General features: G+C 34.8%; 4 protein-coding genes across 4 annotated transcripts; 2 read left to right on the top strand and 2 right to left on the bottom strand.

Moving 5' to 3' along the window:
* The first annotated feature begins 1,605 nt into the window (after positions 1 to 1,605).
* LOC131841342 (protein Aster-B-like) lies at positions 1,606 to 33,010 on the top strand. Its single transcript, XM_059189665.1, has 12 exons — positions 1,606 to 1,671; positions 1,868 to 2,020; positions 10,017 to 10,121; positions 21,763 to 21,892; positions 25,937 to 26,030; positions 26,594 to 26,753; positions 27,782 to 27,889; positions 28,165 to 28,357; positions 29,526 to 29,654; positions 30,874 to 31,120; positions 31,657 to 31,786; positions 32,475 to 33,010. The coding sequence occupies exons 1-12, from the start codon at positions 1,606 to 1,608 to the stop codon at positions 32,565 to 32,567; spliced, it is 1,608 nt and encodes a 535-aa protein (XP_059045648.1). The 3' UTR covers positions 32,568 to 33,010.
* A 15,452-nt stretch (positions 33,011 to 48,462) lies between these two features.
* Positions 48,463 to 54,734, bottom strand: LOC131841326 (ubiquitin-ribosomal protein eS31 fusion protein). Its single transcript, XM_059189651.1, has 4 exons — positions 54,645 to 54,734; positions 51,176 to 51,310; positions 49,724 to 49,919; positions 48,463 to 48,685 (listed from the first exon to the last, which is right to left on the bottom strand). The coding sequence occupies exons 2-4, from the start codon at positions 51,298 to 51,300 to the stop codon at positions 48,539 to 48,541; spliced, it is 468 nt and encodes a 155-aa protein (XP_059045634.1). The 5' UTR covers positions 51,301 to 51,310; positions 54,645 to 54,734; the 3' UTR covers positions 48,463 to 48,538.
* On the bottom strand, positions 53,472 to 54,709 carry LOC131841323 (ribosome biogenesis protein NSA2 homolog). Its single transcript, XM_059189646.1, has 2 exons — positions 54,645 to 54,709; positions 53,472 to 54,301 (listed from the first exon to the last, which is right to left on the bottom strand). Exon 2 carries the CDS (start codon positions 54,279 to 54,281, stop codon positions 53,502 to 53,504), a length of 780 nt encoding a protein of 259 aa, XP_059045629.1. The 5' UTR covers positions 54,282 to 54,301; positions 54,645 to 54,709; the 3' UTR covers positions 53,472 to 53,501.
* Positions 54,735 to 60,928: 6,194 nt separating the features above from the next.
* LOC131841330 (E3 ubiquitin-protein ligase Mdm2-like) lies at positions 60,929 to 112,487 on the top strand. The gene is made up of 5 exons (XM_059189655.1): positions 60,929 to 61,135; positions 72,925 to 72,987; positions 91,291 to 91,409; positions 95,850 to 96,041; positions 111,004 to 112,487. The coding sequence occupies exons 1-5, from the start codon at positions 61,114 to 61,116 to the stop codon at positions 111,667 to 111,669; spliced, it is 1,062 nt and encodes a 353-aa protein (XP_059045638.1). The 5' UTR covers positions 60,929 to 61,113; the 3' UTR covers positions 111,670 to 112,487.
* Positions 112,488 to 118,682: the final 6,195 nt, after the last annotated feature.

Here is a 118,682-nt window from a genome sequence, read left to right as displayed (position 1 = left end):
ACAAGTTTCGTCTTCTTGCTTGTACGTAGTTATTGGGCGCTTTTATGGACACTGATGTTAATACTGCTTGGTTACATTTTTTTCACCTCTCATGACTTTGACTACATATTCCATTAATGCAATCTTCCGTCTTACCTCGAGTGTGTCATATCCCACCATCCCCAACAAAAATATAGTAGGATATATATTATTATTGTTACTAGCTCTGAGATAGTGATCTTGGCCAAAAATATTTCATAATCTAACCCAAAAAGAGCTAAAGAAAAACGTTTCATAGTTCTAGCTACAAAAATGACGCATTTCATACAAATCTTCATCCCCTATTTTATTTGAGGATAATTTTACAAACTTTGTATGTCATATTACTTATTTAATCAACAGATTAAAAAAAATTTCAAGCTTCTGAAAATGACGATACTTCCATACAATCTTTCAACCCCTTACAACCCTTTTTCGCTTCAAGAAGTAGCCTATGTCCTTCCTCAAGATCTAGACTATCTGTGTACCAAATTTAATTTATATCGGTTCAGTAGTGTTGGCGTCGAAGCGAGATAGACAGATATATGTACCAAATTTAATTTATATCAGTTCAGTAGTCTTGGCGTCGAAGCGAGACAGACAGACAGAGTTACTTTCGCATTTATAATGTTAGGGGCTGTTCAAGTATTACGTAAGCAGATTTATCACAATTATTTACCCCCCATCCCCCGTTGTCAGCAAAAGTAAGCAAAGCTCTTACCCCCTCCACCCATGCTTACGTAAACATCTCTCAATTAAAGTATTGTTTTTTTAACAAAGACAATGTGAGGGTTGCCATTCGTGTAAAAAAGTAAATTACGACCGATGACGTAATCATCATACAGACTCCCCCACCCCCATGTCATCCAAAATAAGCAAAGAAAAGACCCCCCGCCCCCCTATAGTGCTTACGTAATACTTGAACGGCCCCTTAGTAAGGAATAAGGATATTAGTAAGGATTCTATAAACGGACCAGGAGTACCCTGACATTGAGAAACAAAGCAAAGATCCCACCCCCCATAGTGCTTACGTAATACTGGAACGGCCCCTAGGTTGATTGGAGGGTTGTCCCCTATACTGTACAAAAAATCTGTTACAAGTAACATTTTCATCAAATAGTATCAGTTCTGCGTGCTATGCACTTAGAAGTCTCAGAGATGACCTTACTGTTGATCAGTTGGAGACTGTTTATTATGCTCTAGTGAAATCAAAACTTAGATATAGTATAAAGTTCTGGGGCAATAGTTATAAATACATTATAAATAAGGCGTTTATATTACAAAAAAGAGCTATTAGGACTATTGTCCGTATACCACAAGTGCAATCCTGTAAGCAATATTAAGAATACAGAATTTTGACTGTACCATGCTTATACTATGCTTATTATATATTTCTTCTTTTCTTTCTTTCTTTCTTTCTTTCTTTCTTTCTTTCTTTCTTTCTTTCTTTCTTTCTTTCTTTCTTTCTTTCTTTCTTTCTTTCTTTCTTTCTTTCTATACATATTGGTGCTATTAACAGATTTTGTAAAAATTATTGTTGGTAGTGACACCAGGGAGAATCGAGACATAAGGGAAAGTACTCGCAGAATGGATTACCCTAACATTATAAAACCTACCCTTAATATTGTGAAGCATGGTGAGGGTTTCCAAGCAGTAAGGCTTTACAACTCTTTGCCCAATAGTTTAAAGAAAATACATAATTGGAAGCTTTTTAGGAGGAGGTTGCGTTGTTTTCTGTTGGAGCAATCATTTTACAGTGTTGATGAATTTCTTAGCAGCAAAAATTGTATAATTTCAAACAAAATATAAATTGTTACTGAATAAATAAATATCAAATATCATCCACCAGGTGATCCCGAATGCAATTCTGGTGTGCACTGAAAGCGAGAAGAACTTCCTCACATCGTTCTCTGGTCGCGACAAGGCTTACCTGATGCTGTTCAGGGTGTGGCAGAACGCGCTGATGGATCAGCCGATGAGCAGCCAGGAGATTTGGCAATGGGTGAGTTAATCTATTCAGTAGTAAGTAGTAACTGTAGCAGCACACTTTCTACACGTGCCCACCGTCCACGTCCTTGCAACTTTCTAGATAACGATTCTAGACAGTCCTACGGCACGTGTAACATTAGAAACGCTGCGCGACCTTCAAGCCATCGTTACCTGCAGTTGCGCTTAAAGGCGACACGTGTAAAAGGCCGGAATAATTTAATAATAAATACGCCCTTCCGATCGATCCCCCGTCCAATTCAAACGGGGATCGATATTACGACAGCCTGAGCCCAGGTTCGAACCCCCTAGTGGTGCCCTCAGACTAAAGTCGTATCCGTCAGGCGGTAGTGTCCTTCAGCCGCTCCATAAGTCCTTCCACAGTTTGGAGTGCCATCTGCACTCGCCCCCTAACATCCGGTGAAGCTGTAAAGGCCAGCTGCGGCCAACAGCATTAGAGTAGTCCGAAAAACAGATAAAATACCCGTGCGGGCCCAACTAGTGTTTTATATTTTTTAAACCCAACTGAATACCCACAAACAGACACTATAATTAAAATATATATAATAAATAACTAATAATATTTTTTTTATATAATAAAAAATACAATGGAACACATGTACATGATAATTTAAAAACAAAAAAAAATAAATATACATAATAATAATAGCAAAAACAAAATCGTCACAAAGGAAGGCCGGGTCGATGTGCTCCCTCAAGTATGGTTGAGTGCAATGATGGCTGGCTCATCCGTCATACTCGTGAACGGCTGCTTGTGCGGACTGGTCTGTTCAGGTTGCGAACACAAATTAAATTTTTTGATTTTTGCAATAGCATATGCTGGTGGTCACTCTATTCTCCCGAATTTGAATTTTAATGACTGTGTATTATTGTAAACATGTACAACATTTATTTGAAAGGTATACGAGCTGAGTTTCCTGTCAGTTCTTCTCATCTCGAAATCATTCCTCATTCATCATCTTATTTCATGTTGTATGTGAACAGTAATAGAATGTAAAAATCAACTGTAAGTGAATACAATAGAGCCTATATTTAAATGTATCATTAGTATGAACCGAGCTTGACTCATTACCTTGCCGTAACACAGTTTTTAATAAAAACTATCACGGGGGGTAGTTTTCTTTCTTTGGTACTGGTACTGCTGTATGCTTAGTTTATTATGTACCCACTATAATTCTGCAAAATAAGGATTGTGTCCAATTTAACATACAAATTATTATCTAACTACTTAGAATTGATAATTGTTTCATCAGCATGCATTTAATAAGGACTTAAATTTATTTTGTTACCGCACTATGTCGTTTTTATTTGTTTGTTGTTTAATATTATTTGAATTGTTTAACTATAAAGTAAACGTGTACAAAACGCTGCTGTATTTACTAAGCAATTTTATTTTTGCAAGAATATTGTCAAGGCTGTACTAAATATTAGTTCAATAAACATTATTATTATTATTATTATTCCGAACTGACGGTAGATTTGACATATCATAAGAGTCTGTAATAGACCTACATGAATAAAGATATTTTGAATTTGAAGGGGCAGATATTACTGTAAAATAAAGAAAAACAGACCCTATAGTGGTGTAATGAGTATGCGCATACTTTTAATATGCAACTAGTTTTTTTCCAAAGCGAGGTATGGCAAGCCGGCACGTGTTGTTTGCGAGCCGAAGAGATATTATAAATTTAAAACTATTCAAATAGCAATACACGAGCTACGTTTGATGTGGAGAGGATAAAATAATATTCTTTTTAATTTATTTCCTACTAGCTGTGCTGTGCCCGCGGTTTCACCCACTTGTACTTTATAGCCTAAATTTTATTTTAATGTATAAGATATTCTTGGAAATAAGACCAGAAGTGATTTTTTTAAAAAGAAATAATTACAGCTACCTAAGGAAATTAAACTCAAAAATAAATTTATAACAAAACAATTTTATTGTAACCGTTTAACGATACATCTAAATTTAACTAATACGAATCAAAATTATAATATCTCATCATCATCATCATCATCGCAGCCCGGAAGACGTCCACTGCTGGACATAGGCCTCCCCCAAAGATCTCCACGACGATCGGTCCTGCGCTGCTCGCAACCAATGCCTTCCAGCGATCTTGACCAGATCGTCGGTCCACCTTCCCACGCTGCGTCTTCCGGTCCGTGGTCGCCACTCGAGAACTTTACTGCCCCAACGGCCATCTGTCCTACGAGCTATGTGCCCTGCCCATTGCCACTTCAAAGTCGCAATTCTTCGGGCTATGTCGGTCACTCTGGTTCTTCTGCGTATAATATCTCACATCGCTTATTTTTTTTAAAGTCACTAGTATCCTGACGACTTAGGCGTAATGCCGGTTGGTCAGGGAGAGAAACACCTCAATGCCTACAATATTCACAATTACCTATCTCTTATTTGTTTTTATAATAATATAAACACTTTCGCTCCAAAACTCCCGCTGCCTCCGTTCAATTATCCGTCATCCACTTGTCAATGTCACATAGATTACTTTGGCTCTGGCCTCTGACGTTCCGTTTCAGGTTACATGATTATTGACTTTACCATTTTTAATTAATGGTGCGTCACACGATAGTTAACATTTTATACTGCAAAAATAATTAACCACGAAAAGTAATTACAAACAGAAATAATTAACCTCCAATTCAAATGAAACAAAACAACACTATGAACTAAGAAATATTATAACCAATAGCTAAACTAGCAGAGTAACGACCTAACAGTCTAAATCACAAAGCGAGAGTGTGTCGGTTCCTTTTTTTGTTTTTCGGACTACTCTAATGCTGTTGGCCGCAGCTGGCCTTTACAGCTTCACCGGACGATAGGGGGCGAGTGCAGATGGCACTCCAAACCAACTGAGGGCACCACTAGGGGTTCGAACCTCGGCTCAGACCGTCGTAATTTCGATCCCCGTTTGAATTGCACGGGGGATCGATCGGGGCGCCGGTGTGGAGCGCCCGGGTGCGCGCAGGCGCCCGATTGAATGCGCGATATTGTGTGTTTGAGGTCGTCGTCTTCGCCGGCGAGGACAGTGTCGTGTGTGTGTGTAAAAGTGTGGTCGGGGTGGTTTTTCTTTTTAATAGAAAGTGTCCTATGTTAATTCTTATACCTCCAAAAACATGTGTGCAAAATTTCATATTGATCGTTTCAGTAGTTTTTGCGTGAAAGAATAACAAACATCCCTACTTTTACATTTTTAATATTAGTATGGATATATTATTGTTATTAGACGGCCTCGATGGTCTAGTGGTTTAATACACTGCCTTACTTCCGATGGTCGCGGGTTCGATTCCTCGCACAGCACAAACATTTGTATTCATAAATATGATTGTTTGTGTCAGTCTGGGTGTTTTCTATGTATACTATGTATGTATTTAGAAAAAAAATCTATGTATTTGTATCAGTTAGTTTAGTACTCATAACACAAGCTTTAGCTAGCTTAACTTATGTCTAGATGGCGCTGTGTGAATTGTACTGAGATTATTATTATTATTAGCGACAGGTTTGCTTGCAACGACCATGAAACCGTATGCCGAATCTATACTAATATGATAAAGCTGAAGAATTAGTTTGTTTGTTTGTGTGTGTTTGTTTGTTTGTTTGTTTGTTTGTTTGTTTGAACGCGCTAATCTCAGGAACTACTGATTCGAATTGAAAAATTACCTTTGTGTTGGGTAGTCTATTTGTCGAGGAAGGCTTAATCTATATTACATTACGCTACGACCAATAGGACCGAAGCATGAGTGGAAAATGTTACAAAAACAGGGAAAATTATACATATTTGGCTCAAGTTACCCAAAAATATGAAGTGTTTGTGATAACCACCCGAACGAAGTCGAGGGCATAGCTAGTTTTAAAAATAAAAGTGCATCGTGGTAAAATCACCAGTAATTAACCACAATGGTTTCCAGGGGGACCGCGTGGAGGTCCACATAACATGTTACAGGGTATGGTGGCCCCTATTATTGTAATAAAAAAATCCCCTTCCTACGCGATTTGTAATTTTATATAAATAAAAGATAATAAAACGGAGTTTCGTAGCTCCGAGATAATATAGCGGGAAAGGACCACGTACCAAGGTCAGATTTAATCTAGTTAGTGAGTACCACTGTGGAAGGTGACCGTCCCCACACAAACACTAGAGGGCTCTGTAAGTGTATTTTTGTTGTATAAATATGTAATAAAACTATTTATGACTGAAAAATTTATTTTAATGTTATGGTAGATAGAGAAGGTGACACAATATAATTGTTGTTTTTATATTTTTGATTATAGAATAGAAAAACCTTTAAATATATTAATATCAAAAGAGTTTTCTCAACAATTTTTTTATGTATGATTATAATAATAATAATAATGTTGAATAGTCCGCAAATTTTTGTCTTCCACTTAAAAATTATCCATCCTCATCATTCATAATTTATACTATCATTGTTTGGTGATTTTTACCCGCAATGATCAGTCTATTACCCCATCAATGGGAGATATATAATATATATATATATATAAAAAAAATATATAATAATCTCAGTACAATTCACACAGCGCCATCTAGACATAAGTTAAGCTAACTAAAGCTAAGTGTATTTTTTTATGTATGATAATAATAATAATAATAATAATGTAGAATAGTCCGCAAATTTTTGTCTTCCACTTAAAAATTATCCATCCTCATCATTCATAATTTATACTATCATTGTTTGGTGATTTTTACCCGCAATGATCAGTCTATTACCCCATCAAAGGGAGATATATAATATATATAAAAAAAGTAATAGTCTCAGGACAATTCACAGAGCTCCATCTAGACCCAAGTTAAGCTAGCTAAAGCTTGTGTTATGGGTACTAGACAACTGATACAAATACATAGATATTTTTTTGTAAATACATACATATTATACATAGCAACACCCAGACCGATACAAACAATCATACTCATGAATACAAATGTTTGTGCCGTGCGAGGAATCGAACCCGCGATCATCGGACGTAAAGCGGTCTGCTAGACCCCTAGACCACCGAGGCCCGAGGCCGTCATATGGAATGGTGCACCCGCCTGCACTAACGGTTTACGCTGGCGGGGCACCAGTGGAGGATGATACGATGAATATTGTTCTAATAATCCTTACTTCCTTACGAATATTATAAATGCGACAGCAACTCTGTCTGTCTGTCTGTCTCGCTTTCACGCCAAAACTACTGAACCGATTTCAATGAAATTTGGTACACAGATAGTCTATACACTGAGAAGGGACATAAGCTACTTTTTAATGCAAATAAAGGTTTGAAAGGGGAGATGAAGGTTTCTGTGGATGTATCGTCATTTTTAAAACGAGAATCTTGAAACCTATTTTTTAGGCTGTTCATTAAATATAAATAAATATGACATTCAAAGTTTGTAAAAATTTTACCCTTAAATAAAATATGGGATGAAAGTTTCTATAGAAAATCTTAATTTTTGAAGCTATAGAAATTTTTTTTCTTTCCCATTTTGGGTTAGTTTATTAAATATTTTTCCTATATTTGGTCAAGGTCACTATTCCATGCGGACGAAGTGGCGGCCACAGCTCGTATTAACTATAAGAATTAATAGACATACATAAATATATAAGTATGTAGACATATATAAATTATGATTAACCAATAAAGTCTTATTATTATTAACTAATTATTGAAAATTCAGTTGAGTGTCTCGCCGGATCTTCTCAATTGAACCTGTAAACTGAACTGGACGGTAGGGGAAAAATATTAATACAAAAACTTGACGTTCATAAGCGGCTAAAATGTCACAATTGATTATTAAAACCTAACTTTAATTAAATTAAACAGAAATTATCACAAGTAATTTGACGATAAAATTTTGTATTATGCCAACAGTTAAAATACAAATACTAAAACCTAACTTTAATTAAAATTTAAATTAATTTTTAAAAAATTAATTTAAAAAATTAAAACAAAAACAAAGCTATATAACCAATGCGTTCTCCCAGTGATAACATACGCTTGCGAAACGTGGACTCTAACCGCCGAAAGGGTCAACAAGCTACAAGTCACCCAAAGAGCAATGGAGCGATCTATGCTCGGTATCTCCCTACGAGACAGACTGCGGAATACTGAGATCAGAAGGCGCACTGGAGTTACCGACATCATCCAAAGAATCGCGCAGCTAAAGTGGCGTTGGGCTGGTCATGTATGCCGAAGCAAGACAACAGATGGACATACAAATCCTTAATGTGGCGACCTAGGATGGGAAGCAGAAGCGTAGGCAGACCAACTGCCAGATGGTCCGATGATATCAGGAAGACGGCAGGACCGACCTGGACAAGACACGCCACAGACAGACTGAAGTGGAAAATTATGCAAGAGGCATACGTCCAGCAGTGGACAAATATATGCTGAAAGAAGAAAAAGAAGAAAAAAAAACTTTAATTAAATTAATCAGAAATTAATTATAATTATCACAAGTAATTTTGTTATTAATTTTTGTATTATGCCAACAGTTAAAATACAAATACGAAAACCTAACTTTAATTAAATTAATCAGAAATTATCACAAGTAATTTGGTTATTAAATTTTGTATTATGCCAACAGTTAAAATACAAATACGAAAATCTAACTTAAATTAATCAGAAATTAATTATAATTATCACAAGTAATTTTGTGATTAAATTTCGTGTTATGCCACCAGTTAAAATACAAATACGAAAATCTAACTTAAATTAATCAGAAATGAAATATCACAAGTAATTTTGTTATTAAATTTTGTATTATGCCAACAGTTAAAATACAAATACGAAAATCTAACTTAAATTAATCAGAAATGAAATATCACAAGTAATTTTGTGATTAAATTTTGTGTTATGGCAACAGATCGTTTTAAATTAATGATAACTAACAATTAATGTATACACGTCTGCTAACTACCATTAACGTGATCAAGGTTGTTTTGTACATGAAAATGTAATGGTTATTGCATTAGTGAAGTGTTAGTTTGATCGAAAGCAACAGTTTGTGGTTCTTTGTTGTTTTACTTTTGTGTTTCATTTCTTTTTATATTATTGTATATATAAGTCTTATTTTTTTAATATTACAATTGTAAAAGATAACGTTTAATATATATCATCATCATTGCCTTCCCTTTATCCCATTATTTGAGGTCGGTTATATATATATAATATATAAGAAAAGTCCGATATATTTAGAATCACCTGTTTATAATATGGAGAACATTCTAAATTGTTTTGGTGGTGAGTTTTGTAGGAATTTATTTGATTGATTGATTTAATTTTTTTATTATATTTGATAGACTCAGTGGAATAGCGGTTTAGCACACAATTGATTATGATGGTGGCGGATTCGATTCCTATCACACTTGTATTTATGAGTATGATTGGTCTCTGTGTTTTTCATGTATATACAAAATTAATACAAAAAACTTTATTTACTTCAAATTTTTTTGTCTTTTTATTTTATAGAATTTCTTTCACCATTTTATTCTCTCTCTTTCTCTTCCTCGCTATATATTCCACATGATGGTGGGCACAGCTTTCATCATTTGATTGTTTTGAAATACCTAGTGATATAATAATAATGTATCATGACAATTCACACAGCGCCATCTAGACCCAAGTTAAGCTAGCTAAAGATTGTGTTAGGGGTACTAGATAACTGATGTTTGTATCAGAACATAGGTTCTTTTTTCGTTAATACATACATACTATATATAGAAAACACCCAGACCGATACAAACAGTCTTACTCATGAGTACATATGTTTGTGCCGTGCGAGGAATCGAACCCGGGATCATCAGAAGTAAAGTGCTGAACTGCTGGACCACCAAGGCCATCAAAAATGTATTTAAGTATTTCTACAAGTTGTATAGTACGAATAACACAATTTCTTAATTCTGGTTAGATTGGAACTAGATGGCGCTGTGTGAGTTATTGTTAGTAATCTTTATGTTGTGTTGTAAAGGTACACAGCTGCTACGGCGAGGAGTTGGGATTCAATTCCGACGACGAAGGCTACGCGCGAGACTGCTCCGAGGACGCGCCGGCGTTGCCCGACGCCGTATCCGAGGTGAGTGGTTGTGTCAAAAAATGTAAAGCCAAAAAAGAGTAATAAACGAATAAACGAATTTTACAATCTAAAACAAAAGTGATATACATATATAATTATCATTACATAGTATAAAACAAAGTCGCTGTCGCTGTCTGTCCATATGTATGCTTAAAACTACGCAACGGATTTCGAAGCGGTTTTTTAAATAGATAGAGTGATTCAAGAGGAAGGTTTATATGTATAATACATGTACACCCGTGCGAAGCGCGAGCTAGTAGCTAGTACTATAATAAAATACATATACAGTTATACAAATATATCTTATATATAAAATTCTCGTGTCACAGTTTTCGTTCCCATACTCCTCCGAAACGGCTTGACCGATTCTCATGAAATTTTGTTAGCGTATTGAGTAGGTCTGAGAATCGGCTAACATCTATTTTTCATCCCCCTAAATGTTAGGGGTAGTCCACCCCTAAATTTTTTTTTTATTTTAAGGCAAAATAACGTTTGCCGGGACAGCTAGTGTGTATATATGAATATAATTATTTCTCCCGCGTACACTTAGATTGTGGAATGAACTACCTGCCGAGGTTTTCTCATGAGACTACAGCATGGGGTTTTCAAGAAGAGTATATTAAGGTTTCTTAAGGGTCGGCAATGCGCACGTGACATCCTGGTGTTTTAAGTGTCTATAGGCTACTTTTTACCGTTTACCATCAGATGGGCCATTAAAGTTTCTTAAGAATCGGCAACGAGCACGTGACACTGGGTGTTTCAGGCGTCCATAGACTACGGTAATCATTTACCATCAGATGGGCCGTCTGCTTGTTTCCCGCCATCGTATTATATAAAAAAGCATAGTGTTTTTCAAGAAGGACATATTAAGGTTTCTTAAGAATCGGCAACGAGCACATGACACCCCCGGTGCTTCAGGCGTCCATAGGCTACGGTAACCATTTACCATCAGATGGGCCGTATGCTTATTTGCCACAATGGTAGTCTATCATGTTAGTCACTAGTCACTAAAATGTCCAGACATGTGGCGGCGTGGTGGGCCGGGTCAATGGGCTCCCTAAAATATGGTCGAGCGCAGTGATGGCTGGCTCATCCGTCATACTCGTGAACGAGTGCTGCTTGTAGGGACTGGTCTGCTCTTATCACTACGACTGATTTAATCTTATTGCATGATTATATTTGACCCAAAAAATTTGTGCTTGTTGGTAGTTTGTATTCACACGTTTCGACTTGTAAATGTAAACTTACAAGGATTATTTAAAAGATCAATACATACACAAGTTTCTTGCTCGTTCTTCTTGTGATGAGACAGCTTTCCGAACGAGTGGTAGATAAAAAACAAATTGTTATGACTATTCAAAAGTGCTTAAATTAAGTTTATTTGAATAAATGATTTTCTATTCTATTCTATTCTATAAAGAAAACCATAGTGTATTCCAAGAATGGTATTTTAAGGTTTCTTAAGGGTCGGCAATGCGCACGTGACACCACTAGTGTTTCAGGATGGTGTATTCATTCCATAGGCTACTTTTACCATTTATTTTGCCGACGTCGTAGTATGAAAAAACATGACAAATAATTATGAAACTAATCATTTAATTACAAATAGGTTATATGTATTTTAACCAGAAAAAAGATTTAAATGTCAAATAAAACAGTTCCTTTGCAAAAAAGCTTACTATAAAATTGAAGAATTCGTTAACGATAATAATGTTTTTGTAGAAAAATTTTAAATACATAGCACTGACAATATTATCTGATTACACTAATAATGAGTGCGTAGCGATTTCTATGTTGATTATCGCATGCCTCTTACTTGTTACACTGTAATTATTTATATAAAAAAAACATCTATTAAAAAGAGCAACACACACAAGTTTCTTGCTCATTCTTCTTGTGATGAATCTGCATTCCGAATGAGTGGTAGAATCAAAATATGACTATTCAAAAGTGTTTGTAATGAGTTTATTTGAATAAAGATTATTTCTATTTCTATTTCTAATCTTTTCTTCAATGGTAATATTAAAATAAAACAACAAGACAAGAAAAAAAAACACTCAGGAAAAGAAAGAAAGAAAAAGATTTATCCAGTGCTTTTCGACAGTGCAACAATATAAACAATAACAAACTATCAATGCTAATGAATACAAGTGTTCACATCGTGCGAGGAATCGAACCCTCCACCAGCGGAAGTGAAGCGGTGTGCTAAACCACTACACCACCGAGGTCGTCAAATATAGTTACACAACAGCTGTGTATCTACAAATAAACCGTTATCTATGACGAACAACCACACGAGCTGCTATCAACATAGTAAACAAGGCAAAACATATGTTAAACCATAAAGTTTCAAGTGGTACACAGTAATTTTATAAATATTAAGAATATATATATATTAAATTCGTAATTAAATGCAATTAAAATATATTACACCCTGTATACGCATGGGTGAAAGTAACTTTGTGTGTATCATATATATTAACATAGTATATAGACTATATCCTTGAGGAACAGTGTTCAAACAGTGAAAGAATAGTGCTTACATAGTGTTTTTATTAATATTGAGAATATATATATCAAAATAAATTGACGCCCTCGGTGGTCTAGCGGTCTAGTACACCGCTTTACGTCCGATGGTCGCGGGTTCGATTCCTCGCACCGCACAAACATTTGTATTCATGAGTATGATTGTTTGTATCGGTCTGGGTGTTTTCTATGTATAATATGTATGTATTTACGAAAAAAAATTATCTATGTATTTGTATCAGATGTCAAGTACCCATAACACAAGCTTTAGCTAGCTTAACTTGGGTCTAGATGGCGCTGTGTGAATTGTCTTGAGATTATTATTATTATTATTAAATTCGTAATTAAAACAATTAAAATATATTACACCCTGTATAGGCCAATGAAAGTAACTTTATGATATTGTGAATAGTGTTCAAACAGTGAAAAAATAGTGTTTACATAGTGATTATATGTTATTAATATTAAAAATATTTATTAAAGTGGTATCTCCCAATTACTGGTACTCGTACCCCCAGGGGTACGTGAAGTTGCGTCCGGATATCAGTAAAACAAACATACACACACACTCACAAACTTTCACAGTTATAATATTACTGTGATTGCTACAATAAGGGGTACGCAAGGTTTGAGGTCTTTTTTGAAGTGGTACGCAGCAAAAAACTATTTAGGAACCACTGTATTAAAGTAATTAAATGCAATTAAAATATAGTACACCCTGTATACGTCCGGGTGAAAGTAGCTTTGGCGCCAGGAGGGCGTCACATAGTCGTGGTCAAGTCAAGAACTTATAATTTAATTTTGATAACAATAGATACAAGTAAAAAGTAGGTATTTTATTAATGTACGTAAGTACTGTACTTAAAATATTTATTCTTTATTGTACACTTGAAAAACTTAACACATAATAACTTGTTTATTTATCTTATTTATTTATTTATTTAAGCTTTGCATTCCATAATTTTACAGCAAATAGATAGACAGGTACATTTCAAAGTAGGTTAATTATGGACCCTGTTGGGCACAGCAAGCGGAAGAGAAGAGAGGAGGACAAGTTATTTTTTATATAATATATAATAATAATGATAAAATTAGTAATAATAATTAATAATTTGAAATTGTATATATTTAATTACTAAAATTGTATAATAACATTTTTTAATCAACAATGTCTTGAGATTTCTTATAAATATTCTATCATTTTTTATCTCTTTTAAAGAAAGTGGTAAGTGGTTATATATATTTATGGATGACACCAGAGGACCACTTGTATGTAGTGCTAACGTGGAGGATGGAAGGTGCCTGTTTCTGTGTCGTAAATTATATTTTTCACACCTTTATTCGCGTGTTTTATAGAAATTGGGGTATTTTCAGACGAATTTACTGGTTTCTAAAATATAACTTGTACATATACACGTAGATATTGCCATCTAATCTTGAAAACCAGATCCAGAGAAGCACTATTTAAATATAATTACATAATATTGAATGTATGTAGTTACATAAAATCTGTATGGTGACAAAATATATAAATAAAATAATTATGTTCAATTAGTGGTCCACCTAAATCCTAAGCTCAGGGGGGTCATGGCCCACATGACCCCTCCCCCTTGGATCTGCCATTGGTGTATCATATATAACATAGTATATAAATATATCCTTGAGGAATAGAGTTCAAATAGTGAGAGAATAAAGAAGAGATAGCATTCGTTGGTAGTGAGAATTACTAATTCCTTTATTAATTTATTTATATATATTTATACTAGCTGCCACGTACACCCCCGTCACATTTATATAACATTTATCGTTTTATTCCTTCTATATTTATATAATATCTTTTTAAATTGTAACATATGTGTTATTCTGATGTATAAGCTATATTACTGTAAAATTTCGTCAAAATCCGTTCAATAGTTTTTGCGTGAAAGAGTAAGAAACATCCATCCAATTATCTGTTTGAGGAATAGTGTTCAAACAGTAAGAGAATAGAGAAGAGATGGCGTTCGTGTCGATGGTGTATTAGTGGGGATTACTAATCCGGATAATTAATTAATTTATATTTATACTAGCTGCTCCACACACCCCTGTCACATTTATATAACACTAGCTGTCCCGGCAAACGTTGTTTTGCCTTAAAATAAAAATAAAAATTAGGGGTGGACTACCCCTAACATTTAGGGGGATGAAAAATAGATGTTGGCCGATTCTAAGACCTACTCAATACGCTCACAAAATATCATGAGAATCGCTCAAGCTGTTTCGGAGGAGTATGGGAACGAAAACTGTGACACGAGAATTTTATATATAAGATTTATCGTTATATTACTTCTAATTTATATAATATCTTTATAAATTATAGCCTATGTGTTATTCTGCTGTATAAGCTATATTACTGTAAAATTTCATCATAGTAGGCTAACTGACTTGACTTCATGCTCATTTTGATCCTCCACTGGTGCTGCCAGCGTAAACTGTTAGCGTAGGCGGGTGCACAATTTCATTATCACCCTTAAAAACATTCAGTCATGCTTCTTGAATTCAAATAGTCTTGAAATTTTTTTTTTTCGGACTACTCTAATGCTGTTGGCCGCAGCTGGCCTTTACAGCTTCACCGGACGTTAGGGGGCGAGTGCAGATGGCACTCCAAACCCGCGGAAGGACTTATGGAGCGGCTAAAGGCCAACTCCTGCTTGACGGATAGGACTTTAGTCTGAGGGCACCACTAGGGGTTCGAACCTCAGCTCAGGCCGTCGTAATTTCGATTCTCGTTTGAATTGGACGGGGGATCGATCGGAGGGGTTTTGACAGCCTCGGTGGTCTAGCTGTTTAGCACAAGGTCTTACTTCGCAATGGTCGCGGGTGCGATTCCTCGCACGGTACAAATATTTCTTATTCACGAGTATGATTGTTCGTATCGATCGGATGTTTTCGATATATTCTGGGTATTTTACAAAAAATATATATTTCATATTATTTCATATTACTTTATTCACAAATGTAACAAATCTCGTTACACAACAGCATGTCAATAGTAATTACATTTTCAAGATAATTATGTCACAATTACAATTTTAAGTATTCAAAATAATAAATTAAATAATATATAACATAGTAATAAAAGTCACTTAATGGAAAATGTCATAATTGTACATTGGAATTCAGATATTCCGTCACATTGTAAAAAGGATGTTGTTCGAAATATGATTTTATTTTGTTCTTAAATTCTGTTGATGTTAATTGCATTGTTTTATTTGATAGTTTATTATACATTTTTATTTTTAAGTAAATACCTTGTTTTATTGTTTTTGTAAGTCGTAATCTTGGTAATTCTAATTTATGTCCATTTCGTGTCATGTAATTATGGTTATCCGCCTTTTTACGCAGTGTTTTGCTCTTTTCGTGTATGTCTAACAAGGAATAGTATATGAACAATGATGTAACTGTCATTATACGCTGTTCAATGAAATACGGTCTCACAGAGGTGCGTCTATGGATTCCGCATATAATTCTGATAGCTCTTTTTTGTTGCCTCAGGACTTTTGCTATGAGACTTGCATTACCCCAGACTGTAATACCATATGACAATGAAGACTGAAAATATGCGAAGTACACAGTTTTCAGTACTTTTTTTGATAATACTTGCTTCAGTTTATTCAAAGCATAATTGGCTGATGCTAATTTATTACATAATCTTTCGATATGTGATGCATGACTTACTGTACTATCAATAGTGTATCCTAAAAATGTGGTACTTTGACTATATGTGTTGTCAGAACAGACAGAATTTTGCTTCTTACGTCTGGTGGAGTAAGACATTAAAATACTTTTAGCGGCATTTAATACAATACCATTCGATTGAAACCACTCATGCAGCGTTTCTACAGTGTTAGTCATCATTCTATCTAGTTCCGTTTTATTTGTATTTCTTATTCCTACATGCGTATCATCTGCAAATAAAGTTACAAACGCCTCTTCTGGTAAATTCGCTGGCAGGTCGTTTACATATATAAGAAAAAGAATAGGTCCAAGGATGGAACCTTGAGGAATACCAATACTAATGTTCTGCATTTCTGATACTGTATTGTCATTTAACGATACTATCTGTTTTCTGTTATTTAAATATGATTTCATTATTTTAATAGCATTATGTCTAAGTCCATAGTAATCTAATTTATCAAATAATATGTCATGTCTCAAACAGTCAAAGGCTTTAGTGAGGTCACAAAAAATGCTACCGCATTTCATAGATTTATCAAGAGATTCCAGTATAAATTCCATGGTGTTAGTAATTGCCATACCTGTCGACCTTCCTGATCTAAAACCATATTGTTTGTCAGTGAAGAGATTATTTTCCTCGAAATACTGCACCATATATTTCTTTAATATTGTTTGTATCAGTTGTCTAGTACTCATAACGCAAGCTCTGTTTAGCTTGGGACTAGATGGAGCTGTGGTGATTGTCCTGAGTTATTACCTATTTCAGTAGATAAACACAAGACAATACATACTGTATTGTCTTGTACAGTTCACATGTCCTGACTTTTTTTTATCGTAAACCGAGTAGATTATAATGATATGCGAAACGGATAGACAGTATCATTAATATGTATTGACTAGCTGTACTCACGACTTCGTCCGCGTTCAATTAATATTTTTCTAAAATAAAAGTAGCCTTAGTTACTCCTTCCATACCTTACATCAGATGCCTGCCAAAAAAAGTTCCGTCAAAATAGGTCCAGAGATTAAGGAACAAGCAGATCTGTCTGCTTGTTCTGGCAAGACAAAAATCAAGTCACAAAGTCAGACAAAAATGGTAAAAAATGTTATTTTGGTGTATGTACCGTATTTATATTCATATGCATGTAGCAAAAAACAGTTATTTCAATATTACAAATAGGCACTCCAATTTTATTTATATGTATAGAATCGCAGCCTCTTATCTTAATAACTGCAAAAATCCTGTAATACTTTAGGCCTTATAACTTATTATTTTTAAGTAACGGTATTAATATTATCTTGATATTTCTATTCAGTGTTCATTTTAAAATTAAACAAATTTCTTTTATTTATCTATTTACATCAGGTGACGGTTAGTTTCGTCCTCTGTATATTTAAAAATGTATACATAATTTAATAATATTAAATACCCAGACCGTAATCAATCGAAGACATCAATCAGACTGCAATCAAACACACCTATACAAATATTTGTATTATACAAGTGTTGAACCCGTGACTATCAGAAGTAAACCAGTGTACTAAAACGCACACCACCGACGTTAACCTGGAATACCTCAAACCAAAATATTTGTATCTGACGGAATCGAAATCATGACCATCGGAATGACTGTGATAAACCGCTACACTACGAAGGTCATTTAAAAAAAGTCGTAAATGATAACATCAAAAACAGCGATATTTATTAACCCGTCAAATGCGATTTGCGAATGAGTATCAGTATGGCAGAAGCGTATCACTGATACGGCAGATTACGGTCTGATAGAAACACCTGTATGATAATGATAAGTACTAAATACTGATCACACAGTCAGTACCGACTAACATACAAAATGGTCAAGATCCGACGAATTCAATCGAAGAAAACAGTTAGTTATTTCCAATTATTATCGTTCCAAACTTTTGTGGATATATGTATTGTGGTCCATATTTAAAAATACCGTATAACGCATAAAGAACAAATGTAGAAAATTTAACATATTCCTAAAGATTAACAAAATGGATTATCCTGATTAACTATATAATATAGTTTCACAAGTCAGCATGAAGAGTGATAATGAAATCAGCATGTCTAGTGTAACAGTAACAATTCCTTATTTATCATAAAATTATTCGTGTTAAAACTAACATAACTATTAATTTTGTGTACTAAATGCGAAGGTATAATTCATTTTGTTGAGTTTTATTGTCTCAACAAAATGAATTATCCTGAAACCTAACCTGAACTTAAATAATTTGATAAGTGATAATTGAGTCAGCATAAAAAGTGATAATGAAATCAGCATGCCTAGTGAAATATCGTAAAAATTCCCTGTTTACCATAAAATTATTCGTGTTAAAACCCAATTAACTGTAATAATAATGCATACTAAACTTATAATAAACAATACTTTTATTGTCATTATTATAATGAGTTAAATTAAATCGCCATCACCATCATCGCAGCCCGGAAGACGTCCACTGCTGGACATAGGCCTCCCCCAAAGATCTCTTAAATTAAATAATTATTAAAAAAGCGTTAATTAAGTGAACATAAATAGTGATAATTAAATCAGCATGCCAAGTGAAATACACTAAGAATTTATTAATAGTTTTATTGTCTACATTATAATGTGTTACAACAAATTAATAATTAAAATAGTGATAATTAAATAAACATAAATAATGATAAAGATAGTGATAATCAAATCAGCATGCCCAGTGAAATACACTAAGAATTTATTAATAGTTTTATTGTCTACATTATAATGTGTTACAACAAATTAATAATTAAAATAGTGATAATTAAATAAACATAAATAATGATAAAGATAGTGATAATTAAATCAGCTTGCCAAGTGAAATACACTAAGAATTTATTAATAGTTTTATTGTCAGCGTTATAATGAATTAGAACAAGTTAATAATTAAAATAGTGATAATTAAGTAAACATAAATAATGATAAAGATAGTGATAATTAAATCAGCATGCCAAGTGAAATACACTAAGAATTTATTAATAGTTTTATTGTCTACATTATAATGTGTTACAACAAATTAATAATTAAAATAGTGATAATTAAATAAACATAAATAATGATAAAGATAGTGATAATCAAATCAGCATGCCAAGTGAAATACACTAAGAATTTATTATTAGTTTTATTGTCAGCGTTATAATGAATTAGAACAAATTAATAATGAAAATAGTAGTATAATTAAGACAACATAAATAGTGATAATAATAAATAAATAAATCAGCATGCCAAGTGAAATACACTAAGAATTTATTAATAGTTTTATTGTCAGCGTTAGAATGAATTAGAACAAATTAGTAATTAAAATAGTGATAATTAAGCAAGCATAAATAATGATAAAGAGAGTGATAATTAAATCAGCATGCCTAGTGAAAGTGCCTAAGAATTTATTAATAGTTTTATTGTCTACATTATAATGTGTTACAACAAATTAATAATTATAATAGTGATAATTAAATAAACATAAATAGTGATACAGATAGTGATAATTAAATCAGCATGCCAAGTGAAATACACTAAGAATTTATTAATAGTTTTATTATCAGCGTTATAATGAATTAGAACAAATTAATAATGAAAATAGTAGTATAATTAAGTCAACATAAATAGTGATAATAATAAATAAATAAATCAGCATGCCAAGTGAAATACACTAAGAATTTATTAATAGTTTTATTATCAGCGTTATAATGAATTAGAACAAATTAGTAATGAAAATAGTAGTATAATTAAGTCAACATAAATAGTGATAATAATAAATAAATAAATCAGCATGCCAAGTGAAATATACTAATTTATATTCTTTATTCAAATAAACTTATTATAAGCACTTTTGAATAGTCACATTTTTTTATTCTATCACTCATTCGGAACGCAGACTCATCACAAGAAGAATGAACTAGAAACTTGTGTTATAGTGATATATTATAATATGTTAGAGCAAATTAATAATTAAAATAGTGTTAATTAAGTTTAATAAATCAAAATACTTCGTTAAATATACGAATAATTATTTATTATTATTTTTATTGGCATCATTATAATGTGTTAGAGCAAAATAAGTTAAAAAGTGATATTTAAGTCAGCATAAAAAGTGTAAACAAAATAGCATGTCTGGTGAAACAAATTCACCTTTTTTATGGATGATAATGGAATAGCAATGCAATTAATAATATAAAAAAAAATCCAGGGTTGCCCAAGACGAAGGCAGGCGGTACTTCGTGGTTAAAAAACTTAATACCGTGTTTTGAGTTGAGCACCAGGTCCCTTTTCAGGACCGCTGCGGACAAAGTAAAGATCTCCAACCATTGGTAGGAGATGGTATCTAAAGAAGAAGAAGAATGGCTTAAACGCCTGCGCTAACGGTTTATGCTGGTGAAGCTCCAGTGGAGGAGTACGAGATGAGAATGAACTGAGACTAGTCAGGCCATCGTGGCAAATTCACCAATAAATAACGATGCTTCCAGGGAGGACCGTGTCGATGTCTACCTAATAGGGTTCATTGGGGGGGGAAGAGAATTGTTAGTAATGTGGGCTGATGATCCCATTGCTAGCAATGTACCATGTCAGGTTACCCTCCACGTGGTTCCCTGGAAACCATCGTGATAAATTCCCGTAGAATTTATCACGATGGGCCAACTGATCTGACTTCATGTTTATCCCATCATTTTCCACTGGTGCCCCGCCAGGGTAAACCGTTAGCGCAGGCGGGAGCATCACTCCATTATCATCCAATAAACAATAAAAAATAGGGTTCATTGCTACAAAAGATGCCACTAGTTCTCCATACTAGCTATAACTGCCCCCACCTCTTTAACGTGGAGCAAATAACGAGCACTTTTATTGTTATCATTATTAAAGTTACTTTAATTTTTAGAAAAACGCAATCTCAGTATTGTTTTATTCATTGATAAAGTACTACTTGCTTTAGTACCAAGTCATCGCTTCTTCCTTATCCCATTTATTTGTGGTCGGCGTAATATGTTTTTCTCTTCCATTCATCCCTGTTCGCAGTCATCGCGTTATTTACTTCCTTTCTTACCATATCATCTTTCACACAGTCCATCCATCTCTTTTTCGGCCTTTCTCTGCCCTTATAATCATCCACATTCATATGTTAACAGCTTCCTTAAAATATTATCCTCATTCCTACGCATTACATATCCATACCACGATAGAAGATTACTCTTCAACCTCTCCGACACCGGCACCACTTTCATACTTCCTCTAATGTTTCATTCATTCTTTAGTACCAAGTACTAGTACTTTATTACTTTATCGATGAATAAATTATTTATCTATCTAATGGGTCACTACGCCCTACATCTAGTGGTTTTTTTATTAATACGTCAATATTCCAGGTAGACTTGGTGGATACATCACTGGTGATGGACACCAGCGGCGGGGGTGACGGCGGGGGCGGAGGGGGAGGCTCGGACGACCGCAGCCCCCCGCCCACGGCACACAACAGGGACTCCTCGCCACCACTAGGTAATTATTTTTTAATTTTATTGACAGGTTTGCGCTATCACTATACAGGAGCCCGCGGTAATCCGGCCCCTGTCTAATCCGGCCCCCCTCGTAATCCGACATTGTCTATTGCAAAATGATTGTCGGTCTACCGGGGGTCCACTGTATTATATACGGTTTTAAATTTTACGTATATACAAGGTTTTATATTATATGTACAATTAGAAATCATAGGATCTTAGCAAGTTTTATTTATTTTTATTAAGTTACCGCTATTTCGATAGTGTTTCAACCACCATGATCATACTAGCAAGACGTGTGAAGCAGGATGGATGGATGTTATGGATATGAAATTTCGAATACGGATAGGATAGGTTTCGGATATAGGAATGATCATTATACCGGATACGGATGCGGATATGAAATTATTTCGGATTATCCGGTAGTTTCGGATAATTTCGGTTACGGATATTATTTTTTAAGGAATTTAAAAGTAAAAGACAAATCTATATTAATAATTTCGTCAAGGGGTACGGTAGACTCGAACGAAACCTTATGTGAATAACAAAACATAAAAAAATACTAATTTCGAGTCGACAACATGTATCCGCAAAATTCTGATTATGGACTATTTCGTTAAATTCTAATGACACTGACAAACAAACCGCAGTCGCCATCTTTTCATTCCACTAGAATTTTCTTCTGTCATTGACGTTTCGCGAAAATATTGTTTTTGACACTTTTTTATGATAAATCAGTATGTGTTTTTTCTTTAAACCTGAAATTGGCCGATTACGAGACAAATTTGGCAATTTTTTTTATTAATTTGTTTTACGTCTCTGGATACAAGTTATTTTTAGCCCAACTTAAAGTTTTACAAAAAATAAAAATTATTTGCATAAAAACTTTTGCACATTTTATTTACTATATTTCTTAAACACAATGAACGAAGCTTTACAAATCTATGCCTTGCTTACTTTTAATATTCCATGAGAACCGATGACTACAGATATATCTACCCACATTTCACCCGAGCGAAGCCGGGTTTTCATCTAGTAATTAATAAAATGGTTACATAATGTGTCTCAATTAGGCTCCTCCCCAAATCCGATATTATCCGACACATTTATTTCGGATTCGGTTACGGTTACGGATATTTTTCCATATCGGATATCCGATAGTTACGGTTAAGGAGCTCCCTAACATCACTAGTGTGAAGGTGGGACCCGTTAGCGCTAACGGTAGGGCTCTAGTAGGGAGTCCTCCTCCCATGGTAAGACGATAACGGCCCTAAACGACAGGAGCGGATCGTGGATTTGTGGAGCCCTGGGCTAAATCTACTTAGTGGCTCTCTAATTATATTAATCAATTAAAAAAATACACCGACCAAAAACAAGCGACCAGAATTTCCCCGATCCATTTGATAGACGCGCACTTGCATGGGTTGATTGATCTCAGTGTTGCCAACCTTGTGATAGGTTTTTTAATATTCTAGATATTTTCTTATATTCTAAATATCGTTTCAGTGGGGACTGGAGGTCCTTTGTAATTTCGGGGCCCCGGGCTGCAGCCCAAAGAGCCCATAGGTAGATCCGCCCCTGCTAAACGGAGATAAACCGGCACAATAGTCCCTCAGTACCAGAGTGAATTGTTTATTGTACGCGCGTCCGGTACTCAGAAACAACTATATCATTATTGAAGTGCCTTTATCCCATTACTAGCTGACCCGCGTCCGACCTGACCCCATCGTTTGCTTTATTTTTCATTCAGCTCCGCTCCTATTGGTCGTAGCGTAATGTTATATAGCTCCTGAGATTCAAACAAGTGGCGCCGGTGTCAGAAAGGTTAAAGAGTAATCGTCTATCGTGGTATGGGAATGTAATGCGTAGGAATGAAGATCATATCCTAAGGATGGTGTTACATATGAATGTGGATGGTTATAAGGAAGGCCGAAAAAGGGATGGATGGACTGTGTGAAAGATGATATGGTGAGAAAGGAAGTAAATAACGCGATGACTGCGAACAGAGATGAATGGAAGAGAAAAACATATTATATTACGGCAACCACAAATAAAAGGGATAAGAAACGAATACCCATAGCCCAGGGCCCCACAAATTCACGATCCGCCCCTGTGGAAATACGAACATTATTATGAACAGTACATTCGTAGAACCGTTTTGTATACATGGTCAGAAATATATTGTGACTATAACGTATTGTGTACTGTACCATGTCAGGTTGACCTCCACGCGGTTCCCCCTACAAACCATCGTGATAAATTTTTGGTGAATTTGTCACGATGGGCTAACTGACCTGACCTCATGCCATCTTATCCTCCACTGGTGTCCCGTCAGCGTAAACCGTTAGCGCAGGCGTTCCACCATTCCATTATCATCCTTAAAAAAACGTATTGTTAGTATAGGTTATTACTTATTACTTACTAATTAATTAAATGATTGTATTTTATTTTAGAATAAACTGATAAAAATCAAACAATAAAATTAGATAGAGCATTTTATCTATTAGGCGGCCATGTTTATCGGATTAGCACACCGATTTCCTGCCAATGATCGCAGGGTCGATTCCTCGCACGGTATAAATTGTATCTTGGTGACCACCAAGTACCTATGTTTATTATATTTTAATATGAAAGCATACATATGCAAGTTTTTAACAACTTATATACCTAGTATCTAAATATATATACCTCAAAGGTGACTGACTGACGTAGAGATCTATCAACGCACAGCCCAAACCACTGGACGGATCGGGCTGAAATTTGGCATACAGGTTCATGTTTTGACGTAGTTAACCGCCAAGAAAGGGTTTAAATTAATTCTACCCCCAAGGGGATAAAATAGGGGATGAAAGTTTGTATGAAACTTTGTTAATTTTAAACCGATCGGGCTGAGACTTTGCATGCATAAATCTACTATAACTTAGGCATTCCCTAAGAAAGGATTTTGATAAATTCCACCACTAAGGGGATGAAAGTTTGTATTAAATCTTCTTAGATTTTCGACTATTTGAACTGAAATTAAAGATTGGAGCTACTATGATGAAGGCGCTCGCTTAAATAGGATTTTGATAAATTCAGCCCCTATGAGAGACGAACAAAATAATTTTTAGTTCTTTCTGCTACTTTTATTTTAGAAAAATAAAGTTAAATTCCACGCGCACAAAGTCGCCGGAACAGTAGTTTATTTATATGTATCATAGTATTAATATTGTTTACATATTTATTTATTTGTATAATGTTATCAGAGTCCTGTAGATAGTATAGAATAATCAAACGTTGTATTAAACTTCAGTTGTCTTCCAACTTGAATTGTAACCAGTAATGTTTTATATTTCCGTTAGTTATTAACAAATTAGTTTTTTAAATACCAAGTTTGTATCTCGCAACGTAACGTGATATATTCTATAAAATCATTTATTCATTTTAGCCGCTTATGAACGTAATTTTTTTGTGTTATATTTTTTTCGCTACCCTATTGTATTAACGATCATCCCTTTCCCCCTTGTCCTTCATGTGGTAACTTATGTGCATAACGGTTTCTTACTTCATGATGAGAAGTGTTAAGATCAGAGAAGAGGGGGGGTATGTTGTGGTAGACCACCACGCTCTGTGGCCAGAGGAGATCGAGGAAGGGTGCGAAATCGCTGAAGTAGCAATACCTGGTACTTATCATTGCATTCTTTATTTATTAAACGGCCTCAGTGATCTAGCGGTTTAGTAGATCGCCTTACTTCCAATTGTCGCGGGTTCGATTCCTCACATGGTACAAATATTTGTATTCATGAGTATGATCGTTTGTATCGGTCTGGGTATTTTCGTTGTATATTATGTATGTAATTACAAAGGCCGAAAAGAGATGGATGGACTGTGTGAAAGATGATATGGTAAGAAAGGGAGTAAATAACGAGATGACTGCGAACAGAGATGAATGGAAGAGAAAAACATATTACGCCGACTCCAAATAAATGGGATAAAGAAGAAGCAGATGATGATGAGAGAAACTTTTTGGATTTAGTAAAAATTTTTTTTTATTTTTTGTTTTCAGTAACGAATGGGTCTGCGCGGTACCGAGACGAGCGTCCGACGCTCCCCACCGACCTGTCGGACACCAGCGACAGCGAGCCGGACAAGCCCCACACGTATGTTTGTTTGTATTTGTTTCTAATACTTTATTGTTAGATAAGTCATACAAATATTATAAAAGTTAATGTAGGGATGCTTGTTACGCTTTCACGCAAAAACTACTGAACGGATTTTAATGAAACTTTACTATATATTTATATTGGCTATGGATTTCACGCGGATGAAACCCCGGGCACAGCTAGTGCAATTATTTATTTATTTACGTCTAAATGAGCTTTACAGTCTCCCAATATGAACACTTAGGAAGATAATATACTAATACACACAATTATAAACACTAATTACATACATATACACTAATTACACAAGAAAACAAAAGGGAACAAAATAATAATAATAATATCTAATCTTAAGTTAATATACTACCTATATAATCTACTGCCATCCTACGAAACTCCAGCAAATTACAAGTAAATATGTCCAGATCTGGAAAGCGACTAACTACAGCGTTGAGTAGACTCAATGCCAGAGAAATAGGAGCCTATTTGGCCAGCTCTGTTCTTCTCCATGGAACATCAAAAGGCCCGGGCTCATATGGTAATGTATTTCACATTTGCAGTAGTGGAGAATCGGAGAAATGTACGGAATCCCACGAGGGTAAGGTGATCATGCAGCAGGAGTTCCCCTTCAACATCGACCAGATGTTCACAATGATCTTCACCAATTCCAAGTTCACGGTGGAACTGCTCGCCGCCAGGAATACCACGGACTACGTTCAGGTGAGAATCCAATCAAAAATAACTTATTCATAGGACAGGAATTGTGAAACTGTTGACCTACATATTTCTTTTATAATAGGGGCTATTAGTACACGAGAAATATATTTATAAATATATATTTATTTAGAAAAAAAAAATTTTTTATTCGACTGGCAACACTGACGACAGTTGTCGTTTGAAGCTGGCCGTGATAATAAATAAATATTATTATTTCAATATTGTGATTAGTGATCTAATAGTGTAATGAGTGTCGATTGTTGTTTGTGTACAGTTTAGTGGTGTATTACATGCAAAAATCGACATTACAAATAGTTTACCGGCCATCTGTCAAACTGTTTGTGAACAACTAAGTTTTATTCAAAATGATTTTGCAATTGTTTGTTGGATTTATCCCAAGAAGCTCATAATCAATGCAAGTCTTAGATAAAATATACATATCAAGTTAAATTAATATTAATCACTATATTTGTAGTTAGTTTAGAAGTTCGGTTGTTAACTAATTAAATTGTAAGTCATTTTATATTTTGTATTATTATATTTAAAGGGAAAGAGCACTATTTATCTGTATTTACTTCATTATTCCTTTAAAATGTTTAGTTAAATTAACAATTTATCAAATATAACTTGTATATAATATATCATTGGTTTAGCACACTGCCTTATTCTGATGGTCGCAGGTTCGATTCCTCGCATGGCACAAACATTTGTATTCATGAGTTTGATTGTTTGTATTGGTCTGGGTGTTTTCTATGTATAATATGTATATATTTACGGAAAAAATATGTATTTGTATTTGTTATCTAGTAGGTATTATTAAAACAAGCTTTAGCTGGCTTAACTTGGGTCTAGATGGCGCTGTGTGAATTGTCCTGAGATTATAATTATAAAAATAGCTAATAGTGAGGTTATGGAATATAACTTCACTATTTGCGTTCATAACGCACGCATTTTATGAGCTTTTTATATCACCGGCGAAATTAGATACACTTTACAAGCAAGTGTTTTGAATGGATATAATGTGTGCGCAGGCGCAGTGGCAGGTGCAGGCTGGCCGCAAGTGTCGGCAGTGCAAGTACACGCTCGCACTCACCACCGGGCCCATCGGACCCAAGGAGGTGCAGGTTACAGAGACCCAGGTAACACACACACTAAAAATAAATATTTTTATAGAACTGAGCTGGCCAAGAAAGTTCCCATTTCTCTTGCTTGTAGGCATTGGGGAGTTTATTAGTTCGGAATGGGAGGATACCACGAGTAGTGAAGGTGAGTGTTAATGCATTCTAAAAGGGCTCTTTGAACCTACACCTATGTCACAAGTCACGGGCGCTACTTTGGGTTTACCTCCCTGATCCACGTAGCCGGCGTGATATCATCATAACTAGTAATTTCAATAGATGATGATGATCAACAGGTGATGAACAAGTGCTCGAAGCCGGGTGTCCTGTACTCGATCGACGCGGAGAGCGAGAATGCCGGTATCCCGTATGCAGACTATTTCACTGTGAACGTTCACTACTGCCTGCAGAGGACCGGTCGACGGTCCACCCGACTCAGTGTTTATGGGAACCTGCGCTATAAGAAGTCCATGTGGCCCATGGTCAAAGGTAACTCTCTTCAACAGGGAATTTATCCAAACACGCTGGAATCCTAAGTGGTCTCAGACTTCAGAGGTCGGAGTCTTCAGAGGAACTTCTGCGTACACGGCCGCACTGACGACTGCCGAGACGTTCCTTAAATTATATTTAAAGTAATATTTACAGTCTGATTTTTAATCCCAGAGAATTTGACAATACCTATGTTGCCAGCTTTTGCAGTTTTAAAATAAGGATGTGGGACTATCGGATATTAATAATATTTGCCCATTTTTATAGGTTATTCAGAAACAATTAGTGGGTGCTTATTTAATTCTTAATTATTATGTCTTTATCAAAATTAATAAAACATAGGTATCAATCTAGGATTGATGTATCAAAATTATTTTTTATTAATTGACATTGACAATTACTAAAACAAAGACATTGTGTAAAACAAATGACCTTCGTGTTTGTCGTATTTCATAAACAATAATAATAATCTCAAGACCATTCACACAGCGCCATCTAGACCCAAGTTAAGCTAGAAAAAGCTTGTGTTATGGGTACTAGATAACTGATACAAATACATAGATAATTTTTTTTTCGTAAATACATACATATTATACATAGAAAACACCCAGACCGATACAAACAATCATACTCATGAATACAAATGTTTGTGCCGTGCGAGGAATCGAACCCGCGACCATCGAACTTAAAGCGAAGTGATAGACCGCTGCGAAAGTAACTCTGTCTGTCTGTCTCGCTTTCACGCCAAAACTACTGAACCGATTTAAATTAAATTTGGACTACTTGAAATTCGCACAGATAGTCTAGAACCTGAGAAAGGACATAGGCTACTTTTTAATCCGAAAAAAGGGTTGTAAAGGGTTGAAAGGAGATGAAAGGTTATATGGAAGTATCGACAATTTACGCGGACGAAGTCGCGGACACCTCTAGTACTTAATATTTTAATTAGTGAATTAGTGCTAGATGGCAGTTTGTATTCACACATTTCAACTGAAATTTATAAGAGCAACAAGTTTTTTGCTCGTTCTGCGTGCGATGAAAGTGCTTTCCTAATGAACCATAGATTAAAAAATAATTATGATTATACAGAAGTGATTAAATGTAAGTTAATTTAAATAAATAGTTTTGTATTCTATTCTATTAACCCCAAGACATTATTTCATTGCAGGTTTCATAGAGAAGAATGCTATATCAGGTCTGGATGACTACTTCCGGTTGCTGGAGACGCGCCTGACGGCAGAGGCCGAGGGCGCAGCCCCACTCACACGCAAGGCGCGCCCCTCACGACGCTCGTTAAGTCAGTATCATCATTAGACTAGCTGACTTATATATCGCCCAATTTACATAATATCTATTTTTAAATTATAGCCTATATGTTATTCTGATTTATAATCTATGTTACTATAAAGTTTCATTAAAATCTGTTCAGTAGTTTTTGCGTGAAATAGTAACAAATATCTACTCCCCCCGGCATCGCACGGATGTACATGATGATGTATTATATATATAAACCTTCCTCTTGAATCACTCTATCTATTAAAAGAACCGCTCCAAAATCCGTTGCGTAGTTTTAAAGATTTAAGCATACATAGGGACGGACAGACAGCGACAGCGACTTTGTTTTATACTATGTAATGATAGTGATGTACACATTTTCCTGTTATGAAAGGTATAACACCAGCAGATTTTTTTTAATGGATGATAATGGTATGGTACACCCGCCAGCGCTAACGGATTACGCTGTCGGGGCACGAGTGGAGGGTGATAATATGAGCATGATCTCAGCTCAGTTGGCCCATCGTGATAAATTCCAAGTGAATTTATCACAATGGTTTCCAGGGGGAACCGCATGGAGGTCTATCTGATATGGTACATTACTAACAATGAGGTTATTAGTCCACATTGCTAACATTTACAATCCCATTCCCCTCCTCCAGCAGATGTTAGGGCTGTGTCCATTTTTGTTATTGTAATTTTCTCATAAACATCATATAATAATAATAATCTCAGGACAATTCACACAGCGCCATCTAGGCCAAAGTTAACCTAGCTAAAGCTGGTGTTATGGGTACTAGATAACTGATACAAATACATAGATATATATTTTTTCGTAAATATATACATATTACTCATAGAAAACACCCAGACCAGACCAGACGTCTGAGGAATCGAACCCGCGAATCGGAAGTGAGGCGGTGTGTTAAACTGCTAGACCACCGAGGCCGTCAAAATGATATGCCGCCACATGATTTCAGGGAAAGTTGTAGAACAAAAGTTGTTTGTTACCATTGGTATTTTTTTATCACTGCGACTACATATACCCTTTCCGACTTATTTATATTAATTATTAATTTATTTACTACCTATACATTACTACTGGCATAACATAACACTGCTTTTCCTAGGGGGGTAAAGATTGGGGCCTCGGGGCCCCTTTGACCCAGCAACAACCCCCGGGTTGACAGCTTTTTGGGGCGGGTTTCTTACCACTATCTCACAAACATTTTACGTTGCAGTATCTCAGGAGGGCGCTGCTGCGCCGGTGGTCGCTGTGGGGGCTCTGCCCGCTCCGGCCCTGGGGCCCGCGTTTCCCTCCCCCGCTCCCCGGGAGCGAGCCGCGGGGGGGCGGGCCGGGGGTTGGGGGGGAACAGGGGGGTGGCTGGCGGCTGCGCTCGTCGTACTGCTGGCCATCAACGCGCTGCTGTACTGGAGACTCTATTACCACTCGACACCCACGCTCGACTTCGACCTCCTGCAGGACAGGTATGACGTCTATAGCCTCGATTGTTTAGTGGATTGCCAAGGTGTTTTACTTTCGATGGTTGCGGGTTCTATTCGAGGTATCGGTGCAAATGTTTGTGCGAGTAAGATTGTTTGTTTCGACCTTTTTTTATACTGCAATGGTGGGAAACAAGCATACGGCGCATCTGATGGTAAACGTTCACCGTAGCGTAAAGACGCCTGAAACACGAAGACACGTCACGTGTAACATGCGCTTTGCCGATGTGGAGGAACTAGTCAGACCTCATCATACGTCGAGTCTGCTAACGAAGCTCAAAGACACAACGCTAAAAAAGATAATTATAATGATAAGGAATTACTATCATTATCATTCTTTTATTATAATTAACATTTTATTAAATTAAATTAATAACCGCACATTCTTTTGGTCCTTCGAGCCGGATGAACCAGCGACTTATGGATATTTTATTTCAATAAAGATTATTTCTACTTGTATGTTATACTATGGAGCAGTATTTGGTGTGATGTAATGATAGGAGATGGTGTGTGTGGTGCAGGATGAGCGTGGCGAGCGGGTCGCAGATGTCGGAGTGGTCCCGAGTGCTGCAGCAGCACACGCGGCGGCAGCGCTCGCAGCTGCTCGCCTGGAGGGACGCGCTGCATCGCACCGTCACGCATCTCGCGCAGGTCACCATCTTTCACCGTTCACCATCTCATTCTTTTCTCCGAACTTTAATACCGTCGGTCGCAGCTGGCCGCACGGTACTGGCCCGTCCACCATCTCATTTTGAACTGTCTGGGGTTATTATTATTTATCTACTAGCTGTCCCGGAAAACGTTGTTTTGCCTTAAAATAAAAAAAAAATTAGGGGTGGACTACCTCTAACATGGGGGATGAAAAATAGATGTTGGCCGATTCTCAGACCTACTCAATACGCTCACAAAATTTCATGAGAATCGGTCAACCGGAGGAGTATGGGAACGAAAACTGTGACACGAGCATTTTATATATAAGATTACTTTTTAGTATTCTCCCTTTGATGTGGTAATATTATATTTAGTGGTCGCCCAAAGATCTAAGTTTGACCGTAATGAGTTTAACATTTAGTAAGATTATAGACAAATAATATTATAAGTACACTAGATTAATCAGTTCTCAATTGGACCACAGACTAATAATAAACAAAAGAGTTTTATTTTATTTTATATATTTTTCAGCATCATTTAAAAAAAAACATTAGCAATCGGCACTCCTCCATATAAACATACTATAACTTCATACACCACTAATCACTATCTTCAAAATTTTCATAAAAATGGATTCAAAGTTTTTGCCTCACGTATTAATGTAATAATTAATATTTTGACGTTTCAGACGGAGCAAGCGCTGAAAAACTTATTGGAGACCATAAAGCCCTCGCTGGAACGTGCCCAGCGGGAGGCTGAGGAGTCCCGGGAGGATCTCTGAATATAGAGGGACCGGTTAGATTAATTAATTTCCAATTTAACACTATCACTGCTCCATGTGGCTCAAGTTAAATGTTGAGATTCGTCAGCTCCAGTCGCTTCGACTTATTTGGTACTTAATTTTATCTTTATTTATTTATTGTTATTAAAGCTAAGCTAACTTTAAAGTTTCCCAATATGTTCACTTAGAAAATTACACAAACATATGTATATATGCTAGCTGTGCCCGAGATTTAGCACGCGTGAAATTTATAGTCCATATACTATTCTGATGTATAAGCTATATTACTGTAAAGTTTCATTAAAATCCGTTGAGTAGTTTTTGCGTGAAAGAGTAACAAACATCCATCCATACTCAGAAACTTTTACGTTCATGATATTACTAGCTGTGCCTCGCAGTTCTACCCGCGTGACGTTTATATCCTATTTATTTTTGCGTTGATTTTTGTAAATGTAAATTTATTTTGGGCTCTATTCTTATTTAACCTACAGTCAATGAAGCGTTGTACGAATAGAGCAGAGACTATTAAAGTGAAGCCTCTCACGAGCGCGTTGATGACTTGTATGATGATTGCCTGGTGATGAGACTTGTATGATGATGATGTCTCGTGGAGCAGTGATGGTGACGCGTTATGAATTTAAGATGTTTATCATAAATATCTGCTAGAGGTTTTCATGTGAAAATATTTGGTACTCTCAATCAATAATGTGTGATTTTTTTTAGAATAAGTCTATATTTTGTGACCAGTGTTTTAAATTTGACGCGGTCAATATTTATACGTATATTAAGGAAAAATCACGGGATTTTAGTATATTTAATTTAATAATATTCCTTTTGTTTTAAATGGGGAATGTCCGTATTAAGTAATTTACTAGCTACTCGCCCGGCTTCGGACGGGTGTACATGTATTATATATATAAACCTTCCTCTAGAATCACTCTATTAAAAAAACACTTCAAAATCCGTTGCGTAGTTTCAAAGATTTAAGCATACATAGGGACGGACAGACAGCGACAGCGACTTTAGTTTATACTATGTACCTAATGATAAAAATTAATATTGCTTTACTATATTTAATTTAATATGATGTATTTTTTTAAATTAGAGAATGTTTATACATTTGTTCTTCATACTATGATATTATTTTTATAATTTATAAAAATATATTTTGCTCATAAAAAACGTGGTAAGGTCCCGTGATTTTTTTTAATCGTACACAGATATAGTGTCGATTTTTGTCTGGAGTTTCGGTTTCAACTGAAAATCTATCGGAAATAGAACTGAAATTAAAGTATACTAATATTGTATAGTAATTGCTTAAATGAAATGAAAATCAACACATCCATTTTAAATATTGGTGTTTTAAAGTTGAATAAATATAGTTATTGTATGTGTATGTAAGAAAAAATTGTTCCCATACAATGAAAACCTCACAGATTCTAACTGTGATAAAACTAGACACATTAATTTAATATTCCTAGAAGTGATTATTTTCTATTACGTAATTAAGTTACGCCTAGCGTTTTTTTTTTAATATTTTTGTTTAGGCCTTATATGTTACAAACAGACGGAGTGCATCCATATGTGCAATATATATTATAAAATCGAGGTTGTATGATAAATACATGTTCACTTATTAAACTGTATGTATGGATACATACAATACAAAATTGTTTTATCGGTTATTTTATATTTCATTATATATGTATAACTAAATTTTATTTGACAGCTCTACCAAAAACAACTATAATTTAAGGTATTATTATGGCTTTTGAGTTGGATATGTTTAGTAAAGATGGTCATGTACTTGTAGTCCAAGAAGATTTTGATTTAAACCATGATGTGACCAGTTTTGGCGCAATATTTAGAAATAAGTCCACAAATACAAGAATAATAACGTTAAGAAAAAATATATTAAATTAATTTATTAAAATATTTTATTAATTTAACGGGAAAGAGATGAAAATCTTAAAAAAACTGCTGAAAAACCTCTTTTTCAATATAATTGATAAGAAATATTACAAAATGTTTCAAATAAAAGTTGTAGTACGTGACTATTAATATTCGGATTTTTTTTTTATTTAATTTAACGGAAAAGGGGTGAAAAATTATTAAAAAAACGGCAGAAAAATCCCTTTTTTTTCAATATAATTGATAAGAAATATGACAAAATGTTTCTAATAAAAATTGTACGTGAATAATAATATTCAAATTTTTTTTTATTTAATTTAACGGAAAAGGGGTGAAAAATTAAAAAAACGGCAGAAAAATCCCTTTTTTTTCAATATAATTGATAAGAAATATGACAAAATGTTTCACGTTTGCACAAAACAGATCCTTTTCATTTTTTCATTATCTGCTGTTATTTATACATCATGTTTTAATTCAAAATTTATTGGACTATTGGGGTACTTTGTAATTCTTAAATAAGATATTAATATGTTAATTTCTAATACGTTTATTAATATTAATGTTTGTATTGCTGTCCGTAGGTTTTAAAATCGTGTGTAACTTTATATATTATACTACCTGTACCCGCGGCTTTGTCTGCGTGGAATTTAACGTTATTAAAATAAAAGTAGCCTAAGTTACTCCTTATTACATCAGCTACCTGCTAAAAAAAAGTCCCGTCAAATCGGTTCAGCCTTTTCAGAGATTAGCCGGAACAGACAGACAGACGGGCAAAAATTGAAAAAAGTGTTATTTTGGTGTATGTACCGTATTTATATTCATATGCATGTAGTAAAAAACGGTTATTTCAATATTACAAACAGACACTCCATTTTTATTTATATGTATAGATAAATAGAAAATATATATGTAACCAATTCTTAAAGTATGCCTATGGAGGGTAGAGGTAAGGTAAGTAGAGGCAATCTCATTACCTTTGCTATTACTTCCCTACATGTAGGGAAATAGAATTAATACAAATAACTTGACGTCCATAGGCGGCTAAAATATCAAAATTATTTCTAATGCTACGTTTACATTCAGCCGCTTCCCCTGCCACTCGCGCTGCCGGATATATTGCCGGGCGACAACTGAGCGAGAGGGCGGAATGTAAAAACACGCTGCCACTCGCGCTGCCAGTCCTTTGAGCGCCGGACAGCGCGGGCAGCGCGAGTGGCAGCGCCAATGGCATGGGAAGTGTTTCCACTCTCGCGCAGTCACTTCCGTACTCACTTCCCTGCCCACTTCGGTACTCACTTCCCTGCCCACTCGGGCTGAATGTAAATAACATGTATATAACAAGCTGACCCACGCACTTCGTTTGCATCACACTTTCTTGATATTTGTCTTTTCACCCAATAGACATAATATCTTTTTAAATTATGGCCTACGAGCTATTAGTATTCTCAGACAAATGTTCACCTTACCTCTACATTCTTTGCTTGCATTTATATAAATTAACTATGAATAATTTAATAAATTGTTGTTTATTTTATAATTTAACTTATATAAGGAGCTACAAATAGTAGAATTTATTCTATAATTAACGGAAAATAATAAAAACTGGCAAAAGTACGAAGTGCCAAGCCATTACAAAAGAAAAAAATATCATAGATGGATGAATCCATCGTTTCTCAACCATTTTAATATTTAGTATTATAACTCTACATTAAAATACGTGATATTGGTATTTCAGTTGTCTTATAGACTACGGTGAACATTTACCATCAGATCTGCCGTATGCTTTTTTGCCACCGTAGTCTAAAACCAATCATTCCATAAACGATACGTTTGTACCTATATGTACTTTGTTACCTATTTTTCAACTGACTACGGTCTCCTTCAGGAAGAAACTCGACCCCCCCAGGGGTGCGACCCCCCGCTTGAGAAACGATGGTTTACTCAAATGATTTATAATCGTCGAATGAAAGCATTTAACAAGAATATCCCATTAATATCTGAAATGCGTATCGCAAACAGATTTGTATAGATGATGAATATGATTATTTATTTATTTATTATTTATAACATCACAAATATTGTCTAGTTCACATTATACTTTTGTATTTTCATTGAAAATGCATATTTCATATCCTACGTGTATCGATAAACAGCAAATATTTAAAATAAATCTTAATCCGATGCTATATTGTAAGAATTTTACTGTTGGTTGTTGAGAAAATTTAAGTTATGATTGTACTGAATAAAAAAAAAATTAAACATTCGATTTCTCTGGAAATAATAGCTCTGTGGTAAAAATGTATGTAGAAAATACGTTCCATATGGTTTAAAAAGGTTGAATGAAAATAGTATTTATTTTTAATAATTTTCAATTGACATTAAAAATAACATCTAACGCAGTTAAAATCAGTTGGCGATTATTATGTCGAATATATATTTGAATTTGAATAACTATTAACTTATTTAACTTAACGACATATAATGAATTGAAAATTTAAGAAACTAGTTAGATTCTTTCAAAACCAAGGTATGCTTTCTTTTGGTTTTTTTTATATCAACTGACAAAATCTCTAACATTACAGCTGACTTTAACGGCAATCATACCCCATTATAGGGTGACCAGTGTCAGTAATAATATAATTAGTAGATATATAATAATTAATCATACAGATGTAAAAAATATTGAATTGTTGAAATTTAAATGTTTATAGAATAATTAGGTATAGGAATAAATATTTATGTTCAATTAAAAAAACAACGGCAGCTTAATTATGCACTGTTAGTCGTACAGGATACATCAAGTCAAAAGTTAGACATATTTAAAAATCTGAACTAGAGAGGATATTTGCAGGTAATTTTTAAAACACAGTTTTGTATAAAACACTTCTAATTGGTCAAATTAATATGAAATGTTCTAAATTTATTATCAGATTTCCACACCGTTTCTTAGTTACAGTAGTTTAGTTTCATAAGTGGCTAAATTTCAACTTTATATCTTCTTTACGACTAACATTGTTCTTACTGTTCAATACAGGGTTACAGGTGTATAGAATAGTTGCTAATAATTCTCCTTTAAAACTTTTGTGATTATATACGTTCCTTTTGACAGTTGCAATTACAAATAGAGTTGTAGGTTATATAGTAGACTAAATTTCTTGGTATGTTAATTCCCGCCCTAAGAGGCCTACAACCCAGCTACACGGGAATTGATGCCGGGGCAAAGTGTTTCGCCCCGAGACCCCAACATTCATCCCCCTAAGGGGGTGCGGATGACCAGTGTAAAGTTGCAAATCAAAGTTGTAACAAATACCAATTAAAACATGTATAGTTTTTGATAGATATTGACTCTTGATATAACAGCAATCGGTGATCTAGCGGTTTGACACACCTCTTTAGTTATTTAGTAACCATAACACAAGCTCTGCTTAGCTTGGGACTAGATGGCGCTGTGTGAGTTGTGTTGGGAAAAATATTGTTTCAGAATCACAAGCTTATTCATTGCAAAGTGTTACTAATGTGAAGTGTTAGGAACAAATTTACATAATAACGCTCGTCTTTAATAAAAATAAACTAAACTATACAATTATTATTACAAATTCACGATTGGAAATTCACTGTCAAATGAAACAGCTACAAACTGTCAATTTCAAAGTTTCGAATGGGAATTATTGCAACTGACACTGTTATATTGTTTATAAATAATTACATAATTGTTTCAAATGAGAATTATTAGCTACTGTGTTATATATATATATAACAATAATATCAAACCCATGTATTGTAACTATAACAGTTTAATTTTAACTATAACGATCTCTTTTTTAACTTTTTAGTTGCGGTGCTATATTTATTTTTGTGATTTCAACATTTATGTCAATTAGGAATGTTTGTTGCTTATAAAAAAGCATTTTTTATTATGTATTTTATCTAAATATAATGCTGTGTTTATACGGTTGCTAATGAAAACATACGAGTGTAAGTTTTATGATGCACACGAATTATATGTTATTCCCGGCCTCGGTGGTTTGGCGATTTAGCATACCGCCTTAATTCCGATGGTCGCGGGTTCGATTCCTCGCACGGTTCAAAATTTTGTATTCATGAGTATGTTTGTATTGCTCTGTGTTTTCTATGTGTAATATCTATGTATTTGTATCAGTTATCTAGTACCCATAACACAAGCTTTAGTTGGCTTAACTTGGGTCTAGATGGCGCTGTGTGATTTTTTCTGAGATTGTTATTATGTAAAAAAAAAATGGTTACAGACTCAAAAATATTTCATACACATATGTGTACCTGTGTAAACCCAGCATAAAGCTTCATTCCATATGTATAAATGATCTGATTCTTATTAATGTAAAGAAGAGGTAGAGGGTGTCATAAATTCCTATTAGTGTAGTGACGGTGCATTTGCAAGACCTTGCCAAACGTAGTTCGGCCTGAGTGCACAAATTATTCCTTAGTTGTATTTACTTTGCTAGACAAATCTATCAGCAGTATTGAATAAATATTTTAATGAGAATTGTAGTTTTATTTCCAGTAATACAACCTAATAATAATAATATTTATTTGTCTCAAACAAAAACTTATATAAGTGCTGCCCATACAATAATAAATTTAAAAGTAATGAATAATCTTATCCACGGATCCCCAAGGGTGTACTTTGATTAGGGTAGTTAAATAAATTAAACTACGGAAACCTTTCCATAGTGGTTGTTATATTATTTAATTAAAAACTGTTCCAAAAAAAATCTAAATAGCGTGATGTAGAAAAAGTATAAAACTAAACAACGCCATCTAGTGGCACACTTAGAAACTAAAACAAACGTAATCTCGTTCTATTGTGCCGTAATGAAGGAGACAAAACGGTCTATAGCTCACGAGATGGGCAGTGAGTCCACCCTCTCTGCTATTCTGTTATAGCCTTTACCAGTAAATTAATACAATAAGAGATCGATAACGATATCACGTTAAGTTCAAACTACAACTAACAAAGTAACTGATTAAACCTAAAATAGTTTAGGTAAAGTTAGTAATTTGTTTTATGGGAATTGCGTCAAGTTTTACAAACTGGAATTCGGTCTTATATGTGACATCTTTGACTGCCTCGGCGGTCTAGCGGTTTACCACATCACCTTCCTTCCGATGGTCATGGGTTCGATTCCTCATACGGCACAAACATTTGTATTCATGATTATGACTGTACTGATCTGGGTTTTGTGTAAATTAAATATATATCTTCCACAATAATCTCGTAGTAGTATTTATATTTTATTAGGGTTCTTTTTATACTACGTAGATGGAAACAAGCATACGGCCCATCTGATGGTAAACGGTTACCGTCGCCTATAGACGCCTGAAACTCCAGGAGTGCCACGTGCCCGTGCCCGACCCAAAATGTCAAAACAGAGATTATTTAGCAATAAAACAAACATATATTGAAAAGTTATATTTATTAAACAAAACTTACAGTTCTGTTGACGGATCTTCGGTCTCCAAGCTGCAATCGTATTTCTGTACCATTACCGTTTACAGTTACCACTAAAACCTTTTATTACCACCTCAGCTGAACAATAACCTCTTTTTTATAAAATGAAATCCGCTTCCGCTGTCTGTTCGTTTAGATCTTTTAAACTACGGAACCGATTTTAATGTAGTTTGTAGGTAGTGTTGTAGCTCGTATGGGATGAAGAGAAACCACTAATTTAGTAGTATCCGTGGATTGTTTTTTTTTTTTCGGACTACTCTAATGCTGTTGGCCGTAGCTGGCCTTTACAGCTTCACCGGACGTTATGGGGCGAGTGCAGATGGCACTCCAAACCCGCGGAAGGACTTATGGAGCGGCTGAAGGCCAACTCCTGCCCGACGGATACGACTTTAGTCTGAGGGCACCACTAGGGGGTTCGAACCTCGGCTCAGGCCGTCGTAATTTCGATCCCCGTTTGAATTGGACGGGGGATCGATCGGAGGGGCGCCCGGGGGCGCCGGTGTGGAGCGCCCGGGCGCGCGCAGGCGCCCGGTTGAATGCGCGATATTGTGTGTTTGAGGTCGTCGTCTTCGCCGGCGAGGACGGTGTCGTGTGTGTGTGTAAAAGTGTGGTCGGGGTGGAACGGGTGGGCCCGTGGGGAGGTTACCTGCCGTTATGGGGTCGTCGGGGTCAATGAGAACGTGCCTCGGGCGACGTTGTCGCGTATGTCGGATATTACTCCTCGGTGCGTAGTCGACCGCACTGACTATAAGCGGATTAGGGTGGGATTGGGCAGAGTCGAAGTAGCGTCGAGACGCTTCCTTCATAAACTGCTTGATGGAGGGCAGATTAAGATCGCGGTGGAGATCTACGCTGCGAACGAACCACGGCGCACCGGTGGCTCGACGCAGAAACCTATTCTGAATGACCTGTAGTCTGTTGATTAAACAGTAGGGTATGTGGGCGAATACGGGACTAGCGTAGGTCATGATGGGACGGATGCAAGCCTTGTATAATGTCAGCTTGTTGCGAAGCGACATTTTACTGTGCTTGTTAATAAAAGGATAGAGTCGCCCTAGTATAAAGGCGGCTCGGTCGCGGACACGCTTGATGTGAGGACGAAACGTTAGTTTCCTATCTAGGGTGACGCCGAGATATTTCGTTTTCGAAACCCACGGGATGTTTTGGCCGAATAGTTCGATCGGGTGATTCATAGAGTCGAATTCCCTGCTAAAGTACACTGCTGCACTTTTTTCGGGATTGACTTCTATGCGCCACCGACGGAACCATTCGCCCAGTATCGTTACGGCTTTCTGAAGCCGTCTGGCTATTGTCGCACGGGACTTGGCGGATGTAAAGAGAGCCGTGTCATCGGCAAACAGCGATATTTCGACTTTTAAGTCGGAGAATTTGGGGATGTCGTTGGTGTACAACGAGTAGAGCATCGGAGAGAGGACGGCGCCCTGAGGGACGCCGGCTCGTATGGGGTGCGGGTCGGATAACGCTCCGTTTATACGGTAGCGATAAGAGCGATTCGACAGGAAATCTCGTACAATGAGTACTAGCCTGTCGGGGACACCTAACTGATGAAGCTTGTAAATCAAGCCGTTGTGCCAGACTTTATCGAAAGCCTTAGCCACATCGAAAAATAGGACGCCTGTACCGCCTTTGGGGGACTTGGTGGCGAAGTACAGAGTGTTTTTGTGAATGTGCTCCGTGATGCGGTGCACTTGATGGACGCATGAGTGTTTGGCTCGGAAGCCAAACTGCTCATTGATGAGCAGGCCTTTGGAGTATATAAACTCCTTTAGGCGGGCGAGGAGGATTCGCTCGTACAGCTTGCCTATAGCCTTGAGGAGGCTGATAGGACGATAACTGGACGGGTCGGATTTATTTTTACCGGGCTTGGGGATGCCAATGACCACGGCTTCTTTCCAGCTGTCTGGAAATATAGCGTTGGACAGCGCCGCGTTAAAAATAGCGACGAGTAATAACAAAAGTTGGGATGGCAGACTTTTGACTAATCTATTCGATATGCCGTCTGAGCCGGGTGATTTTTTGATAGGTAGTTGTTTAACTAGCGTTTTGACCTCATCAAGCGTGACTGGTGAGAGGGATTCGGTGGGCGGGGTGGACGCGATGCGTTCGACTTCGGTGTCTATCTTCTCGAGATGACCTGCCTCGACTGGGAGCGTGCTGGGGGAGCATTGGGCTTCTAAGTTGGACGCTAGACACTCAGCCTTGTCTTCGTCGAAGAAGGCTATAGTGTTGTCGGGTCGGACTAGCGGGGGCATGTCGTTTGTCTGTTGGTCGGTTTTGAGAGATTTCGCTATGCGCCAGTACGCGGTGTGGCATGGCGTTATCTCTTCTAGGAGCTTGCCCCACCGGCCGTCCCGGATCTGCGCGATGCGCTCCTTAACGCTACGCTGTAAGGCTCGCAGGCGCACCCGGTTCGGTTCGGAGGGGTAGCGATCGTACGCTCTAGTGGCTGCGTTCTTATCGCTTATTAACCTCCTTACGTCATCGGGGAGCTGCCAGCGACGGTCGTCCGTCGCCGGTACCTCCCTGGAGCAGTCCTTGACTGCCGACTGCAGGTGGTTAGTAAGCGAGTCGATCGCAATGAGAGTGTCCTCGGTGGACTCTATGACGTCGGGAATACGGTTTAGTATCGGTGTGTCGGTCGATTCGAGAGATTTCTCGAGTCGTTGCCAGTCTGTTATTGTTTTGGTTGGTAGTGGCGTGTCGGGCGGAGGGCCCAGAAGGAGGGTTACCGGTCGATGGTCCGAGTTAAGCTCGGCATGGACTTCTGGGGAGCTCACCCGTAGGGTTACGTTCCTCAGCAGTGCCATGTCCAGTATGTCGGGTCGGTGGTTCACGTTATGGGGATAATGAGTAGGGCGGAGCGGGGCGATTATCTCGAATTCGAGCGAGTCGGCTAGTCTGTCTAGTTTGTGGCCGTTTGTCGTGGACACGTGGCAGTTCCAGCGGGTGTGTTTACAATTCAAATCGCCAGCCAGAATGGTGGCGCTGTTGATATCTAGGAGGGCGCGTAGGTCGCTTTCCAGCAGTAGTTTGCCGGGAGGCTGATATACGGATGCCACGGCGAGCGGTCGGTGGCCGGTCATGCCGAGAAGACAGACGGAGGCCTCCATATGAGTGAGAGGCGGTGTTTGTAGCGGTATACAATGTAGGGACCGTTTATAGTATATGAGCGTACCGCCGCCTCTACAGGCGGTGCGGTCGTTCCTAACTAAGTTGTAATTGGCGATTCTAGGATCGCGGACTGAACGTTTCAGTAGGGTCTCCTGCACGAGGAGAATATCGACTTGGTGGTCAGTGAGAAAGGAGGCGATTTCCTCCTTTTGTTTTTTTAATCCGAACGCGTTAAAAAACGCTATTCGAACGGACCGAGGCTTTTCTCTCTGAGCTCGAGTACCCATAATTACAGGTTAAAATTGAGGATGGCGGTAAGTACGCCGATGTGCTCGCAGACGGCTGCGAGCCTATTTTGGGGCGACTCCTTATACAGGCGGAGCTTGGAGGCCAGAAGGGCAATCTCGTTAGGGTCGATGGTGCTGGCTAAGCGAGCGACCAATGCGAAGTCCTGCGCGAGGGAGCTGCCGTTGGCCTTGGGGGCCGCGGGCAGTGTTTTGGGGACGGGTTTGTGTATGGGCATGGGCGGGGCCGATTGGGCGGGCGGTGCCGACTGGGCGGGCGGGGCTTTCTGGGCGGGCGGGTTGGGTGCTACCTTGCTTACAATTGCCGGGGGTTTAATCCAGGCATTGTTAGCAGGCAGAGGGGCGGGTACGAGTGGCTCGGGTTGTGTTTGAGCCTTGGCGGGGGCACGTGCCGGAGCACGGTTGCCCTGGGTGTGGGTGGCCTTCTTTTTGGCGGGACGTGGGGCGCGTGAACAACCGCGGTAATTCGCGGTGTGACCCTCTGTGAGGCAGAGGGTGCAACTGGGGGGCGTGGGGGTGTTGGGCCTACGGCCGCAATCTGCGGTGGCGTGATCGCCTAGGCACTTGACGCACCGTGGGCGAGCGAAACAATTACGGGCAGAGTGCCCGTAGTTCTGACAACGGTGGCATTGTCCGGGGTAGGTACGCTTGCGAGGCGCCTCTACGGAGAGTGAGGATAGTTGGCAAACGCTCTTTATATCAAAGATCGATTTGCCTTCTGGGGATAAGTCTAATACGACTAGAACAAGGTCGATAGCGGCCTTGTTGCGTGAGCGCGACTGGTACATACGATGTACCTCGTGCGCTGGGTAATTCTGGGACTGAAGGTCCTCAAGGATGGAGTCTGTTGAGAGCTCCTTGGGTAAACCGCGTATTACAACGCGGAGCTTTTTCTCTTCCTCGAGAGCATAGGTGTGATAACCTATGTTTTTCTCCCGCAGGAAGGTGGTGAGACGACGATGGTCGTCAGATGATGGGACTGATACTTTGATCCCTATTGAGGTAGCCTTAGCATGGCTGAAATTGATATGCTTGTTTTTAAGCATATTGGATACGGTGTTCCAGGCACTTTTGTCCTGGATGATGACGGGGGCGGGGCTTTGGTCTCGGGGTGCGACTTGCGTGCACTCGGACCGGGGGCGGTTTTAGCGGTGCCGTCATGGGCACGCTTTGTTTTGGCTGGCTGGGAGCCCTGGGTCTTCTTGGCACGCTTGTTGCCAACAAGAATAAAATCGTCCTCGTCTGAGGAGACCGGGGGGATGGGAGAGGGGACGTCGCCGTCGCGGATGGCGTCGAGCTCCATACTAGGAGCGTCAAGCTCCGCGACGGAGTCGTCCTGCTCCATGGCGGGCGTGGCGGGTTCGGCCTGGTCGGCTTGGGTCGGGGGAAGCGGCGGGAGCCGTTGCGAGTCGTCCTCGAATTCGTCAGTGTCAGTGTTCGGTTCGTCAGTGTGAGTCATCATTGGGGACGCGGGGGGCGAGCTGTACACTAAGTGGACGGGCTTGGCGGCTTTGAATGCTATAAAAGCATTTAAGATGCCGGGACACTTTTTTTCCAGGAACTGGAAGAACAGAGGCATATCGGCCTCTGATAAGGACATTTTTTTTTGAACAGTGGTAATGTTAATTACCACTGTTCAAAAGAATAGAATAAGAGTAGAAATAGTAATATAAAACAATACAATAACAATACAACAATACAATACAATGAAACAATAGGGTAAGTCAGTACTTAAGATAAGGACGGTCGTCGGCGGGTGCAGCCGACGGTGTCAGCGGGGGCCTCCCTGCCGGGTGAGGCAGGGGGGTGAGTGCCTATTGATATGTGACCCTAATATAAGATCACTAATCTTATTGAGTGAAAAATGTGTACCTAAGCGAACCTACTTGGTGGCGTCGGCGGCGGGCGGCAGGCAGCAGGCGTCGGCGGGTGTTGGTGGCAGCGGCGGCGGCTCGGATCGGCGCGTCGCGCAATAGGCGTGACGCACCTCCCTAACTCACGACAGTCCGTGCCACTGAACGTCCACACACAACACTTCACTTCACTTGAACGAAGAGAGTTTCTCCTTCAGTCCTCACAACACAACACTACACACGCGGAAAGTCCGGTAGCACTGTGTCGGAACGGATGCCGAGAGCGCGGTCGGCCGCGGTCGGCGCGGGACACGGAGGCCCCGGGCCACGCTAGGTGCACCGAGTGCACCTAACACGCGGCGAAGTATAAGAATAAGAACGCGCGAACGTAACTGCGCTACGTGCGCGCGCGCGGTGGTTTGCTCGAGGGAGCAGAGAACAGCGAGACGGCGGCGGGACTAGCGAGCACATACGTGCGTTCGCTAGCGCGTCGGTCAGCGGAGTCTGATTTATTTGGAATGCTTTACAACTTATGTGCGTAAAATCATGTCATTAGTATACTATACAAACAGGTGATTCCATTCATGAAGTGAGAAGGCAATGCTAGTGCGCTCCTGCTCGCACCGGATTTATAAGCAAGGCGATCGCGTTGCGCCGGCAGTTGGAGCGTAGATGTATTCCACTAATCATGTGTGCTGCTACAGTAGCAATAGATAATGATTCAAGAGGAAGGTTTATTTGTATAATACATTTACAGCCGCGCCAAGCCGGGGTGTGTAGGTAGTTGTATCTACAACTTGCTGACCGCGATTATGTCTGCTTTTTTGAGATGTGAGAGATATAAAGATTACCTGCGCCCGTTGCATTCAGCAGTTAATAAGTAACAAACAAACAGACACTTTTGTCTCGTCTATTTGTACTGTAAAGCAGCTATGTATACTATTTTTGAAGTCGGGGGGTGGGGGGTGTGGGGGTAATTTTGTTCTCCTAGGGGGGTATCTCTGTTCTCCGTCGTCAATGATTACAAACACACAATACAAATGGCCCATATGGGGGGGAAGGGTACAATCCCCGTAATGTGCACTCATAACCCCATTACTGGCAATGTACCATGTCAGGTTGACCTTCACGCGATTCCCTCTGGAAACCATCGCGATAAATTCCTGGTGAATTTATCACGATGGGCTAACTGACGTGACCTCGCTCTCATTTTATCACCGTCCACTGGTGCCCCGCCAGCGTAAACCATTAGCGCAGGTGGGTGCACCAATCCATTGTCTTCCATAATAAAAAGTGACCATGTAATTGAAAATACTGTAGCCTGTGCCTATAGACGACTAAACTGATAAAACCACTACTCGTTACCAACCCTTAAGAAATTGGGGTGCCATTCACCCCAATTTTTTTATTATTGTTAATGTAGACGAATAATGCCACTGCTCACAATATATCATGTCAGGATGACCTCCACGCGGAAACCATCATAAATCCTGGAGAATTTGCTACCATGAGCTTACTGACCAGACCTCATGCTCATCTTATCATTCTCCACTGGTGCCCCGCCAGCGTAAACCGTTTGGCGCAGGCAGGTATACCATTCCATTACCATGCCTTAAGAACCACAATATGTCATAATTTTTTCGCATCTGTAACAATGCGCATACTCATTCCGCAGCTAACTTCACAAACAAAGATCCGTGGCGAGCACTGTACGTAAGGGATTTTGAAGCGAGTTTTTTAATGATAGAGTGATTCTAGTTGAAGGTTTATATGTATATAATAGCAAATAGTGCGGTTGTAGCATATAACTTCACTATTTGCGTTTATAACGCTCGCATTTTATGACCTACTTTATATATTGAAAACCGATTGAATTATATCTAAATATATATATAACTCAAAGGTGACTGACGTAGTGATTTATCAACGCACAGCCCAAACCACTGGACGGGCTGAAATTTGGCATGCAGGTAGATGTTATGACGCTAACTAATTTTTTTTAGGATTTTGAATAATTCTACTCCAAAAGGGATAAAATACGGGATGAAAGTTTATATGAAACTTTGTCAATTTTAAACCGATCGGGTTGAGACTTTGCATGCATAAAGTTACTATAATGTAGGCATCCCCTAAAAAAGGATTTTGATAAATTCCACTCCTAAGGGGATAAATTAACGCGAGCGAAGCCGCGGGCAAAAGCTAGTCTACTATACGAACAAATGTGTTGACAACCAATCTAGATAATTATTGAAGGATGAAGTTGACTGACGCCGCGTGAAGTTCGAAATTTGATAAAAAATAAACAAGCCAATAGTGTACCATAACCGTATGGTATATAACTTCACAATTTGCACTTATAACACACGCGTGTATAAAACACGGTTTATAGAGCTGCTTTAATATCGAAAAGCGATTCAATTAGATCTGATCTGTGTTGAAAAGAAATCTAGAAAGTCATTGATGGTTGTAAGTGAAGACGACCGTATTTTTCTTATTGGGTTGTTTGGGCTATTATCAGATGCTTGGACCTTTAGCACTGCGGCCTATATAGATCTATTGCGCTCGCCCTTTTTCAGAGTTCGCTACCTAGACCTGTCAGGGACAAGAATTCAAGGATTTTATTAGGAGCGATGGTTTTTATCTCCTCAGGAAAGAGTGTAATCCAAAGGAGATATTTCGTTTATGCATGAGTGGTCTACAACCACATAGGACGTGTAATAGTTTAGACAAAATCTGCAGATTTTTGTGCACAGGCCTAGGTTTGCCATATGTTTGTCAATTAGCAGTGTCCTGTCAGGGCCCCAGTCATTAAGGGCCATTCAGGTATTACGTAAGCACTATAGTGGGGGTTGCTTTGCTTATTTTGGTGACATGGGGGGTGGGGGAGTCTAGATGATTACGTTATAGGTAGTTATTTACTTTTTTACACGAATGGCAACCCTCACATTGTCTTTGCTAAAAAAAACAATACATGAATTGAAAATGTTTACGTAAGCTTGGGGGGAGGGGGTAAGAGCTTTGCTTACTTTTGCTGACAAGGGGATGGGGGTAAATAAATGTAATAAATCTGCTTACATAATACTTGAATGACCCCTTATTGCATATGTTTTACTCAATAGCAATAGTCTATTGCAGTATTTGTTCGAGTAGCCCGATATTAGGGTTTTTGAAACCCCCGTAACTAGAGAGTTGAATAAAACGAAAAGTCCCGTGACACTGTGTCAAGATTTATTAAAATCCATCATACACAGCGGTCGCGAGCACTTAACGCTAAATGGGGAGTCATTTGTCGTCATCCTTGAAGACCATGGTGCTGTGGCACTTGCCGCAGTAGTGGCGATCTTCCATCACGGCCATGAACACGCCGGCGCCGCACTGTTCGCCGGTACACTCTCGCCGGAGACGGTGGATCTTACCGTTCTCGTCCACCTGCATCACAACAATATCAATAAGGAACCGTCCAAAAAACAGCAATATTCATAATATTAATACTAGATTTAAAGACAAACTTGCTGTCCCCAAGTATCGTTTAGAAAAAGTCAATAGGTCTTTTATAGGAATAGGTATAAAATTTTACAATAAGATACCAAAGGATATATTGGAATTACCCTTACATAAATTCAAAACATCTGTTAAATCATATTTACTGAGCAAGGCCTATTACTCACTAAACGATTACTTGAATGACGAGCGTGCATGGCAATAGTTTTCATGTTCGGGATTTTCATTTTATGTTAGACATAGACACCTATATAAATAGGTATTTATTGCATAGGTATGCATTGTAAATAAACTGGATTAAAAAAAAAAGTAATTCTTAGTTTCTTGCCAGTTCTTCTCAATTGGATCTATATACCGAACTGGACGGTAGGGAAAAAATTATAATGTAAAAACTTGACGTTCATAAGCGGCTAAAATGTCCTACATGAATCAATTATTTTAGAATTTGAAAAAAAAAACCACATGATACTCGAAAATGAGGGAGAACCCAGGGTTAGGCAAAAATCACGAAATATATCAAGGCGGAAGGGTGTAGTTAAAGATCACATGCATTTGTTTTTCGTGTACTGAGCGATTTCTAGACAAAAAAGTGTGTAGTGGTGACTTTGACTAGTGTGAATATTTCTAGATACTAAAAATACATGTGATTTTGGGGACTAGTACTTAAAATTTCTGTAAATACTTAAATTGAAATATGTCACGCAAGACTCGTCATAGGACGGTTGAGATCCCAGATTAATTATTTTTACAGGGCTTATCCAATCCTTATTGTTATAAAATAACATTATTACACAATACACGAGTATTTTAATGGAATTGACATCAACAGAATTTAAAAACAAAATAAAATAAAAAAAAAACGTGGATGAGCTTAAGACGCTGCTATAATGGATTTTTGTATAGATACATGATTGTTACCACTATAATTGTCATATATTTTCATATTTCATTTGTCCACATACAGACCTTATAAAACCTGAGCACGGCTAGTTTGACCTTCTTCTTCTTGTGCTTGATCTTCTTGGGTGTGGAGTAATTCTTCTTCTTGCGTTTCTTGGCGCCACCACGCAGGCGCAGCACGAGGTGGAGGGTGGACTCCTTCTGGATGTTGTAGTCGGATAATGTGCGGCCATCTTCCAGCTGTTTGCCCGCGAAGATCAATCTGGAGGGAAAGAGAAATGTTTGGTTAAACAGCAATAATATGTGCAAAAATAAATAATAATAGCTTTTATTGCTATCTGTGGAGGATGACCGCGATGAATTGCGGGTTCGACTCCTTGCACGGTACAAACAATTATATTTATGAGTATGATTGTTTGTACCAGTCTGGGTGTTTTCTATGTATATTATGTATATATATATTTACAAAAAAACATATATCTAAGTATTTATATCAGCTGTCTAGTACCCATAACACAAGCTCTGCTTACCGTAGGACTAGATGGCGCTGTGTTAATTGTCCAGGGTAAAAAAAATGTCTCATGCCAATTGGATTTTCCTACTACCGAGCTGTAAAGCTAGATATGGTTAGAATGTGACCAGCATCCTCTACTTTACTAGTGGATGACAATGGAATGGTACACCCGTCTGCGCTAACGGCTTATGCTGGCGGGGCACCAGTGGAGAATGATAGGATGAACATGATGTCAGGTCAGTTAGCACATCGTGACAAATTCACCAAGAATTTATCACGTTGGTTTCTAGGGGGAACAGCGAGTACCTGACATGGCACATTGCTAGCAATAACTTCATCAATCCACAGTACTAACCATCCCCTGTCCCTCCTGTAGACACCAGGAGACTTCTGCGCTTTTATGAGGACCTTGGCTGGCTACTTCAGTAGTGTGGCTCTACACGCACAACGGCCCAGATGAGACTTATTACGGAGAACGGAGTCCAACTTACATTATATTACATTACATCCCCTCAAAAGTGGCAATTCCCAGAACAAATCAACGAATGACAAAACGCCTAATAAATCTGGACAGGCATAACATAAAAACAATGATAGGGACAATGACGGGCCACTGTCCCTTAAACAGACATTTGTACACAATAGGTGCTACAGACAGTCCCCTATGCCGGGGCTGCTTTGTAGCCGAGGAAACGGCCGCTCACGTAATCCTGGAGTGCGAAGCAGTGACCACACAACGAAATCAAATCCTCGGTGAGGTCGCTCCGAGAAGCCTGCGAAGACACCAGGAGACTTCTGCGCTTCAGGGAGGAGCTTGGCTGGCTACGTTAGTAGCCTGGCTCTACACGCACAACGGCCCGAATGAGAGGCCAATTGCGGAAAATGGAGTCCAACCTACATTACATCCCCTTTCCCTCCAGCTTTACTAATTGACTGTGTGATAGTCCTGCCACAGCTAGCTAAGTCTTCATAAAAGGTCGTAAAATGCAATTGTGAATACAAACCTCTGCTGATCAGGTGGAATGCCCTCCTTATCTTGTATTTTAGCTTTCACATTTTCGATGGTATCTGACGGCTCGACCTCAAGGGTGATGGTCTTACCCGTAAGGGTTTTAACGAAAATCTGCATCTTGATTCACCTGTAACATTAAATGTGCACTTACAATGTTATATACTAACTGACCCGCGCGACTTCGTCTGCTTCACACTTATTATATATCGCCCCATTTACATATCTTTTTAAATTATAGCCAATGTGTTAATCTATATCAGATTAATTATAGCTAAATATATAAGCTATATTACTGTAATTTTCATCGAAATCCATTCAATACTTTTTGCGTGAATGAGTAACAAACATCCATTCATAAATACTCAGATTAATATAATACATACTATGTTCAAATGTCTACATTTATGCAATTTCAAATAAGGTCAATTCAAATATTTTGTGGTTGTACATACAGACTGTTTTGACATTTTATGGATTATAAGGGAATTGTGCCGGCATCCGTCTGCGCTTATGGTTTACATTGACGCGGCACCAATGATCAGATCAGATCAGATTATATTCAATTTAAAAAATCATTTATATATATATTACTAGCTGTCCCGCCAAACGTTTTGCCATATAAATTAATAACGCTATAAAATAATAGGGGTTGAAGATAGAAGGGTGAAAATTTAGGATTGTATGTATTTTGTATGTATTTTTGTATGTTGTATCATAAAAAAAAAAGAAACTAAAAATTTTGTCTAAAAAATAAAATAAAAAATAGATGTTGGCCGATTCTCAGACGTACTCAATATGCTCACAAAATTTCATGAGAATCGGTCAAGCCGTTTCGGAGGAGTATGGGAACGAAAACTATGACACGAGAATTTTATATATAAGATTTAGCCACTAATGAACGTCAAATTTTTTATATTATAATTTTTTCCCTATCGTATATATATTTATTATTATATGTATATGAAATAACTTGAAGATTTCAGCAGTAATTATCACTGATCATTTTTCTCCAATTATTTTATCTAATTAATTTTACATGTTATGAATCAGTGATGCTAGTGAGCCTGTAACCGTAACCGAAACTATCGGATATTCGATATAAAAAAATATCCGTAACCGTAACCGAATCCGAAATAAAAATATCGAATAAGTACGGAGCCTAATTGAGACAAGTTAAGTAACAGTATTATTAGCTATTTGTATTTTACTTTTGAAATTCCTTAAAAAAATTATATCCGTAACGTAAATTATCCGAAACTAACGGATAATCCGAAATAATTTCATGTATCCGTATCCGGTATTTCATATACATCCCTGTTATAAATCATATTGCATTGTCCTATGCCAATTAATAATCTGCATCAATTACGATATAAAATGTATATTGTAATGGTTTAATAATTGTCTTGCCTTAAATGGACTACAAATGTGAGCAAATAGCAATACATATTTTGTAAATAAATAAATATTTATTCATAAATATCCTTGTAGATGTAGATGTCATAATTTTTATATTTATTGCATAATGTTATTGTAAGATAGTGTAAGACTTGTTATAGTAAAATTTATTTGTTTCATATATAAAGACATAAATATGTACATCATTTAACATAAAATTACTCATATTAAGATTACTGTATTTAAACAAATTTTATAAACCTATTGTCTATATCATAAATAAATAAACATAAGTGTATATAAATTTATATTATACATAACAAGGAAATGTTTTTATTTTTATTCTTTATATGCAAAAATGCAATAATAATGCTTAAGAAGTTCTTACATTCAAGAAATATGTGTGAAACTGTGGATATTAATAATAACTATTAAATATTTAAATGTCATGTTTCTTAATGTTTTAAAGTTATTAACAAGTAGTAAAATGTATCAGTTGTTATATACCTTTGTATTAATATTATAATTTTGTTATTTATCAATCTAATATAAAAAGAGTCTTACCTAAATAATCAACAATACAATTTGAATTAATTTATAAACTAAATTAAATCAATATAATATTTTAGGACACTTGATTCGGGACAATGAATTTATGAAAGTTATTATTGAGGGAAAGAGAAGGAAATAGGGGGAAAGGAAGACCAAGACATGGCTGCATCAAGCAAATTAGTCATAATTGGAGTCATGACATATCAGGTTTAAAGGGTATGATGGAAGATTGGGGAAAGTAGTATAAGCTTCACTGGCAAGGGCTCCTAAATTACGAGTGAATGAATATTTACTTGGTAACATAAAGTTATAAAAAGAATGTTAATAAAATGCTGAAATGTTTTTATAATTTTATTCAACCAAATTATTCAAACTAACAGTACAGCATTAATGCAACCATCATTTTCCGGATTGTTCGTGACCTGTGCATACTTTCCCCACACCACTTTGCCGGCCTGTGTCACCAAACCCAACTCAGAAATGTTCACCTCAATAACGGTACCCTTTGTGATCACTCCGAGACTTGTGTACATTTGCGAGCTTGGATTTTTCTTCACACCTATTATGGGTAAGCAAAAGGTAGCTTTCAATTCCGGGTGGGTTACATGAGCCTTCTTGAAACGCAAAGCCATCGGTCGTATAAACCTCTCAAACTTCGGTGGTTTCCTAGTGAAATTTTCACCAACATATGTGACTTTGGTTACCATTCTCTTCCATGCTTTCCTCTTCGATTTCCCAGACTTTAGTACTTTAAACACTTCAGCGTCAGCCTGTGCTCTCACCTTTGGTATCGGCACGTCCCATTTTCCCGCCTTTTCTTTGCGTTTCTGTTTGATCATGTTGGAGAGTACCTTCGCTCGAGACTGTACATCTCTGTCCAGGAGGTACACCGGTAGCGCACCTTCCGACACTTTCTCAGTGTTTTGTTTGACATTTTTCTCCTCGTGCGCTTTGATTTTCTTTTTCATTTGTATCTTTTCATTGCGACGCTCCTTATTGAATATCTTCGCTTTAATGCCTCGCAGTTTGCGGGCCTTCTCTGCGCGCTTGTGGGGCTCACGTGCCTCCCGCTTTCGCTTACGCTCCTCATAGTCGAGCCGTCTGCCGTAAAGCTTTTGATGGCGTTCAATATATTCGTTTTGCGGCATTGTGGTTGCTTATTCGGCAACTACAACAAAATTATGGCGTCATCAGTTGTTTCAATGCTTCTAAATTTCTAAGTTTCACTTCGATAAACCTCTGGTACCACTGTGCTTTATTAATTTTGTTTATTTCCGTAAAATCTTGATGAGAATAAAAGATTGATTTGGAATTTACAAAAAACACGAGTTTGATGTAACCTATAAATGCGAGCCCAAGTCAATTAATCACTCCACGTGTACAATATTTTTAATAGTAGTCGATTATTTTACAAAATAAGTTTGTAAGTCTGATACGAAGATATGGAAAATAGTAATATGGTAAAAACTTACGTGATATTTCATAAAATAAAATAAAATTGATTAACTCACGTTAGTAAGACACCATGACAGAAGTGAAAAGGAACCTCTATAGGGATGTCCACTCGAGTTATTAACTGTTGTGTGACTAACGTTGAACTTGAGTTAACCGGTAAACGAATAAAATGAAAAAGCAAGAGCGCGTTTCAGTTAATTCACTTCAAAGATTAATTGAATAAACAATAATTCGTGAATACAGAAACCGTAAATACGGAATGGTAAACAATATGGGATTATAGGGTATTTATTATAGGGTAATCCTGTAATCCCCGTCCCAATCTCAGTTCCAAGGCCGCCTCTCCGATTGATCCCCCATCCAATTCAAATGGGGATCGATATTACGACGGCCTGAGCCGAGATTCGAACCCCTAGCGGTGCCCTCGAAAATCGTATCCGTCAGGCGGGAGTTGGCCTTCAGCCGCTCCATAAGTCCTTCCGCGGGTTTGGAGTGCCATCTGCACTTGCCCCCTATCGTCCGGTGAAGCTGTAAAGGCCAGCTGCGGCCAACAGCATTAGAGTAGTCTGGAAAAAAAAGTTCCTAGGTGAGAACGTAAAAAAAACAAATATATTTAAAAAAATTAATTTAATTGAAGTTTCTAAACATCGCGGTGAAGGCGGCTTATATAAAAGTCCCAGGTGATATCATATACTTAACAACATACCTTAGGCCCAGTTGTAATAAGATCTTTTTTACCATTTGACGGCATCAAAGGATATAGGGTTGGATACCTATATCCTTTGTAAATGCCGTCAAATGGTTATTAGTTTTTTTTTTATTTATTAAAACTTTAATGCGCAGATATACAAATAAAGGTGCACATGGCGCACTTAACACCTAGAGGCATTTTCTACCAGTCAACCATAGGGCAAACAGAGATCATGTGGGCGGTACATTATAATTAACATATAATATTTACATACATAACTTAATAATGTATATACATACATACCAATACATATGAAGAAGGAGAGTTAGAGGAAAATTAAATAGTATTGAAATTTGGGATAAAAAGAATTACTCTAGTTCAAGTAAAGGTGTTTACGTAATTTTGATTTAAATGAGAATTAGATATGCGAATAAATAATTTTTTGGCGCGAATATAGGAATTGGGTGTCATTTTTTTTATCCGCGAAGTGAAAACGGAAACGAAGGAAGTGCGTATAAAAAACTTTTACAGTAGTTCGAAAAATTAAAAAAATAATCGGTATTCAACTCCTGTTATCTCGTCATGTTTACGTACGATAGCACGTCTCTAAAACTGGATATTGTGGTTACCAGTGTTGCCAAGAAGTTGCTGATTATGTTTTCGAACAAAATAAATATCTTGGTCTTCATCGACAGTTATGCTAATCACAGATTGCCTACATGACAAAAGTAATCTCAATAAGAGTGCTGAAACGGGATAAAAATTATTATGACAACAGTCTGTTCCAAAAATTGAAGTAAATATACCAAAAGGCTCTGTTCCTTTCATACAAGTCGGTATGTCATCAAGTGTGATAGAGACAAACTTGTCAGTGGAATTATTTCGGATCGTTTATTTCATGCTTAAATCTTTATTATATCGTTTTGGTTATTATGTTAATCAGTAATATATAATGAAATGAAATATTTTAATTGCGTTTGGATGTAGCTGTTTTATTAATTTATATGTAATGTTGTCCAGTCCTGGTGCTGTGTTTCCTAATCTTAAGCGAAATATGAATACAGAAAAACAGTGTAAAGGGTTCATTGATTTCAGATTATCAGATCGATTCAATACAATATATCAACTAAATTTGCATCATTGCATGGTGATGAAGCTGTCAATATCTTTAAGAAACTTTGTAACCACTCATCATTGAGATATTTGTTGGTAGATGTACCTATCTTTTTAATTTTTTTAATGCTTGATCTTGATGAAAGATTTTGATAAAATCTTATCTTATGAAATGTTATCTGAAATATGAAAATCTTAATTAGGTGCTTTTCTATTAAAACAATCATGAATTTTTTTTAAATAATTGTTGCGGTAACTCTATATTATATAAGGACTTTCTTAGACTTTTGAACAGCATAAAATTAAAAAATCATTTATTCATGTAGGACATTTTAGCTGATTAGGAACATAATTTTTTTTATATCATAATCATCACATGTTTTGTTCCACCAAGGCACTGGTTTTTTTAAAGTGTAGTTTGTTTAAACTTTCATTTTGGAACTATCTTGTCTTTGATATCATATAAAATATTGTATATATTATTATATACATCCAAGGTATAAAATACAGTCTGATAAAGAGTGATCCAGTAATCCAGAGACTAGTCTGCTTTATTATATAATTTTTTTCTTCTACAGGTGGAACCTCAACACTGATGAGTTCACATTTACCTGAGTTGGATAGTGATGGATTTTCCACTGCCAGAGGAGATTTTAGGATCATTGACCCGAAACATTGATCTTTATAACCATTAATAGACTATTGAAATTGTTGTTTCAGTAAGTAAATGATTGTTTAAACATGTTGGTAATTTTAATTAAGATTTTATTTTAGTTAAATTCAAATAGGTTGTACTTTTCAGTCATGTTTCCATTTTTAGGCACAAATAGTTTATATGGTATGTTCTTGTATAGCTTCAAATTGCAAATGTTAAATGATTGTTGTTTCTTGGATAAATATAAGAGATTGTTACATTAACAAATATATGTTGTTTTATGAATCAAGTTTCTATCTATTTATTGTATAATCCTTTAGACTTATAGGAAACATATGTTTTCTCTTTCTGTAAAAATAATAAATAATATAAAGCTATTTAGGACTTAGTGATATCTCCCTAAGGTATAAGTAGATTTTTATTATTTTACTATTTAGGAAACAAATCCTGTGATTCGGACAGTATCCATATTATTCTATCATATGGGAAGTACATAAAATAGCCCTACCTAATCGGATTACTGGTAATGATATATCCGTTGCTGATGTCTGCCTATTTAGGCCCTAAGTAGTAGTTGGACTACCATCATTTAACACACATTAGTCAATTCATCCATTAGATTGTATATGTCCTATTGTTTATATGACAGCCAAACAAAATATGCATTAAAATCAACCATAATAAGATATGGCTAAGGAATATTAAGTAGCACTATTCTATGACAATACATAGATTTCGAATTGATTAATAAACAGTAGTATTTATGTTGTTATATTTTAAATTTTGTTTAATTATTATGTATGTTTTATAGGATTTTTTAATATTAAATTATAGCATGTACAGTCAGGTATTTTACTGGAATTTTTACACTGTGTCTCAAGACAGATATTAAATACTGTTTTAAGTTTGATGCAGTCATTATTTATATGTATATTAAATAAGTCATTATATATATTAAATAAGTATTCATTAAATTAAATTTGATAACAATATTTCTTTTATTGTCTTATTGGTTTTTGACATTTTCTCTTTGTTGTTACCGAGAGCCACAAGAACTACTGCATTAATTTTAGTTTCATGATTTACCATTTGACTAGTAGTGGAATATGTATCTGAATATAAGCATATTTTGGTAAAGTGGTAGCTGCAAATATAAATAAACTTAATATAAGTACTTCTGAATAGTCACTTTATTTTTTATTCTACCACTCATTCAGATTGTAGACTCATCACAAGTAGAATGAGCAAATAGCTTGTGTTACTCTTTGAATAAATAAATGTTGTTTTATGTATATTTACATTAACAAGGATTAGGCATGCGACAATCATGGAAACTGCCACGCACTTAATCTCTGTTCAATCAGGTAACATTGTCAGCACTATGAATTTTAAGTTAGATATTTTCTACAAAAACATTATCATTTATAAACTCTTCAATTTTGTAATAAGCTTTCTTACAAAGAAAACATTTTATAAGACATTTGAATATTTTTCTGGCAAATTAAGTACAGACTCTGGCAGTTGTAAAACCTTACGCAATTTCCATAAAAACGAAACAAATGAAAAATGGCTACAATGCCTAATGGAGATAGTTTTCCCTCTACTTTTCTTATAAACCATTGGATTGATATCACTATAACAATAATTGCGATACAAATCGCAATTATTATACTAAATATATTATAAATATTTATAAAAATATTGGCCGTTGAAGGCTTTCGTTAGATCACACCCATTTTATAGGCGTTTACTTGATGTATACCTGCAATGACTGACATTTTCGGTGAACAATTTCGTCAAATTGGGTTTATCTACTATCACTCATTTTCTACCTTTATTTACTATTTGCAAGCTATACAATAAACTTATAACACAAATACGAAAATGGAAAAAGGAGAAAATTTAAAACACCCGCTCAATTTGACTTCCCGCCAAAAAGTCCAGAAATGGAATCCGTATATAAGGGTTACCCACTTCAAAAATTAATTATTTCTAATTTCTTACATCAAGAAGAAATGGCCCGCAATACCATGCACATGATTGCTACTTTTATGGTCTTGTTGTAGTATTTTTGAGTGGACGTGATGGTGAAGAATTTACTCAGAAATTACCCTATTGATAAAATATCGTACGTGGATGATGAACTCTTGGTCCGTCTCGAAGACGTTTTTACAATTTCTTTAAAATCCCCTTTATATTCAGGAATTCAACATTTCCTAATTGCCTTCAAGGTTTTGTCATGATGGGTTAACTAACGTGAATTCATGCTCATCCCATTGTCCTCCACTGGTGTCCAGCCGCGCCGAAAAACCATAAACTTAGCATCAGTGCATGGATGCAGCTAAATTATATTTTGTTTACGGTAAGATATTAGTCTTTCTAGTATCCACTCATATTCAGTTAGTATTGGTATCTCATCTCACATCAGTTGGCAACCCTGTTCATATCCTATCTCTGACTTGAGTCGGGAGGGAGCAAACGAACTAGTTCGTAATAGAGTGTCAAATACGAATGAAAAGCATTATGGTCGCGTCAATAAAACCGAAGTCTTTAGAAATAGCTCCGAATCCGATTTTTTTTTATTTTACTATTAAACTACTATTAATCAAATTTTTTTCAAAAAGGGAGATGTAGTCCTGACTTTAATGAAAAAAATCTTTTTACTGTTTATATTAATTAATGTCAGCTTATAAAATGAAAATTGTTATAATATTAACTGTGCCCGCGGTTTCACCCGCGTGTGTACTAAGATACAAATAAAAACTATTATCTATCTATTTTATAGCCTATATGTTAGGAATATAAATATTTTGTAATATTTTATCTATATCAATTATGTATTTAATAAATATTAGTTAAATATTATTATAAAGAATTACTCCTTATTTTACTGCAATTATATTTCTTATTAAGAATGATATTTTTCAATACTAACTATGCGTCCTATTCTATAATCACTTAATTATTTATCAATTTCACTTGCTTCTTTAGATGTAGATGGACGAGGGGATCTAAATTTACAAATTGTGCAGTAGAAATTACATCTCGGAGATTTTGTATTTCAATTACACCATTTATGTCATCTTTACAGTGGCAATCTGTAATTTTGTCAGAAAATTTTTTCTTCTCCGTTTGTTATTTTATAGGATTTTTGTAACCGGCTGCGTTTTATTGACCGGCTTGAACAAGACGTATCGGTTTCCATGCTTAATATAATAGTATAGTTAGAAGCCGGAGAGACCAAACCGATCGTTTAAAGTTACCCGCTCTTTTTAATTATTGGGGTAATAGAATAGTTATAGTTATTATAACTCTTATTAATTCATATTATAAATGCGAACGTTTGTGGAACGTTCGAACAAACGTTTGTGTCGCGAACTAGTTTTTCACGCAAAAACCACTTTTAGCGGCTACGTTGGAGCCGCTATTATTTACGTTTATTGGATCTTGTGTTCATGTAGCATCAGCACCAGGAGGAGACTAGAAACCAGTCGTGAATGTAATTAAAAAATGTAAATAAAAAATAAGTAAATAATATTTATAATATAAAAGTATTTACAATTAGTATATGTACAAGAAGGCGATTCGGTCTCGAATCACAGGCCTGTTATTTTATTTTTCACTCGCAACACAGGCAACGGTTTCCTGTGCGATATTAGTTAATTCGCCACACACTGAACGGATTTTGATGAAACTTTACTGTAATATAGCGTAAAATAACAGATAGGCTATAATTTGTATTATGCAAATTAGCCGAAATATAATGATCAATATCATATAAATGTGATGCAGACGAAGTTGCGCGGGTTAACTAGTTCCATATAGAGTTCTCACACTAACTGTCAGAGAACGCCATTCTCCATACAACATGTTAACCATAAAGAGCCCATTACTCCTGTAGTATGTTTATTTTAATTTTTCTCTATGGTATTCAGTAAGGGTTCTCAATCTCACATAATTGTTGTTACTTTACTTTTAAATAATATTTTTTTTCTACCATTATGAATAAGTGTGATTTTAAACATGTCTAATAATTAAATAGTGTGTTGGAGACATATTTTGTGCAATGTCCACTGCTGTTGTCACAGGTACGTTATTACTGCTGCTATTATTGTAATTTGATTCCAAACCAAGCTATGGCTTCCATTTTGACAATACTTTTTCTCTCGTGTAATCGTTGAATAGTTTCTTTACTTGTGAATCATCATTTCTTCGTAAGTATAAATTAATGTTCTAGACTTTCTATCCGGTGCATGTGTACTAATTAACGGGTCATAACCAAAGTTTATATTTCTAAATCATGAAATTTTAATATATCACAAGATTGATGACCTACAAAGATTTAAACGGCTTTTCTTGGATACAACGTAAAATTCCGTGCCTTTGTTACATTTTGGCAGTTTGAAAAATATGCTAAACTTGTCAATTTGTATGTATTCTTACATATTACGCATTGATGATTGTACCTACGTCATAGTGCTCAGAATATTAATAGGTTATGGCAAACAATAACTCAATCAATTGAAATGTATCTACTAAAAAACGTCATAGAATGCTTCCTATATAATGTATAATATAAAAGGTCATCTCAGATTAATCTGTAGAAACATATAGGCGAACAGACAGTACTGTCAAATATTGGCATGTGGCTTTGATAAATTACAATATGTACAAATGTATGTGACCCTAAACATGGAAAGTTTTGTATACTTTAACTGTAGAAGTTATATTCAAATTGGTTAAAGCCTTTTATATGATTGTAGGCTGGTATAGGCTACATATTATAATTAAAATGTGTATTAATAATAATAAAGGATAAAAATACTCATAGACATAATAATGATAACGTTAATATTCTGTACCAACAATATGCTACATCTGGGCCGTTGTGCGCAGAAACAAAACGTTGTATAGATAAGTCAATGGGTAGTTTACATGCGCAACGGCCCAGATGGGAGGTAAACGCAGAGACGAGTGTCTATATATATAATATCACATTACTTATCTGTAGTATATATATTATATTACTCTAGTTTTACATTAACTCAGGTTTTTTTTTTTAATATTTTCCCTGTGCCAGCCTAACAGTATGCTGAAACAGTATAAAAAGAATGAGGATAAAGTCAAGTTATTATTTACCACAAATGTACCACAATGTGTGATAACATATTCCTCATTTTTTATCTATATTAAATATTATCTTTTTTGTTTTATTATTACAAACAACATGAATGAGTAATATGTTTATTTGTAACTCGCCTCTGTGTTTGAAGGTTTGTTCGAAGGCGTTATACTCAGCAGAGTAAGGAAAAAGAACAACAATACACTAAATTTATAAGTATTTTTTAGACATGTTTTTTAGTGTGTTATAAATGATTCAGAAAAGACACTAAAGGAAAAAGTTAGTTAATTAATGATCAACAACTAAGCTACATATGAATAGTAAAACTATTATAGAAATGACATATTTAATACCTAATATCAAACTTGATGCCTAACATTTTTTTATTATCTATATTAAATATGTCTTTTTGTTGACGCATGTTGGTGTTAACATGAGTAACGAAAATGACATATTTGATATCAAACTTTATTATCACAGAAGTACAATATCTCTGTATTTAATTATTCATACAGCATTTTTGTATGTAACATTTGCTAAGTAAACTTGACAGGCGTTGTACTCAGTAGAGTAAAGAAAAAGAGCAACAATATACTAATTTTATATGTATTTTAGTTATAAATGATTTAGAAAAGACAAAGGAAAAAGTTAGTTTAATTCGTAATCAGCAAATTTGAATATTTAACATTTGCCAAGTAATCTTGGCAGGCGTTTCCAGGCTCAACAGGGTGAGGAAAAACAGCAAAAACATACAAATTTTGTATGTTTTTTTAGAGTGATGATCTTTAGTGTGTTATAAATGATTTAGAAAAGACTCATAATATTTTTAGAAGGGACACTTAATTCATCATAAGCAAATAAGCTACATATGAATAGTAAACCTTCTATTACAGAAATGGACCTTAAATTTTTATTACTTTTTTTTCTAATATCACTTCTTTTTAGATGCTTAAGGTAGTGTTGTTCCAATAGTTGAGCACTCAGTCAATTTGGGTGGTAACAAAGGCTCTTTTATATTTTGTTTTGGAGTTTAGTAACTTTAACTGTCAGAATACTTGGTATTCTGACAGTTATGAATCTGGGTGCATTCAATACAAAATTTTGGGCACTTTGTATGATGTTAACAATTTACTTTGACACACTTCTCCAGAGTTGTAAGTGACATGTTCATACATGTCTTAGGACTTGTCAGCAGTTTATTTTCATTTGTTATCACTTGGCCTTTGTGTATAAAGGACAGGTTGACTCATAGACTGCACAATGTGTATTATTAACAATGATTAATAAAATATATACATAGGACTAATATTTATTGTATGTATTCATTTAAATTTATAGTAAATACTTCTGCTAGAGTGTGTCATTATGTGTAGTTAGTTAGTAAAAGCTTTGAATTTATTGTCAATATACAGTTTTCTGTTTCAACCCATAAGCCAGTAGAGGTTTTTAAACTGAATCATCAAACAGGATTCGGGACAAACATTCTTTTTCTTCATTATTCTTCTTGTTCGTTTTTGGAGAGAACATTCTCCAAGTCAAATGATGGTCATGTGTAATCCAAGATATTTAACAGTGTCTTTATATGTTAAAGCATAATTTTCCAATTGCACTGGTGGGCAATTTCCATGTTTTAGTGTTAAAGATGATTTGGACAGATTTTATAATGCTGGTCCAGACTTTCCATCTTAATAATCTCTAATATCTGTGAGATCTAATTGTTGATCTAGGTTTAACTGATATCACATTGTTCTCAAATCCATCATCAGATACATGATACGGGATGAATACTTCAGATAGGTGTTTGGTGATGACATTGGCCAGTTAAGATTCCACACAGACCTGTGTTCAGATAATGTACACATGACATGTCTCCGCTATAAAATAAAGAAATTTCTTCCTTTTCTCATAAAAAGAAACATGTCTTTGCCTCAAAATAATGAAATTTCTTCCTTTTTGTCATAAAAAGAGACATGTCTTTGCCTTAAAATAATGAAATTTCTTCCATTTCTCATAAAACGAGACATGTCTTTGTTTTGAAAATGAAATTTCTTCCTTTTCTCATAAAAAGATCTACCAGATCCGGCTGCTTGTGTGGATCACATGGCTGAAGATTTTGGTTCCCTGGTTGAGATATGCGTTAGGTTCTTTTTATCTGTGCTCAATTTAAGTCTACCTCTTGTGGTAGTTTTTTTATGGATTATAATGGAATGATGCACCCGCCTGCGCCTAAACGCTTGTGGGGCACCAGTGAAGAAAAATTTGCAATATTATGAATTAGTTAAAAAAAAAATCTAGACAGTCAGATAAGAGAGACAAGTAGATAAAAAGATAGAGAAAAGACTACATAAACATTTAGATATATCGATAAATTGCTTCTTTTAGTAGATATCTAATAGCACACCATTAATCATAGGAGCAAAAAAAATTACAAAATGTACAATCTTATATAATAAACTATTTAACAAATCCCATGTTCTTAAGACACACGTGTTAATTTTTTACAACGTTTTGCGTCCATTGTTTATTAGTTCTACATCCCAGGGAACATATAAACTAAATTGTGTAACCACTGGTGAGCGTCCATCAATTATGTAATTAAAAAACTTCCAATAATTGATCACAATAGTTCCCAGGCTATGATGTGTATATAATGGAATGATGCTCCCGCCTGCGCTAAAAGTTTACCCTGGCGGGGCACGAGTGGAAGATGATATCATCTTGAACAGCAATTAACCGCTATGGTTTCCAGGAGAACCACGTGAACGTCAACCTGACGCAAGCAAAGGGGCAATGGGGTTACTACCCCAGTACTAACAATCCCTTTCTCTTGCCAGTGTGATTAGGGCCATCAGTTACGTCACGCTAATTTTATGATAAAAATCGTGAGGTCACAAGGAGGGTAAAAACCACTCAGATTATCACAGCTGCTCATTTATGGCAACCCTCTCCCTATTGTCACACATTTTGAAATTTTGTCACATTATCGATCCGCCTTTTCCCTTAAAGTATGACTTAATTTTTGCCCACATTCTAAAGGTTTTTGACATTATAATATTTATAAAAATTACGTGTCACGTTGTTTGTCCGCGATGGACTCCTAAACTATTGAATCGATTGTAAATTTGATTAGAACATTATGTGCATTTGATCCAACTTGAAAGATAGGATAGCTTACATCGCAATATTATTTTAGCCACAGCAACTCGTGGCCGGGTTTGCTAGTAATCTGATAGTTTTAACACGATATAGATATAATTGAAGTAGAATCCATATAGTACGTAGATTACAGAAGTAACATAATATAACAAAGCACACATATATAAAGAAAGCACAACGGAAATCTTAAATATTATAAGTTTCATCAGATCATCAGCAACAGTAGCCTATACAGCCTAAATTGAACCTAAACTCCAGGTGGGTGAAAGATTAAGAACTTAATCAATTAACATCATCCCATCCTGGGCTGGTGTCCCCTCCCGCCAGCGGATATCCTGTTAGAAATAAACTAAAAATATTACATACAACTGATAGTTATTTGGCCGGATATTCACAACACCGGAAGTTGCGGGGACTGAATGGTTGACTATCTGACTCATGAGACCCCTTTACACGTAGCGTTTTGGTTTTCGCACGAAAAATAATGTATTTACAACCAACTGTGTCCACGACTTCGTCCGCGTGGAATAGTGCATTAGCCAAATAAAATATTTAATAATCTTACCCAAAAAAAAAAGAGAAAAAAGCTTCATCGTTCTAGCTTCAAAATGGCGAATTTTGAAATATTTATTATAAGACCACAATGGATCTTGAAGGGCGCAGCAATGTTACAATGAATGAATTAGCTTTTATATTTTTTCTAATTAATAATATTTAGACAAATTACCTTATATATTTTTTCTAATTTATATGATTGTATATTCTAATGATTTACTTTTTTGCAAGTTCTCCGTCAAATATTCAATGGTATCATATTATTTTTTGACACTTTAATATTGTTTAGTTTATTCAGCAATATTTTACAACTTACATTATCGTTTGCTTTGGTCTTATCTAGCAATATTCCGAGTAGCGTTATAGATCGTTTTTTCGAAAACCATTCTGTGCATTTAAATGCAGAAAGAAGACTAACCGTACACGCAAATGCTCGTTTTAATCTCTCCCTACACGCGCTTTAATAAACTATTATCACTATAAAATGACCTATGTTTTTTAATTCTAATACGAAAATCGATTTTAGATGTTTCTTTATTGATTACGTCAGCCACTCTAATCAAGCATCATTGTTGCCAACACGACACATACAAAATTTGCTAACATTATTCAATGTCAAATAAAACGTCATTTAATTTTAAATCTTCAATAAATCGTGCTATATGCTAAATAACAAAAATATGCTAAACTGGCAACACTCAAGCATACACGCAAAAATGAATACGATAACTAAACAATAACAATTACTCACGATTGCGTGCGTACGCGCAATTGTCTCACTCGTCGCATGAACGTGATATGAGAATGACGTCTGTATCTACTTATGTTTTATATATAACCTACAAACTGTTTTTGTTATCGCGGGAAGTATATATCTGGTTATTCGTCATATGTCATATTCGTCAAATGTCTTATATATAAAACTCTCGTGTCACTGTTTTCGTTCCCATACTCCTCCGAAACGGCTTGATGGATTCTGATGAAATTTTGTGAGCGTATTGAGTAGGTCTGAGAATCGGCCAACATCTATTTTTCATCCCCTTAAATGTTAGGGGTAGTCCACCCCAAATTTTTTATTTTATTTTAAGGCAAAACAACGTTTGCCGGGACAGCTAGTTACAGTATAAAACTATGATTTTTTAAAAGGTGATATAATGGTGATGATGACATAATTCTAAAAATTATTTAATTGATAAATATATCGACCGGCGTGAATAGTACTAAACTAAAAATTTCAATTTGCGGTGTCAATCGAAACGATGATTAAATATTTAAATGATAAATATATCTTTTAACGTAATTAGTACTGTCGCGTACATGCAGCAACAAAACGCAAACCGAAAGGAGCGTCAGAAAGTTCGAGCGCTCGCTGGAGTGCACACCCTTTTTTTTTTTTTTTTTTACTTGGAGAAAATCCCTCATGGAGACCCGCCGGCCCCGGGGGAAGCCCGCGGGTACTGTGAGACTCCTACTCACTAAAAACTCCAAGGTATCCCGACGAAGCGCCTATAGCCGGAGTCGCGGGATCGAATGTCGGTCCACCGCAACTCCGGCGGGGGAGTGCACACCCTAAGCTAAGTCCGACAAATGTACCTACTGTATTTCGTATTGTACATTGAAGTTAAATATATCTATACATATAAATAAAATTGGAGTGTCTGTTTGTAATATTGAAATAACCGTTTTTTACTACATGCATATGAATATAAATACGGTACATATACCAAAATAAGATTTTTTATAATTTTTGTCCGTCTTTTGTTCCGGCTAAGCTCTTAAATGGCTGGACCGATTTTGACGGGACTTTTATTGGCAGGTAGCTGTTGTAATAAGGAGTAACTTAGACTACTTTTATTTTAGAAAAATAAAATAAAATTCCACGCGGACGAAATCGCATATTCATGTTTTTAAATGTTTAGTTTCAAATTTACTTCGTGAATTTTATAAGCATTACTGTTTTTTAATTTTAAATAAAACGTCTTAAGTCTATTTATTTACATCGTAACGTTTCTATGAGTAAAGTTTATTTTAAGATAAATATTCCACCAGATGTTGATACTAATCGGTATCTGGCTGAATAGTATATTTAGATATTGGATATCTGTTTCATCTCTATCACGCCAAGGAGGCAGATCAACAAAGCGTGGTTCATTCCCAAAATATTCTTCACAATGGTCTAAGATCAGCTAAATCAGTGATTCCCAAAATGGTCTATCGGCCCCCATGGGTCTATGACAAATTTCAAGGGGTCTACGACAGCCGCCGTCATCCGTTACTTTATATTTATAACACTAAACTTTACTACAGTTAGAAATTTACAAAAAATCAATACCAGGTAAGAATGGTCTACCCGAAACCGAAAAATATGGCAAGGGTCTACGACACAAAAAGGTTTTGGAACCTCTGGTCTAGATCCTGAGAAATTCCTATTACTCACTAAACAATTATTAATGACAAACAAGTATGGCAATAGTTGATCATGGACGTAATTTTCCTTTAATATTAGTCATATACATGAGTTTACTCATGTATATGACTAATAATCTACATAAACTACTAATAATCTAAATAAACTGGCTTTAAACAACACTTGAGTTTCTTGTCAGTACTTCGAAATCGAATCTGTATACTGAACTGGATAGGAACGACATATTAATACCAAAACAATAACGCCCATAAGTAATTAAAATGAATAAATAATTTTTGATTTCATTTAATTTAAAAAGTGAACAAAATTAATTCTCATAACTTTAGTTGTCTCTAGCACTCCTATTACACTAACACTAGGAGTAAACCATTAGCGGCTATTTCTATTTTATTATCATTCACATTTCGATCCTCACTCGATATGGTCGATTGAGTAATAGTAGATTTTTTAAATAATCGATTATTTTTCACATCCGTAATCCGTACCTCGCTGACGTATCACAATTTTGTTCAGAAATGTACTTACGTAGTAAACTACTAATAAACAGTATAATCAGACTATCGTCGTAATCTAGTACAATTAGATTTTAACACTTAATTCGATAGCGTCCAGCGTGACGAACAATTTAAAGAAATCTACTGAAACTATGTAAGTTTTGAGAAAAATACATGTGACAATGTCCGCTGTGACGGACAAGAGTTTTATCAAAAACTGCACTAATTTTTTTAGCATTTTTCCTGTACTTACTTCAAATCCAAAAATATGACCACTAAACAAAAATCTGTTTCTTTTGCTACAAATATCTCCGTCGAATTAAGGGTTAACAGAAAAACATGAAGATATTATGCACCTTTATTTAATATACCCCGACGACGTCTAATGGCTTCGACGTTACACCGCAGACTGATGACAATACGCTAACGATATTTTAACAGAGAATAACAGTTATACAGATACGGTAACTAATAATCTGTTACAGCAGTTGCACAATACTAGGGAGATTCCCCGGTTATCTGATATAATATTTTACACTGTCATTGAAGGTTAAATCAACAAGTAGAATCAGACTATCGTAGTAATCCAGTACAATTCGATTATCTATTTTAACAGAAAAACATGACGATATTTTATCCCGAACAACGTCTAATGGCCTCGACGTTACACCGCAGACTGATGACAATACGCTAACGATATTTTAACAGAGAATAACAGTTCTACAGATACGGTAACTAATAATCTGTTACAGCAGTTGCACAATACTAGGGAGATTCCCCGGTTATCTGATATAATATTTTACACTGTCATTGAAGGTTAAATCAACAAGTAGAATCAGACTGTAGTAGTATTTGAGTACAATTAGATTTTCTATTTTAACAGAAAAACATGACGATATTTTATCCCGAACAACGTCTAATGGCCTCGACGTTACACCGCAGACTGATAACAAATACGCTAATGATATTATAATAGACAATAACAATTATATGGATACGGTAACTAATAATCTTTAACAGCAGTTGTACAATACTTGGGAAATTCCCCGTTTATCTATACATATAAATAAAATTGGAGTGTCTGTTTGTAATATTGAAATAACCGTTTTTTACTACATGCATATGAATATAAATACGGTACATGCACCAAAATAACACTTTACAATTTTTGTCTGTCTGTCGGTTTGTTCCGGCTAATCTCTGAAATGGATGGACCGATTTTAACGGGTCTTTTGGCAGGTAGCTCATGTAATAAGGAGTAACTTAGGCTATTTTTATTTTATAAAAATAAAGTTAAATTCCACGCGGACGAAGTCGCGGGTACAGCTATTGTACACTCGCCGTTGCTTCAATAGTACATTTCCATAACTTTAATGAATGTCAGGAGAATAAAAACACTTTAATTTTCAACACAAGTGTAATGGGATAGTAATTTTCACAATAAAACAACAATATATACATTAATGTCAACTGATCAAAAAGCCGCCAACCAACCATCAATCTTACAACGCGTCAGTCACTACTAAACGAAACAATATTGCGTTGTAGAAATTAAATAGCGCCATCTAGTGACAACTATGTAAACTAAATTACCAAAGACGATTAAACAGCTATTGTTATAATACTTTACACTGTCATTGAAGGTTAAATTTATTTAAAACATCTGTTGTTGTTTTCGGCACTGACAAGATAATTTTAATATCTTAAAATACGTACGATCCTGAATATTGCTCATTCTATATCTGCTTTAATTTATTTGTATTTATATTTAAGTAGCTTTTGTCTGCGGCTTCGCTCGCATTAATTTGTCCCCTTAGGGGTGGAATTTATCAAAATCCTTTCTTAGGAGATGCCTACGTCATAGTAGCTTTATACATGCAAAGTCACAGCCCGATCGATTTAAAATTGACAAAGTTTCATACAAACTTTCATCCCCTATTTTATCCCCTTGGGGGTAGAATTAATCAAAATCCTTTCTTAGCGGATGCCTACGTCATAACATCTACCTGTATGCCAAATTTCAGCCCGATCCGTCCAGTGGTTTGGGCCGTGCGTCGATAGATCACTATGTCAGTCACCTTTGAGTTATATATATTTAGATTCTTTATTTCGGATATCCATCCATATTATGTTAGTTTACTAACGCTTATGAAATATATTCAACCTCGCTTTGCCCACTGACTTTTAATGTAATTGGTAGTATTCAATAAATTTTTACTACATACCAATACCTAGTAGCAATAATATCTGATGCCTAGTTTCCGTATGGACAAGACTGTTGTGGTTCTTTTTTGTTGAGATGGTATGTGAGATGATAAACAATAAATATGTACGTTTGCAGCAGAAGAATTGTATTGTCTTTTCTTATAATATTTTTTACAATAATGACATATAATTATTTACAATATTTGACAACGAAACTATTAGAAAATCGTAATCGGTGAGGAGGCCGTATATACACCTAACAAAGATAGTGTATAAATAAAAGATGCGTTTCTATCAACAATATAGGCATAAATTAAATTTGTTTGATGTGTGATGACGGCTGTTTTCTCTCGGCGAGACATGCGGGGGCTTAACGAGTGCGAGGGTGTACTTTGCAGCCAGTGTTGCCATTTTATGCTAGATTTGGCATATTTTTAAGTTGAAATAGAAATAGAAATAATCTTTATTCAAATAAACTCATTACAAGCACTTTTGAATAGTCATATTTTGATTCTACCACTCATTCGGAATGCAGATTCCTCACAAGAAGAATGAGCAAGAAACTTGTTGCTTAGCATATTGATATATTACATAGTATTAAACAAGGTTGCTGTCGCTGTCTATCCCAATGTCTGCTTAAATTTTTAAAACTACGCGACGGATTTTGATACCGTTTTTTTTTAAGTGATTGATCCTGATTCAAGAGGAAGTTTTATATATATATAATAAAAGAAACGGCATAAATTGAATTTGTTTAGACGTTTGATGACGGTAGTTCACTCTCTGCGAGACAGTCCGAGGCCTAACGAGCACGAGAGTACTTACAGCTAGTATTGCCAGTTTAGTATGTTTTATGCTAGATTTGGCGTATTTTTAAGTTGTTTATCATATTTATTTGTTATATATTTAAAAAAACCTAAGCATGAAATAAACGATCTATGGCTGTATACGTATAGAAATATATTGTATAGGCAGCGCGCATGCGGAACTGCGCGCGTAACTTAAATAAGTCACTTTGTTGTCTATTACAGCTAGTTACAAATATATTTCGAGGATTATAAGGTGAATGACCGCGATCAAGATATTAATTATGCATCATTAATCAATTTTTTTCTATTATGAACAAATGGTAACGAGACATTCGCGTAAAGGTAGTGATGTGACGTGTATATATATATATATATATCGATACATTGTCGACGGCTATAATTTTTTACGAAACCGTGACCAGAGTAAACGACTTAATACGAGTCATAAACTCGACAATGTTATTGTGTAATGACGTCACTATATAAATAAAGAATGTAGACTATACTACTACACTAAATACTTGAAAACCCTTACGATTTGGATCAGTATTGGCAGAGAAATATTGAATATCGTTGTAAACAAGTAAATAAATAAACAGTAAGTACTTTAAGATAATGAACATACACATCATACAACATACAACATACACATTAGTGGAATACTGTGACATTTATTATTTTATTGTGGTACCTATTATAATGTTTTAATTAAATTTAATGACATATTGTAATTATGATATCATTTTCAATATTTGCATACCTCTACGGGGTGCTGCATGTCATGTACTTATATTATATTGTAAGATCAAAATTACCATGTAGCAGGCAAATAAATAAATTATTATTATTATTATTATTATTATTATTATTATGAAATGATGCATCCGTCTGCGCTAACGGTTTACGCTGCTAAGGCACCAGGGCGATGATGAAATGAGTATGCAGTCAGGTCAGCTAGCCCACGTTGGCAAAATGGCAATTTACCACGATTGTTTCCAGGAACCGCATGCAACATGGCACATTAGTAATGGGGTTTATTTGTCCACATTACTAATAAACCCCCCCCCAAAAGTGAGTATTGTTAATTGATATGTTGCTTTGTTCTCAGATAACAAATACTTCAGACGTACTTCAACGGAAACTGTGCTGAGCGTACAGGGCAAAGAAACGGGTATGTCTTTGTAGAATTGTAATAGATCGTTGTTGGGGCTTTTTAATTACTTTTTGTTATGCGTATGTTATTATAATTATTCATGTTTAATATTATCTATGTTTGTAAATGACAGTAAGTAGAAATACAGCAAGATAGACAGTAAGATAAAATACATTGTATCTTTGCTTTTAATTTCTTCTAAATTACCAGGATTACAGGACAACAATGTATTAACAATATATTAATGTATTAACCTACACTACAGTAGGATACGTAATACACACAGACAGTAGAAATTATAGCGAATAGTCGAATACCGATTAATCGCCATTCACTTTGGTGAATAGTCGAAAAACTCACCATTATTATTCGACATAATCAAGGAATATTAAAAATATTTTTTATTGTTATTAAATAATAATATCACGCTTGTACATGGTACTCTTGAACTTACCGCACATTTATTTGTTATTGTAACCATGTTTTTTCTAAGGTTATCAGAAAAGAAAACAATAAAGTTAAAGAAATCAGTTTCATATCATAATATTGGTAGTAATTTTTCATTAAATGCTGGCAACCCTTTTCTTATACCTATTTTACGGGGGATACCTCGTGTTGTCTTTGTTCCTTCAAAGTTTATTTTAGACGATTATTCGCCGAATGTCGAGTAATACTGGCTATTAATCGGTATTAGACGAATAACAAAAAAAAAATGTCGAGTAATGCCGAATACCAAATAATAGAGAGTATTCGCGACAACTCAAGTTCATTGTATACAGTAATGGAGTAGTTGAACGCGCCACTAAATTTCAACCAAAGAACATGTAATCCATTAAAATAATACAGGCTAAAAACGGATTTTGTTATTATATAATTTATATAATATGCATTACATGTATAAATGTATTATGAAATTATTATAATAAATTTGTTTTGTAGTCGTTTATTTATTTTTTGTGTAGCTTTTGTATTGTACTACCCGCTGTTGATGTCCCTTTCTTATTTTGTATTAGCTGAAAACTGGTACATCTAAGTTTGCCGTTTTGAAGTCTTCACCCTTGTATCACCCATGTAAACATATTTTTATTACGACACGCACATTTTAGGAAATCACTAGCTGTTCCCGACTTCCCGACGACTTCGTCCGCGTGGAATTTAACTTTATTTTTCTAAAATAAAAGTAGCCTAAATTACTCCTTATTACATCAGCTACCTGCCAAAAAAAGTCACGTCAAAATCGGTCTGGCCATTTCAGAGATTAGCCGGAACAAACAGACCGACAGACAGACAAACAGACAAACAAAAATTATAAAAAATGTTATTTTGGTGTATGTACCGTATATATATTCATATGCATGTAGTAAAGAACAGTTATTTCAATATTACAAACAGACACTCCAATTTTATTTATATGTATAGATTATTAAGTACATACTTAACAAGAAATATTTTTATATCGATATCGATAATATTATATTTCAACGATTTTGACACTCCCTATAACGTAATTCAGACGTGACCAAAGTATACAATAATATAAGAATTATATCAACACTTAAGACCCTTCAATTAGTCTACGTGTCCAGATAATATAGATTTAAGTTCGGTGTAAAACGACTTCGAATTGAGCACTCGGGTTACTGATGTAATGTATTTTCCCCTCCGATCGATCCCCCGTCCAATTCAAACGGGGATCGATATTACGACGCCCTGAGCCGAAGTTGGAACCCCCTAGTGGTGCCCTCAGACTAGTCGTATAGTTAACGTTAAGCTCGAAACTTTTCTATTAGATAAATAACAGACAAATAGGCTGTTATTTATCCTTGTAGTAAGTATCTACAGCATATATTTATCTTACAGTTAAATTATTCAGTCGTTTATAAGTAGAGTTTAAAAGATAACATGCGATAGACAGACATTCGTTTGTATCAGTACGTATGGTACGAATTCCAAGGCTAATTACGTTAATTACATGTAGGCGTAATTAGCGCATGCTGTGTTGCCAATTAAATTTGTGAACCGCACTTACTGGCTGATATAATAGATTATAATCAACTAACTGTTGCCGCAACTTCGTCCGCGTGGAATTTAACTTTATTTTTCTAAAATAAAAGCACCCTAAGTTACTCCTTATTACATCAGCTACCTGCCAAAAAGTCCCATCAAATTCGGTCCAGCCATTTCAGAGATAAACCGGAAAAACAGACAAAAAAAAATGTAAAAAATGTTATTTTGGTGTATGTACCGTATTTATATTCATATGCATGTAGTAAAAAAACGGTTTTTTTTAATAATACAAACAGACTGGAATTTTATTTATATTCATATATAAGCATATTAATAAAACCGGTAATAATTTGAATATTGTAACTTAAAAATGTCGTAGAATAGTTTCTGAATAAAAATAATTCATTATTTACTTTAATTTTATAGAATAGTAAAATAATTTTGTGGTCAAGTAGTTTTTTTTTAACGGTGCGATCTTAGAGATCAGACTTGCACTCTTTGTATCGAAACTCGTCCGAAACTGTTAGATCTATCGATATCAAAATTTCATCGATGGTAGCGTATGGGCCTCCATCGTTTACCACTCAAAAAAATTTCGATCTGTCAAGGTCGAGTTTTTAAGAATAAGAATCATCATCTGCTTCTTCCTTATCCCATTTATTTGGGGTCGGCGTAATATGTTTTCCTCTTCCATTCATCTCTGTTCGCAGTCATTCCGTTATTTACTCCCTTTCTCACCATATCATCTTTCACACAGTCCATCCATCTCTTTTTCGGTCTTCCTCTACCCTTATAACCATCCACATTCATATGTAAGAATAAATAATTTTTATGAATATAAGAATAAAATCATTTTTAAGAATAAGAATAAACGCGCAATATTGTACCTGGTATGTAAACGACACACCGGTAAAAAACCTAGCTTATTTGTACTTGCGTCACCCGAGTTTTATGTCTACCCATCTCTGACTCTGAGCCAATATTAAAAATTATTGTTCGAGTTTTTTAATTTCAGCAAAACCTAAATCAAATTTATTTGCACTAAACATAGGTTTACGTTGTTGTTATTGTAATATAATGTCCCATTATGTTTTGCCTCATTAGGCATGCAAAATATATAAATACTAGCTTTTGCCCGCGGCTTCGCTCGCGTTAATTTATCCCCTTAGGGGTGGAATTTATCAAAATCCTTTCTTAGGGGATGCCTACGTCATAGTAGCTTTATGCATGCAAAGTCTCAGCCCGATCGGTTTGAAATAGACAAAGTTTCATACAAACTTTCATCCCCTATTTTATCCCCGTGGGGGTAGAATTAATCAAAATCCTTTCTTAGCGGATGCCTACGTCATAACAACTACCTGCATGCCATATTTCAGCCCGATCCGTCCAGTGGTTTGGGCTGGGCGTTGATAGCTCACTGTCAGTCACCTTTGAGTTATATATATAGTATTCAGATTTTTATCGCCATATGGAAGACATTATTTTTGACCATACTTAATTTTGTTCCATGTATGTACAGCTTCATTCTATCTCTAGATCTTTGACTTCTTAGGCTCATTTCTTTATTTCTAAAAATATATTCATGTAGGACATTTTAACCGTTTATGAAAGTCAATATTTTGTACTAAAATTATTTTGCCTACCGTCCAGTTCAGTACAGATTCAATTGAGAAGCAAGTAATTGATCTGAATTCCTTTTTTTAGAGTCTGTGATGACGAGTCATTTATTTTTATATTTAAAAATATGTTGCGTACTGGTCTTGTGTTGTTTCTCGTGATTTTGGGTGGCGACTAATAAAAGCTCCACTACTAAAAGGTTACGTAATAATAACAAACTGATTTTACCTAAATCCCGTTTAAATAAAGTTAGTTAGATAATTTGTTTTATGACAATTGCTTAAGGTTTTACAAGAAAATACCAGTCTGTTCTAAATCTGCCTCAGAAATATTGAAATGTCGTATAAAAGCTGATTATAAAATAGATGTGTTTGTAAAACGATAATGTTTTTGATGAAATAACTTAAAATTATTTCTACAAAATATCATTTTTTACAATTTATGTCTGTCTGTTTGTTCCGGCTAATCTCTGAAATGGCTAGACTGATTTTAACGGGACTTTTATGGCAGGTAGCTGATGTAATAAAGAGTAACTTGGCTGCGTTTGTTTTAGAAAAATTCTCTTATTTTAGAAAAATAAAGTTCCACGAGGACGAAGACGCGTGTACAGTGTAAATAAAACCAAGGCTGGGTTAAATCAACCAAATAAATTGTAAAACATCTAAGGTTGGCAACATTAAATGCTGAATGTATAAATTATCAGATAATACGTATATATCTACTATAAACCATATCATTGAAACCAGCGAACATGTTTGAACAAGTTTACATTTTCACACGTCACGTAACGATGCAAATAGAAATGTTTTTGTACAAAACTGAAACGTACCTAAATATTGACTTACAGTGCACTTCAATATAACGACTTCTTCGATTTAATCAATTCTTTGAAATCCTTATATTATCTATAAGAGTCAATGTAAAATATACCTTTACATTGCGAATAATCTCTATATAACGGATTTATACGGACGGACAAAACGTAACTAAAGATATGAAGTTGGCTATCAGCCGCTCCATAAGTCCATCCGGTTTGGAGAGCCATCTGCTTTCGTTCCCTATCGGTCGGTGAAGCTGTAAACGTCAGCTGTGGATTATCTGATTAATAATGTTTAATTCAGATTGTTCTTCGTAGTGTTAGTTACAATTTAAATATTAGGTTGTTCGGAAAGTAATTTCGTTTTTTTCTGGCAGAGGACTAATTGTATTTTTTTGCACCCAGTTCACACTTGAACCGTATAATTTTTAATGGTTTGAGAGCTCATATAGCAAGGCTTGTGTGTGAAAAATATCAATTAATTCTACGCAGTAGTTTTTGGTTGGTGCCCTTTTAAATATGGAGAGCGATCAACAGCATTTTCGACATATCTTACTGTTTTACAACAGAAAGGGCAAAAATGCTGTTCAAGCCAGAAATAAATTGACCAATGTGTGATGTGTCAAGCCAGAAAAGTGAACTCTAGTTACCATATCGTTTTACTTCCTTCCTCATACGGTGCAAACATTCTGTATTTATGAGTATTATTGTTTGTATCGGTCTGGGTGTTTTCTATGTATTTACAATAAAAAATAAGTATTTATATCAGTTGTCTAGTATAACACCAACATAGCCAGAACATCTAGTACCCATGTTAATTGTCCATGTATTATTCAAACCGCACGGGTGTACATGTATTATACATATAAACCATCGTCTAGAATCACTATCTATTAAAAAAAACCGCTTCAAAATCCGTTGCGTAGTTTTAAAGATTTAAGCATACATAGAGACGGACAGACAGCTACAGACTTTGTTTTATACTATGTAATGATTTTATAAATAATGCGTGATTTTAATATTAATTTTAGATTACCTTGTAACTGTTAATAATGTAGTTAAACTAACATATAACGCAATACTTGATAATTAAAACAATTTCCTTTATGTAGGTAACACAACACATGTTGTTATTGAGAATAATAATAGCAGACTAATGAAAAACAGACGAGTCGGTAAATCCCCGACAGTAATCAACACGTACTGAAGTATATACAGTAGGTATAGACACTTATAAATTAATGAAATTCTTGTCTCGAATAGAAATATAGATATTTTCCATTCAACGCTGGTCCAGTTCCGGAGACAATTAAATTTCCACCGTAAAGAGATAAATTATATTTAACGTTGTACCAATTTTCTATTCTATTCTATTCTATTGCATTACGTAGTTATATATCATTTTCTATTTAGTTTACTTTTTATTATATATCATTATCTAGCTATCTAGCGTATATTGAATGCGTCTATATAATTTAGCTCTTAGGCATACATAGTGTTGGATTACAATCCAGTTTTGTACCGAACTACACGCTCCTAGTTATATTATTATATTGACTGTAATCTGTTTTGTATGCTAATAAATAAATAAAATAAAAAAAATATGAGCTGTAATGATACTGATTTTATGTCTAAACTAGCTGTTCCCACGACTTGGGCCGCGAATTTAACTTTATTTTTCTAAAATCATCCTCCACTGGTGCCCCGCCAGTGTAAACCGTTAGCGCAGGCGGGTGCACCATTCTATTGTCATGCCTAAGAGAACTCTTCACAACTCCACCACTATAAATAAAGCTATACATATATATAGAATTGTAGTGTGTGTTTGTAATATTGAAATAACCGTTTTTTATTACATGCATATGAATATAAATACGGTACATACACCAAAATAACATTTTTTACAATTTTTGTCTGTCAGTCTGTCTGTTTGTTCCGGGTAATCTCTGAAATGGCTGGATCAATTTTGACAGGTAGCTGATATAATAAGGAGTAACTTGGGCTACGTTTATTTTAGAAAAATAAAGTTAAATTCCACACGGACGAAGTCGCGTGTACAGCTAGTCTTTTAGATAAGAATAGATAGTTGCGAGAAGCAGTGTCCTATAGGAATAAATAATTCAGGCTTCGGCTTTGAGTGACTAGGAACTGGTGAATTTAACTGTTTCTGACCGTGAGTGGGAAAAATTGGTTTCGGGTATACTTATAATGGGTTTAAAATTGCAACGTAATAATGATTACAAAATATTTAATATCTTTAAGTTTAACGATATGATATCAAGTAGATTTATTTATCGAATTGTAGAAGCTTTAAATAGAAAACAAAGCGTATTTAATACTGCTTGAATTTTTTTTATAGGCGAATAATTTACAAAAGATTAAAAAATAATCACACAAAATTATATAGTCTACATGTAACTATGAGTAGTGTAAGTGGAATAGAAAAAATTGGTCCATATCAGTGTCTGCCAACTTTTTTAGAGCCATGCCTTTTTATGGCCCTTCTAAAATTCTTATGGGGTTCCCCTTCATATTTCTATAGTATTCTTATTTTTATTTCTATCAATACTTATTATTAATGTTATAAATTATGTGTATATAACACACAGGTTTTAGGAAGATGTTACTACGATTTTTTAATGAAACATTAAATATATTTTTAAACATAATGAAAAATTTAAATTTCTTATAATTTCAATAATCAGCTTTTGAACTGCCGCCCATAACAATCAAATTGTTATGGGCCTGTAGGGGGCGCACCCTGTAGGGCGTGGGCCCCACGTTGAGAAACACTGGTCTGGATAATTGAATATAGTACAAAGTAGCATCGTACATTATTTCGTTTTACATTTGATATTTCAACAAAAATCAGTTCGCATTTTGTAATTAGGAACGCTGTACGTATTTATCATTAATCAATTTTAATTATTAATATTTTTATTAATACCTATAAGAATGTTTGTATAGTTTTGAACAATGGCGGACTATACAATTTACTAAGACCTATAGGTCGGTCATTCACACTCTACAGCTGAACAATCTGTAAAAGGGGAAACATGTGTACTAGTAGTGGTTATCTGTGTGATTGATGCGCGCGCACTGAGCACTGTACCACAAAGGGGCGTAAAATTTTTTACAATATTTTTCAGTTAACGAGGCAATTTAGTTTTTTATTTGTGCCTAAACGACAGCAGATAATGAAAACATAAAGAGAACATTTTTCATGCAGAATTTTTTTCTCTATAACTTTTATTTGAAACATTTTGTCATATTTGTTACCGATATCGAGTTATTTTGAAAAGGGGCGTTTTTCAACCCTTTTTTAATTTGTCTTTAATTTTCCCGTCAATTAATGTCAAAATTTCTTTCTTAATATTATTCTTATTTTTATATATTGTACCTAAACTGTGGACTAATAGAAACTTCATTTGCATTCACGTGGGACAGAATTTGCAAGTAAAGGTGAACAAAGAGACCGGAAAAACCCGTGAATTGTATGAACACAAAAAAGTGATAAAACGATAAAAACAATGACTCAGGAATGACGCGCGTTTTTGAGTAGAAACACTCGAAAAAATATATAATATATATATATATATTCATATATTTGTGTATGTCTATTAATTCTTATAGTTTGACTTATCTATGTATACATCTATACATATTAATAAAATTGGAGTCTGTTATATTGAAATAACCGTTTTTTACTACATGCATATGAATATAAATACGGTACATGCACCAAAATAACATTTTTGTCTATCTCTTTGTTCCGGCTAATCTGTGAAATGACTGAAAGATTTTGACGGGACTTTTATTGGCATTAGCTAATGTAATAAGGAGTAAATCAGGCTACCTTTATTTTTGAAAAATAAAGTTAAATTTCACGCGAACGAATTCGCGTGTATAGCTAGTTATTATATATACGACAATATCTTAATGTCTCATTTTCCTTTTTTTTCTTTTTTCGTACACGTATATGTATGTGGTTGATCTAGTGACCACATTTTCCTATAACATTTTCTAGGTTTGCTGGAAGAAAGTTTTTTTTAGAGTTATTCTCGACTTTGTACATTACATTTACCTTATAACTCTTATACCAAAAAAATTGATTGTATAAAACAAAAATTGCTGGAGATACATTTTACATCAGCGTCCCTGAAACTAGGACTAGTCCTGTCACGTTATCTTCAGATGTGCCCTAAGGATATACATCTGAGAACATGTCGCATTGAAACCGCGACGTGTGGAAAATCTAAAAGTGCTTGTGTTAATATTAATTGAATAATATTTCTACTTGTTGAACTAAGCTAATTAATATATTATGTTGATAACATTGTCAGATTTAATTGAGTGGCTGACCCTGTGGCCTGTGCTGAGGTATTGGGATAAGGATTGAACCTGGACGTCTGCGGATAATTCATCAGATGAATCTCTAGCTATATTTAGTTATAGTAAAAATATATTTCTGAAAACTAATTATGTACATGTTTAGTCGTAAATGGTTTATATATCAGCAATTAGTTAAAGATCAGTGGGTCGTGCAGTTGCGATACTGTAAACTCTAAATATTTATCCATAGTTAGCTGGTTCATATCCGGCTCGAAGGACCAAAAAATGTAGCAGTTGTTCCTACACTTGTTTATAATGGTATTTGTTAATGCTTTTGATAATCTACGGGGATGATGTAATAAAGAAATGACCCTTTGACTGCGGAGGTTGTGGGATAAGGATATTCAGTGGGTCGTGCAGTTGCGATACTGTAAAACTATCCCAGAGAAACAAGTGGGATCTGAAAATATTTATCCATAGTTAGCTGGTTCATATCCGGCTCGAAGGACCAAAAAATGTAGCAGTTGTTCCTACAGTGAAATTATATATGTAGCATAAGTAATTTATATTGTTGTTATTGTACAGTGTTACGTATATGAATTTGTGATAGTTTAAAAATATTTTTTTATTTTGCTCTGTTTCTAATTTGCTGGCAGCGTGCATAATGTCACTAGCCTACGACTAACGCTGTAAAATTAGAGAATAATCGTTGGAGTTATAAATAAGTGAGCCCGGATTAAACCTAAGATTATAATGAATTAGTACATATATTGTTGTATCGTGAAATGATAAAGTGGGCTCAGTATTATCTAAGGCCAGTCCAAGACTGGGCTCAGATAATGAGGCCATTTCTTTATAGCTGGAGCAATGCGTAAATTATGTCACATAATATCGTGAGTTGAGCTGTCCTCGCTTTTTGTTTTTGGAATACTCTAATGCTGTTGGCTGTAGATGGCCTTTACAGCTTCACCGGACGTTAGGGGGCGAGTGCAGATGGCACTCGCCCCTTCGAAGAACTTATGGAGCGGCCGACTCCCGCCTTACGGATACGACTTTAGACTGAGGACACCGCTAGGGGTTCGAACCTCGGCTCAGGCCGTCGTAATATCGATCCCCGTTTGAATTGGACAGGGGATCGATCGGAGGTCTCTGTCATAGCTGGTCATACTTGTGACTCTCTTTCCTTTGGTGACGTTATATATATATATTTTTTAAATTATGGAAATATTTTTAATACTTATATGTGCCTATTAGACGTAAAAAAGTGACGTCAGATAATTTAGAACCCTTTTTGACCTTTGTCACATTATGGAGCTCTGCCGCCCCTGTATCGTAATTATATGAATGTATGCACTTGCAATAGCTTACACCATCAGATCAGACCCCGCACCTAACAAAATAGTGAGCAAGTAATCACTATGCTTTAAGAGTACTTCTCTTATGATATAAACCTAAATTTAATACAGCCTGTACTGTTATAGAAATAGAAATAGAAATAGAAATAATCTTTATTCAAATAAACTCATTACAAGCACTTTTGAATAGTCATATTTTGATTCTACCACTCATTCGGAATGCAGATTCATCACAAGAAGAATGAGCAAGAAACTTGTGTGTTGCTCTTTTTAATAGATGTTTTTTTATATAAATAATTACAGTATAACAAGTAAGAGGCATGCGATAATCATACGATGCGATCATGCGATCATGCGATAAGGCATGTTGAAATGTTATTTAAAAAAAAATTATAATTGCACACTAATAGTGACATATAATAATTAGATGATATGCAAATATTATATTGATTAAAAAATAAAATGTGTATACGAGTATTTTGAGTACGGAACGTACTCGTACTAAGGGGCCGTTCAAGTATTACGGAAAAATTTTATAATTTACGTACATATACTAATATTTCCATTACTGTCGTAGTATTTACAGCATACAAATATATTTTTGTCGTTTCCGTACAAATACTAATTTTTACAGTATTAATCTACAAACTAACGGTTTGTTTGTCAGTGTCATTAGAATTTAACGAAATACTCCATAATCCGAATTTTGCAGATATATGTTGTCGACTCGAAATCAATATTTTTTTATGTTTTGTTAATCGTCGATCGATTCCTTGACGAAATTATTAATATAGATGTACAACATATATTTAAAAAGAATACGAGTTGAGTTTCTTGTCAGTTCTTCTCGTCTCGAAATCATTCCGAACTGACGGTATATTTGACATATCACGAGAGTCTGTAACGGACCTGCATGAATAAAGATATTTTGAATTTGTATTTTTGAATTTGAGTACAATACCTTAAAACTGTCGTACTGTACGATTCTAACTTAAAACATATGCCTTCAAAAGTAATATATGTAAGTAATTTTCAGATTGTCTCCCATTTCACATTAAGGCTTTTTGTATTTTAACTACAGATTAAAAATATATTATTTTTTCTGTAGTTGGTTAAAAAGATATATTAAAATTCGATGTTTTCAATCGATATAGGGAAAAACATCGATATCTTTGATGTTTAATCTATACACCAATCCATATAAATAAAATTGGAGTGTATAGTGTTCACTGATCTGTTATTTAAGTCTTATTGTATGTCCTGGTATGAAAGTTGTTATCAACATAATATCGGCTTGTTAGTCACAGATCTACGTCACGTCTTACTCCGCGGCGCTTGTGCGGGAAAACCCCTCTTGCGCACGGCGATGCTCGGTCGTGTACGCTTGGCGCGAGACGACAGATGATATCCGACTAGTGTTTCCACATACACTACAGAGTGTCTGTTTGTAATATTGAAATAACCGTATTTTACTAAATGCATATGAATATAAATACAGTATATACGCCAAAATAACATTTTTTTACAATTTTTGTCTGTCTGTCGGTTTGTTCCGGCTAATCTCTGAAATGGATGGACCGATTTTAACGGGTCTTTTTTTGGCAGGTAGCTGATGTAGTACGGAGTAACTTAAGCTACTTTTATTTAAGAAAAATAAAGTTATATTCCACGCGGACGAAGTGGCGTGTACAGCTAGTTATACATATTATAAACCTTTCTCTTGAATAGCTTTTATCTATTAAAAATAACCGCTTCAAAATCCGTTGCGTAGTTTTAAAGATTCAAGCATACATAGGGACAGACAGTGACAGAGACTTTGTTTTGTACTATGTAATGATGATAACAGATTCTATATATAAAATTACACATATATATAAAATTCTCGTGTCACAATGTTAGTTAGCACTCCTCCGAAACGGCTTGACCGATTTTTGTGAAACTTTATAAGCATATTCAGTAGGTCTGAGAATCGGCAATAGTCTATTTATTATACCCCTAACTATTAAGGGTGACTCACCCCTAAATGTTTTTATTTTTTCGACATTTGTTTTATTTTTACTTTATTATGATTTAACATTGAAAAATACATACAACCCTACATTTTCACCCTTCTAGCATCAACCCTAATTTTCTAATAGAGATGAAACAGATATCAGTTTGGCCGGATACCGGATAAATGATAAGGGTTGTCCATCCCTAACAATTTTTTTATTTTTGTACTTTTTTTTAATATTTTTACAATGGCAATAAAAATACAAATAAAAAAAAAAATTACCTGCTATTTTTAATAGCGATTTTAATTTATATGCCACTACGATTGCAGGAACACAACCAAAGTCGCGTGCATGTAGCGTAGCGGCAGTTCTGTATTCACTCGTATATACACAGCGTTGTTCACAACTTTATTTTGTATTCGATTTCATTTTGATACGCTCGGTACTGTATGTAGTGTAGTGTACAATGCTGCACAATCCTGTTTTAATAAGTGCTATATACAGTGAGTGTTTGGTAAAGTATATATTTGTGAATATATGTGTAAAGTGTATAGTTCAATATTAATGTATATGGGTGTATATGAAACGTAGTTATAATATTGTTATACATTTGTAATGATTATGTACTAATTACACATGATTTACATTTGACAGCTCCGTAGGTATCGGTTTAGTACACCGCTTTATTGGTAGTCGCGGGGTCAATTCCTGGAACGTGCAATAATTTGTATTTATGAGTATGATTGTTTGTAACGGTTTGGGTGTTTTCTATGTATTTATAGAATATTATATATATATATATTATATATATATATATATATCAGTTGTCTAGTACCTATAACAGACGCTCTGCTTACCGTGGGACTAGATGGGCTTTTTTTTATTTATTTATTTAATTAACACAATATAAACTTTCAGGTAATTGCCAACACGTTTATATTTTAAAACTATTTATACTACTTAAAATTATACGATGATAAATATATTCTTATTTTATTAATTATGGAAGGCAAGGCTTCTGCATAAACGTCAGCATCTTGGACCTTACCTAAAAATAAATTTATAATAAAAATAAATAAAGTTTTTGAAAATAGATATATTGATATTGTATTGTATGTTATAGGTTTGACGTTTCTGTGTCTGTCTTTGGTATTGTATCCCCTAAACGAATAGATCGAATTTAGTTGACGAATATAAACATCAAAAAATAGCTTCCTTGTGCTTACCTCAAATAATATTATTTATAACTAAATATTTATCTAATATATAAAATTATTGTCTGTTTGTTTTAAGTAGGTCTGGGGATAAGTTTGTAACTAATTTTTATACCCCTAATTGTTAAGGGTGGCTGATGTCATATTTTTTTTTAATTTTTTCGAGTTTGTTTTTATTTTCACTTTATTATGATTTAACATTGAAAAATACATACAGCCCTATTTTATTCCCCTTCTAGCATCCCTAATTTTTTCAATAGGGATTTTAATTTATATCTCACCTGCAATGGCGGGAAGGGTGGGTGCCCCACGCAGGAGGGGTGGGGCAGATTGTTAATAATCGCGACACATGAGTCCTATCACTACTAACAAGAGTATGTATGTATACCTGTCTATGATAATCAACAATCACCCCCTACAACCGTCCCTCCACCCTTCCGACCATCGCAGGTAACACGCTTCACCACGTATATTAGAAATCGATGTGACTCGACATATGTGGACTGCCTCGGTGGTCTAGCGGTTTAGCACATCGCCGTAATTCCGATAGTCGCGGGTTCGATTCCTCGCACGGCACAAAAATTTGTATTCATGTGTATGATTGTTTGTATAGAGTCAGAAAGAGACATATATATATTTATTTATATATAAAATTCTCGTGTCACAGGTTTTGTGTTTATATATCTCCGAAATGGCTTAACCGATTGTGATGAAACTGTATATGTATATTCAGTAGGTCTGCGAATAGGTTTATATATAATTTTTATACCCCTAAGTGTTAAGGGTGGAACTCTCCAAAAAAATTTCTCATTTTTTGGACAATTTTTTTTATTTTACTTTATTATGATTTAGCATTGAAAATACATACAACCCCAAATTTTCGCCCTTCTAGCATTAACCCTAATTTTCTAATAGACATTTTAATCTATATGGCAAAACTTTTCGCTGTTTGAATTCAAATTCAAAAATCATTTATTCATGTAGGACATTTTAGCCGCTTATGAACGTCAAGTTTTTACATTATAATTTTTTTTTTTTCCCTACCGTCCAGTTGGGTATATAGTTTGATAATATATATATATATATATATATATTTGATAAAATTATATCAATTTTTATCTAATCTTACCCCTCTTCATAAAACATTTGATAAAAAGTTTGCTGTCAGTTGTGGCCGTTACACTATCGGCCAATCCTGGCTTCGTATGTGTTTAGTGTACGTCATATTGTTTGTATTATTTACTAGTTGTGCCCGCGGTTTTACCCGCTAGTTTTAAATTTACACAGAAGTATTATATATCATTTTAAAAGTATTTAGATAATGATTAAGACGGCGTGGTTAATTTAATTGACTTATATAAAAGGAGGCAATTCTAGCTTCTAAATGCTTAACTTATCTTTTTACGAGTGTAATACGTTCAAACACTCGGGCCTTAGCACAATCTCTGCTTACTTTTGGATTAGATTTGCTCGTTTGAATTTGTGTGAATTGTCCAGTGGGTTTTTTTATAGATGATAATGGAATGGTGCACCCGTCTGTGCTAACGGTTTACGCTGGCGGGGCACCAGTGGAGGATGATAAGATGAACATGAGGTCAGGTCAGTTAGCCCATCGTGACAAATTCACCAGGAATTTATCACGATGGTTTCCAGGGATAACCCCGTGGTTGTGTGTTCTGATGAATTGTTCGACAACACGCTGGAACCTAAGTGGTCTCGAACAGCGCGGTTTCAGAGGAGCTTCCTCCCGCGTACACTTAGGTCGTGGAATGAACTTCCTGCCGAGGTTTTCTCAGGAGATTACAGCATGAGGTCCTTCAAGAAGGGTATATTAAGGTTTCTTAAGGGTCGACAACGCGCACGTGACACCCCTGGTGTTTCAGGCGTCCATAGGCTACGGTAATTATTTACCATCAGATGGGCCGTATGCCTGTTTGCCACCATCACCATAGTAGTATAAAAAAGAACTGACGCAATTTAGAGGTTTCGAGAATTGTATTTGATCAATGAATCAACAAATGATGACAAAGGATCGGATGTGCGTATGTTTCATATTCAGTAGTTGAACAAAGCACATAAACACATTCCTTTACCCACATATATTACGATAACAGTTTCCCGTCGCCCCTCCTGTCCCGCCCCTCCTGTCCCGCCCCCCCTCTTATCCCGTCGCTACTCTACTAACATGCATACATATGGGGGAAAGAGAATTGTTATTAATGTGGACTGATGATCTTATTGGTAGCAATGTACCATGTCAGGTTTAACCTCCACGTGGTACCCCTTGGAAACCATCGTGATAAATTCTTGGTGAATTTGTCGCGATGGGCTAACTGACCTGACCTCGTGCTCATCCTATCATCCTCCACCTAAACCGTCAGCGCAGGCGGGAGCACCATTCCATTATCATCTATAAAAAAAACATGCATACATACAAACATGCTCTAAATCAATGTATATATATAAATATAAACTATTTCATATATGAATAATGAAAATATGTATATGTCTGTCATCTATATAAATATATATAATAAACACCTAGTGACATACTAGACTTACGAAAACTTCTGCTGTATACATAGACCGATAGTACCGTTGCGTAGGTTTAAAGGTTTAAGCATAGATAGGGACAGACAGCGACAGCGACAGCGACTTTGTTTTATACTATACTAGCTGTTCCCGCGACTTCATCCGCGTGGATTTAAATATATTTTTCTAAAATAAAAGTAGCCTAAGTTACTCATTATTACATCAGCTACCTGCCAAAAAAAAGTCCCGTCAAAATCGGTTCAGCCATTTCAGAGATTAGCCGGAACAAACAGACCGACAGACAAAAATGTTATTTTGGTGTATGTAGCGTATATATTATATTTTGGTATATATTCATATGTATATAGTAAAAATCGGTTATTTCAATATTACAAACAGACACTCCAATTTTATTTATATGTATAGATAATTACTCATTCATTGTTTGTTATTAGTGTCTAACCGTACGATCGTATTATGCAAATACGTACTTATTAGCTATGTCCTGTGGTATATGGACTATTTCATCCTCGTACAAGTTTGTACAAGATTATAAAATTAATAAAACCGGTCATAATACGATAATGTACGAGGTTAGAGCTAAATCCAGCTAATGTAGACATAAACATTCAGAGAGATAACATCTTTATTTACGACTAGCGATACTCGCGACTTCGTCTTTATTTTTCTAAAATAAAAGTAGCCTAAGTTACTCCTTATTACATCAGCTACCTACCAATAAAAGTTCCGTCAAAATCGGTATTAATAACTAGCTGTACCCACGACTTCATCCGCGTGGAATTTAACTTTATTTGACTAAAATAAAAGTAGCCTAAGTTATTTTTTTATTACATCAGCTATCTGCAAAAAAAAGTCCCGTCAAAATCGGTCCTGCCATTCAGCCACAGTCACAGACAAAAATTGTAAAAAGTTATTTCGGTGTATGTATCGTATTTATATGTATATTCAATTAATTTTCAATATTACAAACAAACACTCCAATTTTATTTGTATGTATTGATTACATTAAATAATATTTTGATTACATATAAATAGTATTACAAGTACATAATACAACTGCTATTTAGTATAGTTTATTAGAAATATCATTTAGTTAATTACAAAATATCAATGTTTTTATTTTATTTAAAACAATACTATACCTATGTACATAGATTGTAGTATATTCATTATTAAGAATTGCAAACGTTTCTAAACTTTGTTATAATAATTTACTGTGACAAAGTACATAGTATCCAATGATATTGAACTCTTGTACCCTTGTCACAGTAATGCTCCATTAACAGTGTTTAAAAATGTTTGTAATTGTCAAAACGATGATTGTGACAAATAGTGTTTATTACATATACTTATGAGTGTATTAAGACTTAATGTTACACAAAATGCTATGTAAATTAGTAATAACTAGTTATTACATGTCACTTGGTGGTGCAATCGATTTGTCATAGATGTGTATCTGTCTGTTATAACATGTAGTTGTATATGTAAGTTTGGCATTAAAAAATATATAGAAAAAAAGGAAAAAATGATAAATGACAAAAAAAAGACTGAATATTAAAAAAAAAACGAGTTATTACATGTCACTTGGTGGTGCAATCGATTTGTCATAGATGTGTATCTGTCTGTTATAACATGTAGTTGTATATGTAAGTTTGGCATTAAAAAATATATAGAAAAAGTGGAAAAGATGATAAATGACAAAAAAAGACTGAATATTAAAAAAAAAACGAGTTATTACATGTCACTTGGTGGTGCAATCGATTTGTAATAGATGTGTATTTGTCGGTAATAATATGTAGTTGTTTGTGTAAGTTTGGCATTAAAAAATATACAGAAAAGAATAGAAAAAATGATAAATGACAAAAAATAGACGGAATATTAAAAAATAAACAAAAAAAATAATAGTATAAGTAGAAGAAAATAAAAATAAAAGACTAAAAAGAGATCTCAAATGAAAAAAAATGTGAATAGATATTAATTAGCTGTAATATTTATTCTGTACCTATTTATTTAAAATAGCAATTAATTTGTAACATTTGTTGATGCTTGTTTTGTTATATTACATTTGTATATAATTTTGCATGTGTTTTTTTCTTTATAATACATCACTCATTATGTAATTTAAATATATATATACCAATGAAAAAGTAAAAAAATACAAATGAGACTAAACAAAAAAAAAAATTAAAATAAAAGAAATAATAGAAAAAACTGGATATTTAAAGACTTGAAAAAGAAGGAAAAAAATTAAAAAAGGCACAATATATAAAAATAAAACAAAAATGTTAAAAAAAATATACACTAACATCAATACAGAAAAAAAAACATGACAAAAAAGATCTGATAGATATAAAAAAAAATAATATTGAACAAGGCGCACTTCGAACACGGGAACTACGAGTAGAGATATGAACAGAGTATGGTCTTTGTAGATTGTGCTGCCGACACAAGTGATACGGAGACGTTGGCTGATGAAGATGTGGAGTACGAGCCTGTATCAGATCCTGAGAACATTAAGCCAGCGTTCGATGACACCTCCGAAGACAGTGAGGTAAGTCAAACATCATTTATCCATGTAGGACATTTTAGCCGCTTATGAACGTCAAATTTTTATATTCTACTAGCTGACCCGTGACCCGCCAAACGTTGTTTTGCCATATAAATTAATATCGAAAAAAATATTTTTGTGGAAAAAATGAAAAAACATTTTTGGGGTGAGCCACTCTAACATTGGGCCACATCTATACATATAAATTAAATTTGGAGTGAATGTTTGTAATATTACTGTTTGTAATATTAATACGTACGTGTCTGTATGTCTGTTTGTTCCGGATAATCTCTGAAATGGCTGGACCGATTTTGACAGGACTTTTATTGGCAGGTAGCTGATGTAATAAGGAGTAAATTTAGGCTACTTTTATTTTAGAAAAAATATTTTATTTTAGAAAAATAAAGTAATGTTGCAAAATTCCACGCGGACGAAGTCGCGCGTACAGCTAGTGGGATATAAGCATTTTAGCAATACTAAAGTGGTTAAGGTGCACTGAAAAGGTTAGGAAGCATTGCTTTAGACCAGAGGTTCCCTTTTTAGTGTCATAGACCCCTTGCCATATTTTTCGGTTTTGGGTAGACCCCCCATTCTTACTTGGTATTGATTTTTTGTAAATTTCTAACTGCAGTAAAGTTTAGTGTTAAAAACATACAAGTGAACAACAAGATGTCTTACAGTTTGTCATAGACCCCTGGGGGTCGATATAGACCAATTTGAGAATCACTGCTCTTTATGTCATTCTTATATTTGTTATGATTCTTGACCGTGATTGAGACGTCTCAATCACGGTCATTAGTGTGTAGTTTGGAATCGCAAGGTTATCAAATAATCACGTGGACTTAATGTTTATTATCACGTATTGACAGACTGTTATAGGTATCAAGTGAAATAATAGTTACGAGTCAGTCTTTCATCACATGAGGCTCGAAAGAGGGTGAGTGTTCGCCGAAAATCACGTCTTATCACAAGACGCACGATTTTTAAACCTAAGAACGACGTAACGACATTTCTAGAATAAAATTTGATATTCTAAAAATTTTAAGTATATATGTAGGTACTAAAAATATAGGTGCTTTTGGGTTAGGGTAGTAGTCTTAAAACTCGCCACGTATCACCAAGGGGAGGATGAGGGGTTGAAATGGTAATGCTAAAATATCTCGTAATTAATGGACGGAAAATTTAATATAATTAAAATATATCGAAACTAGCTACTCGCCCGGGCTTCGCACGGGTGTACATGTCTTACATATATATATATATGAACCTTCCTCTAGAATTATTAAAATTTATTACAAAAAATCGCTTCAAAATTCGTTGCGTAGTTTTAAAGATTTAACCATACATACTATGTAGTGATGATATTAGGATTGTTACGCCATATAAAGTAGTCTAAGAGTCAATATCGAAACGTGCCCGCCCACCCATATGGTGACCCATATTTGACTGGATGCTAGTGGACGAGTCAATTGGTGTATCTAAAATTAATTTAACTTATTTTGGTCCTTCCGCCCTTATCAGTGTGCGAAGAATATAAATTGACACATTATGACTAGGCTCTGATGGTCAGGTTTTTTTGTGTATGATAATGGAATGGTGCACCCGCCTGCGCTAACGGTTTACGCTGGCGGGCACCAGTGGAGGATGATAAGATGAACATGAAGTCAGATCAGTTAGCCCAACGTGACAAATTCAACGGTAATGTATCACGATGGTGTCCAGGGGGAACCGCGTGGAGGTCGATCTGACATGGTACATTGCTAGCAATGGGGTTATCTGACAATCCCCTTCCCCCCTGATGGTCAGGTTCGTGCTGCTTTCGTAATGATGATGGTATCGGGTATACAGATACGTGGAGCATAGGACATTTTCGCTGAATGATAGGATGAGCATGAGGTCAGGTCAGTTAGTGACAAATTCACCGGAAATTTTGGTTTCCAGGGGAACCGCATTGTTATCAACCTGACATCTATACATATAAATAAAATTGTAGTGTCTGTCTGTAATATTGAAATAACCGTTTTTTACTATATGCATATGAATATAAATACGGTACATATATTAAAATAACACTTTACAGTTTTTGTCTGTGTGTCTGTTTGTTCCGGATAATCTCTGAAATGGGGCACCGATTTTGACGGGACTTTTATTGACAGGTAGCTGATGTAATGAGTAACTTTGGCTACTTTTTTTAGTTTTAGAAAAAGAAAGTTAAATTCCAAGTGAACGAATTCGCGGGTACAGCTAGTACATTATAAAAAAGTACCCATTACTAACTGTCGCATTTCCCCCGGTTCTGACTGGTTGCTAGGCTTACACCGCCAAGTCATCAACGTCAGGTCAGAACCTGATAATGTATGCGCCCCCGTTAAGTTTTTGTGTGTCATCACACTACATTTGAACTCATGATCTTATATGTCTGAGTCGCGGGATCGTAAACTGGGGCATGACGCCACCGAATTATACAGACTAAAAATAAGTCGGTGGCAAATATATCCAGGACGCTTTGCTGGAGTTTCTCTTTGTATAATCTGTACACACATGGTTATCGTAAGTTTTAGTCCAACCGTTCTGATATTATAAATACGAAAGTGTGTCGGTTTGTTATATTGTTACCATTGAACAGTTATTAAATGGAATTTAATAAGATTTAACGTGAATATAGATTTTATTTAGAGTACGTATTTATATAAATCTAGCTAGAGTGATTCAAGAGAAAGGTTTATACATGTATTATATATATAAACCTTCCTCTTGAATCACTCTATCTATTAAAAAATACGATTCAAAATCCGTTGCGTAGTTTTAAAGATTTAAGCATATATAGTGACGGACAGACCGCGATAGCGACTATGTGTTATACTATATAATAAAGCAGCCGAAATTTAGATTATTCATTCGTCATCAGCTTCTTCTTTATCCCATTTATTCGTGGTCGTCGTAATGTTTTTCTCTTCCATTCATCTCTGTTCGCAGTCATCTCGTTATTTACTTTTCTTACCATATCATCTTTCAGACAGTACATCCACCTCTTGAGTTTGCACAAACTCTGTATATAAACAGGTTTCTTATTAGACTTGGAGTATTTCCTCTGCGATGTTTGAAATGTTAAAACGTGCGTGGTTTTAATCATGTAATTAAATTCATAGAACATTTTAGACGCTTATGAACGTCAATTTTTTTTGTTTTAATGTGTTTTCCCTGCGTCAAATTCAAATTCAAATTCAAAAATCATTTATTCATGTAGGACATTTTAGCCGCTTATGAACGTCAAGTTTTTACATTATATTTTTTTCCCTACCGTCCAGTTCGGTATATAGATCCAATTGTAGAAGAACTGGCAAGAAATTCAATTGAATTACTTTTTTTTTAAAAGCCAGTTTATTTACAATGCATAGTAAATACCTATGTATGTAGGTGTCTATGTCTAACATTAAATGAAAATCCCGTACATGAAAACTATTGCCATGCACGCTCGTCATTCCAGCTCTCTTTCCCTTTATCATTCATATTTATCTGCGGGGTTCTCACGTTCAGTATACAGATTCAATTGAGACTAACTGGGAAGTAACACAAATGATTCCTTTTAAAGCCAGTTTATTTACATTGTGTAAGTGACTATATCTAACATCATCTGCTTCTTCCTTATCCCATTTATTTGTGGTCGTCGTAATATGTTTTTCTCTTCCATTCATCTCTGTTTGCAGTCATCTCCTTATTTACTCCCTTTCTCACCATATCATCTTTCACAGAGTCCATCCATCTCTTTTTCGGTCTTCCTCTACCCTTATAACCATCCACATTCATATGTAACACCGTTCTTAGGGTATGATCTTCATTCCTACGCATTACATGTCCATACCACGATAGACGATTACTCTTCAACCTCTCCGACACCGGCGCCACTTTCATACTTCCTCTGATGTATTCTATTCATTCTTATCTTGTCTATCCATATCACACCACACATCCATCTCAGCATTCGCATTTCAGTTGCATGCAGTCGTCTCTCATCCGTCGCCTTCATAGGTGACTGTTGTTGCTGTTGACATTGTGATCTCGTAGATTGTGATCGAGAAATCCCGTGCATAAACAACTATTGCTATGTACGCACGTTTGTCATTTAGCTTTAGGCATATTATTTATTATTTTATTTATAAATATAATATAAAGAATAAATAATATTATTTCTTAACATGTCGTGTACTTTTGCAAATAAATAAATTATTTAATTATTTATTTTTTATAATTTATTAATAGCCTATTCAATTATTATTTATACTGATAATAAATTTTACTACTGATATTTAAAAAACATAATAACATTTATGATTTCATTTTCATGATTATTTTATTACTAAGTTATTATTTGGTCAAATATGGTGGTATAAGAGTGATATCAACTAATATTATTATAATTATTTGTGACCATAAACATTTCAGGAAGAAATCATAGTGACGAACAGAATAACGGTCACCATGCGTGACGATGGTGAGGTGGAGTTTGCGGACTCTGAGCAGACCACCTCGGACCAGTCGGACAGCGAGATCGATCTGCTGGGCTACGACAAGTGCGCGCGATGCCACTCTTCCGAACACAACACCTTCTACAGATACTGCGATGACTGTTTCAAGGTATACATGATATATATTTTTAAAATTGACGCGGTATATATACGTAAAATTAAGAAAATCACGTTTTTTTATTAATAGTTACTAGCCCTGGCTTCGCACGGGTGTACATATAGTATATATGTATATAAAACTTCTTGAATCACTCTATCTATTAAAAAAAGCGCTTCAGAATCCGCTGCGTGCGTGCGAGTGGAAACACTTCCCGTGCTATTGGCGCTGCCACTCGCGCTGGCGCTCCCTCAATTGTCGGTTTTTCGTGCGCGAGTCAAAGGACTGGCAGCGCGAGTGGCAGCGTGTTTTTACATTCAGCCCTCTCGCTCAGTTGTCGCCCAGCAATATTTCCGGCAGCGCGAGTGGCAGGGGAAGCGGCTGAATGTAAACGTAGCATTGCTACGTTTACATTCAGCCGACCTCGATGCCTCCGCACCTTGAACCCCGCCAGCATTATCATACATTGCGTAGTAACAGTATTTATTGAAAAAGTTTTTTTCAGCAATAAATGCCAAGTGGGCGGGTTGATAGAATTTATTAATTTAATAAAACATGAGCATCTCGTTTATTTTAATTTATAATTGTGGTGAGGCGTATTAAGTTTTTAAAAAAAGATTATAAATCAGTTAGTTGTGCGAGAAGCTCTAAAATATATATTTAAAACAAGAAATAATTATAATACTGTTTAATATTTCTCACAGACCTGAATGTACTTTATTTCTTGTTAAAAAAAACGTTGAAAAGCCTAGTATCACTGCTGATATGTCGGAAACTCAATAGAAATAAATAAAACGTGATAACATTCCGTGATTTTCTTAATTTTTGCATGTTAAGTATTTACAAAACATATGTAAATCTATGTATTTGTATCAGTTATCTAATGCCCATGAGCTCTAGCTAGCTTAACTTGGGTTTAGATTGAGCTGTGTGACTTGTCCTGAGATTATCATTATTATTATTATTATTATTTGTCTATCTATCTATAGATATCTATCTATCTATGTCGTCTATGTCTTGTATTTTATGATGCGTGTATATTATAAATTTCTCCAAACGGTAAAAGAGTCATTAGATATAATTTGACCAATTTTATGACTTTTTTTTTTTGACATTAATGTAAGGACGTTGTATCACTCACTATGTTGATTCAAGTCAAGATAATTTTAAAAATTATCTTGACTTGATAAATTTATATTTAACACAAGACTGACTGTTTGTATTACACAATTAATTATATTACAAGTTGCTAATGTGCAGAAAACATTACAAATTAATGTTTTCTGCACATTAGGAACTTGTTTATTATATATTTATTTGTATATATATATTCGACGGCTCGGTGGTCTAGTGGTTTGACACACCGCCTTAGTTCCGATGGTCGCGGGTTCGATTCCTCGCACGGCACAAACATTTGTATTCATAAGTGTGATTATTTGTGTCGGTCTGGGTGTTTTCTATGTATAATATGTATTTACGAAAGAAGATATATATCTATGTATTTGTATCAGTTGTCTAGTACCCATAACACAAGATTTAACTAGCTTAACTTAGGTCTAAATGGCGCTGTGTGAATTGTCATGTGATTATTATTATATGTTTTGTAATGTTTAGTGAAATATATATTTTTTTATTATTATCTATTTGACTAATGACTAACATATTATACGATTAACGCGTATGCACGACGCACCTGTTTGTATATCTATATCTATATATAAATTAATTGCATTTCGTTAGTCTCTGAACTGTCTGTCTGAACCAATTTGGCTAATTTTAGTCTTGAAATATTCGTGGAAATCCAGAGAAGGTTTAATCGGTGATAAAATATAAAGAAATTGCATGGAGACTAGTAAAAACAACATTCTTATTTTCCCATTAAACTGTCTCGTATTACAATGTTTGTAACAAAACTTCTCCGAAACGTCTTGGCTTTTTGTGAGTATAGTTTAGTTAGTAGGTCTGAAAATAGGAGGTAAAATATTTTTCATATCCCTAAATAATAAGAGAGATCTACCCATCATTTTAATTATTTTGAGAAACATATTATAATATGTATACACTAACTGACCCCGCAAACCCCTTTCCGCCTGAAAATGTAATATCTCAAAGGTTTTTTCAAGTTTAGTTTTAGTTTTAACTAAACTTCAAAACTCCTTTAATTTTGAGGCAGAACAGAATTCGCGGGTCAGCTAGTTAATTATGTATTTTGTCTATTAAATTATACATAAAAATATGTATATTACTGTCATTATTGTGCTGCTAACTGTTTTACTTTTGTACACTACTAGCTACTTGACCCGGCTTCGCCCGAGTGTACCTGTATTATACATATAAACCTACCTCTTGAATCACTCTGTCTATTAAAAAAAAACCGCAAAAAAACCGCTTCAAAATCCGTTGCGTAGTTTTAAAGATTTAAGTATACATAGGGACAGACAGGCAGCGACAGCGATTTTATTACTATGTAATGATATATTATTTTTTCCTAAAATCCGTGTTTACACAATTATATTTATCAACTCAATATATGTACAGGTTATTGATACGCTTGTTACTAAGTTTAAGTTACAATAATCATTATTTAACAGTAACATTACACTAAGTTTATCACTAAAGTTTAAACGTTTATTTATATATTGTTTGCGTAGAATTTCATCATGTTTTAAACTTCGGTGTAACCATAGTCTGCAGGATTTCTAGTTTTCCAAAAATTTCCTACACAAACTGATAATTTTCCAGCAAAAAAGTATTAGTAATAATCTGATAAGCCTGTATATTGTGATACAAATATGGCATCATGGAAGATAACGACAATCTGTATCGCAGTTTTTTAGGTTTTAGGCACAAGTTATATAGAAATGAATGTACCTAAACAATTCATACATATTGCTGTTATAATATAGAATCAGACTGAACACAACGTAAGTTTTTACACACTCTTAAATCACTCTATTTATTAAAAAAACAGCTTCAAAATCCGTTGCGTAGTTTTAAAGATTTAACCATACATAGGGACAGACAGCGACAGCGACTTTATTTTATACTATGTAGTGATGATATTAGGATTGTTACGCCATATAAAGTAGTCTAAGAGTCAATATCGAAACGTGCCCGCCCACCCATATGGTGACCCATATTTGACTAGTGGACGAAGTTTGGCTAGTGAAGGATACATAAGTCCGGACAGATAGCGATAGCGAGGTGTCAAGATGGTCGCGAGTTCGCGACATTCATCGCACGGTGCAAATTTGTTTTCACGAGTATCTCAATGTATATGTGTAATATGTATGTATTTACAAACTATATGTTATTATTATTTATATATAATAATAATAGCTTATATACATATAGTATATGTGATATGAGGGACGTATTTTAATTGTATTAATCGTATAATAATATATATAATGAATCGTTATTTTCCTACTAAAACTTGACGTTTTACCTAGAACATTTTGTTATTGCATAGTATATATCATATATGTAATGTTTGATGTATATGACGTTAATGATATCATCAATACAAACAAACAAAATCAACGATAATACTAAATAAATTATAATTTATACATTTATACATGCGTTATCAATTACACATTTATTTTATTATATAGCTTTCTATGTATATTTATTTAATTTATATATTTCATATCAGACCGTGATAAAAAGACTTACTGAAATTTTTTGCATTATATACTAAACAGATCTATGCTTTAGAAGTATTTTATTTACATAGTTTTCTATATATATTTATTTAATTGTATATCTTATCCGATATAATAAATAGACTTAATTAATTTATGTGCATGATAAAGTACAAATTAAACAGACAAAGTATAAATATGTTATTGTCGTTATATGTCATATGAATTACGTATAAGAGAAAAGTTAGGAAATAATGCCGTGCAGACATGCTGAGTAAATAAATTTGAATGTCACCTTAATATACTGCTGTGCAGTGATGTTGAGTAAATAAATTTGATTGTCACCTTAATATACTGCTGTGCAGTGATGTTGAGTAAATAAATTTGAATGTCACCTTAATATATTTTGAATCAATTTTTTGTTCTATTCTCTTCGATATAAGGTTTTTTGTTGTTATATGTCGTATGAATTATGTATAATAAAAAAGTGAGGAAATAGTGTTGTGCAGACATGTTGAGTAAATAAATTTTAATGTCACCATAATATACTGTATTTCGTACCATGTTGTATGTATTTAGAGTTGGTTTTTTGGTCCTAGAATATTTGTACAGTGGTCCTACCTAAAATTATATAAAAGATACGGTAAAAATGATATTCTAGAAAGGTGTAATAGTATCACGGAAATTAGCCGATTTATTTACGTGTAATAATTGCAATGAATACACACTACATTGAGAGCGTTGTGGGCTAGTGATTCTGTACTACACTTAGACTCCAAGACCATGAGTGACACCAAATGACTGATTAACCAAGACCTATCAGGACCTGAACGTATATAAGAATAGTCGGTGCCAATTCGTTGAATAACGGAGCGTAGAAAGGAATGAAGGTACAATAGAAGATCTAACATTTAATACTTTACAAGTAAACAACAAAGACACTTGTAGAATGATTACTCTACATATTAACCAAATACGAGTACTATAACACTTACAACATCATGCCACAGGAATATTATTATTAATGATTCATTAAAATATATATCTAAAGATATAGATAATTGTAGGTGTGATCAATAGAAACAACAGTAATAATGTTTTTATTGAAGAATGACCAATACAATGACAGAATTACTACACGGTCATCATAATTAATCATTAAATATCCTACAGATCACCAGCCGTAATACATGGCAAATAATATAGACTTGCTGAACATACGGACAGAAGAATGTATATTCAATAAAGTTATTATAAATGATTTGTATTATATGATTAATACTATACAACCACTACATAATGTCATTGAAGAATATACAGACAGCCAAATAGGAACAAATTCAGTATGACACGTAACACTGCGCCAAATGGAACAATCACTAATAACAAAATGTAATAACCCTTCAAGTGTTAGCTGTAATGACACGGTCCATCTGTGAAACCAATTACGCTCGTCAGATGGCTATAGTGTTCGAGTTAATATTGCCTCCTTCGCAGATAAGAGGATAACTATAAAAACACCATTATTATTTTATAAAACTAATGACGCATTTATTTATTTACCAGACTTTATCTGCGCCTTCGCTCGCATTGAATCGTATTGTCTATGAATGATAGAAGGAAATAATAATAAATATATGATTCAGAACTTCATTACTGGCTGCTACATGGCGCTGAAGGAACAAAATGTTGATATTTTACATTTTGTTTTTTATAATAAATAAAAATTGCTTTTTTGAAATAACAAGTATACTATGTTCATTCTATTACCTCCAAGAACATGTGTATAACATTTCATGATGATCAGTTAAGTAGTTAAACGAACATCCCTACTTTCACACATATTAGATTCATTTGTATTCCATGGTGTTGCAATAAAGGTTGACATAATATTATTAAAGGACCCTGATGGGAGCAGCAAGTTACAATGTCATGATAATGACAGGATATATGACAATACATGACAATAGCATCTCATTGTCATCACAATACACCACCAATCAACAACAGGATCGTGATAAAAGGCAAAAGTTAAAAGGAACTTAATGTCAATAGGAATTAGAAGACTATTTCCTTAATTGACAAAACTGCAGACAATTTTTTCTGTAACTGTTACACACATAAATTTACATCTATACACTCTCCACTGAAATTTAAACAAATAGTGTCTAATTGCTGTGATACATTGATTGCTCTGTAACGATACAATCTAATTGTGATGACAATTAACCGTCAACGAACAATAGTATCGTGATAAAAGGCAAAAGTTAAAAGAAACCTACAGTCAATTGGAATTGGAAGACTAATTCCTTAATTGACGACGCTGCGGACATTTTCTTCACTATTACACACATAAATTTACATCTCTACACTCTCCACTGAAATAGTGCCTAATTGCTGTGATACATCGATTGCTCTGTAACGATACCTTACGGTTAAGTTGACCAGATTATGCTCAGGTAGGTCTTAGCATCAAGCCATGTATTGTTATTGACATAATTTTAATGTGTCATTTCTGTTTAGATCAGTTTTCCCAACGTGAGGCCCATGGCCCACAGGGGGCAATTGGACGACGAAATGGACGAATGCTGATCACCAGTTAAATATAATATAGGAATAGGATTGCAGTTCACAGACTAACGCATCGAATCGAGTAGACAACTTTGTGGGCGTTATTTTACTGCTGAGAACAGAACCCCCTTCTTTTTCTATTGAGGGTTTTGGGCTATTGTCAGGTCCTGTAGCACTGCGACCTACATAGATTTATTGTGCTCGCCTCTTTTTTTTTTCAAAGTACGCTATCTAGCCCCCTCTGGGTCAAGAAATGAAGGATATTCTTAGGAGCGATGGTTTTTATCTCCTCGGGATATAGTGTATACTTTCCAAAGGAGATATTTCGCTTATGCATAAGTGGGCTACAACCACATAGGATCTATAGTGGCGTTTCCTCTTCTGTTTGGCAGAATCTGCAGATTGTTGTTAACCTAAGGCCTAATTTTGCCATGTGTTTATTCAATTTGCAGTGGCCAGTGAGTCATGATGCATATATTGTTTTTACTCAGTCTAGGGCTTTTGAAAGTGCCAATTCTGGCATATTCTGCCAGTGATTCAGTGCTTCCTGTTTGGTTATTATTTTGAGATATCCCGGTTTTAGGCAACGAGGCACAACAGAAGGGTTCAGGGCCCTGTTGGACAGTTTTTGCCAATTGTTCAGCATTTTCGTTGCCTTCAATGTTTGAATAACCCATCTCTGTATAACATTATTTCTGCTTCCTACTTCGTTTAGCAGTAGGATACAGAACAAACCCGTACAAAATATAATACCCTACCTGCTCTACCTATCCTACCCTACAAAATATAAGTAGAGACTGCAGTCCACAGTCTACCGTATCAAATTCATTAACTCAACTCCGTGTTAGTTATGGTTTGTTGAGAACGGGACCCCCAGATCCTTTTACTAACAATCGGAACAATATGAGAACATAATGCATTGCGTGTTAACAAGATGACGAGTGTTGCTGTATGGTTACGAACTTTTCAATATTTTCTTATCCTAAACGTAACATGATATCACTAAAGATTATTACAGTGAGATTACGCTAAATATTGTAATGATTTTTTTCATTATTATAATTATTTTTTAGCCGATCTCTTGTGATTTTTCTTTGGTGTAACAAGGAAAGTTGTGTGAAATGGATTTTTGACACTTTGAAATAATTATACTTAACTAAAGCAAGTCTTTTAGTCTAGTATAATAAGATTCAGTATATTTTAATTGTGGAGGCTGTAGGTTACAGTTGTATTATGTGATTACTAAAATATGTGTGACATGTAAGGAAATTGTGACATGTAAGGAAATGCAGTACAACTTGTACCACAGATAACGATGCTGAGCTGGTCTCGCAATTCTACAATGGCGCTATTCATGACATTACTAAGTATTATTTATACTACGTAAACATATATTGCCAGATTTTTCTTTATCATTCACAGCTGGTGTCTTCTAACCAGACCTGGTGGTGACTGTATGACTGACGTGACCCGCTATTGGTAGGCGGGTAGTAGCGCCGACTTGTATCGCCTGCACAGAGGCGGTGTCAACCAGAGCTGGTGTACTGCGATGGTCTGTGGTTTTATTAATCTGTGTCAGTGTAAATCAGTGTTAAGCAATTAAATTAAAGCTATTTCTAGCAATGACGATTCAGATAAGCAATTTCAGGAAACTGATGAGGAGATGGAGAAATATCCCAATTTAGATGAGAGAGAAGACCAGTGGTTTTTTTACGGGTGATAATGGAATGGTGCACCCGCGTGTGCTAATGGTTTACGCTGGCGCGGCATCAGTGGAGGATGATAAGATGGACATAAAGTCAGATCGGCTAACTAATGGTGTTATAATCAAATTGATAAATTCACTAGGAATTTGTCACGATAGGTTTAAGGGGTCAACCTTATTTGGTGCATTGCTAACAATGGGGTCATTTGACCACACTACTAAGAATTCGCTTGTCTCCGCTGGACCAGTGATTGGTGGGCAAAACTACACAGGTTTGCAATTACAACAAGACGGAAGATAACAAGTGATACAGTGAAACAAATCAGTCCCGAGGAATAAAATAATGTTTTAATATTGCAATGATTTAGTTTTATTGTTAGAAGGACCAAAAAGTCATCTCATGTTACCATGATTAAATGAAAGGTACGTTATGAGTACTTGCCTGATTTTTATACTACCTTTTAGTATGTAGCGACACAGTTTCTACACGTGCCACCATCTAATTCCTAGAATACTGCGATAAGTATTCTAGCACTAATGTTAAGCATTCGGCACGTGTAACATTAGAAGCGCAGCTGCAGGTAACAACAGCTTGAAGGTCACGCAGTGCTGCAGAAGTGGATGGTGGCACGTGTAGAAACTGTGTTGCTACAAGTAAAATGATATAAGGTGCTGAATAACTATATTATATAAACATATAATTATTATTGTACGGTGTTCCTTACTATATGTTATTTTAGTTGGTTGTGTATAATTGTAAACGGATTATATTAAAAGATCAAAGAGATGGAGAATAATGTTAAACACTGTGAGTGTTTCTACAATGGAGGTTTAATTTTATGGACAGAAATGGAAAATGTATTATATATGAGAAGATATTTGTATTAATTAAAAATGCAAACAAAGATGCTACCTATATCGAATTGGATAATGAAGCAATGGCTATATGTAAACCTCTACTATAGGGATGATAACTTAGTAATAATGAAATACGCAAAGACCGGAAGATGATAGTGCCTTCAATATCTAATTGGATGGCACTTCAGTGCAGTGCTGACTTAATTATTTGGAATATTTGATGTTGGCAGTTAGTGGCACCACTAGAGTTTCCGTCTAATTGGATGGCACTTCAGTGCAGTGCTGACTTAATTATTTGGAAAATTTTGGCGTTGGCAGTTAGTGGCACCACCAGAGTTTCCTCTAATTGGATGGCACTTCAGTGCAGTGCTGACTTAATTATTTGGAATATTTGATGTTGGCAGTTAGTGGCACCACTAGAGTTTCCGTCTAATTGGATGGCACTTCAGTGCAGTGCTGACTTAATTATTTGGAATATTTGATGTTGGCAGTTAGTGGCACCACTAGAGTTTCCGTCTAATTGGATGGCACTTCAGTGCAGTGCTGACTTAATTATTTGGAAAATTTTGGCGTTGGCAGGTAGTGGCACCACCAGAGTTTCCTCTAATTGAATGGCACTTCAGTGCAGTGCTGACTTAATTATTTGGAATATTTGGCGAAGGCAGTTAGTGGCCGCACTACAGTTTCCGAGGTTAAAAGCAGAAATATGATAAAAATATTTAAACCAAAGACAATAACTGCTTTACGTGACGCATTCTAAAAGCACTAAGAAGACGGTAGCACTCACATCACTACGGATTTAAATAATAATCTCAGAACAATTCACACAGCGCCATCTAGACCCAAGTTCAGCTAGCTAACGCTTGTGTTATGGATACTAGACAACTGATACAAATACATAGATATTTTTTTTTTCGTAAATACATATTATACATAGAAAACACCCAGACCGATACAAACAATCATACTCACAAATGTTTACTAATACAAAATGTTTGTGCCGTGCGAGGAATCGAACCCGTGACAATGTGTTCGATTCCTCGCACGATCTCTCACACCGTGAAAGCGGTGTGCTAGACCACTAGACCACCGAGGTCGTCATGAATTCACAGCCACCAGGGTTGTCAAATGTACAATTCGTTAGGTTGGTTTAGGTTTTTTAAATCTTCTTTCCTAATACATTTGGACTCCTTATCTAGTTTGGTTATTAATAATTAGACCAGGAATCGCCAAGGTTTTCAAGCCAAACGGCTTGACCGATTCTCATGAAATTTTGTGAGCGTATTGAGTAGGTCTGAGAATCGGCCAACATCTATTTTTCATCCCCCTAAATGTTAGGGGTAGTCCATCCCTATTTTTTTTTTAGGCAAAACAACGTTTGCCGGTATGGCTAGTTTAATATACAAGTGTTCCGTTCAGAAATAATTGGCATATGATAATTTCTAAAAAAAAAATGGAAGATGATTGTAAGTTCCTTGGAAGGAACGTCTAAATGTGTTATAATGGCCAATTATTTGTAATTTTTTTTATAATATACAATAGTTCATTTGTAGTAATTTTCATACAACTAGGGTGAAAATTTCAGTTATAGTAGATGTTTCATAAAATTCAACTGCACAGCATTTTCTGACTAATTTTTTTTTGCTATGTTTTGTTTTTTAATTTTGTACGATGTCAATAAATATTTAAATATACGATCGCAAGTGAAATCTATTATAAATAGCTTGTTATGTTGTATGTCCTCACAACTAAATGTAGATAAAATATAATTGTATAGAAACAATTGCCACTACTAAATATCAGTAATAACTAACTTGAGATAACTTCTAACTGTTTGAAAAGTACGCACTTTTCAATTAATTTTTTATTGTGTGAATTCTTTACTAATGTTGTGAAAGCAAAAATAACTCTGTCTGTCTGTTACGCTATCACGCCTAAACTACTAGATTTAAATGAAATTTAGCACAAATGTAGTTAAGAGCCTGAGAAAATTACATAGGCAACGTTTTAATGCGAAAAATTTTTTTTTTAATTATTTTTGTAAAGGGGGTATGTAAGAATTTGGCATAAATAATTAAAGTTACTATACCACGTGGGCGAAATCGCGGACACAGCTAGTACACAATAAAGACAGCGTTTCTAACAAAAAAAAATGTATTTTCTATATTATTATACTTGTATAAAATATATGTAAAACAGATCTAAGTTATGTGTGTGTGTGTTATATAATATTTTGTGATATGTATATGGTACACGATGTCAACACAAATCTTAATACTTAATGTTACCAGTTTTACACACTATTTCACGTGCAAATAGACTTTTAAACAGGAAGGAATGTGCATGTAAATGTAGACAAAATTAGCTGCCTTTACACGCTATTTCACGCGCAAATAGGTTTTTACACGGGAAAGAATGTGCGTGTAAAACAAAGAGAAAGGGAAAGACCGCGCGCGCCAACTGTGAGCGCATTCCCGCGTTCATCGTGAGTGCTTTGGCGCCATTTTGTTATAATTATCATTGCAAAATGGCCGACATCTAACTATAGAGCAAAAACATTATAGAGTTATTGATAATTTATAAATCTTAACCGTGTCTTTATTATTCCGTCCTTTGTAATATCCGTATTATCTTTTCGGATTAAGATCTATAATATTTGGCTTTCCCGCGCTATTTCACGCACGCTCTTGATAGCGCGTGAAAGAATATGTGATGTAAAGGCAGTTATTAAGAATAAATACTTATTGTTTTCTATTATTGGCACAAGCTCTAAACGAAGGACTGTATATATAAATATATTTTATAAAGTAGTAACAAACAAATAAACAATATATCTTATATTGTTTATTTGTTTGTTACTTAGTCACACACATAACATGTTCATAAGAATATAAAAATACATAATACAACATAAGATTTATAAAATATATTTATATATACAGTCCTTCGTTTAGAGCTATTATCTATCTATCTAGATTGATATCTATCTATCTATATATATTGGTAAATATAATGATGAAAATACGGTTTTTAGGAAGAAATAATATAATTTTATGTACAAAAGTAAAACTAAGGCTAATAACAATGATATATATATTTTTCTATTTTAATTAATAGATAACAACCATAATATGTAAAGAGCACCTCTTTCTTGGTCGTATTGTGGCACACAAGCTAATATTTTTTGTTCTATTTTTTATTAATTACATTAAATATTGTTTATTTAATTTAATCATGGAAGAATTAAACGTTATCTGCTGTTAATTGTTTAATTACAGTTACCCAAAAATACTAACACAACAATAAAAATATTTTCATTCATGTAGGTCTGTTACAGACGCTTATGATATGTCAAATCTACCGTCAGTTCGGAATGATACCGAGATGAGAAGAACTGAGACACTCAGCTCTTACTCTTTTCAAATGAGTCGGTACACGATTACAAGAATACAAATTTATTTTTAATCGAAAAGCTACGTATCTTATTTCTCATGTACAAAAGTTGATAGAGACGCCTGTTTTGTCTCTTTCTGTCTAATTTGGAAAATAGCAGGAATGAATGGTTAAAACGATTTATTTACTTCAATAGTGTGGTATAATAGATACTTTTTTAGACCAACGTCGTGTTTATTATTCATCTAGCTATTGATTGATATTGTAGAAAACGACGAAACTATGTCACTATATTGGTAACATATTAAAATACAGCACTTGGGGAATATATTTAATATGTTACGAATATAGCTATTCTAACATATTTCGTAACATATTAAATATATTCAATCAACAGCTAGATGAACAATAAATATGACGTTGGTATATAAAAAGTATCTATTATACCACAGATAGTATTTATACTAAATAAAAAAAAATCTACTATTATTACGCAGTAGTAATTTAGTAGACTTTTTTGCCGTACACATTACTTCTATTTTGTATAAAGTAGAATTTATTATACATAGTAAATTATAGTATAAACAATATAAATAGTCTAATATACGTCCTAAGAGAGATATAACCCTCATGTATAATATGATAATGACAATCTTCAAATGTTGCCTAGTACGTAATAATAATAAATGTCCTGTTTCCGAAATTAGACTATAAATAATTTAACATTCAGTAATACTATAGACAAATAATAATAAAGACGAACAATATTAATCTATTCACAATTTGACCACAGAGTTTAACAATAAACAAAAGAGTTTATATGCGTGTGTGTGAAAACATGGCAGTGTAATGTTTTTTTTTAGATTAATGTATTTTTTATACACAATTAAAAAAAAATATTAGCATTCTGCACTTATCTACATATTACTGCGGAATTTCATACTCAATATTACCATGTGTTTGACACACGGATATATACTCTTTTTGTTGATTGTTAAAGTTTATGGTCTATAACCGTAAACCTTATGGTTATTGTATTATATTATATTACTTTATTATTATCGCTGAAGGCTATTATTTAAGAAGGAACATTTTAAGTTTCTGTGAAGTAACTAGAGTGAGTCACCTATTTGTTTCTTAATTCAGATATAAACTTAATATTTTACTAATTTAAAGATTGTATCTTCGAGTGAGTCATTTTATTGTAGAGTTATACACTCTAGAATCGGAATATCGGTTTTTTTTAATTGAAAACTAAGTAGGTGATATACTTATCAAGAATGTTAAGGAGATCCGTAACCGTAACCGAAACTATCGGATATCCGATATAAAAAATATCCGTAACCGTAACCGAATCCAAAATAAAAGTTTCGGACAATATCGCATGGCCGGAGCCTAATTGAGCACGTTATGTAACCATTTTATTACCTATTTGTATTTTACTTTTGAAGTTCCTTAAAAATATTATCAGTAACCGAAATTATCCGAAACTAACGGATAATCCGAAATAATTTCATATCCGCATTCGTATCCGGTATAATAATCATTGCTATATCCGAAACCTATCCGTATCAGAAATTTCATATCCATAACATCCCTGATACATCTATATCTTTCCTAATGATATTAATATTAACAGGTTCTTTTTGCAGATTTTGTTATTATTACAATTCTCTTGAAACTGTTTTAGTAAAAACAAACACATTACACGCAAAAACATATTATTTTTTATTAATACCCTTTTCTACATTACACAGAGAAATAAAACAAAAAATAATAATACCCTTATCTTTGCTTTCTCTATCCACCCAAAGGTAGTCTGGAAGAGAGATAAGAACTGTTTAAAATGAAATTCTCTTCTGTCAGTTTATGAATATTTACTATTTTAATTATTTTCTGTATTCAGTGCACTAAAGAGTATAAATAAATAAATAAAAATAATTGTAACAAAAAAATTACCTCTGTACTAATTCCATTGGAAGTTGCACAGCAGTGATTAATAGAACAGTTCATCACGCTCAGGATGCTGTTGGTGCTGGCACGTACTCCGTACCAGGGATGCTCGTCTTTTCTGCATTGTAGCGTAGAATCAGTTCACGCGGTACATATCCGATGCACTGCAGAATCGTGACAGCCCCAGCAGCACCCTGAGAAGTTATAATAATATTTCTGAATGTTTCACACAGTGCTATCTAGTGCCGAGCTTAAACAGTGCTAGTGGACAACCGGTAGAAATCCTTAGATATATATATATATATACGGAAAAAATAATATAAGTATATTTATAAAATATAGATCTAAGTATTTATGTCAGTTGTCTAGTACCCATATAGACAGAAAACACTCAGAGTAATATAATCATACTCATGATTACAAATGTCGGCGAGGAATCGGACCCCCGACCATCGTAAGACGGTCTAGCAGCTTAACCACTAGACCACCGAGGCCGTCAAATAAATGCATTATAATAGATGTCCGCTATAGGACTGGGGTCTATGAATAACACATCTTGTAATTATTAACACTTTCTTTTTTATCTTTAACTCCTTTGACAGCCTCGGTGGTCTAGTGGTTTAGCACACCGCTTTACTATCCGAGGGTCGTGGCTTCGATTCCTCGCACGGTACAAACATTTGTATTCATGAGTATGATTGTTTGTATCGGTCTAGGTGTTTTCTATGTATTTATATCAGTTGTCTAGTACCCATAACACAAGCTTGGGACTAGATGGCGCTGTGCGAATTGTCCTAATTGATTATTATTATTACTTTCAAGGAACTAAAAGCTATTAAATTTTTAGGCCAAGAAAACGTGTTTCCCGCCGAGACCGAAGGCAAGGAAAAGAAAAAAGCTAATCGACACGGATTCACAGCGCTCCCAGTCGCAGGACTCTGGAGTCGAGTCGCAAAATAGTCAGAAGTCACAGGTGGGCAGTAGTAAGCGTTCGGGGTCGTCCGTAGAATCGGAGTCGGACTTTTCCAAGCCTCGCTCTCGCTCCCGTTGTAGCTCGGACTCCGACGGTTCCTCTAGGAAACGTAAATGCACGAACGACCCTGATCCTTCGGGCTCGGATAGCTCAAACAGAAAACGTTCATCCAACTCTCACGAACACTCGGATGACGAGAGTTTAGCTAAAAAATGTAAGCTCGAGGACGATTACGATAACTCCGACAGCTTGGCTAGGAAATGTAGGTCCAACACCGATAGGTTTGTTAACGAAGATTCCCTTCAGTGTTTAATTAAATCGGTCAGCGAGCCGTCCATGTCGGAACGAAGTAAAGACGATGATAGTAAGGACCTGTGCATTATATGCTACGTCAGGCCGAAGTCAGGGGTTTTCGCTCATGGCAGAGTGGCACATATCTGCTGCTGCTACAAATGTGCCGTCAAGGTATGGAGCACATCGAAACGCTGCCCGGTATGTAATTGCAAAGTGAGCAATGTCCTCAGGGCGGTTGTTATGTAATGTAAAACGACATCCTGTACAAAACGTATTTATTTAGGTACATGTAAATAAAAAAAAAATAATAACAATCGAAGGAAAGTTTAAACAAAATAGAAAAAACTTAAAATAATATAAAAAAGAACACAACTCAAACCATAAATAATTATTAAAACAACTTAAAAAAAATAACACAATTAAAACTTTTAAACGAACTCTGAAATAAAACATTTTAATGCAATAAAAATAGGTATCAAAAATATAAAAAAATATTACTTTATTAATATAGGTTGAAAATTCGAATGTTTGTAAATAAATAAAAAATGTATATACATAATTTGTATGATAAATATAGAAATAATGCTAATGAAGAGAAGATGGCCAGAAAGAGCTAATGGCCTTAATTGGTATTTTAACTCGAATATAGAATACCAATTCTCAATTGGTACACTTCAAAAGAGACCTCTAAACAATGTCTCCTAAGGTTCTAAGTCGAGATATAGAAATACATTTTCGGATGTTTCGACAGCTCATTGGGAAACATTGTGAAAATTAAACAACCTTCGAATTCCTATAATGAAGGTACACCCTGTATCAATTCCGATTGGTCGTATTTCTTATAATTATTACCGACAATATACAGGGGCGGATAGTGAATTTGTGGGGTTTACAACTAAAATAATACACCGACCAGAAATTCCCGTTCCTTTCAATAGACTCGCACTTGAATTGACTTGAGGGAATGGGGGTTCTTTGTATCCTCGGGGCCATGGGCTACAGCCCAAAAAACCCTTAGGTTGATCCGCCCCTGACAATATATATATAAAATTGAGATATTATATACAATACTGTGTGTAATGTATAGATTGGTTATTAAGTTAGGTTTTATACAAATATTCTTTCTATGCATTATCTAAGGATTGTATATATCTGAATTTGATATTTTTTTAGAGTAAAAGACAATATAAGACGTTCTATTCTTGTCAATTAATTTTTCTGGTTGAAATTGGAATGGCAAACAAGATGGCGGTCCACTTGATGGTAGGTGGTGACCGTCGCCTATATACCTGAAGAGCTGATACGCCTGCTATACCCCTCATGTGGTGCCATTTTGTAGGAATAAAGTTATGCCTTCGTACCTGTAACTTCAAATTGAAACACAGCGTAAGTAAGCTGCTTGGTAGAAATAAGTAATTTGGAGGTGGGTACGCAGGTGAGAAAAATCATAAACTTTATTACGTGTGAAATTGTTTGTCCGCGATGGACTCGAAACTACTGAACCGTTTGCAAATTTGATTGTGTACAATTGGGTACAAAGATGGGATAGCTTACAATCTCGATTTTTAGTCGTAATATTATTTTAATCAAGAACCTCAGCCACAGCGACGCGTGGCCGGGTCTGCTGTTGTAAAAAGAAGAAAAAGATAAGAAAGATAATTCGCACAAGTGTAAATATAATTGGACGCTCTGGACCGACCATAGCTTAAAAAAAATTAATTGCTTACAGAAATAATTAGGAATTTTAGAGTAAAATAAAATAAGATCTCAATCTCCTAGGATATGTTAAGATTGGTGAGATTATACCTCCTGACTTTCTAATGGCGCGGGTTCGGTTCCCGCGAATTAAAAAAAATTAATGATAACGTCTGTTTGTTTGTGTGGATTATGTATGTATCTGTATGCAGTTGAGTAGTATCTATAACAGAAACTGCTTCGAGACTAGATGGCGTTGTGTGAATTGTCTATACTTACTATTTATTTATATAGGTAATGTTTTTTTTCTTTGATCTTTAATGTATTAGTCTCATTATTACTTTAGGTGAATCGTAGTCGTATATACCTGATTAGAGGTAGGTCGTGGCAAGCCGAAAGGCAGGGGTAGTATTAATGAAAAGAATCATTATGCTTACAGATATTATCTTTATATGTATACATTTGTTTATAATATATATTTAAATATATACTTATATATGTAATTAATGTAACTTATATATGTAAGTTACGTTATGATAAAGTAACTGTTTTTTTTTATAATAAATCGTTTAGAAGTAAGGTGTTTATTATTTTAATTGAATTTATGGCTTGAGAAGAGATCTCATTATTCTTCTATTATTTGATAATCTACCTTTCGTTACGACGTGAGAATTAGATCCAATAATCTTCTGTTGATTTAACCAGCATGGGTGCGGCGTACGAACATTGGTAACCAAATATATCGTATATATGTGGAATTCTTTTCTTTTTTCATAATTTCTTTTATTATTTTACTTCGTTGAATATTCATACAGTTACATACCTGGAAATAGTTGTTGATTACTTTAATTAGTAAAGTGTGGATTGTGTAAAGTAATTAATTTGAATAAGTTTTGAATACAATGATGTTCAGGTGATTTGATTATTTTATTGTCATCAGACTAGTATTGTACTACTGAGTACAGTGTTTCTCTTTTAATTTTGGTTCATTTTTAAGTTGGAGCTATTTCGTAGTCAGAGAAATAATATAAAGGCGGGTGCTAGTATGTCAAAGTCTGAAAAAAGGTGTTAAGTGGCACAAATTCTTTAACTTTAAATTCATTGTGGGGGATTTATTTTAAAAACACGTGTGATTTACACCTTTTGGAAGTATATTGGAAATTATTCAAATTAAAAAATCATTTATTCATGTAGTACAAATTAGTCACTTATGAACGTTACATTTTTATACTATAATTTTTCCCTATCGTATACACTATTGAATCGAAATACGATTAAGAGTAGGTGGTGTTTTTTAATTTATATATTCATAGAATGGTAATTAGGGGGTTGCTTTATCAATGACTAGCTTACACACGCAACTCTGTATGCATCATACTTTCTGGACATTTATGATAGTATTTCGCCCAATTTACATAACAACTTTTTAAATTATAGCCCATGTGGTATAAGCTATATTACTGTAAAGTTTCATCAAAATCCGTTGAGTAGTTTTTATGGGAAAGAGTAACAAACGTCCATGCATCTATCTATACATACTCACAATTATAATATAGTAAGATTATTAGAACAAAGGTATATATATATACCTCTCTCTTAAAAATATATACCATATCTTGAGCTGTGCAGCAATTCATGTCAGCAGTAACACGATCATCTCTGGAACAAGATGTACACAAATTAAAATCATTCAATCACATAGTACCTACCTGAAAAATATCACTGTCTCTACAGATAACCTAGTACAGTTGGGAAGAACTGGCAAGAAATACAACTGGTAGGTTTTTAAAGTCAGTTTATTAATAATAATATTTATTTCAAGTAAAATATTTCACATTGAGACATAACCTTACAAATAATCGTCATCTTTATTTATCTCAAATAAAAACTAATATAACTGCTGCCCATACAATAATACATTAAAAAGTAATGAAGGAGACAAAACGGTCTAGAACTCAGTGGGGGCAGTGAGTCCACCCTCTCTGCTATTCTGTTATACCTTTACCAGTAAATTAATACAATAAGAAATCGACAACGATAGCACGTTATGTTCAAACTACTACTGACAAAGTGAACATAAAAATTGATAAATATAGATCTTGACCTATGGCAATTAAAGAAATGATCAATTCTCTTTGTTTGCAACGGTCTCTTCACTAAGCGTAGTATTGCAGGGATCAGATTATGTTTTAACTATTTCATTTACTGTCTTAGGGCAGTGGGTTCTAATACTTATAATAATAATATATAATCTTACACAGTTTTAAAGTCAGTTATTTCAAGTATTGTAAGTATTGGTCTGATAGAGTTAAAATCAGTTATTTAACGTATAATCTTTTTTAATATCAGTTATATAACATATAATTTTTTTAAAGCCAGTTATTTAAGGTTTCGAATATCTTGCGTCTGCCGCAGCGATCGAAAGTGAAGAGGCTGGTTTGGTTAAAAAGAAGTCACTGCGGGCACAGATCTGTGACAAGATGGTAATAAGGTTTAAGAGGGCTGCACAGATCTGTGTTAAAACGTTTGAAGGGTTATATTCTAAAACTTGGCACACGTGACGTGGATGAACATGTCTCAAAATAAATGTGCAGTGCCGCTATATAATGAATGGCTCGATTTAACTAATTAACGTAATCCTCTTGAATTGCTCATAATAGTCCATGTAAAATATACCTTTATACGAACTTTTCTTTAACTCTTTATAACGTATTTTCAACTGTAAAAGGGTATAAATACCTCTAATTGACCAATGTTCAACCAGAAACCTTTCTATAACGTTCTCACCAATGAATAACTCTTTATCCGTGATCTGTGAATGTAAATCATGTCCCTAGCTTTTAAATAGAAAGTATAGTAATTTGATCAAAAGGTGTTTGCATTTGTTATAATGAAGAACTTCACAGATGAGTATGTAATGTTGAGGTGAAAACTACAATGCAACCTAGATTTAATATATATATTACAGGTGCGAAATGAGTTTGTTTGTTACTCTTTTTTGAGAAGGTTTGGGCTATTGTCAGGTGTTATGACCTGTATAGATTTGTTGTGCTCGCCCTTATTCAAAATTCGTTAACTAGACCCTTGCGCTACAAGAATTTAAGGTTATTCTTAGGATCGATGGTTTTTATCTCAAGATATAATTACAAGCCTTACCAAATAACTAATCAGCCTCTATATATAACTGTGATAATATGGTTTATAATGTTATGGATGTAATATGAAATGTGGACATTTGGAATAGAAAATGATGTAATATACCTTTCCTGAAGAGGGAACGCCACTACACACCCTATGTGGTTGTAGCCCACTCATGCATAAACGAAATATCTCCTTTGGAAAGTTTACACTTTCCCGAGGAGATAAAAACAATCGCACATTCAATTCTTGTCCCTGACGGGTCTAGGTAGCGAACTCTGAAAAAGGGCTAGCACAATAGATCTATGTAGGTCGCAGTGCTACAGGTGCTACAGGCACCCAACAATAGCTCAAACACCCAATAAAAACAAAAATACCTTTTATTCACTGTTCAAACGCGGTTGCAAAGAAAAGCCGCTCGGCTGAGTCTGAGTGAGGTACGTTTATAACCTATAAATGAAGAACACGTGTCGGAAATTGACTAAATAACTCAAAAATACGTACGTAGTCGGATGTAAAGGTTGTCTGGATCTGTATAATGTCTATATTGATTTAAATCTAATACAATTTTGTACTTTTGAAACTCAACCGAATATCAATAGTTACGAAAATGCAATTTCATCACCACAAAGTTGCCAGCCCCAAATGTAGAATAACTGCCATTTGTTCAAATGGTAGTTTTTCCACCAGCATAATTTAGTTTTTATACCATTGTATTTATATGTATATATAATATGTATTATACACAGTTTATAAATAGGGCGCAGTAATAAAGTTGTAATTATTGAATTAATATGTAGCATTAGTGGCTGAAAATGTAATTAAATTAAAACATTTATATAAAAAAAATCTTTTCAAAAGAGCAACACACAAGTGTCTTGCTCATTCTTCTTGTAATGAATCTGCGTTCCAAATGAGTGGTAGGATAAAAATATATGACTATTCAAAAGTGCTTGCACTGAGTTTATTTGAATAAAGATTATTTCTATTTTTACTTCTAATACGTGTTTGAATTGTGTTGCCAACTGTTAGTAGTGGTAGAAATTCATTTCTGCTATATTCTGAAAAACAATAGTAATTTAGGATGACTCAGATTATCTTCTGATAATGAAATTCATCCATGATAGTATCTATAACATTGAAATGTAATACCTACTTGTGAATGTAATGCAAACATAGCCCAATAAATGAGTGTAAATGTACATATTTATATCTTCTTATATATAAAATTCTCGTGTCACAATGTTGTTACTATACTCCTCCGAAACTTGATTGAGGCTTGATTTTTATGATAAAATTTCATGTATGCATATTCAGTAGATCTGAGAATCGGCTACTATTTTCCACGCCCAAAGTGATAAGGGTAACCTAACAGTTATTTTTTGCATTTTTTTTTTATAATGTGGCATTAAACTCTAACATTAATGCCTATTTTTTTTAATAGTGATTTTAATTTATGTGACCAACGTTGGCGGGGTCAGCTATTTCTAAATAATCTATGTAATTGTGGTATTGTACATTCTTGTACGAATGTTTTTCACCGCTGTCAAGTTTCTACGAATCATATCTTGTTTATTCTACCATAAGATTATTAACGATGTATGATGACGTATAATATTATAGTAATATGGTATATAAGTAGTATTAGTTATACTATATAGGGTGTTACCAAATTATTTGCACTTTCTTTTACTTTTTCTAATGTCATATTTGTATTATATAATAAAATATATTGGATACAAAATATACAGAGTAAATTGACAAGTATGCTTTGGTAGGTACTATAAAGGTTAATGAACCGTCTCAGGCATTGAGAAAATTTGGGTGTCAAATAATTCTTATGCTAGTAAAACATGAAATTACTTTATTCGCGGGTTCGACTCCTCGCACGGTAGAAACATTTGTATTCATGAGTATGATTGTTTGTATCAAACTGGGTATTTTCTATGTATATTATGTATATATTTACTAAAAAAACATGTATGTATATCAGTTGTCTAGTACCCATAACACAAGCTCTGCTTACCGTGGTTCCAATTGGCGCTGTGTTACTTGTCCAGGGTTATTTATTTATTTTATTTATATATGTAACATTATAGTATATAAGAGGGAATGTGGATAATTTGATGACACTCTATATGTATATATAATATATATTAGGTTAGTATTAAACTCGGTTTCTCTACGCGAGGGTTGGTCGGACGACCTACTTAAAAACATTAGATATTAAATACTAATTAAGTTATTTAGATAAGGCACACTTTGATTAAAGTGTTAAGATGGCATTTCTACTTATTGAAATATAAATTAGTGAAGAATTTCATAAAACTCTTATTTAGGTGTTGTATGTTGATTAGTTTTATAGAAATATATAATCCCTTTATGGTGGGTATTTTAGTTTTAGTTTTAAATAAATGGGTGATATA

The sequence above is a fragment of the Achroia grisella genome, unplaced genomic scaffold, assembly GCF_030625045.1.
Source record: "Achroia grisella isolate CSIRO2021 unplaced genomic scaffold, CSIRO_AGI_Agris_v1 utg1581, whole genome shotgun sequence".
NCBI lineage: Eukaryota > Metazoa > Arthropoda > Insecta > Lepidoptera > Pyralidae > Achroia > Achroia grisella.
Note: the sequence above shows the minus strand (reverse complement) of the source record. Positions and strands in the feature narration are given on the sequence as shown.

Excerpts from the sequence above, each read along its gene's own strand:
- LOC131841330 (XM_059189655.1), top strand. The coding sequence starts at position 61,114 with ATGTCCACTGCTGTTGTCACAG. Across the intron at positions 61,136-72,924 it reads GTCCACTGCTGTTGTCACAG|ATAACAAATACTTCAGACGT; the intron begins GTACGTTATTAC and ends CTTTGTTCTCAG. Across the intron at positions 96,042-111,003 it reads ACTGCGATGACTGTTTCAAG|GCCAAGAAAACGTGTTTCCC; the intron begins GTATACATGATA and ends TTAAATTTTTAG.
- LOC131841342 (XM_059189665.1), top strand. The coding sequence starts at position 1,606 with ATGGATTACCCTAACATTATAAAACCTACCCTTAATATTGTGAAGCAT. Across the intron at positions 26,031-26,593 it reads GAGCCGGACAAGCCCCACAC|TAGTGGAGAATCGGAGAAAT; the intron begins GTATGTTTGTTT and ends TCACATTTGCAG. Across the intron at positions 28,358-29,525 it reads CATGTGGCCCATGGTCAAAG|GTTTCATAGAGAAGAATGCT; the intron begins GTAACTCTCTTC and ends ATTTCATTGCAG.
- LOC131841323 (XM_059189646.1), bottom strand. The coding sequence starts at position 54,281 with ATGCCGCAAAACGAATATATTGAACGCCATCAAAAGCTTTACGGCAGA.
- LOC131841326 (XM_059189651.1), bottom strand. The coding sequence starts at position 51,300 with ATGCAGATTTTCGTTAAAACCCTTACGGGTAAGACCATCACCCTTGAG. Across the intron at positions 49,920-51,175 it reads ATTCCACCTGATCAGCAGAG|ATTGATCTTCGCGGGCAAAC; the intron begins GTTTGTATTCAC and ends CTTTCCCTCCAG. Across the intron at positions 48,686-49,723 it reads CCGTGCTCAGGTTTTATAAG|GTGGACGAGAACGGTAAGAT; the intron begins GTCTGTATGTGG and ends GTTGTGATGCAG.